Here is a 128,370-nt window from a genome sequence, read left to right as displayed (position 1 = left end):
TTGCAGTTCGTGGGTTTGAACACCGCATTGGGCTCTGTGTTGACAACTTAGAGCCTGGAGCCTGCTTCAGATTCTGTGTCTACCTCTCTCTCTCTGCCCCTCCCCTGCTCACACTCTGTTTCTCTATCAAAAATAAATAAACATTAAAAAAGAAAAAGAAAGGTTGACTCAGTAAGCAATTATATCCTGCTCTGTTTCTTGCCCTGGGGTAGGTAGTGCGGGTGTAATGATGTCCCTTTGCTCATGGAATTTGGAATCTTATGAGAGTGAACAGTAAACAGATGGTTCCAGAACTGAGTGGCAGGAGGCGAGGACAAGGTTCAGGAGATGTGCAGAATTAGAGCAGGCTTTCGGGTAGAAGCAAGATTGTGGTTTGCTGAGACCTGAAAACTGAACAAACATTTGCTGGGGCAGGAAACAGTGTTCTAGGCGGAGAGGACAGCAAACAAATCCCCATGAGAAAGAACTGTGACAAGGTGATGCAATCTTTGGACCAGAGGACAAAGCTTGAGTCCCAGAGTTAGTGACACATACGCATCACCTTCTATTCCCTTCCTGGGGTTTTTAGGTAGCCCCTGCTTCTCTTTTTAAGGCCATTCCCAGGTGAGTGTCTTTTCTCTCTTAAAAATCCCTTTGCCCAGTTTATCCCTTTCATCTCTGCCCTTGACTTTATCTTCTTAGGCTCTGAAGAGTGCCTGGGAGCCCCTCCTGCTCCCCTCCATTGCAGTGCTGGGGTCACAGAGCTGCTCATCTGCAAGTTGAAAGTGACTCTATTCACCCTGCTCTGCCCCCTCCCAGAACTGCTATGGGACAACTGCATGCACCACTTGTGAGAGGGAACTCCATAACCTGAGTGCCACTCTGCCATGCTACTTCCCTAACGCCAGATTTAGCAACCATATTTTCCTCAAGTTGGCCAGCAGATGGCAGACTCTTCCCAAAAATGAGAGGAGAGACTGCAGGTTTCAGATCTAGATCTACTGAAGTCCACCAGGGGAAGTGTGGACCCCTGAGGTAGAGCACAGAAGCAAGAGCCCATTTCCACTCTGTCTTCAGGGCCCCATCTTACCTTCCCCTGAAACAGCCTCTCTTCCTGGAATGGTTCTCAACCTTGGCTGAACATTGGAATGACCTAAGGAATCTAAAACACATGGGGCGCCTGGGTGGCTCAGTTGGTTAAGCGTCCGACTTCAGCTCAGGTCACGATCTCGCGGTCCGTGAGTTCAAGCCCGGCGTCGGGCTCTGGGCTGATGGCTTAGAGCCTGGAGCCTGCTTCCGATTCTGTGTCTCCCTCTCTCTCTGCCCCTCCCCCGTTCATGCTCTGTTTCTCTCTGTCTCAAAAATAAATAAACATTAAAAAAAAGTTTTAAAACACTGATGTCCACTTGAGGTTTTGATTCATTGATTTAGAATGGAGACTGAGACTGGGGATTTGTAAAGCTTTAGGAATTTAACGTGCCACAAAACTTGAGAACCACTGGCTCAAAGCAGCAATAAAACAGAGCTTTTTGAAAAATTATATGTGTATTTTAACAATATTGGTAATATTTTATTTTCTAAGCTGAGTGGTTAAGTATATGACTTTGTTACTGCTAGAACTGATACATGAATTCAGCAAAGTCAGGGTACAAAATCAATGTACAGAAATTTGTTGCATTTTTATACACCAATAATGATGCAACAGAAAGAGAAATGAAGAAACTGATCCCATTTACAATTGCACCAAGAACCATAAAATACCTAAGAACAAACCTAACCAAAGATGTAAAAGATCTGTATGCTGAAAATTATAGAAAACTTATGAAGGAAATTGAAGAAGACACAAAGAAATGGAAAAACATTCCATGCTTATGGATTGGAAGAATAAATATTGTCAAAATGTCAATACTACCCAAAGCAATCTACACATTCAATGCAATCCCAATCAAAATTGTACTGGCATTCTTCTCAAAACTAGAACAAACAATCCTAAAATTTGTATGGAACCATAAAGACCCCAAAAAGCCAAAGAAATATTGAAGAAGAAAACCAAAGCAGGAGGCATCATAATCCCAGACATTAGCCTCTACTGCAAAGCCGTAATCATTAAGACAGTATGGTACTGGCACAAAACAGACACATAGACCAATGGAATAGTATAGAGAACTCAGAATTGGACCCACAAATGTATGGCTAACTAATCTTTGACAAAACAGGAAAGAGTATCCAATGGAAAAAAGTCTCTTTAGCAAATAGTGCTGGGAGAACTGGACAGCAATATGCAGAAGAATGAAACTAGACCACTTCCTTACACCATACACAACAATAAACTCAAAATGGTTGAAAGACCTAAATGTGAGATGGGAAACCATCAAAACCCTAGAGGAGAAATTGGGCAACAACCTGTTTGACCTCAGCTGCAGCAATTTCTTGCTCAACACATCTCCAAAGGCAAGGTAATTAAAAGCAAAAATGAACTATTGGGACCTCATCAAGATAAAAACTTCTGTACTGCAAAGGAAACAATCAACAAGACTGAAAGGCAACCAACAGAATGGGGACAGATATTTGCAAATGACATATTGGATAAAGTGTTAGTATCCAACATTTATAAAGAACTTACTAACCTCAACACCCAAAACACAAATAATCCAGTGAAGAAATAGGCAAAATACATGAATAGACCCTTTTCCAAAGAAGACATCCAGACAGCTAAAAGACACATGAAAAGATGCTCAACGTCACTCATCATCAGGGAAATACAAATCAAAGCCACACTGAGATACCACCTCACACTGGTCAGAGTGGCTAAAATGAACAACTCAGGAAACTACAGATGCTGGCAAGGATGTGGAGAAACGGGAACCCTCCTCCACTGTTGGTGGGAATGCAAACTGGTGCAGCTGCTGTGGAAAACAGTGTGGAGCTCCCCAAAAAATTAAAAATAGAACTATCTTACAACCCAGCAATAGCGCTACTAGGAATTTACCCGAGGGATACAGGAGTGCTGATGCATAGGGGCACATGTACCCCAGTGTTTATAGCAGCCAAATCATGGAGAGAGCCTAAATGCCCATCGACTCATGAATGGGTAAAGAAGATGCGGCTTATATATACAGTGGAATAGTACTTGGCAATGAGAAAGAATGAAATCCTGCCATTTGCAACAACATAGATGGAACTGGAAGGTATTATGCTCAGTGAAATAAGTCAACCAGAGAAAGACAGATATCATATGTTTTCACTCATATGTGGATCTTGAGAAACTTAGCAGAAGTCCATGGGGGAAGGGAGGGGGAAAAATAGATACAAACAGAGAGGGAGGGAAGCAAACCACAAGAGATTCTTAAAAACAGAGAACAAACTGAAGGTGGATGGGGGTGGGGGAGAGGGAAAATAGGTGATGGGCATTGAGGAGGGCACTTGTTGGGATGAGCACTGGGTAAGCCAATTTGATAATAAATTATATTTAAAAAAGTATATGACTTTGTTTTCTTTAATTCTTAAATACATATTTTTGGGCATCTGAGCTATTTTGTAATAAAATTTTAATAAATTTTATAAATATATATTTATTTATATATATATATATAAATTTAATAAAATTTTAGAAATTGCTATTTGATATTTCAGAAACAATGCAAAAATAATTGTCATGAGAGAATGTAGAACTTGGTTCCACTTCCTTATATTTATTTAATGGTTTGCTGTTATATGTATTTTCAATTACATCCCGGTGGAGAGGAGACCAGAGTATTTTTGGTGCCCAGGTTTTTTTTTCTTTAAATTTGAGTCCCTAATTAAATTAATTGATTGTTGTTGTTTTAAGTTTTTATTTTAATTCCAGTTAGCATACAGTGTAATATTAGTTTTAGGTGTATAATATAGTGATGCAACACTCTCATACATTACCCCATGTTCATCATGACAAGTGTACTCCTTGATCCCCATCACCTATTTCCCCCGTACCCTCACCCACCTCCCCTTTGGTAACCATCAGTTTGTTCTCTGTAGTTAAGAGATAATAGCGTGGGCAGAGGATGGATGCACTGGTCCCTTTGCAGAAGTCCTAGTTCTGATAGCTGGTCTACCCTTACCGAGTTCTGGCCACCATTGCAGCAAGTGTGTGCAGTATCATGGCAAAACCATTTCTCATTACAGAGAAGAAAAGTAAAATTTTCTGTTTCAAATGTTTATTTATTTTTGAGAGAGAGACAGAGCATGAGTAGGGGAGGGGCAGAGAGTGAGGGAGACACGGAATCTGAAGCAGGCTCCAGGCTCTGAGCTGTCAGCACAGAGCCTGACGCGGGGCTTGAACTCACAGACTGTGAGATCATGACCTGAGCGGAAGTCAGATGCTCAACTGACTGAGCCACCCAGGCGCCCCAATTTTCTGTCTTAATAATGATATTTCTTGCCAGATCCTTGGTTCCTGAGAGCTTTGTAATCTGAGCTGAATTCTAGCAATGATTGTACCGATCCAGAAGCTTCTGTTCCAATATGAGGGCCCCAGTCCCATTTGGCACTCATTGAAATGCTCCCCACCTCTTCACCTCATGATCCTGGGGTTGTGCCTGGTTCATGATTTAGAGGTTACAGAGCATTACAGAGCATTCCACGGACATCATTTCCCACTAATGCATGCCATAAAGCTGTATACCATTAGAGATAGCTGAAAGCTTTCACTCTGATCTCCTTAATGGTTAGTGAGAGGAAGGAAAGATGTAGTACAAGATCTTCACAATTCAATCATTTAAAGAAAAAAAATTAAGTTGTTCACAATAAAGCCAAGTTTTCCTGGTCCGGAGAAGGAAGGGCCACCTTTCCCGTGTGTGGGCTTTTGTGTTCACAGGCTCAGCTCTGAGCCAAGGGGCTTGCTCAGGGCTTTAAGATCTAAGTGATGAAGCGGAGGCCAGAACTCCCGTTTTCTACCCAAGAGCATGTTTCATCCTTTCTTGGGGAGCCTGTTCATGCGTTTCTGCTTCACTAACCTATGTTTGTTTGAAATGTCCATTCAAATTCTAAATTACTTCCCAGATTCATTTGACATCAACCTTGTCTGGTCTTCCTCCTATAACTCTTTCCTTAGTTCATAAGGCAAACAAACAAAAATAAAAAACCCAAACCCCTTCCTTTGTTGTGTACTTCCACTGGACAGATTCCAACAGTGACCCAGAAGATAGGATGCTTATTTCTCCTGAGATCCTGCTAACTAAAAAAAATTATTATTCACAAATAATAGTTACCATGTATTGAGTGTTTACAATGGGTAAGACACTGTATTCAGCACTTTCCTTACATTACCTAATCTTCAATTAACTTACAATACTTTGAAGTTAGTGTTCTCATTTTGTAGTTGGAGAAATTGAAATTTAGAGGTTTGAACTCAGATCTGATTCCAGAGTTTCTATTCTTAACCACTCTACTGACTATATAACACTATAACACTATACTGACTCTGTAACACCATGCATTGATTTCTGTGTGTATGTCTGTCTATCAATCTATCAATCATCTATCATCTATCTATTATCTACCTATATCTGTATATACACCTATATGTATGTATATATTGTAAAAAATTATTTACAAAAATGTTTTTGAGGTTGATTGAGCTTATGTCTTTTATTGTTTATTGAAGACATGTTGATAAAGGTAGAATAGGGAGAATTTCAGACAGAGATTTGCTTTGGAATAAAGAGCTGGGGAAATTCTCAAGAGGAGTGTTTCTGAAGTTTTCCATCCAGCACCACCATTGGTATTTGGGCACACAGACTCCTGATACATGCATATATATTTATTTATAAATGATGTGCAGCATATGCGTGTATATCACTGTCCCATTATATTCATACACAAAAGTACCATTTTAATAATGACGCAGGGAGCCACCTGGGTAGCTCAGTAGGTTAAGCATCTGACTTCAGCTCAGGTCATGATTTCACGGCTTATGGGTTCAAGCCCCACTGAGCTGTCAGCACAGAGCCTGGAAACTGCTTCAGATTCTGTGTCTCCCTCTTTCTCTGCCCCTCCCCTCCCCTGCTCTCTCTCTCTCTAAGATGAATAAACACTAAAAATAAAAATGTATAATGATGCAGAAAAATATAGAAAGGATTTCTAATATTTCCTTCCTGTACTTCAAAGGGTTCTCCTGCCCCCCTCATCCCTGGGCGGGGGTGTCTATGCCCTGCTCAGTGGCTGGCCTTCTAGGGTGTATGCACTGCCTGGCACAGGGGCTTGTCTGCTCGTTTCTTCAGGCCCCCTTGGGCAGAGACTGCACACCCCCCTCCATCATTTCACTCTGTTGCCTGACAGGCCAAACAATCGTCTTTATGTAGTACCAAAATGCTGTGTCCCAGTAGAGATCCATCTCTGCCAGACCTTCTACGAACTTGGAGAAAAACCACTCATCAATCTGCAATGAACTTGACAGCATTCAAATCTGTTTGGAAATTGTGAAAGTAAGTCTAGGCTGTGTTTCGGAGACCTCCCGGGGTGGTTGTGAAGATCAAGTGATAAAAAGGAAGAAGAACTTCATGACACACAAAGGGCTCTACAAATGTCAAGTGATATTATTAACAGTGATTTGCATTTATGGAGGAAGGAATGGAGACAAACAAAAGGGAACATAGACCTGCACAAAGGGAGCCTCTGCAAGGCAGCCCAACCCCGAGGCCAGGGAACCTTCCTTGGGGATCTATTTTTCTACAGGGCAACCTGTGTACAGACCCTCCCCACTTCCCACCTCCCTTTTGGGCATGAAGTGAAGTACCCTGTTGGGGGGCGGCAGCCTCCTCTGAGAACTATATCCCAGGAGGTGGAGGAGCCAGAAACAGCCAGCAGGGGGAGGGATTGACCAGGATAAGAGTAGGAAGAGGCTTCTGGCAGGGTTGGAATACTATAGTAGAATGTGACATAAAATCCGTGGGAGTTAGGTGGAGGAAGTCTTCTAAGGTGTCTAAATGATTCTTAAAAATGAATCAAGATTTGTTATTTCTGAATTCAGAGATTTGCCTGCTCCCAGCCATTCCCTGGCCACCATGGAATCCTTCAGCCAGCTCTGAGCAAGGCCCCATGGCCAGGCACTTGAAGGATCTCAAGATGCTGGAAAAGACCTGCACTCCAGAGTTTGCAAAGCCACGAGTGAGATAAACAGGAAATTTCATATGTAAGAATCAGCAGTCAGTGTCAGTTTCTGACTTACTTTTCTTGTAATTCAAGAAAAAAAAAAAGAGGTCAAAACACCTTTTATGTTTGGTTAACTGAATGGAGAATACATGAATGAGATTTTCTTTGTTTTGAAGGTCAGATCCACGCCCCCGCACCCCCCCATCTCTTGACCTCAGAGTTGCTTCACCTTTGCAGGAGCTCAGAGAGGGAAATGCATGCCTTTTGGGAGAGAGGTCCTGACTAGGAGTCAGGAGACTTGGCCTCTGGTCTCATCCTTGCTCTAGGCCAGTCATGGAAGGCCTCTATTCCTTATTCTCCTCACTTGTAGAATGGGGCTGGTGGGGGGCATTTTTTCTTTTATTGATACAAAGCTGTGATATGACAGGCTTGGAAGGGTGGCCTTGCAAGCACACTGCATGAACTTGGCCATCAGTGAAAGAGTAAGATGGGGCTACAAGTCCATCTGGGGAGGGGGCAGTGCCCTTTAACGTGACAGAGGGAATGTTGGCCCCTCAGAGTTCCCTCCATAGGCATGGTGGGAGCGACAGTTGAATGGGGCAGTTGGAGAGGAGGGCTCCAGACAGGTGGGACAGGGAAGCCAAATCTAAAGTCTGTGGAAAGAAGAAGACTCAGACAACAGGCAGCAGGCAGTACCTGCTGAGCCTCATGACTTTGGACCCTTCCTCCTCATCCATTCCTCCTCAGGACGCTAGTGTTTCCTGCCCAGGTAAAACTTCTCTCTCTAGCAATCAGCCCTGGGTGCCCTTGTCTCCATCCCCAGGACTGGCTGTGGTGAGTGACACCACATCAAACTGTGGCTGCCCACGCAAGAATAAGCAGGGACCGAGGGCATCCCAGAGCAGAGGGGAGGCTTAGGGCTCTTCCATTTTTGGACCCCCCTGGTATGTAAAAGAAAAAGAAATGCCAAGCCAGGGTATCCAAATCTGTGATACACAAGAGCCTACACTGAATAAATGGAGTCTTTTAACACACCCATATACACACTGTATAGTGTGTAGTATTCACAATTTTATTACAGAATTTATTGTTTTAAAGAAACTTAAATTCATGGTGCATTCCTGTGTGGTTCAAACAGATCCAAAATGGGAGTTATCATTGTCCTTCCATGTTGTCAGAATATCTCTGTGACTGAATGGGAGACCTCACTTGGAAACATTATCACAGGCCACTGTATGGGGCTTTCTGGAAATGAGAAGCCTTGGGCAAAGCCCCTGCCCTCATTTCTGCACCCCAGGCTTTGCATCCTCTCACCCTTGTGTGCTTTCTTCTGCTCCCTCTCAATTTCCTTCCTCCTTCTCCCAATAGCAGTCCCTTCTCGGGGGTTTGGCTACCCACTTGGGTGCTGGGACAACTGGACAGAGTTTCTCCTCTGAGCTGGAGGCTGGTCAGGGCCTGGAGGAAGGGGCTATGGGAGCTGGGGAGAGGGCATGGGACCATTGGATCTTGGTAATTTTGGTGGCTTGAAATTAAGAATGGATTTATCAAGAAAGCCACAGGGGGCACAATCTCTTATCTTGGAAGGATTTTATGATTAACAGGGTATCTGCATTTGATTGATGCAGGGAGTCCTAAGGAAAGACTTCCATTATGGGCACCAAGGAAAACAGAATCCAGTTCTCAAACAAGAATAATTACTTGTTAATTTTCTGGGTTAGAGAGGCAGAAATGGAATTTAATTGAGCAAAGTGAGTAGGTGTGGAAAATATTGCTACTTGAAATGCCCTGTAGCTATCTTTCGCTCTCCCCCTTTGGAGAGCAAGGATAAGGAAAAATGAATCCACTATAAGGAAATTGCAGTGCCAATGTGAGGATAAAGGCAAAGTTCCACAGATCCCTGGAGTCAGGGAGGCAATAAGGAGAGGTAGGGATTGCAGCAAACTAGAGCATGTCTGCCCTGCCAGAAAATGGTTGCTGCTGCTCAGTGTGAGGTGATTGTGGCCACACAAGCATACAGAGCTCTCTGATATTTTGTCAAAAGCCAGGGCCTTTTTTTTTTTTTATAATGGTACCTGCTAATTCAAATTCAGAAAAATTAAACTGTGCAGACCAAATAAAGCGGACCTGAAGTTGTATGTGGTCCATAACCCTCCAGTTTGTGTCCCCTGCTCTAAATGGAGACCTTCCTGCTTCTGCCTTGTCAGGCCCATTGAGGTCAGGTTGGGGATGTCCTGCCAGAAAGCAGAGGGATGCACCAGGGACCTTTTCCCATCCCCTGCCAACCCTCAGATGCTCTGAGTGGAGAAAAGCTGCCAGGAACAGAGTCATGGTGGCTGCAGGGGCCCTGGCTCGGCCCGGTCTCTGCTCCTGTCAGCTCCTATCAGGGCCCACCCCCACCTTCTGGCTGCCAGCAAGCAGATTTGCCACTCCAGGCAGCTCCTCGCTCCTGGCAGAGGATAGCATGACAGACGGGGATAGAGACGTTAGCCAAAGCAGACTTCCTGATTTAAAAAGTCTCATTTTCCCTCTGGGGCTGCCAAATTTAGCAAGGTGCCATTCTTGCTGCAATGCTTCCAAGCCGTCTTAGGTAATCATAACTCCACATTCCCTGTGGAGTGCTCAAGGAAATTACCTCCCAGCACCAGTTTCCTACGCACTCTGATTACTTGAACAAGGCCAGGGAGGCCTGGTCTCCTGTGTTCGGCATCTTGGAGTCCGGAACCCTTAAGACAAGCTGATGACAGCTTGCTGTCAGGATTCTTTGCCTTTAGGAAAGTGAGAAAAATTATAAAGGTCATAGTAAGCATTCTCCATGGATGGTGAAGCCCACACTCTTAGGGAGAGGATCCTGATCATAGGGACTGGGGCCATTTAGTTTGGACAAGAGAGAAATTGCAGATGGGTTTCTGGGGGTGAGCAGAGAGAAACAGTGATTGTCCTCACGCATCTGAGGGCGCATAAAGAGACATAAATGTAGCCTGTGCGGCACCTGAGTGCAGAGCGACTGTTGGCAGGAAAATCACTTTCAGTTCCACAGAAAGAAAACAATTCATTCCCTTTAGGGCTATTTCTTTAAAAAAGGTTTAACTTTTGGTTTGAAATGATTTTAAACTACATAAAAATAACAATAATAACACTAAGAAATTCTAAATACCCTTCACTCCGAATTGCAAATTAACATTTTGCCACATTTGCTTTAACATTCTCTGTGCATAATTATTATTTTTCTGACACATTTGAGAGTAAATTGCAGACATTTTGCTCCATTATCTCTAAGTGCTTTAGTATATACTTCCTAAGAATAAGGATGTTCTCTTGCATAACCATAATTATCACAATTATTAATTGTCAAATTGTACAATTATCAACATCAGAAAATTTTACTTTGATATAATACTGCTATGTACCCTACAGTCCATATTCTACTTTCCCAAATTGTCCCAAAATAGTGTCCTTAATTTTTTCTTTTTGGTCCAGGATCCAATGCAGGGTTGTGTATTGCTTTTAGCTGTCATGTCTCTTCAGTTGCCATTAGTCTGGAATGTTTCCTCGCCTGTCTTTGTCTTTGATAATATGAACAGTTTTAAAGAGTGCAGGCCAGGGGTTTTGTAGAATGTTCCTTTGGGTTTGTCTGATAATTTCCTCATGACTAGATTCAGGCTGTTTGCTGAACTACACACGAGGGCCTTCTTGAGAAGTGACTAGGGTCTGTTGCCAAAGCTTGCTGAGTCATGGTCTGGTTGGCTGGAAGGAAATTCTCACTCAAGACACTGAGTTTTCTACAGCTAATGTCTTCTTGGATTCTTTTAATTCTTGGATTCTATGATTCTCTCTCCCCCAAATAATTTCAATTGGGTTTCAGAACTTGTAGTGGGCTCTTTCTTCTCTATCAGCTACTCTGCTTTCTACCTCTGCTTTGCTCAGACTAACCTTCTGTGCAGCCCTCAGGGGACTGCAGGCAGGGGAAGTGGCCCAGAGGCAGTGGGAAGCCACATACAACTGGTCAGTGACCCAGCTTAGCTGTCATGCCCATATTGTGACAGCAACAGGAAGGATAGGAAGGCGCTAGAAAGACTCTGCATGCAAGACTATGCCCATGACCAGATTTCCCTCCTCCTGTCTCTCTGGCCAGAGCTGGATTACATTTATTCAAGGAGCCAAGGGCCTATCCAAGGATGAGAGGCCAGTTTTCTTTACTTTTCTCAGTTTGATCATCCCTGAGCATCCCCTTCCATTGTCTTCCTGAAGCAAATCTGGAAAAGCTGAGGGGTGGGGGCGGGGCATGATGCTTTGGGTAGAGGAAGCTGTGAAAGACTTTCCAGTACACTGACAAAGGGAAGGCCCTTAGGGTGGGAGGGGGGACTTTGCCCTGGGTTGGGTCTATGCAGGGGCCAGGAGACTGATGTCTAGGAAGAGATCTAGAGCACTTCACTGCTGTTCCCACCCTTGTCTCTCTTGACTCTTGCCAGAGCCCTTGCCCAATGGTGCCCTTAAGAGCCCTACTGTGCAGGTGCCACACACCCCATATCAGCTGGATGCCTCACCTGGGCTTTCTCTCAAACTCTCTTCCTTGCCTCTCCTCTCTTGTCTAGCCACCAAGCTCCAGTGTCACCTCCTGTAAGAGGTTCTCCCTAACTTCAGCCTCCTTCCACACTGTACTGATCTCTCCTTCCTCAGAACTTGGGTAGCACAGGTGGTCTGCATTACTCAGTGACACTGAACACAGACAGCCTGATTCCAGGGTTTACATTCTTTTTTTAATAATGTTTATTTATTTATTTTGAGAGACAGAGAAAGAGAGCATGGGGGAGGGGCTGGGGGAGAGAGAGAGAGAGAGAGAGAATCCCAAGCTGAGTGTAGAGCTTGATGTGGGGATCAATCTCATGACTGTGAGATCATGACCTGAAACAAAATCAAGAGTTGGGCCTCTTAATCAACTGAGTCACCCAGGTGACCCTCCAGGGTTTACACTCTTAAATATACAATTAAATATTACAATGTCATAGGGCAATCCCTGTATAACTTCCAGATCTCATTGCCACCAGATGTAGCCAACATCTTGAAATTGGTGTATATTTTCTCACTAATTTTAAAAAAGTAAACTATTTTTTAAGGACAACTTTAGGTTACAGAAAAGTTGTGAAAATAATATGGAGCATTCCCCTGTTTTTGCATCTTACATTAATGTTAATACCTTACATATGTGTTAAGATTAATGAACAAATATTGACATACCATTATTGACTAATATCCATACTTTATGTAGCTTTCCTTAGTTTTTTCCTAACGTTCCTTCCCCCCCCCCCCCCCCCATGATCCTAGTTATCACATTTTCTTAGGCTCTTGGCTATGACATTGTCTCAGCTTTTCCTTGTTTTTTGATGAGCTTGACCGTTTTAAGTAGTACTGGTCAGGTATTTTGTAAAATGTCCCTCAGTTAGGATTTGTCTAATATTTTTCCTATGATTAGACTGGAATTATGGGTTTTGGGGAGAAAGACAACAGAGGTAAAGTGCCCTCCTCATCCCATCATATCAACATCCCAGTAGCAAAGAATACACCTAGTACCTGTATCTTAGTTTCTAATACTATTCTCCAATAAATGCAATCAGAGTTACTTGGAAGAGTGGAATTTTCCTACAAATATAATTATCAGTAAATGAATATATTGTTTTGCAAGTATGTGAACTTTTCACAAATGGTTATCAGAAGTATGTATTTTATTGCAATGCTTTTTCCCCTTTCAATTTATCACATGGAATATTCACATGGACTGATGTGTGGATTGACATTCATTTTTATTTTTTAATAGTAATATACAGTATTCATATTAAACAACACACCCATTTTCCTATTGATGAATATTCAAAATATTACAGAGATGCTACAAATATTTCTATAGAGGGGCCACTGAGATATTTTTGCATGAGGTTCTGTCTTCTGTGGATTGTTTGCTTGTGTTTTTCTAGATTGAAATTCAATGTTGACATTAGTGAATATGACTGAAAAGAGGCTAGCAGAGGTAGGAGAATTTGTAAGTACAATAAAAAGAAGCATACAAAGTTTGTGGCTACTCTGTATGGGATTCCTTGAATAGACAGAATTGGTTCTGACCATTTATATACCTAAGGAGGAGAATTGCTGGCTGTGTTAGTAAAATAATCTTGAACTTGATCAGATAATGCCAAATTGCTCTGCAAATTAATTATACAGTTTATACTCCTGTCAGCAGGGTTTAAGAGCTACTGTGATCCATATATATGCCAAGAGTTAAAATTTTCAGACTTTTAAATATTACTTACCTGAAGAATGAGAAGTAGCTTTTATTGTGATTGTGGCTTCAATACATACCTCCCTGATACTCAGAGATTGAGCATTTCTGTGCCTGTTTATTTGGCTCATTTGTGAATTGCTTATTTATGTCTTTATACTTAAAAACCATCTCTTGTAGGGAGCATATCATTGGGTCTTGCTTTTACCTCCAGTTTGACAATCTCTAGTTTTTAACTGAAGTGTTTACTCCATTTATATTTAATGTAAATATTGATGTGATTGGATTTAAGTCTATCAGCTTGCTATTTGTCTTCCACTTATCCCTCTGTTTTATATTCTTCCGTTTCTCTTTGCCTATCTTTTTGGGTTAATCTACTATTCAATGCTACATTTTATTTCTTTGATTGAATTCTTAGCTTTAAGTCTTGGTTTTCTTTTTGTGTGTGTATGTTTTTCCCTATGGCTGACACTATGCTGTGGTTTACATTTTATGTGTGTTATTGTGTGCTTATTTCTCCCTTTCTGGGGAGAGGAGTTGTACCTCAGGCTTCTTTCATTCTTATCATTATTCATGCATTTATTCATTTCATTTTTCATTCCATAAATTTGTGTTAAACACCTACTATATACCAGGGACTGTCTAAGTGTTAGAAATGCAGCTGTAAACAAGACAAATGTGAAGCCCACAGTCTATTTGGGGAAATAGATAAGTAAGTAGGGGAGTTTTCCCAGAGGAGAAAATATCTGAATTGAGCCTTGAAGGCTGAGCAGGAATTGGTCAAGTTAAGGAAGGGATATTAGATTGTTCCAGGTTGTGGCAGTGGTGTATGCAAAGACCCAGAGGCAAAAGTAATTGGCAATTTGTTCAGACAGCAGTAAGACATGCAACATTGCTGGAATGTAGTGTTAGGTGGTGCAAATGGAAGGTGGACTGTGGAGTACAGTGCAGATTGACAAACATTCAGGGAGTTCCTATTTGAATTAGGAATTTAGAGTTGGATACATTGTTTTCATGTCATCAATATTCATTAATTGAATGATAGAAGAGATTTTGAGCAGAATTACTGGCTCCAAGACATCTACCCCCTCCGGTTGTTTATAATTCCAGTTTCCACTTTGGAAGATTGTCTTCTTGAGGTGAAGGCACTTTAATTTTCAAATTCTATTGTAAGAAAGAATATATTATTCCAGAGGAGGGATTTTTGTAATATAAGCAAGGGTTTTCTAGGCTTATTGGGAAAAAAAAGGCGTGTTAGTTTCTCTGTATCCAGAGTGCCCCAGATGAGACAGTGCCACTCATTTTAACCTTACTTTCCCCATGGCTTTGTTGAGATATAACTGACATATAATACTACTTGCTGTATTATACATGTAGATGTGTACAACACGTGGATTTGATAGACTTTATTGTGAAATGACCACCACAGTAGCATTAGTTAACACCTCCATCACATCACATACTTACCATTTCTCTTTTGAAGTGAAAATGTTTAAAATGTACTCTCTTAGCAATTTTCAAGTATATAATACAGTATTGTTAACTATAATCACCATGCTGTACATTATATCCCCAGAATTTACTCATAACTAGAAATTTTTACCCTTTGAATGACATGTCTCTATTTCCTCTACCACCCAACCCCTAGCAACCACCATTCTACTCTCTATTACTATGAGTTCATCTTTTCTAGATTCTTCATATAAGTGGATATCATACAGTATTTTTCTTTCTCTGTCTGACTTCCTTCACTTAGCGTAATTCCTTCCAGGTCCATCTTTGTTGTCCCAGTTGGCAGGATGTCCTTCTTCCTCAAAGCTGAATAATGTTCCCCTGTATATGTACACTACATCTTCTTAATCCATTCATCCATAAATAGACACTTGGGTTGTTTCCATATCTTGACTATTGAGAATGATGTTGCAATGGATGTGAAGGTACAGATACCTTTTCAGGATCTTGATTTCATTTCCTTTGGATATCTACTCAGAAGTGGGATTGCTGAATCATATGTCAATTTTATTGTACATTTTTTTTTTTGAGGAGCCTCCATACTGTATTCCACAGTGGCTATACCAATTTACATTCTCACCAACAGTGTGGAAGAATTTTCTTTTCTCTATGTTTTTGCCGATACTTGTTATCTCTCGTCTTTTTCTTTTCTCTATGTTTTTGCCAACACTTGTTATCTCTAGTCTTTTTGTTTTTTTATTTTTATTTTTATTTTATTTTTATTTTTTTTCAGTATATGAAGTTTATTGTCAAATTGGTTTCCATACAACACCCAGTGCTCATCCCAAAAGGTGCCCTCCTCAATACCCATCACCCACCCTCCCCTCCCTCTCACCCCCCATCAACCCTCAGTTTGTTCTCAGTTTTTAAGAGTCTCTTATGCTTTGGCTCTCTTCCACTCTAACCTCTTTTTTTTTTTCCTTCCCCTCCCCCATGGGTTTCTGTTAAGTTTCTCAGGATCCACATAAGAGTGAAACCATATGGTATCTGTCTTTTTCTGTATGGCTTATTTCACTCAGCATCACACTCTCCAGTTCCATCCATGTTGCTACAAAGGGCCATATTTCATTCTTTCTCATTGCCACGTAGTATTCCATTGTGAATATAAACCACAATTTCTTTATCCATTCATCAGTTGATGGACATTTAGGCTCTTTCCATAATTTGGCTATTGTTGAGAGTGCTGCTATAAACATTGGAGTACAAGTGCTCCTATGCATCAGTACTCCTGTATCCCTTGGGTAAATTCCTAGCAGTGCTATTGCTGGATCATAGGGTAGGTCTATTTTTAATTTTTTGATGAACCTCCACACTGTTTTCCAGAGCGGCTGCACCAATTTGCATTCCCATCAACAGTGCAAGAGGGTTCCCGTTTCTCCACCTCCTCTCCAGCATCTATAGTCTCCTGATTTGTTCATTTTGGCCACTCTGACTGGCGTGAGGTGATATCTGAGTGTGGTTTTGATTTGTAATTCCCTGATGAGGAGCGACGTTGAACATCTTTTCATGTGCCTGTTGGCCATCCGGATGTCTTCTTTAGAGAAGTGTCTATTCATGTTTTCTGCCCATTTCTTCACTGGGTTATTTGTTTTTTGGGTGTGGAGTTTGGTGAGCTCTTTATAGATTTTGGATACTAGCCCTTTGTCCGATATGTCATTTGCAAATATCTTTTCCCATTCCGTTGGCTGCCTTTTAGTTTTGTTGGTGGTTTCCTTTGCTGTGCAGAAGCTTTTTATCTTCATAAAGTCCCAGTAGTTCATTTTTGCTTTTAATTCCCTTGCCTTTGGGGATGTGTCAAGTAAGAAATTGCTACGGCTGAGGTCAGAGAGGTCTTTTCCTGCTTTCTCCTCTAGGGTTTTGATGGTTTCCTGTCTCACATTCAGGTCCTTTATCCATTTTGAGTTTATTTTTGTGAATAGTGTGAGAAAGTGGTCTAGTTTCAACCTTCTGCATGTTGCTGTCCAGTTCTCCCAGCACCATTTGTTAAAGAGACTATCTGTTTTCCATTGGATGTTCTTTCCTGCTTTGTCAAAGATGAGTTGGCCATACGTTTGTGGGTCTAGTTCTGGGGTTTCTATTCTATTCCATTGGTCTATGTGTCTGTTTTTATGCCAATACCATGCTGTCTTGATGATGACAGCTTTGTAGTAGAGGCTAAAGTCTGGGATTGTGATGCCTCCTGCTTTGGTCTTCTTCTTCAAAATTACTTTGGCTATTCGGGCCTTTTGTGGTTCCATATGAATTTTAAGACTGCTTGTTCTAGTTTCGAGAAGAATGCTGGTGCAATTTTGATTGGGATTGCATTGAATGGGTAGATAGCTTTGGGTAGTATTGACATTTTGACAATATTTATTCTTCCAATCCATGAGCAGGGAATGTTTTTCCATTTCTTTATATCTTCTCCAATTACCTTCATAAGCTTTCTACAGTTTTCAGCATACAGATCTTTTACATCTTTGGTTAGGTTTATTCCTAGGTATTTTATGCTTCTTGGTGCAATTGTGAATGGGATCAGTTTCTTTATTGGTCTTTCTGTTGCTTCATTGTTAGTGTATAAGAATGCAACTGATTTCTGTACATTGATTTTGTATCGTGCAACTTTGCTAAATACATGTATCAGTTCTAGCAGACTTTTGGTGGAGTCTATCGGATTTTCCATGTATAATATCATGTCATCTGCAAAAAGCGAAAGCTTAACTTCATCTTTGCCAATTTTGATGCCTTTGATTTCCTTTTGTTGTCTGATTGCTGATGCTAGAACTTCCAACACTATGTTAAACAACAGCTGTGAGAGTGGACATCCCTGTCATGTTCCTGATCTCAGGGAGAAAGCTCTCAGTTTTTCCCCATTGAGGATGATGTTAGCTGTGGGCTTTTAATAAATGGCTTTTATGATGTTTAAGTATGTTCCTTCTATCCCAACTTTCTCGAGGGTGTTTATTAAGAAAGGATGCTGAATTTTGTCAAAGACCTTTTCTGCATCGATTGACAGGGTCATATGGTTCTTATCTTTTCTTTTATTAATGTGATGTATCACGTTGATAGATTTGCGAATGTTGAACCAGCCCTGCATCCCAGGAATGAATCCCACTTGATCATGGTGAATAATTCTTTTTATATGAAAAACTGTTGAATTCGATTTGCTAGTATCTTATTGAGAATTTTTGCATCCATATTCATCAGGGATATTGGCCTGTACTTCTCTTTTTTTAATGGGCCTCTGTTTGGATTAGGAATCAAAGTAATACTGGCTTCATAGAATGAGTCTGGAACTTTTCCTTCCCTTTCTATTTTTTGGAATAGCTTGAGAAGGATAGGTATTATCTCTGCTTTAAACATCTGGTAGAACTCCCCTGGGAAGCCATGTGGTCCTGGACTCTTATTTGTCGGGAGATTTTTGATGACTGATTCAATTTCTTCGCTGGTTATGGGTCTGTTCAAGCTTTCTATTTCCTCCTGATTGAGTTTTGGAAACTTGTGGGTGTTTAGGAATTTGTCCATTTCTTCCAGGTTGTCCCGTTTGTTGGCATATACTTTTTCATAGTATTCCCTGATAATTGCTTGTATCTCTGAGGGATTGGTTGTAATAATTCCATTGTCATTCATAATTTTATCTATTTGGGTCATCTCCCTTTTATTTTTGAGAAGGCTGGCTAGAGGTTTATCAATTTTGTTTATTTTTTCAAGATACCAACTCTTGGTTTCGTTGATCTGCTCTACAGTTTTTTTAGATTCTGTATTATTTATTTCTGCTCTGATCTTTATTATTTCTCTTCTTCTGCTGGGTTTAGGCTGTCTTTCTGTTCTGCTTCTATTTCCTTTAGGTGTGCTGTTAGATTTTGTATTTGGGATTTTTCTTGTTTCTTGAGATAGGCCTGGATTGCAATGTGTTTTCCTCTCAGGACTGCCTTCGCTGCATCCCAAAGCATTTGGATTGTTGTATTTTCATTTTCATTTGTTTCCATATATTTTTCAATTTCTTCTCTAATTGTCTGGTTGACCCATTCATTCTTTAGTAGGGTGTTCTTTAACCGCCATGCTTTTGGAGGCTTTCCAGACTTTTTCCTGTGGTTGATTTCAAGCTTCATAGCATTGTGGTCTGAAAGTATGCATGGTATGATTTCAATTCTTGTATACTTATGAAGGGCTGTTTTGTGACCCAGTATGTGATCTATCTTGGAGAATATTCCATGTGCACTCGAGAAGAAAGTATATTCTGTTGCTTTGGGATGCAGAGTTCTAAATATATCTGTCAAGTCCATCTGATCCAATGTATCATTCAGAGCCCTTGTTTCTTTATTGACCATGTGTCTAGATGATCTATCCATTTCTGCAAGTGGAGTGCTAAAATCCTCATCTTTTTGTTTTGAAAAAAATTTTTTTTGACATTTATTCATTTTTGAAAAGCAGAGAGAGACAGAGTGTGTATGGGAAAGGGGCCCAGAGAGAGGGAGACACAGAAACACAAGCAGGCTCCAGGCTATCAGTACAGAGCCAGATGCGGGGCTCGAACTCACAGACCGTGAGATCATGACCTGAGCCAAAGGCAGCCGCTTAACCGACTGAGCCACCCAGTCATCTTTTTGATAATAGCCGTTCTAACAGGTATGAAGTAATATCTTTTTGTGGTTTTGACCTGCATTTCCCTAATGATTAGTGATATTGAGCACCTTTTCATGTACTTTTAGGCCATTTGTATATCTTCTTTGCAGAAGTTTCTATTCAGTTCCTTTTCTCATTTTTAATCAGATTTTTCTGTTTGGGTTATTTTGATTTTGAGTTGTATGACTTATATGTTTTGTATATTAACTCATTATCAAGGGGTGCCTGGCTGGCTCAGTCAGAAGAGAATGAGAGTCTTGATCTTGGGGTTGTGAGTTCAAGCCTCACATTAGATGTAGAGATTACTGAAAACAAAAATAAACTTAAAAAAAAGGGACTGAAGTTAACCCTTTATCAGATATGATTTGCAAATATTTTTCCCATTCTGTAGGTTGTATTTTCATTTTGTTGATTGTTTATTTTGCTGTATAGAATATTTTTAGTTTTATGTAGTTCCACTTATTTTTGCTTTTTATTTTGCTTGTGCTTCTGGTGTCACATCCAAAAGATAATTGCCAAGAGAAGGAAATTATCCCCCTGTTTACTTATAGGGACTTTATATTTTTAGTTCTTATGTTAAAGTCTTTAATCCATTTCAGGTTAATTTTTGTGAGTGGCATTAAAACAGGAGTCCAATTTTATTCTTTTGCATGTGATTATCCAGTTTTCCCAACACCATTTATTAAAGAGAATATCCTTTTCCCGTTGAGTATTCTTGGATCCATTGTCAAATATTAGTTGACTGTATTTTCAAGGGTTTATTTGTAATCTCTCAATTTTGTTCTATTGGTTTATGTGTCTATTTTTATGCCAGCACCATTGATTACTGTAGCTTTGTAGTATAGTTTGAAATCAGGAACTGTCATGCCACCAGCTCTGTTCTTCTTTCTTAGGATTGCTTTGACTATTCAAGGTCTTTTGTGATTTCATACAAATTTTAGAATTGTTTTTTCTATTTCTGTAAAAAAATATCATTAGAATTTTGATGGGAATTGTGCCAAATCTATAGATAGCTTTAAGTAGTATGGACATTTTAATGATATTAATTTTTCTGATCCATGAACACAGGGTATCTTTCCATTTGTTTTTCTCTTCAATTTCTTTCCTCACAGTGTTGTAGTTTTCAGTGTACAGTTCTTTCACTTCCTTTGTTAAGTTTAGCCATGAGTATTTTATTTTTTTTGAAGCTGTTGTGAATGAGATTGTTTTCTTTATTTCTTTTCAGATATTTTATTTTAGTATATAGAAACACAACTGATTTCTATATATTGATTTTGTATCCTGAAACTTTACTGAATTTGTTTAGTTCTAAGTTTTTCATTTAGTCTTTAGGATTTTCTATATATAAGATAATACCATCTGCAAGCAAAGACAGTTTTACACCTTTCTTTCCAATTTGTATATCCTTTATTTCCTTTTCTTACCTAATTGCTACGGCTAGGACTTGCAGTACTATGTTGAATAAAAGTGGTAAGAGTGAACATCTTTGTTTTGGTCCTGATTCTAGATGAAAACTTTTCAAACTTTCATCATTGAGTATAATGTTAGGTGTAGGCTTGTCATATATGCCTTTTATTATGTGACAGTATATTCTTTCTATATCCAATTGGTTGAGAGTGTTTTTTAATCATGAACACATGTTGTATTTTATCAACTGATTTTTCTGTATCTCTTAAGATGTACCTTAATGTATTAGATGCATTATTTCTCTGTATTTATTGAGATGATCATATGATTTTTATCTTTTATTCTATTAATGAAGTGTATCATATTTGTTGATTTGCATATGTTGAAGCATCCTTGCATCTCAGGGATAAATTCTACTTGATCATGGTATATGATTTCTTAATGTGTTGTTGGATTTAGTTTGCTAATATTTTGTTGACAATACTTGCATCTATATTCATTAGGGTATTGGCCTGTAGTTTTCTTGTTATGTCTTTATCTGGCTTTGCTATCAGGATTATGCTTGTCTCATAAAATGAGTTTGGGGATGTTTCCTCCTCTTCAATTTTTTTAGAAGAGTTTGAGAAGCTTTGGCATTAATTCTTCTGTAAATGTTTTGTAGAATTTGCTGGGGAAACAATTTGGTCTGGGATTTTCTTTTTTGGGGATAGTTTTGATTACTAGTTCAATCTTCTTATTGTATTGGTCTGTTCAGATTTTCTATTTCTTCATTATTAAGTCTTGGTAAGTTGTGTGTTTCTAGGAATTTATCAATTTCTTCTAGGTTATCCAATTTGTCGATGTACATTTGTTCTAATAGTCTCTTATGATCATTTATATCTCTGTGGTATCCGTTGCAATGTCTACTCTTTCTAATTTTATGAGTCTTCTCTTTTTTCTCTTAGTCTAGCTAAAGATTTGCCAGTTGTTTATTTTTTCAAAAAAAACCAGTTGTAGTTTCATTGATCTTTTCTACTGTTTTTCTAGTCTCTAGTTCATTTATTTCTGTTCTTTGTTTTATTTCCCTCTGCTAACTTTGGGCTTAGTTTGTTCTTCATTTTTTGGTTCACTGAAGTGTAAATTTAGGTTATTTATTTGAAACCTTTTATTTTTCTTAATGTAGGCATTTATCATTATAAACTTCCACTTGAGGACTACTTTTACTGCATCCCACAAATTTGGTATGTCATGTTTCCACTTTTATTTATTTCAAGATATTTTTAAAATTTTCCTTTTGATTTCTTCTTTGACTCATTGTCTGGTCAGAAATATGTTGTGTAATACACACATATTTTTGAACTTTCCATCTTTTTTTGTTATTGATTTCTAGTTTCATACCATTGTGGTCAGAAAAAATACTTGGTATGATTTCAATATTCTTAAATTTGCTAAGATTTGTTTTGTAACTTATCACGGTCTATCCTGGGGAATGTTGCACGTGTTCTTGAGAAGAAGAACACATGTTCTACTGTTGCTGGATAGAATTTTCTGTATATTTTTGTTAGGCCCACTTGGTCTAAAGTGTAGCTCAACTCTAGTGTTTCCTTATTGATTTTATGCCTGGATGATATAGCTAATGTTGAAAATGGAGTATTAAAGTCACCTACTAATATTTTATTATTAGTGTTTATTTAATATATTTAGGTTCTCCACCATTAAAAGATGTCTATAATTTATCAATCTATTTATCTATCATCTATGATTGTTATATATTCTTGATTACTTGATCCTTTTATCATTGTGTAGTGATTTTGTCTCTTGTTATGGTTTTTTTTTCTTAGAATCCATTTTGTTTGATATAAGTATAGCTACCCCTGCTGTCTTTTGGTTTCCACTTGCATGTTTCCATCCCTTCACTTTGAGCCTATGTGTATCTTTAAAGCTGAAGTGAGTCTGTTGTAGGCAGCATGTAGTTGGGTCTTATTTTTTTCATTCAGCCAGCCACTCTATGCCTTTTTATTGAAGGATTTAATCCCTTTGCATTTCACATGTTTATTGATACGTAAGGATTTATTAATGCCATCTTATTGTTTTCTGGCTGTTTTGTAGGTCCCCCATTCCTTTCTTCTTCTTTTGCTGCTTTCCATTGTGAATTGATGATTTTCATAGTGGTATGCTTTGATTCCCTTCTCTTTATTGAATCTGCTGTAGGTTTTGTGGTTACCTTAAGGCTTACATAAAGAAATTTATAGATATGATGGTCTATTTTAGGTTAACAACAACTTAATTTTGATTGCATACAAAAACTCTACCCTTTTACTCTCCCCCTTTTATGCTTCTGGTGTTACAACTTGTCTTTTTATATTGTTTACTTATTAAAAATTATTGTCTTTTAACCTTTATATTAGAATTGTTAACACACTACCATAATACAGTATTAGAGTATTCTGAATTTGACTGTATACTTACATTGTTGCATATTTTCATGTTACTAATTAGTGTCAGTGTGTTACATATTTTAATGTTACTAATTAGTGTCCTTTAACTTCAGCTTGAAGAATTTCTTTCAGTATTTCTTGTTAAGGCAGGTCTAGTGGTGATAAACTCCCTCAGCTTTTGTTTGCCTGGGAAAGTCTTTATCTCACTTTCATTTCTGAATGATAGTTTGCTGGTTAGAATATTCTTAGTTGGTAGTTTTATGTTTTTGTTTTTGTTTTTTTTCCCCCGGAACTTTGAATACATCATCCCACTCTCTTGGCCTGTAAGGTTTCTGCTGAGAAATCACTAATAGCCTTCATGGGATTCCCTCGTAAGTTAGAAGTTTCTTTTCTCTTGCTGCTGTTTGATCTGTGAAAATTTTATTCTAATGTGTGTTAGAAATTATCTTTTTGAGTTTGAGTTTCTTTGGTGACCTATGAGCTTCATGAACTTGGCTATTCAAATCTCTACCTAGATTTGGGAAGTTCTAAGCCATTATTTCTTTAAATAAGTCTTCTGCCTCATTCTCCCTCTTTTTTTCCTGAAACTCCAACAACTTGAAATTATTTCTTTCGATGGTATTCCATAGATCACATAAGCTTTCTTCACTCTTTTTAAATTCTTCTTTCTTTGTTCTCCTCTGACTGGAAAATTTCAAAGTTCTTGTCTTCTAACTTATAGATTCTTTCTGTTGTTGATACTCTCTATTACACTTTTCATTTTATTTACTGTATTCACTTTCATAATTTCTGTTTGGTTCTTTTAATAATTTCTGTCTCTTTTTGGGGTGCCTTTGTGGCTCAGTCAGTTAAGCATCTGACTTTGGCTCAGGTCATGATCTCAGGGTTTGTGAGTTTGAGTCCCATGTCAGACTCTGTGCTGACAGCTTGGAGCCTGGAGCCTGCTTCAGATTCTGTCTCCCTCTCTCTCTCTGTCCCTCCCCAGCTTGCACTCCGTCTGTCTCTCTTTCAAAAATAAACATGAAAAAAATAATTTCCCTCTTTTTTTTAAACTTCCCATTTTGTTCATGTATTGTTTTCCTGATTCATCTCAATTGTTTTTCTGTGTTTTCTTATAACTCATTGAAATTCCTTAAAACAGCTGTTGTCAATTCTTTATTGGGTTAATTGCAGATATACATCTCTTTGGGATCAGTTACTGAAAGATTATTGTTGTCCTTTAGTGGTGTCATGTTTCCGTGATTTTTTATGTTCCTTGAAGTTTTGCATTGCTGTTTTCACATTTGAAATATCAATTACCTCCTCCAATCTTTACTTACTGCTGTTGGGAGATAAATACCTTCCATGATCCTTGCTAGGGAATCTAGGGCTTTCTCAGACCTTCTGTGGGTACACCTGATCCATCTTCTTGCTCTTTCTTGTGGCAGAATTCTTAAGCCTATATGCTTTCTTTCAATCTTGCAAAGCATCAGGTTGGGTGCTGACAGCCTCCCCTTTTGTTTTCCCAAAAGCGCAAGTTTGTGGTCTCTCCCTAGCCCATACATTTGGTGTGGTTTTCTGTGCATGCTCACTAGTTGTCTGTCAAAGCTTCCTTTCACTGCTGCCATTGGCAGCATGCACAGGGACCTGGCCACAGGATGGGTGTGTGTGTAGGTGAGGCATGTAGAATGCTGAGGGTGCCTGTGAACCAGTTGGAGGCATGTGTGAGTGACGTATCCCCAGCAACTCATGACAGGCTTCTTAATTTAGTCTCTAATGCAGTTAAGAGGATTCATGTTCCTTTAATTCCCTCCAAGAGTCCTACTTGCCTCTCTCCTAGCCTTTTCTTGCCCTTATCATGTAGATCAAAATTTAGTCCTCTGAATGCGGTCAGAGAGAAATGGGGTTCTTTGTCAGTATCCTGCACAGCTGGATGCCAGCTTTGGAAGCCAGCTCTCACTTTACCATGCGAGAGAAATCATGGGCTGAAAAGATGTCTTTTGGCCCTAAGCTGTGCTGCCTTGGGGATGGGTGATGTGAATAAAGTCAAACTATTCCTCTTCCCCTCTCCAATTCATCCAAACTATTTGCTCCGATAGTATGTTGGAAATTCTCCACTGGGAACCTGAACTTCCCCAAAGGTTCTCTTGTCAATAGTGATTGTCTCAAGTGATATCTTCCAGGGACTCCTGGACCATGGCCAAGAGGGTTTGGAGCCAGGTCAGGGGACACTTCAGAGCACACAGCCAGGACCAAGGTCTGTACTTCCATTGTCTGATACATGGCAGGGCAATACTCCTGTGTTTCTTGGCATATGGTGCTGGATCCCACAGCTCCCAGAAGGGCACTTTTGTTTGTAGATAGACACCAAATTGTTGTTAGGAGCAGGGGAGACACGAACAAAGGATATCTTATTCAGCCATGATACTAGTGTCACTACTACATATACTCCTGAAGAAGTCCCTTCCCTTCTTTGGGCCTCTGTTTCTTCTTCTGTACAATGAAAAGTTTGTAAAAGATTGAATCCAAGAACACTTCCAACTTTGTCATTGGTTTATCAGCCATTAAAACCTTGATGGGAATTGGTTTATTTGATGTTTCTAGCGATGAAAACTTCCCGAGAAAATTCATGGGACTAGGACCCCCATGTATATATAATAGTGAGGCCTCTGGTTGCAAGTGACAGAAACCAACTCAAGATAGTTTGGGTAAAAAGGGAGAATTCATCCCCAACATATAGGGAGGGAGAAGTTATGGAACCCTAGGGAAAGAATAGAGCTGGGTCTCAGGAAAGAACTGAAACTAGGAATAGGAAAACCTTCAGGGATTGTTCTCTACCCATTAGGTTTAGGTGATTGGTAAATAGGGTGGTTGGTTTATGGCCTGGGCAGACACTCCAAAAGGTGTTCTCTCCACCTACATTGTTGGGTTTTTTAGAGGCAGTGTTTCCAGAAGTGGGGGGAATGTGGGCTTATCCAGATGTGCCTGGTCCTGAGGGGTGATCTCATTGAAAGTCTCTAGCCCTTGGGTATGCGGCAATGTGGATACATAAGCTCCTAGGTATCGGAGAGAAGCAGGAAGAAAAAGAGGTGTGTGTGACAAACTTTAGTTTGTGTGAAACAAAATTTGTGTGACAGCAAAACCACCTTCCTGGAGCTTTTTTGCTGGTCTGGGATTCAAGGTTGGCCACAGACTGGCTCCCAACAGACAATCCACAATAGGCTTTCTGCTCCCAGTCAATCTAAAATGGGAAAGAAGAGGCAATGAATGTCCTTGCTAATAAGGAAATCTCAGAGTGGAGTTGAGGGATGTGGCAGGGTTTCTGGCCACACGTTAATACCCCCCACCCTCATCTACCCCATAAATATAGAAATCTAACTGGTGAAAATAAGTCTGAGGGTTTAGAGCAAAGAAGCTTTTCTGGGTAGAGTATGAGTGGCACAGGGACTGCCTAGTCCCATTCCAAAGTGTTCTCATTTCTCAGTGACTTTCCTCATCTCTTTGTTGCAGAGTGAAAGTGTCCCTAGGCCAACATCTCAGGGCTCCAGGCTTCCATCAGGATGGTGGGTGAAGGCCCCTACTTTATCTCAGATCTGGATCGGCGAGGCCAGCGAAGATCCTTTATAGAAAGATATGATCCCAGCCTAAAGACCATGATCCCAGTGAGACCCTATGCAAGGTAAGCCAGGAGAAGGTTTGGAGGGAGGGCCAGGGTATTTTCTAGCCCATCAGGAAAGTAGGCACTGGTCCTGTTCCCCCATGCTGCTGCTCTATATGCTTGTCCTTTTGTTATCCATCCATGCATCCACGCATCCATGCATCCATGCATCCATGCATCCATGCATCCATCCATCCATCCACTACTTCTTTACTCCTTTTGTCCTTTGATGAGAGGGAGACAATAGCCAATGTTTAAGGAGAGGTTTCAATGTGCTGGGACATGTTCAAGTACTTTATAAACATGGCCTCTTTCACTCTTCAAAACCACCATGGACGTATTATTTTATCTGATTGGTGAAAAAGTGAGGCACAGAGACGTTAAGTAATTTGCAGAAAGTTCATCAGTTAGCTTTTTCTTTGTAACACACAAACTTTCTGACTGCTAACACTTAGAAGTCTAAAACAATTGCCATTTAATTAGCTTACAATTTTATGGGTGGGCCAGCAACCTAGGCTGAGCTTGGCTGGGTGATTCACCTTGTTTTGATTAAACTTACTTATAAATATCCTGAACTGCAAGGTGGGTGTGCTTCACAGGGTCAGTTGGCTGACAATGGGGCAATTGGGGCAAGTGGGTCACATGGGCTATCAACCCCCAGCAGGGTAACCTGGGCTTGATCACTTAATAGTACAGTAGCCTGCCAAAAGGATGAGTTGAAAAGTATAGGATTTCTTGGGACTCAGGCTCAGAATTGGCATACCATTTTTTTCATAGCATTCTATTGGCCAAATTAAGTCACAAGTCGCTCAGATTCAAGGTGTGGATAAATAGACTAAACTTACTGGTGGAAGCAGCTGCAAGTTCACATTACAAGGGGCTGTTATACAGATGGGGAGAGAGAATTGGGTCCATTTTGAACTGCAGGATAGTAACATATGCAGGCTGACTTTTAAGCTCACACTCATAACTATAACATTATATGATATGATATGCTATTATTATATTAATCATAATATTTTAAATGCTGCCTCTTCTACATAGAAAGGGCCCTGTGTCCTGTTCTCTGAACAGTAGAAGGCCAAGTGGCATCTCTATAGTGAGGTGACACAGCACTGCTCTCTCCTAGAATCTCTGGACCAAGGAATCACCTAGAGCCATCTAAAAGGAGAGGTAAATGTTGAAAGCTGAGGGAATAGGTTACCATAATTAGTCCCAGGCAGGAAAGTGCTAACTACCCACTGTTCTGGTTAAGTTTATAATTGCTTTGTGAACAGGCAATGTGGGCTGCTGCTTAAGAGAGTGATAGGACCTTGGAGTTAGCAAGCAGTGGGTTTGAATTCATGCTGTACCATTGTAAAAGTTTGGATGAGCACTTTAACTTTTTTTTAATTTTATTTTTTTTAATTTGCATCCAAATTAGTTAATATAGTGCAACAATGATTTCAGGAGTAGATTCCCTAATGTCCCCTACCCATTTAGCCCATCCCCCCTCCCACATCCCCTCCAGCAACCCTCTGTTTGTTCTCCATATTTAAGGGTCTCTTATGTTTTGTCCCCCTCCCTGTTTTTATATTATTTTTGCTTCCCTTCCCTTATGTTCATCTGTTCTGTGTCTTAAAGTCATCATGTGAGTGAAGTCTTTCTCTTGTCTGACTAATTTTGCTTAGCATAATACCCTGTAGTTCCATTTATGTAGTTGTAAATGGCAAGGTTTCATTCTTTTTGATTGCTGAGTAATACTCCATTGTATATATGTACCACATCTTCTTTATCCATTAATCCATCGATGGACATTTGGACTCTTTCCATACTTTGGCTATTGTTGATAGTGCTGCTATAAACATTGGGGTGCATGGGCCCCTTCGAAACAGCACACCTGTATCCCTTGGATAAATACCTAGTATTTATCCAATTGCTGGGTCATAGGGTAGTTCTATTTTTAACTTTTTGAGGAACACTCCATACTGTTTTCCAGAATGGCTACACCAGCTTGCATTCCCACCAGCAATGCAAAAGAGATCCTCTTTCTCTGCATCCTCGCCAACATCTGTTGTTGCCTGAGTTGTTAATGTTAGCCATTCTGATAGGTGTAAGGTGGTATCTCATTGTGGTTTGGATTTGTATTTCCCTGATGATGAGTGATGTGGAGCATTTTTTCATGTGTCGGTTGGTCATCTGGATGTCTTCTTTGGAGAAGTGTCTATTCATGTCTTTTGCCCATTGCTTCACTGGATTATTTTTTTTTTGGGGGGGGGTGTTGAGTTTGGCAAGTTCTTTATAGATTTTGGATACTAACCCTTTATCTGATATGTCATTTGCAAATATCTTCTCCCATTCCATCAGTTGCCTTTTAGTTTTGCTGATTATTTCCTTCCCTGTGGAAGCTTTTTATTTTGATGAGGTCCCAATAGTTCATTTTTGCTTTTGTTTCCCTTGCCCCCAGAGATGTGTTGAGTAAGAAGTTGCTGCGGCCAAGATCGAAGAGGTTTTAGCCTGCTTTCTCCTCGAGAATTTTGATGGCTTCCTGTCTTACATTGAGGTCTTTCATCCATTTGAGTTTATTTCTGTGTATGGTGTAAGAACGTGGTCCAGGTTTGTTCTTCTGCATGTCGCTGTTCAGTTTTCCCAGCACCACTTGCTGAAGAGATTGTGTTTATTCCATTGGATATTTCCTGCTTTGTCAAAGATTAGTTGGCCATATGTTTGTGGGTCCATTTCTGGGTTCTCTATTCTGTTCTATTGATCTGAGTGTCTGTTCTTGTGCCAGTACCATACTGTCTTGATGATTACAGCTTTGTAGTATAGCCTGAAGTCCAGGATTGTGATGCCTCCTGCTTTGGTTTTCTTTTTCAAGATTGCTTTGGCTATTCAGGGTCTTTTCTGGTTCCATACAAATTTTAGGATTATTTGTTCTAGCTCCGTGAAGAAGGCTGGTGTTATTTTGATAGGGATTGCATTGAATATGTAGATTGCTTTGGGTAGTGTCAACATTTTAACAATATTTGCTCTTCCTATCCAGGAACATGGAATCTTTTTCCATTTTTGTGTGTCTTCTTCAATTTCTTTCATAACCTTGTATAGTTTTCAGTGTACAGATTTTTCACCTCTTTGGTTAGATTTATCCCTAGGTATTTCATGGTTTTTGGTGCCATTGTAAATGGGATTGATTCCTTTATTTTTCTTTCTGTTGCTTCTTTGTTGGTGTATAGAAATGCAACCGATTTCTGTGCATTGATTTTATATCCTGCCACCTTGCTGAATTCATGAATCAGTTCTTGCAGTTTTTTGGTGGAATCTTTTGGGTTTTCTATGTAGATTATCATGTCATCTATGAAGAGTGAAAGTTTGACCTCCTCCTGGCCGATCTGGATCCCTTTTATTTCTTTGTGTTGACTGATTGCAGAGGCTAAGACTTCCAATACTATGTTGAATAACAGTGGTGAGAGTGGACATCTCTGTCTTTTCCTGACCTTAAGGGGAAAGCTGTCAGTTTTTCCCCTTTGAGGATGATATTAGCAGTGGGTCTTTCATATATGGCTTTTATGATCTTGAAGTATGCTCCTTCTATCCCTACATTCTTGAGGGTTTTTATCAAGGAAGGATGTTATATTTTGTCAAATGCTTTCTCTGCATCTATTGAGAGGATCATATGGTTCTTGTCCTTTCTTTTATTGATGTGATGAATCACATTGGTTGTTTTGTGGATATTGAACAAGCCCTGCATCCCAGGTATAAATCCTACTTGGTCGTGGTGAATAATTTTTTTAATGTAATGTTAGATCTGGTTGGCTAATATCTTGTTGAGGATTTTTGCATCCATGTTCATCAAGGAAATTGGTCTATAGTTCTCCCTTTTAGTGGGGTCTGTGTCTGGTTTTGGAATCAAGGTAATGCTGGCTTCATAGAAAGTTTGGAAGTTTCCTTCCATTTCTATTTTAGGAACAGCTTCAAGAGAATAGGTGTTAACTCTTCCTTAAATGTTTGGTAGAATTCCCCTGGAAAGCCATCTGGCCCTGGACTCTTGTTTTGGGGGAGATTGTTTATTACTAATTCGATTTCTTTACTGGTTATGGGACTGTTCAAAATTTCTATTTCTTCCTGTTTCAGTTTTAGTAGTGTACATGTTTCTAGGAATTTGTCCATTTCTTCCAGATTGCCCATTTTATTGGTGTATAATTGCTCATAATATTCTCTTATTATTGTTTTTATTTCTGCTGTGTTGGTTGTGATCTCTCCTGTTTCATTCTTGATTTTATTTATTTGGGTCCTTTTCTTTTTCTTTTTGATAAAACTGGCTAGTAGTTTATCAATTTTGTTAATTCTTTCAAAGAACAAGCTTCTGGTTTCATTGATCTGTTTTACCGTTTTTTTTGGTTTTGATAGCATAAATTTCTTCTCTAATCTTTATTATTTCCTGTCTTTTTCTGGTTTTGGGTTTTATTTGCTGCTGTTTCCAGCTCCTTAAGGCATAAGGTTAGGTTGTGTATCTGAGACCTTTCTTCCTTCTTTAGGAAGGCCTGGATTGCTATATACTTTCCTCTTACGACTGCCTTTGCTGCATCCCAGAGGTTGTGGCTTGTGGTGTTATCATTTTCATTGGCTTCCATGTACTTTATAATTTCCTCTTTAACTTCTTGGTTAGCCCATTCATTCTTGAGTAGGATGTTCTTTAGTCTCCCAAGTATTTGTTATCTTTCTAAACTTTTTCTTGTGGTTGATTTTGCGTTTTATAGCATTGTGGTCTGAAAATATGCATGGTATGATCTCGATCTTTTTGTACTTGAGGGCTGATTTATGTCCCAGTATGTGGTCTATTCTGAAGAATGTTCCATGTGCACTGGAGAAGAATGTATATTCTGCTGCTTTAGGATGAAATGTTCTGAATGTATCTGTTAAGTACATTTGGTCCAGTGTGTCATTCAAAGCCATTGTTTCCTTGTTGATTTTTTGATTAGATGATCTGTCCATTGCTGTGAGTGGGGTGTTGAAGTCCTCTACTATTATGGTGTTACTATCAATGAGTTTCTTTATGTTTGTGATTAATTGATTTATATATTTGGGTGCTTTCACATTTGGTGCATAAATGTTTACAGCTGTTAGGTCTTCTTGGTGGATAGACCCCTTAATTATGATATAATGCCCTTCTTCATCTCTTGATGCAGTCTTTATTTTAATGTCTAGATTGTCTGATATAAGTATGGCTACTCCAGCTTTCTTTTGTTGACCATTAGCATGATAGATGGTTCTCCATCTCCTTACTTTCAATCTGAAGGTGACTTTAGGTCTAAAGTGGGTCTCTTGCAAACAGCATATAGATGGATCTTGTTTTCTTATCCATTCTGTTACCCTATGTCTTTTGCTTGGAGCATTTAGTCCATTGACATTTAGAGTGAGTACTGAAAGATATGAATTTATTGCCATTATGTTGCTTGTAGAGTTGGAGTTTCTGGTGGTGTTCTCTGGTCCTTGCTAGTCTTTGTTGCTTTTGGTCTTTATTTATTTGTTGTATTTTTTTTCTACTTTTCTCCTTTCAGAGAGTCCTCCTTAAAATTTCTTGCAGGGCTGGTTAAGTGGTCACAAACTCCTTTAATTTTTGTTTGGGAAATTTTATCTCTCCTTCTATTTTGAATGACAGCCTTTCTGGATAAAGAATTCTTGGCTGCATATTTTTCTGAGTCAGCACATTGAATATATCCTGCCACTCCTTTCTGGCCTGCCAGGTTTCTGTGGATAGGTCTGCTGCAAACCTGATCTGTCTTCCCTTGTAGGTTAAGGACTTTTTGTCCCTTGATGCTTTCATGATTCTCTCCTTGCCTGAGTATTTTGTGAATTTGACTATGATATGGCTTGTTCATGGTCGGCTTTTGTTGAATTTAATGGAAGTCCTCTGTGCTTCCTGGATTTTGATGTCTGTGTCTTTTCCCAGGTTAGGAAAATTTTCTGCCATGATTTTTCTCACACAACCCTTCTACCCCTGTTTCTCTCTCTTCTTCTTCTGGGGCCTCTATGATTCTGATGTTCCTTTTTAATGAGTCACTGATTTCTCTAACTCTTAAATCATGCTCTTGCCTTAATCTCTCTCTTTTTTCCTGCTTTATTATTCTCCATAAGTTTGTCTTCTCTATCGCTGATTCTCTGTTCTGCCTCATCCATCCTTGCCATCGTGGCATCCATTTGAGATTGTAGCTCAGTTATAGCATTTTTAATTTAATTCTGGCTATTTTTTACTTCTTTTATCTCTGCAGAAAGGGATTCTAATCTACTTTTGACTCCAGCTAGTATTCTTATTATCATGATTCTAAATTCTGGTTCAGACATCTTGCTTGTATCTGTGTTGGTTAAGTCCCTAGGTGTCATTTCTTTGTGCTCTTTCTTTTGGGGTGAATACCTTCATTTCATCATTTTGAAGGGAGAAAAGGAATTAATGAGGTAAAAAAATTAAAATTTAAAAAATATTAAAATTAAATTAAAAACAAATAAACAAACTCACACACACACAAATCGAATAAATGATGCTAGATACTAGGTGTGTTTTGGTCTGAGTGTTCAAAGTGGCTTGATAGATTAGAGAAAAAAGGGGAAAGAAAGAACAAAAAGGAAATCATTTGAAAATCTGAAAAAAATGAATACACGGAAGTAGACTAAAATGAAATGATGGAAGTAAAATAGAATTTGAAAAAAATCACACAAAAGTAAAAAAATAGTAAAAAAGTTGAAAAGTATTTTTAATAAAAATTGAAAATAAAAATGAGTTTTTCTCTCTCTGTATTCAAGAAAAAGAAACGAGACAAAAAAAGAGAAAAAAGGAAAAAAAAAGAAAGAATATTGAATAGATGTACCAGTGAACAAACTGAAATGTGACTGAAATTACTTCATTTTCCCCTGGAAGTCAAACTATGAAGCGCTTTATAATCCATAAACTAAGCGTGTGGAGAGACTTGTGTTCCTGAAGAGCAAGGTTGGCCCAGTTGGGCGGGGCTTGGTGTAACGGCTCCATTCTCCACCAGACAGTGCTGTTTAGCTTACTGGGGTGGATTGTTGTGGCGCTTGTAGGTGTGTATGCACATGCACGGGAGTGGTGAAAATGGCATCACCCAGCTACCCAGTCTCTCGTATCAGAACTCTGTTCTCCCCGATCAGCAATCATGCACCTGTCCTTTGTCTTTGGCTTCCATCCACTCCCTGCTTTTACACAGTCTGTGACCAAGCCCCAGGCAGCACCTCCCTCCTGAGTTTTGTCTCAGATGTGGCTGTTTTTCCAGACCCCTTACTTCTGAGGGACTGCAGATTTGACCCGTTCTGCCCCTCTGTGGAAGGGTCTCACCGAGCAATGGCCAGGTGCTGGCCACACCCAGGAATGTTTGTGGGACCGTGCTGCTGCTGATGCCCAGAGACTGTGGCCGGTTGCCAGACTGCCCCAGAAAATCACGAGATAGTTTAGCAGCAGCGTTTCAGGGATTATGGAAAATCACAACACACATCTGGCACCAGCCTTCACCCTTAACGACCTTGTTCCAGCACCAGCAAATGTGGTTGTTCTCCCAGGTTCACTGGGACCTTGCCTTTGGGGGACCAACACAGCCTCTACCAGGTGTCCTCTCAGCAGGGGAACCAACTATCCCCGTGTGGCCCTAAGACCTCTGGACTCCACTCTGTTCCTGGAGATTCACCCTTCCCACCAGAGCACTGCCAGATATTGAGCTGTGGAGTTTCAGACTCTGTGCTCCCCCTGTTTATAGAGTCTTAATGGAATTTAAACCCTCTCCTTTCTCCTTTCTCCCTTTTTGGTTCAGTCCCTGCGGATGTTTACACTTTTTCACTTTCTCTCCAGCTGCTTTGGGGGGGGGGTTGCTTTTCCTATACTCTCCCCCATCTCCATCCTCTCTCTGCATGCAGAAGTGGCTCCCTGCCCTCCACAGCTTCTCTCTCCCCTAGTTTACCTCTCTGCATGAGTACCTACTGAGTTCTGTGGTTCAGGTTGCACAGATTGTTGTGTTAATCTTCAGATCAGTTTTCTAGGTGTGCAGGAGGTTTAGTGTTGGTTTGGCTGTATTTCATGGATGCAAGATGCACAAAAAACTTTCAGTTGTTCTGCCATCTTGACTCCTCTCCTCCAAGCACTTTAACTTCTTTATGCCATGATGTTCTTGTCTATGAAATGGGATAGTTATACTAACCTTCTGCACTCCCACTTATTTGTTGTAAAATTATACAAGGTAATGCAAGACTGTATCATAAAAGCCATATTTTAGGAAATTTAACTACATGCTGGGTACATATTACCTTGTTAATAATATCTTAGCTTGGGTTCTCCAAAAGCAGAGCCTGAGTCAAGAATTTGGATGCAGGTAGCTCATTTAGGAGGTGATCCTGGGAACAGGAGGGAATATTTAGGGGAAGTGAGGCAGGGAATGACAACAGGTGTCATCAGTATCACTGCTGTAGGAATGGAGACTGGATTCTACTACGTCCTCCTGAGAAAGTGCACAATTTTCCACCCGAAGGATGAGGGAGTGCATTTATCCAGGGTTTCCTATACTCCATTAGTTAAGATTTGTCCCTGGGGGCATCAACCCCTGCAATTTTGAGCTGCACGTATGCTTCTGAGAAGGCACTGAAACAGGTGGTGAAAAGAGACACAGCTTGCATTTGAGATGGGACACTGTCAGCTTGAGCCTTAGCTTGCATGACATTGTCCCCTATAGCTGAGATCAGGGGTACATGTGACAAGAGGCTGTGACCCAGGGCATCCTGACAGCATCTGCTACAAATATAAAGCTGTTGCAAGGTCCAGAATATACTAAACATTCAGTAACCAGTAGATATTACTCTATGTCTCTGACTTTGTTCTGTCTTAGATGGCTAACTTCTCAAGGGCAAACACGAGTTTTTTCCTCCTTTATTTCCTCTTCCTCTTCTTTCTTTTCTTTTCTTTTCCTCTAATGTTTGCTCTTTCTCCTCCTTCTCTTTCTTTTTCTTTGCTCTCCTTTTCCTCCTGTTCCTTTCCATTTCTTTTTTCTCCTCCTCTCTTTCCTCTCTCTCATCCTTTTTTACCTACTAGCTAATATTTATGTAGCCATAACATTTTAAATGTATTAATTCATTCCATCATCACAATAAATCATGAGTTTGCATCCAGCATTTGCCTGTTTAGGTAGCCTCCCCCCGACATGGTGGCATGTCCTGCTCTGCACCTTCCCCATCTTCCTGAGAGCACAAGACATGCACCTGACTTCTAATAATCAGCTTATAGGCCTTAATTTCCTCATGACAAATGGATCAGGTACCCTCTTTCCCATGGTCATGAGGCTCTTGAAAATTGGTAAATGTTCAACACTGGCTCACTAAAAAAATTCCCTGGGTTTGTAGCATTTATTGATTTTTATGGTGTGAATACTCCTACCATTGGCAATTTCAAGCCAATGTGATGCCACTGAATGCAAAGTTGGGAAGGGATGTGCAGTATCACCCTGTTATATGGTGTTTCTACCATACAGATAAAATAGATTTACATGATCTAAACAGCATAGATACTAGTAAAATCTAATAAAATAATTAGGAAATTATGAGTTTCAAATAGTTATTACCTTTGTCCTTAAGATAATTTATTTAAAATTATGTGATTTTTAATATTGGCTGTGTTTAGCAACTAACTTGCAAAACTCCTGGAAGTCTTACAATCAACTCTCACAGGTGCTATGAGCTGGTTCCAGTATATACCACTGCTCAAAGGGATAATGGGTGGTAATCATGGATTCTAAGTGTGGCTGTGGTTATTACTATAGTTAAGAACTCAAGTCAGGGACTCAGGAAAATGGCAACTATGTCCTTGAATGCAGAGTGTCTCATTTGTCTTAGGCTGGCACCCAACCCTGTGGATGATGCAGGACTGCTCTCCTTTGCTACATTTTCCTGGCTTACACCAGTGATGGTTAGGGGCTATAAGCATACACTGACTGTGGACACCCTGCCCCCGATGTCACCATATGACTCATCGGACACCAATGCCAAAAGGTACGAGGATTCACTTGGGTCACCTCAGGAGAGGAGCTCACCCTATGAAGAGCCCTTTGTGTGCACCCATTTCCTGGGTGTGGAAATGGACACCTCCAGGTCACTGGTGGCCCTCCTTAGTGGCTGCTCTGTAAAGCAGGATTGGGCTGACTCAACTTATTTGGGGAGGCAAGAATTGGGGAGATTTGGTGTGTAAAAAGGATTGATTGAGAGTTACAGCCTGAGGCTCAGGACCATGCTGGCTGGTTGTTGATGAATTGTAGGAGCACTACATCAGGATGAGGGTGACCAGAATTTCACTTCACACTAGGCTGGCCAGACCCACCTGGGCTGCTGCTGCAGGCAGCTCTAGGCATTGCATTTTGCTTTAAAAATCATTTTTGGGATTTTGGGGCACTTGGGTGTCTCAGTCAGTTGAGCGTCCAATTTCAGCTCAGGTCATGATCTCACAGTTTGTGAGTTCAAGCCCTACATCAGGCTCTGTGCTGACATTGTAGCCTGGACCCTGCTTTGGAGTCTGTCTCCCTCACTCTTTGCTCCTCCCCTGCTCATGCTCTGTCTCTCTCTATCTCAAAAATAAATAAACATTAAAAAATCATTATTGAGCTTTTATATTGCAAAATATGTTTAGGTTGAACCAAATGAAGCCACCAATATTTGACAGTTTTGACTTGCAAAAAAATGTAACTTTCACTGATTCTACCTAATTAATATTCATTCTAAAAATGTTAAAGCAACAAACATTTAAGAAGTGGGAGTATCCTCACCATATTCCAACTCTGCTCCCCAGAGGTCAGCATTGTTAAATGTTGGTGTTGATGTATCCAGAATTTTTTCTACTCTGATTAAACACACTCTGTGCGCTGATCTGCTGATCAGTACCTCTTCTTATTCCCCCTACTTACATGTCATGGGTTTTTTCTTTAAACACAGTGAAGCACACTATATAATATTTAACAGTTTTGCTGTTTTTAGTAAGCATTTACAAACACTTTTCTATGTCAGCATAAGTATAAAGACATTAATTCTTTCTACCATCTGCATTGACCTTTAATGTTGCTATGAATCATAATGTCTTAGTGGAAAAATTCTCAAAGCCTTCTTCTGCACTTGTTTCTTCTGGGAGTCTTCTTATCTTTGGCCACATGGGGTGAAGTGCAAGGCATTGCCTGAAGTGTGTGCTCAAAGGGATAGGAGCTTTAATCATGGTCTTGCAATTGTTTCTACAATTGTGCTTTCCCTCATCTGTGTGCTGTATACATTTAATTCAATGGAAGTTTCCCAAAATCTACAGTCCAGAGCAAGTTGCTAGTGAGCTCAGAGAGAAGGGGCTGGACTGGACCAGTGCCTGTGTAGTATTGGATTTTCCTTCTATTTCTCTGGCCAGTACTTCCTGTCTGTTTTTAATGTTTCCTTCCATCTACCCAGCATCAGTTTGGATCCTCTTCTCTTCCATTCTATGCCTGTTCCTAGGTGAACTTACCCACTTCAAAGACAACACCATATGCAACCTTAACAACAGGCTACTTCAATCCATGCATCGCTTCCAGACTCTGAATTCATATGCCCTGCATCCAATTGGACAGCTGCACTTGGATGACTCACAAGCATCTTATATCTAAAGCTGTGTTCTTTTTTAAAATTTATTTTTATTTTTTTTAATTTTGTTTTTTAATTTACATCCAAATTCGTTAGCATATAGTGCAACAATGATTTCAGGAGTAGATTTCTTAATGCTCTTACCCATTTAGCCCATCGCCCCTCCCATCTCCCCCCCCAATAACCCTCAGCTTGTTCTCCATATTTAAGGGTCTCTTATGTTTTGTCCCCCTCCCTGTTTTTATATTATTTTTGCTTCCCTTCCTTTATGTTCATCTGTTCTGTGTCTTAAAGTCATCATGTGAGTGAAGTCTTTCTCTTGTCTGACTAATTTTGCTTAGCATAATACCCTGTAGTTCCATTTATGTAGTTGTAAATGGCAAGGTTTCATTCTTTTTGATTGCTGAGTAATACTCCATTGTATATATGTACCACATCTTCTTTATCCATTAATCCATCGATGGACATTTGGACTCTTTCCATACTTTGGCTATTGTTGATAGTGCTGCTATAAACATTGGGGTGCATGGGCCCCTTCGAAACAGCACACCTGTATCCCTTGGATAAATACCTAGTATTTATCCAATTGCTGGGTCATAGGGTAGTTCTATTTTTAACTTTTTGAGGAACACTCCATACTGTTTTCCAGAATGGCTACACCAGCTTGCATTCCCACCAGCAATGCAAAAGAGATCCTCTTTCTCTGCATCCTCGCCAACATCTGTTGTTGCCTGAGTTGTTAATGTTAGCCATTCTGATAGGTGTAAGGTGGTATCTCATTGTGGTTTGGATTTGTATTTCCCTGATGATGAGTGATGTGGAGCATTTTTTCATGTGTCGGTTGGTCATCTGGATGTCTTCTTTGGAGAAGTGTCTATTCATGTCTTTTGCCCATTGCTTCACTGGATTATTTTTTTTTGGGGGGGGGGTGTTGAGTTTGGCAAGTTCTTTATAGATTTTGGATACTAACCCTTTATCTGATATGTCATTTGCAAATATCTTCTCCCATTCCATCAGTTGCCTTTTAGTTTTGCTGATTGTTTCCTTCCCTGTGGAAGCTTTTTATTTTGATGAGGTCCCAATAGTTCATTTTTGCTTTTGTTTCCCTTGCCCCCAGAGATGTGTTGAGTAAGAAGTTGCTGCGGCCAAGATCGAAGAGGTTTTAGCCTGCTTTCTCCTCGAGAATTTTGATGGCTTCCTGTCTTACATTGAGGTCTTTCATCCATTTGAGTTTATTTCTGTGTATGGTGTAAGAACGTGGTCCAGGTTTGTTCTTCTGCATGTCGCTGTTCAGTTTTCCCAGCACCACTTGCTGAAGAGATTGTGTTTATTCCATTGGATATTTCCTGCTTTGTCAAAGATTAGTTGGCCATATGTTTGTGGGTCCATTTCTGGGTTCTCTATTCTGCTCTATTGATCTGAGTGTCTGTTCTTGTGCCAGTACCATACTGTCTTGATGATTACAGTCTAAAGCTGTGTTCTTGATCCAGGGCCCCAACCTGATGATGCTCTTCTCTTCTTCCTCTTTTCCTCTTCTCAACAAACTCCATTCACACAGTTGATCAAGTCAGAAAGTTGGGATCCTTAATCCTCCTTCCCTTTTCTTCCACATCTGGTTCATCAGTGCATTATGTTGTCTCTGTTCATCTTTCCCAAAATTCACTTTCTTAAATCCAGGCCACTTCTCCCAGATGTCACAGTCTCTTGCTGTGGTCCCCTGCTTTAGCCTTTGTTCCTCCCTATAATAATCCACTAGTCTCACAGCTACCAGAATGCTCTTTTAGATATGTAAAATATCTTATCACTAGGGCTTAAAAACCTGCAAAGCCTTCCTTTGCTCTTGAAAAGAAACCTAAACTCCTTCCTCAGAACTATGGGTCCCATGGGGTTTTGTTCTGCCTCACCTCCCAGTATCATGTCAGTCCTTCTCCTTCAGCACACTCCTGTCTCATTGCCCTTCTTTCAGATCTCTGCGATGGACAAACTCCTCCCTGTCCTAGGGAAGATTATTCTGGTCCTTCCTCTGTGTCTCTTTCTTTCTTTCTTTCTTTCTTTCTTTCTTTCTTTCTTTCTTTTATTGGAACTGGTGTTGTGCCAGAGATGGGCACTAGGAGCAGGAAATGAAGGTCTGGAAAGTGCCCAAGTGTTAGATACCAGCCTGTGCTTGTGCCAAGGCTTTGCCCCCTGCCCCTCCTGTATCCCATCTGCCCTGGAAAAGAAGAAAGGAGAGTCACTGTTGCTTGTGTGGAGCCACCACTGCCAGGGATGAGGGTTGTGCTGAGCACCTTTGCGAGGTTTGTCCATTGAAGTAGCTTCAAACAGCAAGTGGAAATGTAAGTCCCTTTCCTTCTTCCTGTTCTTTCATCACAGATTTCGAATCCTTTGGGATGAAGAGGTGGAAAGGGTGGGTCCTGAGAAAGCCTCTCTGGGCCGAGTGGTCTGGAAATTCCAGAGGACGCGTGTTTTGATGGATATTGTGGCCAACATCCTGTGCATTATCATGGCAGCCATAGGGCCGGTGAGTGAGGGTGGCCCTTCTTCTGCCTTGTCAAACAGGTCCCCAGACTGACAAAGAATGTCATTAGCTACTTTCTCTACGAGCTGGTGGGTTTAGCACATTGTCATTATCTTTGAGCTCCTTGGGGGCAAATTTTCATAAAGCTAATCCTTGTCAAGCACAGCAGCAACCACTGAAATTAATTAAAAAGTTTGCCTCATAAAATCAGTTTGCTGACATTATCTGAGGCTTCCTATACCAACCTCAACCTCCAGCGGCCCTCTCCTCTCTCCATTGTGCTATTTTACAGACGGTTCTCATTCACCAAATCCTCCAACAGACTGAGAGCATTTCTAGGAATGTCTGGGTTGGCATTGGCCTGTGCATAGCCCTTTTTGCTACTGAGTTTACCAAAGTGCTCTTTTGGGCCCTTGCCTGGGCCATAAATTACCGCACAGCAATCCGGTTGAAGGTGGCCGTCTCCACCCTGGTTTTTGAAAACCTGGTGTCCTTCAAGACGCTGGCACACATCTCTGTTGGAGAGGTAAGCTGGTCCAGAGTTTAATTTTAGAAAATGAAATCCTAAATCCTGACTCTGAGTGAGATGTACTTCCTGGATAATGCATATGACTTCCTTCTATTTTTCCAATGTCCTGCCCATTATATCCCATCTCCCTGCTAAGTGAAGTGAGGAAGACTCAAAACATGAGAGGAATTCAATGAAGGGAGGGCTCTATTCAAGCTGGAGAATTTGGAAATTTTTCCCTGTTCGAGTTGAGGTAGGGTTTTGGGATGACCTTATCCAATCCCTTTGATTGTTAGTGAGGACACTGAGGCAGTAAGGAACACATCACAGGCATTTAAAGAAAATGAATGAACAATGGATCCAATAATTCTGATTTTATAGTATTTAGGGTGCCAAAGCCATAATAAAGACTACACTTACTGGATTTCAGAACTTATATATTCTTAAGCCCTTGAATCTTAGTAATAAGATTCTTAGAATTTACACAATAAAATTTTCTTAGTCAAGGGAATCCCAGGTGGCATGAGGTAAGGGACTTGCTTCTTTCTTACAGTTGCTCTTTCAGTATGCCTAAAGCATCTTATGATGAACTCAGCTGCATAGAAAAAGAAATTCCAAAATAACAGTAGATTAAGCAAGATGAATTTATTTCACTCTCAAAAGGAGTCTGGACCAGACCAATTCAGGGCTGGTATGGGGACTTCTGTATCTTCCTATCTTTCTTTGTCACTATCCTAGCACATGGCTCTCATAATGGTTCAGGATGGATTTTGGAGGTCCAGTCATCCCAACCATGTTTCAGATAGCTGGTAAGAGGAGGGAGAGAAGAGCAAAGATATATGTCCTCTAAGTTGAATTGCTTCCCTTTAAGAATTAATTCCCAAACTCCCGTTTGACATGTGTTACACAGTCACATGGCCACATTCTTTCCACAAAAGAAGCTGAAAAATGTAGTCTTTTAGCTGGGCATGCTACAGCTCTGAATAAAGCAGGAAGAAGGAGAGATAGATAAAGGTTAGGCAGGTAGCCATCTCTCCAGTATGCTTTTAGAGGGCAATATTACTCTTCACTGGGACTCTCTGTCCTAAAGATCAGCCTCTCCAAGATCAGATCAGAATGGAACCACAAAACTTATCATGTTGGTCCCCTGGCAGCACCCCTCTCCATTTAAGGCAGTTTTTCTTCTCTACTCAGACCCCTCAACCATTCTGAAAGCCTTCAGTTGAGGAAATGTTTGGGTGACACTTCCAAAGCTGAACCTTTGTGCTTTCTTTCCAGGTGCTCAATATACTATCAAGTGATAGTTATTCCTTGTTTGAAGCTGCCTTCTTTTGTCCCTTGCCAGCCACCATCCCGATCCTAATGGCTGTTTGTGCAGTGTATGCCTTTTTCATTCTGGGGCCCACAGCTCTCATCGGGATATCTGTGTACATCATATTCATCCCCATCCAGGTAATGGCAGGTCTTTGCAACTATAAACTGTTGTATGCTTGTATTGTGCACACATGTTCTCACTCAATTGGATAGAAGGCTTTATTTCCAGGGTGTGGACCTGAAGCCTGTGTCCCCACTTTGTGCCTACAGATGTGCTTTCTTTTGTTGGCATATTGTATTTTTTTTAAGAACTTGAATTTGAATGTGCTGGGGGAGGGAGGCATGGCTTTCAGTTTCTCATAGTCTCCAACACTCTCTTTGCATACTAGCAATTCCTGTGTTTATATCACTTTCCTGATCCCCAGTGGTGTCCCCTGGTCCACATCAGCTACCACAACTCAAGGCAAGGATGACTGAGAATCTCAGTCCAGTTTCCCTTAGAACTTTCCCTGGCACTTATACTCCAATCTCTGGATTTTTAGGCCAACTGCAACTCAGCAATTCTCTCTGAACACTTTGTACCTTGATTTCAGATGTTTATGGCTAAGCTCAATTCAGCTTTTCGAAGATCAGCAATTTCAGTGACAGACAAGCGAGTTCAGACAATGAATGAGTTTCTGACTTGCATCAAGCTGATTAAAATGTATGCCTGGGAGAAATCTTTTACCAATACCATTCAAGGTAGGATGCACAGGTCTTGAAGAACCACTTACCCTGTAGAATGTACTCTTCTAAGGGGTTCTTAAGGTTCTGGGGGCCAGGAATTCCAGAAGGGGGGATGTGGGGCCCCTCTAAGCTCCTTTTCAGGCTTTTTAAGGGATTACAAAGATTTTAATAGACCCAGGCATCTGTTCTGGTGAGCCCAAGGACGTAGCAGGTGAATGACATATGGTTTAGCCTTTAAAAAGGCATGTGGATGCTGATACTGACCAGTTACCTTTTACAAAAATAATACACTAAAACATTATGAAGAGAGGAAGAGCTACCTCAAGCTATTTCCTCAACTTAGAAGATGTCTACACACACACACACATATACTCACACTTACATATATAGCTCCTTGCTTGCAGCAACTTCATCATGATTGAATGACCTCCTGACTCGATATTCTTTGCACAGATAAGAGGATACATATATAGCTTTTTTTAAAAAGATGATATTAAAACCATTTCAATCAAATATAAATGCAAATCTAATTGCAGGGACATTTACATAATTGCTGACATAGACTCAGGTGGTTGGCCGGTTAATGATCTGAACCACTGTTACAATTGACTCTCTGGATCTACAATTACACTTTTAGACCAGCATGTAATTGGGCCTGAAGCTGTATATCCGTGTTTTAAGGAGTGGCTTTAGAAAACTTGCTTCTGAGCTTGCCAAAGGAAGTGTCGCAGGTTGGGATGCTGGCAGCCCTATGCGACCTTCCTTGAAGACCCAGACACACTTCCTCACACATTAAACTCACTTTAGTACAATGATTTGATTCCATTTGATTCCATTTGACTTCGTTCAATTTAATTTGACTCAATTTAACCTGAGTCCGTTTAATTCAATAAATATTCACGAACTTCCTACTATGTACAAGGTCATGGGAGATGCACAAAAGGATTAGAAAGAGTCCCTGCTTTTAAGATTATGGGAGTTTGAGCTAACTACGCTCAATAATAGCTATAAGTTTGTTGGCTCTACCTTTAGACTATATCTGGAATCTGTCTGCTTCTCTTCATTCCACTGTCACTCTAGTGCAAACCAATATTCTCTCCCTTCTGGACTATGGAAAGAAGTTTTAGATGCAACACTTTCTTTTCTCCTTCCCCCTGAAATCCATTATGTTCTCAGAAGCCAGTGTGACCTTTTAAAAATGTCAATCAGATCCTGCCCTTCCCTGCTAAAAATATTTAGTGGCTTCTTATTACACTTAGATTATTCCAATTTAGGACTTTTGATTTAAATCAAATTCCTTTAAATGGCCTATTAGATCCAATGTGATCTGGCCCCTGATGACCTCTATGAGCTCATCACATCTTATCCTAACCCTTAATAACTCGTGTGAGCCCTGTGAACCTCCTGTCTATCTTCATTCATGCCTCATGATCTTTGCAGTTACTGTTTCCTCTGCCTGAAATGCTCTCTTGATGGATGTTCATGTTGACTTTGTCCCTTCTCTCGATGTCACTGATCAAAGATACCTTCTTGACCACAGTCCTAAGCAAGTCCATTCCCTACCAGTTCCTTTAATTCACTTTACCCTGTTCATTTATTTCATATCACCCAACAAATTTGTAATGATAGAATTTGTTTATTTCTTTATTGTCTGTCTCCCTACTGAAAGAGAGCTAAAACCCTGTTTACTCCTATACTTTCCAACACCAAGCACAGCACCTGTCCTACAGTAGACATCAGGTTAAAATTTGTTGAATTAGCATGGATTAACTATAGGTTAAAATCGGGAAAATGCCATAAGGGAAATGGAGAGAAGCTCCAGGGGGTGAAGGGGTGAGCATATCAGGTTGGAGAGATCAGGAAAAGTGTCATGGTGGAAGTGGCATTTTAGAAAGGCCTTGAAGAATAGCAAGGATTCAGACACAAACAGAGCTGGGGAAGACCCCCAGTAGGAGCAAAGGCCTAGAGAAGGATATGCAAGGGTGTGCTTGGGGAAAAGGAGGTGGCTGTGTATTCTAGAGGCAAAGGGCATATGGACACCAGAGTTTTGGATTGCAGTAGAACTGGTTTCCAACTCTGCCTTGACTACTTAAAAGGCAAGTTACTTAACCTGCTATGACTTTCCTGTCCTGCCAGAGAGCATAATAATAGCCTCTTTTTTTCACATGGTGATGAGCGTGATCTATGAGAACACTGTGCAGTGTTCAGAAGAGCACTCAGCAAGAATGGCAATGGTGTCATGTTGCTAATGTGAAAGGGTTTTTGCAGAAGAGTCTGGAATTAGAGTAAAGAACTTTAAACACCAGGAGAAGGAGGCTCGAATTTAATTTGTGAGCAGTGCAGAGGCATGGACCCCAACTGGACTTATGAAAGGGAGAAATGCTCTTGGGCTTTTGTAGATGTTCCTGGGATACAGGACAGGAGCCCCAATCTGGCAGCCTTCAGGCTGGCACATGTGCTTTTTATTTAAAACTTTCAATTAGTTCCCAACATTTATAGGTGGAAACGTGTCCCACAAAATTCCAGATCCCAGACTTGAGAACGGTTGAAGATCTGGTGACCCTGGATGCTCTGCACTGAGAGGTGGCTGCCCCTTTCACTGAGGCATGTGGTCCCCATTTTGCCACATTCCACACCCTCCTTCTGGTCTTACTCTCTGTCCACTCCCTTCATTTACATTACTTGCCTGGCGTCTGTAGGCATCCAAGTGTATGAATCCTGACACAGATTCAGGACTGCAAGAGACCTCAGAAACCATCCAATATGGCAGCTGACAGACACTAAGCTTCCAGTTTGTTCCCAGAGCTTTCTGTGCTTACTCTAATTTAAACTTCACTACCAGAGTCCTTAACACTCACTTGCAGGAGGATCAGGCAAAGGTAAATACATTTCTTCTCCTTCTTTTTTTTAAAGTTTATTTATTTATTTGAGAGAGAGAGAGAGAGAGAGAAGAGAGAAGGAGAAGAGAAAGAGATAGCACTAGTGGGGAGGGGCAAAGAGAGAAGGAGAGAGAGAATCCCAAGCAGGCTCCATGCTGTCAGCAGAGTTTGACATAGGACTCAAGCCCACAAACCGTGAGATCATGTTTTGAGCCCAAATCAAGAGTCGGATGCTTAACTGACTGAGCCACCCAGGTGCCCCAAGGATAGATGCATTTCTTAGTGCCGCAAAATAAGTCCATCATGGACCATTTTCTATTTACAGATATAAGGAAGAGGGAAAGGAAATTACTGGAAAAAGCTGGATTTGTTCAAAGTGGAAACTCAGCCCTGGCCTCCATTGAATCTACCATAGCCATTGTATTGACATTCACCTGCCACATCCTCTTGAGACGCAGGCTCACCGCCCCAGTGGTAAGAACCATTTCTAGAGCTGGCCTCCTTCACATTCCAACACTGGACAGTGCCAGCTGGGAAGCTCCTCCTTGCCTTTGCCCAGAACTGGCATCAGAATACTCAATCACAGAAGGGCCAGAATTCTACCATGACTTTTAAAAACAAGTGCTTGGACTGACAAGGAGCCCAGGAGAGCCTAACAGTGACTCTCATCCAGTCTAAGTGCAGGGGCAGTAGTTAATATTGGAACACAATTTTACATTTGGAAAACAAAACTGAAATCAAATGATCACTGGGCTATTTTATTCATAATTATTCATACATATTACAATAAGGAAACTTTGTGGGAATTTTCTGGGTGGGAGCAGTCATAGGTACTGGGAGACATAGTGTGGTGTTAGGGTCAGAATTCCCCTTGTTTAAATCCCAACTCTGCTACTATGACAGAGGGCAATTCATTCAACCTCTCTTGCTTGGTTTTATTATCTGTAAATGGGGTTATAATAGTCCCTGTGGTTGTGAGGACTGAAGGAGCTCTTTTATGTAAGGCACGTGGAACAGCGCCTGGTACATTGTAAATGCCATGTAAGTGTTTGTTGTTCTTATTAGCCTGATGCTCACCCAGCCCAGGATAATTTGGGCTGAAAGCCTCAGAGGGAGAGTTAGGATAAATGTGAGATACTCAGGTTTTTTATAAGGGGGTCTGTGCATTCAAAGGTAAAGAAACTGGGCTAGATGGGAAACAGCCCCTGGCTGAAATAAACAAACAGCTGAGATATTAAATCCAGTGTCTGAAGGGTAAGTGAATGGATGAAAGTCAATAAAAACAAGACAAAAAAAGAACAAAACCCAGAGAGAATGAAATAAGCAAGTGTGCTCACAGAGCAATAGTTGCACCAAAAATCATGGATCTTGAGGGGAAGGGGGATGTTTGAGAAGGCAAATGCTTTTGCTAGGGCATCTGTTGTGAGGCTGTCAGTCCTGTTACTGCCCTGTTTTTCTTTGTGAGGTGCTTTTATTTTTTCAGGTTCTTTACACAGAGTTTAGTCACACACTCCGGGGCTTGAATTCAGTCACGAACCCAAAGCTAGAATAAATGGCAATGACATAACAAAGTCTCAACAGAATGCTTCTCAATTATTGTGACTATGTTCTATGATCCCAAACAGAAACAGTTCTTTCCTCAGGAATGCACCGAAGAAAATTTAAAACCAAACTGATTGCACATGGTTAATATTTTCAAAAATTATGATTTAGAAGAAATCTAGAGGAGGAACAAGATTCCCCTGAATGCAAGGCTCATACTTCTTCAAATTCAGAAGAATTTGAGGCCTCACCTCCTCTGTCAGGGCCACATCAGTAGGAGGTCAGCCCCCCAGGTGCTGGCTCACATCAGGCAACCTGAGTGTTCTGTCGACCAAGGCCTGGGTTTTCTGAGCCAAGATAGTACTCTGGGACTTGGGGGAGCTGAGTTCTCTTTGGGGATGGGTTTGGGACCAGATGTGATGAAGGGAGCATTATTCATTGTCCCCTTACAGAACTAATGAGGATTAGTTGAAGCCCAGGGCTCTGTCCATGGGGCCCATTCAGGAGCAGGCAGGATCACTCTGTATTTGTTGGTGGAAGTTGTGTTATTAATTTCTTAAATGGGTGGTTAGGGAGAAGCTGCTAATTACAAGTCAGGCAGATGAGAAGATGAAATCTTGGAGATGAGATCATGCACCCCTGGGGCACCAATGGAGAGAGGAAACTTGTCTTCATTGAGGCTGTATGATGTTAACCACCTACCAGGCAGGACTCAGTGAGAAAGGCCCCAGTGAAGAGGGAAGATGGTTTTTGGGAATACCAGTTGAACAGAGATTTTTACACTTGTCCCAAGTGTGTGGGGAGGCAGGGTGTTGAGGCCAGACCTCGGGGGTGGGAGAGTCAGAGGTCACTCTCCAGTAGCTAGCATGGACCAAGCAGGTCCTTCCAAGAAATTTCTTCCTTCATTCCTGGGGCTAAATATGGTATGGAAAAGGAGGCTCTAGCTCTGAAGGGTCAGAGGACCCTGAAGCAACTGGGGAAAGAGGATAATTTAGGACAATCCATGGGGTTTTGAGTGAAAAGTCTAGGCCAAGTAAGGACGTGGATGGAAAATTCTAGACATTCAGTTAGAGACCTTACTCAGACATTATCACGTTATATTCTCTGGACTTACAGAGGCAAGGGTATAAATCTCCCACCGTTTTGATGAAATTCCAAAGCAAAATAGATTAAGATGCTGCTATCCCTACTTTTCTAGACCATGATTTGGGAGTCATGAAATGAAAAAAATGTTCCAGTCAGAATTCCAATTATGCCACCGTTTCTCATCTCAGCAATTATAATTCCCATGGATAGAATGGTTCAGAGCCAAGGCAACACCTCATCCTAAACCTTCTACCTCTCTTTTGTTCTTTAGGCATTTAGTGTGATTGCCATGTTTAATGTAATGAAGTTTTCAATTGCAATCTTGCCTTTCTCGGTCAAAGCAATGGCCGAAGCCAATGTCTCTCTGAGGAGAATGAAGGTATAACTAATGCTGGGTGAGTAGGGAAGAGAGATCTTGTTTTTGGGGTGGGAAAATTCTCAGATATGGGAAAGCTGTGTCAACCCATTGGAGGGCTGGGTCATTGGTTTGGAGAACATTGGGATAAGGCCCTGCATTCAGAGTTGGATCAATAAATGTGCATCAAGGAGGTACAAGCAAAACTTTATAAGGTGGTCTGCCCTTTTATTAAAAATGAAACAGAGTCTCCATGCATGGAGATGATGTTCCTGATCCCCTACTCTTTTTCCAAGTCATAAATCTTAAGTTGTTCCAGGAGTAGGGTTGAGTTTGCAATGAGCTATTCCCCACCCCTTTACCTACCTGGTTTGCCCTATGATGCATGTGGTGATGGTAATGATGAAGAGGGTAGTGGGACACCACAGTTATGCACTCAGTTGCTTTATTCATTCATTCATCCATTCATTCACTCATTCATTCATCAGAGATGTACTGTGTGCTTCCTATATTTAAGGTATTGTAGGAAATGCAAATAAAAGGAAGAGAGAGTTTTTACTCTCAAGAGCCTCCAGTCTCGTGTAGGACCAGGTATCCCAGTCATTGCTATACACAGTAAGGAAATGTAACATGCAAGAAGGCATAAAGTGGTTTTGAAGTTCAGGCAAGGGAAGGAAAAGGAGGAGGGTGTTTCAGAGAAGAGAACAGCATGTTTAGACATGTGTGAATTAATTGAATGATTTTATTCACTCAGGCCAGCATTCTGGAAGTCACCTTAGGCATCAGAGATGCTTGTATCCCTTACTATTCACATTCAACTAATCAAGGGCCCTTTTGAGTCACCTCCTGCTCACTGTGTTTCCTCAATTTTAAGAGGCACTGTTTGTAAGATTGAGTTGTAAAGTGGTATTATCAAGTCATCACTTTCTGAACAAAACCCAAGAATGAACACCATCATATTAGCTGTATATATTATGATATCAGAAAACTTAGACTAGAGAAACAATGCTATTTCTTGACTCCTCAACTTCTTTGTCCCTGCTGCCATCACTGAATTATCACGGTGACTTATGAACCAATTTCCCTTTTCTGTTGTTGTTCTTCTTAAATCCTCATTGCACTCAGCCCCCAGAGAGCTGTTGAAATTTTGGCCTGACCACTGATATTCACCTGCTTGAAACCCTTGAGTCCTTGTTCCCTCCAGGACTGAACCTGAGCCTTCCATCAGCAGGTCCTCAGTTATGTCTCCACCTGATTTCCTATCCCCTTCCTACCTTGAGCTCTATGGTAATCCTGAATTGCTTGTTTCATGTCCTCACCCTAATAAACCATGCTGTTGAATGTTTCCTTGCCTTTGCTAATTCCATACCTTTTGTTATAAGGCTCTCATCTCCTCTTCTTTTCCTCATTTTTTCCTGTCAGCACCTGTACAGACTCAGCTCAGGCACCAATACATAGACTTCAGGATGGGGAGCCAAGTGTCCCTTCTTTGGCAGTTACAGTGTTTTGTTCTTGTCACATTTCACTGAAATTATTGTGTATGTTCCCATCTTCCCCTAGGCTGTAATGTATTTAAGGACAAGAATCATGCCTTATTCATAATTTCATTTCTTATGTTTACCACAGAATTTGGCACAGGGTAGACACTTGGCAAATGTTTTGTTGAACTGAGCTGAGTGGTTACTAAGAAGAAGGCATGGCAGAGGCTGAGCATGTGACCTTGGTTTAATAAGCATTAATGCCAGGCAATGAAGCCACCACCCAAAGACTAGAAAAAGCTGATTACCTTGGGCATGAGGAAAAAATGTAGCTGAGATCAGCATTCTCCAATGTGGGTGACCCACATAGACTTTGTGGATAAAGAGGCATCTGTCCTAGATAGCATGAGCTAGTACACTATTTCTGCTGCAGCTTCTCCTAGGGGAATATCTTCCCTAAATATCCTAAGTAGAATTGCCAAGATTATGGTTTTGGGTCATTAGAAGATATATTGGGATGATTCTTGTAAATGCATAATGTCTGCCCAGTTAATTTTGTCTCTTTAATCTTAGAAAATTCTCATAGATAAAAACCCCCCATCTTACATCACCCAACCAGAAGACCCAGATACTGTCTTGCTTTTAGCAAATGCCACCTTGACATGGGATCAAGAAACCAGCAGAAAAAGTGATCCAAAGAAAGTGCAGAACCAGAAAAAGTGTTTTCTTAAGAAACAGAGGCTAGAGACATACAGTGTGAGATCATCAGCCCAGGAAGTTGCTGGCCCAGAGGAGCAAAGTGGTAGCCCCACATCGGTTCTGCACAATATAAGCTTTGTGGTGAGAAAGGTGGGTATGTGTTCTATAGGTATGCCTTCTATCTTTCCTCCTTGTATCACACAACTATACTTTATCAAGACCTAACATGATTTGTTTGAGCTGGAGGTGGTGTGGGGATGTCTCTAGACTGTTTTCTTTCCCCAATTTTAAACTTAAAAATTTTTTTAAATGTTTATTTATATTTGAGAGAGAGAGAGAGCAGGGGAGGGGCAGAGAGAGATGGAGACAGAATCTGAAGCAGGCTTCAGTCTCTGAGCTGTCAGCACATAGCCCAGTGCAGAGCTCAAATTCATAAGCTGTGAGATCATGACCTGAGCCAAAGTTGGATGCGTAACCAACTGAGCCTCCCAGGCACCCCTCCCAATTTTAAAACTATGTACATGGGTAATGGAGACATTCTCTTCAAGCTGACAAAACATGGTAGTTGTAACGGTACTGATATTTAAACTCCAAAGGAGCCAGTTGCAATTTTGAATGGACAATCTATTTCAGGTGGCTAGGCTCAAATTGACTATCTTTTGTAAATCTTTTTGGATTTGTTCTTAATTTCACATTGGAGTACTATGATAGATAATAACTGACAATTATGAATACTTATTATTTACCAGGTATACAACTAACTCATTTAACCACCCCAATAACCCTAAGAGGTAGGTACTATATCTATTCCCACTTTATGATTGAGAAAACTGACACAAAGGGAGGTTAAATAAATCACCCAAGTTCATACTGCTAGCAAGTGGCAGAAGACAGCTTCACATTCAGGGCACCTGGCCCCAGAGTCTGTGCTCTTAAGCACCATGCTTGTTAAAAGCAAATAAGATCAACAAGCAACCCAGCAAAGGAAGCCAGCCAGAGTCCGTTGGCTGCTCCCCTCAAGAATGGGGAATAGAGTCTTTAGACAAAGCTCTACATTTAGGGAATGTTTGGCTTCTCCTGCATGTGATTCTCTTGCACTGGGAACTCAGCAGCCGTGCTCCTGGGATGGCAGTGTTTGCTGATTTTGCTGCCGAGGGCTCTGCATTAATTCTGTGCCTAGTATTTTAATTTCCCATCTTGTTGACTCACCCTTTCTGGTGTGGGCACTATGGAAGGAGAGGTTCCTACTTATTATGCAACGCTAAGCTCAATAGCTGGTGTAGAGTAGTATTCAGTTGGCTAGGTGTAATTGATCTAGGTTCTCTGTTAAGTCCTACTGGGTGCAGCCCACTTTGCTTTCTCATGCCCTTCCCCCTGCTTATGATGTGCAGCACCTGGATTGTTCCAACCAGGCCTTTGGAATTGCTCCAGAGTGGCTTCAGTGAACTACTCTTGTGTTTTAAAGAAGCTGCCTTTTAGCCCCCTAGTGGCATTCCTTCTCATTATGTCAATGACTCTTGCTTGGGCTTGTGCATCAAGGACATGGTCAATGTTTTCTGAAACAAGTTGAAGACAGTGGGAGCAACACAGTGTTGTGTGGATTAAGGTTATGCCTCCAGAACCTGATGTACCTGGTGTCCAGTCCCAGCCACTTGCCAGCTGTGTGACCTTGAGTATATTGCCTAACCTCTTGGAGCCTCTCTTCCTTTATGGGCTCAATGGATATTTTAAAAATAGCACCACTTCACAAGGTCAGTGTGAGGACTGAAAGAGATACTGTACAAAAATGCTAAGCCCATAGTAAGTCTCAACTTATGTTAGCTATTGTTGCCTTTTTCCTCTCACAGCCAAAAATCCAGCTTAAGTGTTGCCCTTAAATATTCTAAATTCAGAGCACCCATGTTTTTTCCAAATTTAGTTCTAGGATTCCATTGGACTATAGCCTCCTTGAGGTCAGGGTGTGTATCTGTCTTGTTCACAGGTTGTGACCTTATACCAAGGCAAGTGCCTGGCATGCATTAGGCACCCAAAGGTGTTTTCTGAATGGACAGATGAATAATCAGAAACCCAGGGGCTGCAAGTCTCATGGGTTTTCTCCTGAAGACAAGGTTGAATCTAGAAGGCTAGAGACCTGGCCCCAGGTGGTGGATAGAATTCAAAAGAGAGTCAAATGCCTAGAATCTGGATCCAGACCCATGATCTCTTTGTCCCAAACTCTTTGTAATGCACCAATTCCTTAAAGACCTTTTAGTGGAATTAAAATGGATCAGCTTTGGGACACTTGGGACACTTGGTTGGCTCAGTCAGCTGAGCATCCAACTTTGGCTCAGGTCATGATCTTGCGGTTTGTGAGTTCAAGCCCCAAGCCCCACATCGGGCTTGCTGCTGTCAGCCTGTCAGTGGAAAGCCCACTTGGGATCCTCTGTCCCCCTCTCTCTGTCCTTTCCTTGCTTGTGCTCTCCCAAAGATAAATATAAATGGATCAGCTTCACTTATCTGCAGCATCAATGATAATGTGGACTGCATAAGGCAGGGATCACATCTGTCTTGATCACTACTTTATCCTCAGTGCCTAGCATGATGCCTGCTGTTCCATAAAGTCTTGTCAAAGAAATTCATGATGACAGGAAGCTATCTCATGTGCTGAAGGTGGCAGACAGGCGATGGGAAAGGAGCTGTATCTGGCTCCATCATGGGCATCTTTGCTCTAAGAGATCACGGAGAGCAGGTCTTAATGAGAATGTTCTTAGTTGTTCCATCTGCAGCACTGCAGTATTTGCTTGAACACAAGAGTGGGCACATGTCCGCCAAAAGTCTCCACATGGATTCTTGCTCTGCCTGCCCTGGTTTCCCTCCAGAGATCTACATGGTTTACTACTTCACCTCCTTCAGGTCTACTAAAATGTCACCTGTAGCAAATACTGTAAGTGACCCATCTGTGTGTCCTGGCCACCTTCCAACTGCCAAATCTGTATCTATGCCAGAGAGCCCTCCCCATCATCCAAAAAGCACCAGGACATTGACAGCCAGGGGAGCAGCTCTCAAACACTGTTGGCTATTTATACTTTACTCCCTCAGCCGTTGGAGTGGGAGGGATAGAACCACTCTAAGTTTCCCAGAATTTGTTAGCAGGATTGAACTTCATTTGCCTCCCATGGGAGCTAACATAATTGTACACCCTTGATGGGTCACCTTCCCCCTCCCATGACACCTCGCAAACGAACTACCTTAATTCAAATCTTTGATTCAGGGTCTGTTTCTGGGAGAACTCAAGCCAAGACATTTACCTTTCTAGTAACGTTCCCCCCATCCTCATCTCCTCCCTACCTCCTCCCTACTTTATGAGTTTCCATGGCAGGTACCTGACATACTCCATATTTTACTTACTTATTTGGTTGACTACTGGTCCCCTCAACTAAAACATAAGCTTCATGAGGGCAGACCGAAATGGTTGTCTGTCATATTCATTACTCTGTTGTGCTGTTGCTACTGTCCAGAACAGCACCTGGCACTTACAATGATTTGTGGCAGAATTAATAAATCTGCAGCTGTAGAATAATCCATGAACCCAAAGTGTTGGAATAGAATAGCTGCTTAGCAATTTCAGGTTATGCTTCAGTGTGGTGGAAGGATACTTTAAATTATTTTTTAATGTTTATTCTTGAGAGACAGAGACAGAGACACAGAGAGTAGGCTGGGGGAGGAGCAGAGAGAGAAAGGGAGACACAGAATCCAAAGTAGGCTCCAGGCTCTAAGCTGTTAGCACAGAGCCTGACGCAGGGCTCGAACTCACAAACCACAAGATCATGACCTTAGCTGAAGTTGGATGCTCAACCTACTGAGCCACCCAAGTGGAGGATACTTTAAAAATTACTTTTGAAAAGCACTCAACTCTCTGTACTTCAAAGGCTACCAATGTCCCTCCGGGTTGTGCAGCCTTTAAGTTCTATTAGATTTGCTTTCCTGGAGTGTAAGCATGGGACAATACTCCTGTAAAGTCCTGTGTGTCCCAGACCAGCACAAGGCTGTTTTGCATCAGTGCTTGTATGTGATTTCTAGAAGTCCTCTGGGCACTCTGCTCTGCTGTGCCAAGGAGAACACTTAAGACGTAGGTTCCTGTATTGTCCAGGCTGTATATTGGGTTTGGGGTGTGAGACTGTAACTGCCACCTTTTAGAGCCAACAGTGACCCTTTGGCCAGCAGAGTTTGGGGGCAACACTTTCATACCAAGACCCTCTAAAAACTGGGGAAATGACTGTGTCTTTTTTTTTCTGTTTCTCTGATAGGGGAAGATCTTGGGAATATGTGGGAATGTTGGAAGTGGAAAGAGCTCCCTCATTGCAGCTCTCCTAGGACAGGTAAACTGTGAAGACAGAACATTGACATGACACTGAAATGTCAGGTTCTCTACCTGCCGTGTTTGGGATCCTCTGAGAACAGTGGACCCAGTGGCTGGGCTCAGCTGCACTGGACACTGTGAAGACAGTTGATAGTGATTTTCAGGGGGTTAATGTTCTCATTGGCTCCATGCCTCTTGTCCATGTATGGCTGAGCTTTTCATACACTCTTGGGTTTGTCTCCTAAGGACCTGTGTTAAACACTGACTGCTTCCTTGCCTAGAACACCACCTTTGTCAAAGGAAGAGGAAAGTCATTAAATCCATGTTTTTTCCCATGACTTGGGCCATCCTGATTAGAAAGGCCAGTAAGTCAACTTGGTAGGGAAGGACCAAGAAACCTAAGACTCACCATGACTCTAGGTCTGTTTTTCCCTTTGTCCATATCCATATCCCCAGTGTCTGCCCACAGCAGCAGCTCAGTCAAGCCTTCTTTGATGGAGTGGCTGAATGCATGCATCAACTAACACAGCAATGTGCCCTCAACTTCTCTGCAGACCTCATGGTAGGAACAGGGAGGAGCCCAGGGGTCTTGTCCTTTGTCTGCTACTTCTAGCTGTGTGACCCCAGCAAAATGCCAGGCCATTTATTGTATTCACAAGGCTCTAAATTGATATAGTTTCTCATCCCAAATGAATGAATATTAAGTCCTCTTTCTTCCCACCCTGCTGTTCCTAGAGAGAAGCTTGGGTGCCTGTAGTTGGGAGAGGAGGAACCTCTGAAGAAATGAGGACACCAGGCTCAGAAGAATCTGCTAGAATAGGGTGACTTCTTTTGGCCTCAGCTGACTCATTTCCAGAAAGAGTGACAACTCCTTCCCTGTCCGAAGGAGGAAGTTGGGGCAGAATCCCATGAGCTCCTAAGGTTACTTATGCCCTGGGATTCTGTTGTGTGTGCCTGTCATAAATAGCCCTAGAGTCAGCAGGTGTGTTACAGGTGACCCATCCCAATTGTCTATCGAATAACATGAGGCTCTCCACAGAATCCCATAAAAGATGAGCCAACTTCTGCTCAGATATCTCCAGCAATGGAGAACTAATTATTTCACAGCCAGTTCCCTCTTTGGAGAGTTTTGATATATGGAAGTGGAGTTTGCCTCCTTTTAACTTCTACCCTTTGTTCCGCTCCTTTGGCATCTCTCAGAGAAAAGAGAATCTATCTCCCATGTAACAGTGGTGAGATTAGATGCCTCACCATAGTCACTGGGATAGGGGGTGGCAGGGTGGCTGATGAGTGGACTCTAGACTGCCTATGTTCAACACCTGCCTCAGCCTCATGCTCATTATTTAATCTTGGGTAAGTAACTGAGGCTCTCTGAACCTCAGTTTCCTTGTCCGTAAAATGGGGCTTAGGAGGGTTGTGGTGAGGATTAAATAAGATAATGTATATAATAGTTATAGGATAATTCCCAGGGCCAATCATGGTGACCAGCATTTTGTATGCACTTAACCTTATTTTGCCTATTATTATTACCATTATTGTCATTATCTTTTTCTCTTCTCCAAGTCTAATGTTCTCTGTCTCTTGGGACATTCCTGAGGTGAAATTGTGTCCCATCCCTTGACCTTGGCTATCTTCCTTTCCTGTCCACAATACACAGCTGCTGCTGCATCAGCCCTGAGCACCTTTTAGAGACATCTCTTGCATATGTCCTCTCTTGCATATGTCCTCTCCTGACAGCTTTGAACACGGCTTCACCACCAGCTGTCAGATGCCCACAGTGTGGTATCATCTTAAGTGCACTTATGTACTTGGGGTCACAAACTAGAGCACATGCAAGTTTTTAATTGGATTGTTCAATCTGCTACATGAAATTGGATTTCCACTCCTCTTGAAGAATGAGAAATTCTGGCTACACCAGGCCTGCATCCTTGGTACCAGGCCCTGCACCAAATGTGCAGGCTGAATTGAGGCTGCTTCCTTGAGACAGAACACACCAGGACCACCATCCATAGCCATGTAGGCTATGCCCTGCCCCTGGGGCCTGGCTGAGGGGGGTGGGATATAGCCAGTGTACCTGCAAAAGGAAGCCTTTGTGATGTTGAGTCCTTTCAGAAGGCATCTTATTCTGGCTGCACCAAGGTGCCATGTGGCCTCTCTGGCCTACAGCAGGACTCACCACTGCCTCTTCTGTGACATTCCTCCCTGGCCCCTTGTAGGTTTTTGACTTTGAGACCATCATTCTACACATCTGGGCTTTGCAGTATGTGGACAAGACATCTTGTTGACCCTCTTGCGCCATCATAATTAATGTTCATAGAATAAGTGGGTGGCAAGTGTGCAGTGGGTCCCTGAAGAGAAGTCTGTGAGGTTTGGCTTCTGAAGGCATTCTGGTCTTGTTACTCCAGATGCAGTTACAACAAGGGATCGTGGCACTCAATGGGACTGTGGCCTATGTTTCCCAGCAAGCATGGATCTTTCACGGAAATGTGAGAGAAAACATACTATTTGGAGAAAAGTATGATCACCAAAGGTAATATTAACTTTGAAAGCATGAGGCCCTTCAGTATTTGATTCCTTCTGCTACAGATGCCTATGCCATTGGTAATGATTGCTAATTCCTTTAATGAATTCTGATTAGACACTCATCAGAGCCAAGTGGGTGTTGGTTTTTCTCTTCCTAACCCAAGAGTTCAGGAGAGGTGCCTTCTGCAGACTTGTGATCACACTCTAAGAAATGGATGGAATCGGCACTTCATTCCCAGCACACAGTAGCATATGTTCTGAGGTTCTCTGTGAGAGTGCATATGTTGTCTGACTGGAGAAAGATATATCTGGAAATTTGCTTTAGGCCAAGTAACCAAAACTGCTCAAAATTGTGGGCAGCAAGTACACAATTAATCAGCTCTGAAATTATTAATTGACATCAGTCAACCACAAGAATATATTGCTGTTAATGTCCTCAAAATTATCTAATGGAATAAAAACAAAGTTCATGTCATAATTTTTGTATACACTTTGTGCCATTATCTTTAAGCTCTGGAAAATAATAGCTTTCTATGGTTCTCTGCTGGGTTTGGTATGCTGCTGTGTACATTCTCTCTCTAATGAGAATTCTACAAACACCCATTTAGGGAGATCCTGGCATCATATCCCCATTTTACAGATGACGAAGCTGAAGCTTAGAAGGAGAGTTGACCTGCCCAAGGTCAAGGCTATTAAATGGCAGTGATTGAGTCCTGAATGCCAGGGTAACATCATTTATTCTCACTGGTGTTTCCTGACATCTGGGTCCCCCTGAAACCTCCCTAAGCTCCATGATGCTGAAGTAAAGACTAGTGGAGTTGGCTTTCAAAATCTGCTGTCAGCTTTCCAGTTATGGTCTGGACTTTCATATCTTATTTTTTGAATGCACAAACTGTCCTTGCTGACTGACATTGGCCAGCATGTGTGAGTTCCCAGCAAGAGGTCTATTACTTCCTCTCATCTTCCCTGGCCATGGCATCCTGCTGCCAGGAGGCTCAAGAGTGGCAGGAAGTTCTGATCAGTGCAGGAGTCCTTGGCACCAGTTGCACTGCTCTGCTCAGCATTTCCTGGCCTGACTTTACCTGTGCCTCTTCCCTGCTCCACCTGGAATTGCTTTTCTTTCTTCAGTAGCAGGCTAGTAGGAGGTATTCCTATCCTTATCACTTAGAATGTCAGGGCAAATATTTACAAAATACCTGCAATATGCAGGGCCATGAAGGATTATGGGGGACAGAAGGGTGGCTCAGATGCGTCATTACCCCTCAGATGTTCAAGTCCGGGAAGGGGCTGTAAGAGATGTATAGAAATAACAGTGCACCAAGAAGGAATGTGCCAAGTGGCAGGAGGCTGTGCTGGATTGTTCAGTGACAGCAGAAATCATGAGAGGGAAGAGAGGGTAGTGCTTGAATTGGGCCTGGTAGGGTGGATTAAGCATCCTTTGTATGTGGCATCTCTAGCAGAGGCTTTGCTCCTAGGGCAAACATAGTGGCTCTCAGGCCCCAGGAAGGAAGGAAGGTGAAGGGAAGCTTAAGATGGGGGTGGGGGTGTCAAAGGGATGAAGATGTGCTGAGCACTCTGAATCTCATAGTTAAAGATTGGCAAAGGTAATAATATTAATAGTAACCATCAATGATGGAGAATTTGCTATGCACCAGAAATTGTGTTAATGGATTTACATATGTGTTCTTGTTTCCTTCTTACAACACAATCAGAATTATTAGCACAATTTTATAGAGTGGAGAGTGAAGATCAGGGAGGTACAGTCACTTCTCCAAGGTTACCCAGCTGGATTCAAATGCAGATTGTTCTGGGGGTGCCTGGGTGGCTCAGTCTGTTAAGTGTCGGACTTTGGCTCAGGTAATGATCTCATGGCTTGTGAGTTCGAGCTCTGCATTGGGCTCTGTGCTGACAGCTCAGAGCCTGAAGCCCACTTCGGATTCTGTGTCTCCCTCTCTCTCTGCCCCTCCCCCTGCTTACTTTCTGTCTCTCTCTCTTTCCTTCAAAAATAAATAAAACATTAAACAACAAACAAAAAACAAAAAACCCACCAAATGCAGATTGTTCTGATTTTAAAGCCCCTGGTTTTTCAAAAAAAAATTTTGTGAGTATAGTTGACACACAATGTTACATTCATTTCAGGTGTACAACATAGTGATTCAACTTCTCTGTATGTTATGCTATGCTCACCTGAGGTGTAGCTACCATCAGATACCATGTAACTCTATTACAATATCATTGAGTAGATACCCTGTGCTGCGCCTTTCATCCCCATGGCTTATTTATTCTGTAACTGGAAGGCTGTATCTCCCACTCTCCCTTCAGCCATTTTGCCCATTCCCTCCCCCTCCAGCAACCATTAATTTGTTCTCTGTAGTTATGTGTCAGATTCTGCTTTTTGTTTGTTTATTCAGTTGTTTTATTTATTTATTTATTTATTTATTTATTTATTTATTATTGTCTTTGTCTATTCATGCACCAACACCAGTCTGTTCTTTCTTTCTTTCTTTCTTTCTTTCTTTCTTTCTTTTTCTTTCTTCTTTCTTTTTAAATATAAATTATTGTCAAATTGGCTAACATACAGTGTGTAAAGTGTGCTCTTGGTTTTTGGGGTAGATTCCCATGGTTCATCACTTACATACAACACCCAGTGCTCATCCCAACAAGTGCCCTACTCAAAGCTGATCACTCATTTTCCCCTCTTCCCTACCCACCCCCCCATCCACCCTCAGTTTGTTCTCTGTTCTAGGAGTGTCTTATGGTTTGCCTCCCTCCCTCTCTGTTTGTAACTATTTTTTCCCCCTTCCCTTCCCACGTGGTCTTCTGTTAAGTTTCTCAAGATCCACATATGAGTGAAAACATATGATTTCTGATTGACTTATTTCACTCAGCGTAATACTTTCCAGTTCCATCCACACTGTTGCAAGTGGCACGATTTCATTCTTTCTCATTGCCAAGAACTATTCCATTGTATATATAAACCACATCTTCTGTATCCATTCATCACCTAATGAGCATTTAGGCTTTTTCCATAAATTCGCTATTGAAGGTGCTGATATAAACATTGGGGTACATGTGCTCCCATAAATCAGCACTCCTGTATTCCTTGTAGTATCTACTTGTAATTAGTATCTACTTGTAATTCCTACCAGTGCTATTGCTGGGTCATAGGGTAGTTCTATTTTTTTTGTTTTTGTTTTTTTGTTTTTTTTTCAATATATGAAGTTTATTGTCAAATTGGTTTCCATACAACACCCAGTGCTCATCCCAAAAGGTGCCCTCCTCAATACCCATCACCCATCCTCCCTTGCCTCTCACCCCCCATCAACCCTCAGCTTGTTCTCAGTTTTTAAGAGTTTCTTATGCTTTGGCTCTCTTCCACTCTAACCTCTTTTTTTTCCTTCCCCTCCCCCATGGGTTTCTGTTAAGTTTCTCAGGATCCACATAAGAGTGAAACCATATGGTATCTGTCTTTCTCTGTATGGCTTATTTCACTTAGCATAACACTCTCCAGTTCCATCCCAGAACTAGACTCACAAACGTATGGCCAACTAATCTTTGACAAAGCAGGAAAGAATATCCAATGGAAAAAAGACAGTCTCTTTAACAAAGGGTGCTAGTAGAACTGGGCAGCACCATGCAGAAGATTGAAACTAGACCACTTTCTCACGCCATTCACAAAAATAAACTCAAAATGGATAAAGGACCTGAATGTGAGACAGGAAACCATCAAAACCCTAGAGGAGAAAGCAGGAAAAGACCTCTCTGACCTCAGCTGTAGCAATTTCTTATTTGACACATCCCCAAAGGCAAAGGAATTAAAAGCAAAAATGAACTACTGGGACCTTGTGAAGATAAAAAGCTTCTGCACAGTAAGGGAAACAACCAACAAAACTAAAAGGCAACCAACGGATGGGAAAAGATATTTGCAAATGGCATATCGGACAAAGGGCTAGTATCCAAAATCTATAAAGAGCTCACCAAACTCCACACCCAAAAAACAAATAACCCAGTGAAGAAATGGGCAGAAAACATGAATAGACACTTCTCTGAAGATGACATCCGGATGGCCAACAGGCACATGAAAAGATGCTCAACGTCGCTCCTCATCAGGGAAATACAAATCAAAACCACACTCAGATATCACCTCACGCCAGTCAGAGTGGCCAAAATGAAGAAATCAGGAGACTATAGATGCTGGAGAGGATGTGGAGAAACGGGAACCCTCTTGCACTGTTGGTGGGAATGCAAATTGGTGCAGCCGCTCTGGAAAACAGTGTGGAGGTTCCTCAAAAAATTAAAAATAGACCTACTCTATGATCCAGCAATAGCACTGCTAGGAATTTACCCAAGGGCTACAGGAGTACTGATGCATAGGGTCACTTGTACCCCAATGTTTATAGCAGCACTCTCAACAATAGCCAAATGATGGAAAGAGCCTAAATGTCCATCAACTGATGAATGGATAAAGAAATTGTGGTTTATATACACAATGGAGTACTACGTGGCAATGAGAAAGAATGAAATATGGCCCTTTGTAGCAACATGGATGGAACTGGAGAGTGTGATGCTAAGTGAGATAAGCCATACAGAGAAAGACAGATACCATATGGTTTCACTCATATGTGGATCCTGAGAAACTTAACAGAAACCCATGGGGGAGGGGAAGGAAAAAAAAAAGAGGTTAGAGTGGAAGAGAGCCAAAGCATAAGAGACTCTTAAAAACTGAGAACAAGCTGAGGGTTGATGGGGGGTGAGAGGCAAGGGAGGGTGGGTGATGGGTATTGAGGAGGGCACCTTTTGGGATGAGCACTGGGTGTTGTATGGAAACCAATTTGACAATAAACTTCATATATTGAAAAAAAAGGAACTAGAAGCAAAACAATAAAGAAATCCCAAAGCCAGAATAAGAAGTGAAATCATAAAGATCAGAGTGGAAATAAATAATATAGAATAAAAAAAACCCAGTAGAACAAATCAATGAAACTAAGAGTTGGTTTTGTGAAAAAATAAACAAAATTGGTAAACCCATAGCCAGACTTCTCAAAAAGAAAAGAGAGAGGACCCAAATAGATAAAATCACGAATGAAAATGGATTTATCACAACCAATCCCTCAGAAATATAAGCAATTTTCAGATAATACTATGAAAAATTATATGCTAACAAACTGGACAACCTGGAAGAAATGGACAAATTCGTAGACACCTACACACTTAAAACTCAAATGGGAAGAAATAGAAAATTTGAACAGACCCATAAGAAGTGAAGAAATTGAATCAGTTATCAAAAATCTCCCAACAAATAAGAGTCCTGGGCCAGATGGCTTCCCTGGGGAATTCTACCAGACATTTAAAGCAGAGTTAATACCTATCCTTCTCTAGCTGTTCCAAAAAAATAGAAATGGAAGGAAAACTTCTGGACTTATTCTATGAAGCCAGCATTACCTTGAATCCCAAACCAGACAGAGAGCCCACAAAAAAGGAGAATTACAGGCCAATATCACTGATGAACATGGATGCAAAAATTCTCAACAAGATACTAGCAAATCGAATTCAACAGTGTATTAAAAGAATTATTCACTATGATCAAGTGGGATTCATTCCTGGGCTGCAGGGCTGTTCAATATTCACAAATCAATCAATGTGATACATCACATTAATAAAAGAAAGGATAAGATCCATATGATCTTGTCAATAGATGCAGAAAAAGTATTTGACATAACAGATGAACATAAGGGAAGGGAAACAAAAATAATATAAAAACAAGGAGGAGGGCAAAACAGAAGAGACTCATAAATATGGAGAACAAAACAAGGGTTACTGGAGGGGTTGTGGGAGGGGGTATGCGCTAAATGGGTAAGGGGCACTAAGGAATCTACTCCTGAAATCATTGTTGCACTATATGCTAACTAATTTGGATGTAAATTAAAAAAAAATTAAATTAAAAAAAAGCATTTGACAAAACACAGCATCCTTTCTTAATAAAAACCTTAAAGAAAGTTGGGATAGAAAGAACATACTTAAACATCATAAAAGCCATATATGAAAAGCTCACAGCTAATACAATCCTCAATGGGGAAAAACTGAGAGCTTCTCTCCTGAGATCAGGAACATGACAGGGATGTCCACTCTCAGCACTGTTGTTTAACATAGTGTTGGAAGTCCTAGTATCAGCAATCAGACAACACAATGAAATAAAAGGCGTCAGAATTGGCAAAGAAGTCAAACTTTCACTTTTCGCAGACGACATGATACTCTACATGGAAAATCCGAAAGACTCCACCAAAAGACTGCTAGAACTGATACATTAATTCATCAAAGTCACAGGGTACAAAATCAATGTACATAAATCGGTTGCAGTTTTATACACCAGTAATGAAGCAACAGAAAGAGAAATAAAGAAACTGCACCATTTACAATTGCACCAAGAACCATAAAATACCTAGGAATAAACCTAATCATTTGTGTTTTTTTTTAATTGCACATGTGAGTGAAATCATATGGTGTTTGTCTTTCTCAGTCTGACTTATTTAATGGACCTAGAGGTCCAACCTAGAGGATGGACCTCTAGGTCCATCCATGTTGTTGCAAATGGCATGATGTCATCCTTTTTAAAGACTGTGTAATATTTCATCACACACACACACACACCCATCACACCCATCACATCTTCCTTTTCCATTCATCTATCAATGGATACATATGTTGCTTTGATATTTTGGCTACTTTAAATAATGATGCAATAAAAATAGGTGTGCATATATCTTTCAAATTAGTGTACTTGTTTTCTATGGGTAAATACCCAGTAGTGGAATCCCTGGATCACATGGTAATTCTATCTTTAATGTTTGAAAGGCCTCCACATTATTTTTCACAGTGACTGTACCAATTTAAATTCCGAACAACAGTGTATGAGGGTTCCTTTTTCTTCACATCCTTTCCAACATTTGTTACTTCTTGCCTTTTTGATTTTAGCCATTCTGACAGGTTTAAGGTGATATCTCAGTGGTTTTGATTTGCCTGATGAATAATGATGTTGAGCATCTTTTCATGTGTCTTTTGGTCATCTGTATGTCTTTTCTGGAAAAATGTCTACTCAGGTCCTTTGCCTCTTTTTTAAAATCAGATTGGTCTTTTTGGTGTTGAGTTGTAGAAGTTCTTTTATATATTTTGGATATCAATGCCTTATTGGGTATATCATTTGCAAGTACTTTCTCCCATTCAGAAGGCTGCATTTTTTGTTTTGTTGATGGTTTCCTTTACTGTGCAAAAGGCTTTTATTTTGATGGAGTCCCAATAATTTATTTTTTCTTTTGTTTCCCTTGCCTTAGGAGACATACCTAGAAAAATATTGCTACAGCCAATGTCAGAGAAATTATGGCCTGTGTTCTTTTCTAGGATTTTTATGGTTTCAGGTCTCAGGTTTAGGTCTTTAATCCTTTTGGAGTTTATTTTTGTGTATGGTGTTATAAAGTCCAGTTTCATTCTTTTACATGTTGCTGTCCAGTTTATTCAGCACCATTTATTGAAGAGACAGTCTTTTACCTGTTGAATATTCTTGTCTCCTTTGTCATTGATTAATGACCATGTAAGCAAGTGTTTATTTCTGGGCTCTCTATTTTCTTCCTTTGATCTATCTATGTGTCTACTGTTATGCCAATACCATACTGTTTTGATTACTACAGCTTTGTATTATGTCTTAAAATCTGGAATTGTGATACCTCCAGCTTTTTTTTTTTCTTTCTCAAGGTTGCTTTGGCTACTTGGGGTCTTTTGTGGTCCCATATAAATTTTAGTATTATTTGTTCTAGTTCTGTGAAAAATGCTATTGGTATTTTGATAGGGATTGCATTGAATCTCTAGATTGGTTTGGATAGTGTGGACATTTCAAATTCTTCCAATCCATGAGCACAGTGTATATTTCCATTTATTTGTGTCATCTTCAATTTCTTTCATCAGAATTTTATAATTTTCAGAGTACAGAACTTTCATTTCCTTGGTTAAGTTTATTCTTAGGTAGTTTATTATTTTTTCATACAATTGTAAATGGAATTATTTTCTTAATTTCTCTTTCTGCTACTTCATTATTAGCTTATAGAAGCTATAAGCTATATACAAAAGAACCATTCTTTTGTCCCCAGAATAAAACCCACTTGATTGTGGTGAATGATCGTTTTAATGTATTGTTAAATGGGGTTTGCTAATATTTTGAGGATTTTTGCATCTATGTTCATCAGGGATATTGGCCTTTCTTCTTTCTTTCTTTCTTTCTTTCTTTCTTTCTCCTTCCTTCCTTCCTTCCTTCCTTCCTTCCTTCCTTCCTTCCCGTCTCTCCCCCTCCATACCTCCCTCCTTCCTTCCCTCCCTCTCTTTTTTGTGTTCTTTGTATGGTCTTGGTATCAGGGTAATGCTAGCTTCATAGAATGTATTTGGAAGCTTTCCTTCATCTTCTATTTTTTGGAATAATTTGAGGAGAATAGGTATCAACTCTTCTTTAAATATTTGGTAGAATTCACCTGTGAATCCATGTGGCCCTGGACTTTAAGTTTTGGTAGTTTTTAAAAAATATATTATTACTGATTTAATTTTATTACTAGTAATTGGTCTGTCAAAAATTTCTATTTCTCCCTGATTCAGGTTTGGAAGATTGTGTAATTAATTCTAGGAATTTATCCATTTCTTCTAGGTTGCCCAATTTGTTGTCATATAATTTTTTATAGTATTCTCTTAGAATCTTTTGTATTTCTGTGGTGTCCATTTTTACTTCTCGTCTTTCATTTCTGATTTTAATTATTTGGGTCATTTCTTTTTCTTGATGAGTGTTTATCAATTTTGTTTATCTCTTCAAAGAATCAGCTTTTGGTTTAATTGATATTTTTTCCTGGTTTGTTTTAGTCTTTATATCATTTATTTCTCCTCTGAGCTTTATTATTTTCTTCCTTCTACTCATCTTGGGCTTTGTTCTTCTTTTTCTAATTCCTTTAAGTATAAGTTTAGATCATTTGAGTTTTTTATTGCTTTTTAGGAAGGCCTGTATCACTATATACTTCTCTGTTAGAACTACTTTTGCTGTGTCCCAAGGATTTTGAACCATTGTGTTTTCATTTTCATTCGTCTCCATGGCTTTTTTTATTTCTTCTTTGATTGCTTCATTGACCCATTGATTGTTAAGTATCATGTTGTTTAGACTCCACGGATTTGTGTTTTTCCAGAATTTTTTCTTGTGATTGGTAGTTTTATACCTGCTGTAATTAGAAAAGATGTGTGCTATGATTTCAGTCTTCTAAAATTTATTGAGGCTTGTTTTGTGGCCTAATATGTGATCTATTCTGGAGAATGTTTCATGTGCACTCAAAAAGAATGTATATTCTGTTGTTTTTGGATAGAATGTTCTTTATATATCTCTGAGGGTCATCTGGTTTAATGTGTCATTCAAAGACACTGTTTTCTTACTCATTTTCAGCCTGAATGGTCTATCCACTGATGTACATGGGATGTTAAAGTCTTCTACTATTATTGTATTACTATCAATTTGTCTCTTTATATTCATTAATATTTGCTTTATGTATTTAGGTGCTCCAATGTTGGATACATAGATATTTACAATTGTTATATCCTCTAGTTAGATTGATCCCTTTATCATTATGTAATATTTTGCCATTATAATTCTGACATAATTTATCATTATGTAATACTTTGTCTCTTACTACAGTATTTGCTTTAAAGTCTATTTTGTCTAATGTAAATATTACTACCTTGCCAAAGCCCCTGATATTAACCACCATGTATACCACTCCTAAAGGTGGCATGTGGGCATGATGCTCAGGGCTATGCCCAGCTTCTGCTCCAGGGTATTGAGTGCTGCCAGGGGCCAGTGTGCCAGCTGAAGGGTAACTACTCATGATCTGCCTGCTCACTCTCTTGCTGGTAACCTTTATTGGGAAGGTGTGTCTTGCAAAGTCTGAGTTGTGAGACTTTCCCATTGTCATGCATTGAGAAAGAGGATCCCAATGATGGTGATGATGGTAATGATATCAATTAACCAATAAATCAATTAGTCAACTAATTAACCTTTGTGGAGGCAGGAGGCCTTTCAAGTGGTACAGAAACCTAGGGTCCAGTGGCTGGAACTGGCTGCTCCTTGGATAGGGCATAAGCTTGAACTCCAGGGAATTCAGAGCAGGAACCAGTTCCTGAAGAAGCTATGTGGTGTACTCTGGTTCCCTGGGAGAGATTCTGTCTAGAGTGGGGGCAGTCTGAGTGGGAATGAGGTACAGAGAAAACCCAGGGAGGAGGGTGTGAAATTTTCTCATAGCTTGGGATCTGGACATCTCTGAGTTCCTGCCTACTAACTTATTGACTTTCCTGGATCCCTTGCTCTCAGTCCCCCAAGGAGAGGGACTGGGGTCATGCCCAGTAGGTCATGGGATCCCCAGCATGATGGGGGATCCTGTCCTTTGCAGGATGAGTGGCTGATCTGAGCATCATGGCTACTGAGAGTTGGTTAGGGTCTTGCCCATTAGAGTCCCTACAGGCTGGACCAGGGCTAGAAAGTGCACAATGCTGAAGGATATTCCAAAGGGCTGGGAGGTCTAAGGAACTGAGATCTTATTCCTGCTTGGCCTCTCTGCTCCTCAAGCAGCATTCTCTGTGCCCAGTGTCCAAAAGTGTCTCAGGTGGAGAAAGGTTGCTTTCTCCAACCTTGTAGGAGTTACTGGTGGATAGAGGACCATCTTGGCGCAGATGTCAGAATCATCATTAGTAATCACCCCAACATCCTGCTATTATACCCTCCACCAACACACATCTCTTCCATTCACGGTCTTGTATCCTTTGGGAAGCCTCCCACAGTGACCTTCACCCACACTTGTCACTCCCTTCTCTGACTCCCAAGAGCAGTGCTAGCAGTTGGTGCCCCCAGTTTTGTTTTTCAGAGGTTCCATGTGCATTGATGTCATCTTCCCCTCAAGGCAGGAAGCCTGTGAGGGGAAGGGCCATCCCTGACTCAACTCCACATAAGGAGTGTGGGGATGCCTATGAGTCAAGGGGAAACTGTCCTTGGGACATCAAAGATGAAGCAACTGGCCACCTCCCTGCCTTACCCCATTGACACCAGCAATGCCTTTCCAGGCAACCCAGGGAAGAAATTGTGTCTTTGTTATCACACTGAAATTTCTGTCCACAGGTATCAGCACACGGTTCGTGTCTGTGCCCTCCAGAAGGACCTGAGCAACCTTCCTTATGGAGACCTGACTGAGGTGAGCAGAGCTGGGAGCTCAGCTCCACTGCAGTGGCATGGCAGCACGGCTGCCCAGGTGGAAAGGGGGAGGCTGACAGGCCCCAGTTCCATCCACATTTAGATGCCCTGGAGGACAGAAAGGTCCCAAGAAATGTGGGACCAGCCAGGTTCTACCATCCTGAATTCTCCATCTTGTTTTATTCTTGGGGGATTATTACAATGGATGTGGTACCAACTCCACCTGTGTTGGGTTCAGCATTGTAACTCCTGGGGCCATTCCCAGTCTGCCTATTATCTTAGAAAATGTTTCTGTTGGAAGCTGCTTCCTTATCTCATGGGCTGGCTCTGTCCTCTAAAGACAGAGGTCCAGGGGTGCTGCATTGTGGCTGGAGTCTCAAGGGCCCCTTCTTGCCTCATTTTCTCTGCCCTCCAAACATTACTCCCAGCTGCTTGTCCCAAGAGCTGCCTGGGTCCTTGGTGGAGTCTGCCAACTCGGGTGACTTGGGTGGGGAGAAGTCACTGTGCCATCTTCCTGTCTCCCGATCCCAGTGTGTCCTCTGCTTAGTCTCCACACTTTGCCAACCCCCTAAAGGATACCAGAGAGCTAAAGCATCTTGAAGAAAGACCAGTTTGGAACACATTGCCTTTCTCTGCTGGTGCCCTTAATGTGCCTGTGTCAAGGAAATGGTCACCACAGCCATCCTGGCCTGGCATTCAGGACCTGTCTTGCTGCAGTCCTGGCCCACCTTCCCAGGGTTTGCTTCTACTCATCCCTACCTGCCCACCTAAGTGTGCACTTGCCTTCCAGCTTTCAGACCTCTGTTTTTGCTATTGTTACCACCCTTTGAGTTCTAACCCCAAATCCACCCCCTGGAGGGGGAGACTTCCCTTTCTTGAATCTTGTGGACTGATGTAATTTGCCCCAGAATACTTGGCTTATGCTTCTCAGTTGGCATTTGTTAAATCCTGCTTTGCACCATTATTATGTGTGTAACTGACCAGGCCTCCACTTTCTGCTAATATGTGAGCTCACAGTAGATGGGAGACTTTTTTGGTCCAGCTTCATATGTCTTTCCCCAGTGCTCAACCCAATGCCTGGCTGAATATAATGGGGGTTCACTTTGGGGTCAGTTGGACAGAATAACCTATAGTAGGCTATCTACCTTTTCATCTCTTCTACAAATACTCAATGAGTGCCTGCTCTGGGTCAGGTGTGGTGCCAGGCCTTACAGATATAGTGATGAACAAGGTAGACATGCCTTCTGCCTTCGTAGAGCTTAGAAATCCTAGTGGGGGTTGGGAGTTGATCCACAAGCAAGCAAATAGAGACCCCCCTTGTCCATCTGCTCCCAACCTCTTCTCCCTCCTGTTCACCTGTCCACTCTTCCAGATCTTTCTGCTCAACAGTTCCCTTTGGTGTTAGTGGTCAAGACATAGCCCCTCCCTATGGTATATGCACCGGAATGGGGCTGTTGTAAGCTAGGTCCCCCCCACTCAACATTGGAATGAGTTTTTCCCCTAGTTGCCACCGTCCACCAGGCTTTCTGCAGAAGCAAATATTCTACTTCCCAAGGCATATGATGCAGTCCAGGGTCCTTATAAGGGGTGGATGAGCTGGGACATACTAATGATCAGAAGAGTCTTGCGAAGCTTCAAGAAGTTCTTGCTCCCTGAGGACTGCAGGGTGGGGTTGGAGCCTAGAGATGGGCAGTAGTATTGCTCCTGTCTACAGATTGGGGAGCGGGGCCTCAACCTCTCTGGGGGACAGAGGCAGAGGATCAGTCTGGCCCGTGCTGTCTACTCGAACCATGAAATCTACTTGCTGGATGACCCCCTGTCAGCAGTGGATGCCCACGTGGGGAAGTATGTCTTTGAGGAGTGCATCAAGAAGACACTCAGCGGGAAGACCATCGTTCTGGTGACCCACCAGCTGCAGGTGACTGGGACTGGCAGGATCCATGAGGCCATAGGATGGGTGTGGCACCTAATGCTCACAGAGTCTTCTCTTCTACCTAAACCTGCCTCTCCCATCCGAGGTTGTCTTCACCTGGACAGGGTCAGGGAGGGAGCAAGGTGTGTAGGTTACATTCATGATTCTCCCAAGCCATCCCATCTTTCATATAGCCCTGCCTGATCCTCTCTGTGCATGGCTCCTATTGGTCCTAACTTTGGATTCAGTGGGGCTGAGACCTTTCTTTACTAGAAGGTAGATTCTCCAGGAGCAGTGGACCCCTACATATGGGGTGGACATAGGGCACCTCTTCCAGCTCTGGACTACTGATGGTAGGGAGATGGAAAGCCAGGTGGAAACAATTCAGACTCACCCTTCCTCCAGCAAGGGCTGGGTGGGCCAGAGGCCAGGAGGTCCTGGGAGTGGGATAGGGGGCCCAGATGTCCCTGGTATCACTAACCAGGGGGAAAGGCTGGAGACCAGGACTTTCGGGCTAAGGCAAGACTCTTCTCCTTGCTCAGAGCCACTCTCTCAGGCTTAGGAACATGAATCTTGCTGAGGGGTTACTGAGCTTGCCTTGAATGGCTTGGCAGGTTGGGGAAAGTTCTCACAATGTCAACTTCATCGAGGGTTATGAATGTCTTGATGAATCAAAGGAATCCAAAACTCCCCTCCACTCTGAGACAAACCAGATTTCCCCCTGACTCTTCCTCTCCACAGTGAGCCCCTAGAGGTGTGTGGTATGTTCGTGTATATCTGTGTACATCTCCTGCTGGAGGAGATATCCCACAGGAGTGACCTACATTGAGAGGACTGTTGGAGCAGAAATCCTGTTCTTTCCTCTCCTACCACCTATGGGGAAAATGTTCAACAGGGGCCTGGTCTGGGGGTAAGAAGCAGACCTCATGGCCTTTGCATGGGTAAGTCAACCTAGGGAAGGGGGAGGCAAATGAGGTTTCCATGGCTACAGGATGTTCTGGCCAAATTTTCTAAGATCTTCTATCAGTGTCTAGAAGGGCCAGCTTGAGAAGAGGGAAATTTTTTAAAGACCTAGGAAAACTGTTTCTTCCCATTGCTGTAGCTCTGCTTCCAGCCTCTTTGCTGAGGATTGGAGTTCTCAGAATAAACTCCAAGCATCTGAATTTTGGGTTCCCTCTGAGTGGGCTCGATCACCTCTGGGAAGCATCCAGTGGAGCTGGTACAGACAAGTTCCTCAGCTGGCCAGTCATCAGAGTGGAGGAGAAGGTTGGATTTCTTCTGGACCCCCATGAGGCCAGTGGAAATGGGGTCTCACCCAGCCAGGGCGCTAAATGTTGTAACCACAGCTTTGCACTGTGAAGGTCCAATTCTTGGAGACCACCTGTAGTGGGGAGGGCTGTCTTCATGAGGGGTTCTGGGTATCTGGAGGGGGACTTGTGGCCCCTGACAAATGTGGGCCATGGCTGTCCTTGTAGGAGTTCTGACTGGGGAGTCATCACATCAGACTGTTGGAGTCTTTGAACCTTGATGACTAATAGCATGACCCCAGGCAAGAAATATCTTTTCCCCAGGCCTTAGTCTCCTCAAAGAGTCTACCTTTCTCCAAGGTCATTGTCCCTCACTTTTTGAGTGTTGAAAAATGCAAGCATCCACAAGATGGCACTGGAGTCTCAGTCCAGCTGTCCATTGTTAGGGAAGAGGGGGCTCAGAGCCCCTGAACCAGAGCCCCTGGGTTTTCTAGAACATTTCTCTGCTGCTTTTACTTTTGGGCCCATAGCCAATCTGGACGCTTCCCAGGGCTTGGGCTGGACAATTGTTCTTCTACTTGAGGAAACAAATGAAATAAGAGCTGCGGTTGCCACTGAAATCTAACCCAGGGTCAGATTTTGTGAGTTTGCAGAACAAAGCTGCTCAAATCATGCAGGATCTCACTGGTGTGAACTGGGGAGGGAGGGTGCTCACTAGCCAGAGGACCTTCACCAGGAGCTCCCTTGGCTGCAATGTGGGCCCTCACAGGTAGAAAAGGCTTTGAGGCTGTTGCAGGCCCCATGCCAATGTCTCAATTTCCATATCTGGAGAATGGACTGGTAACAAAGCTGCCACTTCCTTACTGGCTTGTGGGAGATTGAGAGATAAGAGACAAAACAAGATCAGGCTTTGAAAGGTAAGAAGATGCTGTATAAAGGCTAGATGTTATTTTCAGGAAAAAGAACCTCTCAGAGAGAGTCTCAACTGGACATTAAAAGCCAGTCTGTTCCTGCTTTGGCTGTCTGGGAAAGTGGACAAGAAGCTGAGTCATTAGTCCAAGGGAGGCAGAAAGGCTGGAGCTGTGCAAGCTGTCAGAATGGCTGTCATTTGGCCTTTTGAGCACCTTCCCCATTTCCCCAACACCCAATGGGGAGAGCAATGACCAAATGTAGCCACTTCTCTCAAGCTTCTAATCAAGTACATGAAAAGCTGATTTGACCATGGGTAGACCCTGGGTACAGGGAAAGACTTCTGGCCTGTATTGCAAAGGCTTCTTTGGGCAAAACTGTCTTAAATCTCATAGCATCTTGCCCCTGTATGAGGGACTTTCTGATCTTAGATGGGTTGACCTGACCCTCACTCCAAATGGGAGGAAACCCCTTTTAGCAGAACTCTTTGATTTCAAGAGTGATATGCAAATGAAGGGAACTCAAACCAGGAAAATAGAAGTGCTTTGGGCAAAAAATGTGGGATGCCATATTAAATGTATTTATATTTTTATTGTACAGATAAATCTGGTGTAAATTCCTGAGGCCAGGGGGTATGGCTTGGTGGCCGGGAACTGCTCCATGTTCTGCTTCTCGTGGGCTAGATGAGGATGATGAGGTGGGCTTGTAACTTTATAGCAGCAGAGTAAGGCTGTTGCTGGGGTCACATTTCCCCTTTCCACCAAACTTCGTCTTGCAGTAACTTGTCAGTTTTATATTCCAAATTCCCCTGCTCCCCGATCTGATTTCTTAGCAAGGCAGCTCATTTAGGGAACAGTAGGAAAGGAAGAGTCAATGTGCATCATAGTGACAACCAGAGGCTCCCTTTGTACTTGTGACACCAGTGTTCACTAGATCAGTGCTTCTCAACTGGGGGTCATTTTGCCATTTAGAGGGCATTTGTCAATATCTGGAAACAGTTTTGCTTGTCACAACTGGGATGGGGGTGCTATTGGCATCTAGTGGGTTAGAGAGCAGGGAGGCTGCTAAATATCTTACTATGCACAGGACAGCCCCCCCGTTTTGCCCCAACAACAAAGAATCATCTGGCCCTCAGTGCCAATAGTGCCAAGGTTGATAACCTCTGCACTAGAGGAACTTGGAACACCACTGGATGGGAGTTTGGCACCACACTCTTCTCTTACCAGGCAGAAGTTCACTATAGGTCACTTTAATATCTCTGCAGTTCTTGGAGTCTTGTGATGAAGTCATTTTGTTAGAAGATGGAGAGATTTGTGAAAAGGGAACCCACAAGGAGTTAATGGAGGAGAGAGGGTGCTATGCAAAGCTGATTCACAACCTCCGAGGGTTGCAATTCAAGGTAACTCTTTGTACTGGGGTGCAAGAGATGGGGTCCCTCCTTTGCAGTCTCCAGCCTGGGAGAAGTCCTGTCATTTAGCTTTCAGAAGGTATGTCATTTTGTCTCCAGGATCCTGAGCACATTTACAATACAGCCATGGTGGAAGCCCTTAAGGAGAGCCCCACTGAGAGAGATGGAGATGCTGGTACAATCTGAGTTCGAAACGCTCTTCTCTTATTGCCCGTGGCTCATGAGCAGACACAGATCTCTCTTTATTTCTCACCCTAGTTTTGGATCCAGGAGATGGGAAAGATGAAGAAAAAGAACCTGAAACGGACTCAGAATTTGTAGACATAAAAGGTATTTGCTATTCGTTCCCTCAGTTACATAGTTGTAAATATTGGGTGAGCATCCACCATTCTTAATAGAGAAATGTGGGCACAGTGTATGTCCTTTTGGGCAGCTAGGATTATACAGTTTACCATCATGTGAGCCTAGGGGTTCAACTGCCTGAGTCCAAACTCTGACTCAACCAATTACTAGTTTTATGAGTTTGTGCAAGACACTTGGCCACTCTGAACCTTAGTTTCTTAATCCATAGAATGGGAAAATAATACTACCAACTCCTGGTTCTTACAAAGATTACATGAGAAACTGCAGATAAAATGATTAGCCCAGTGCCTGACATACAGTAACCCTCAAGAGTAGTTATTACTGTTATTAGTTAGAAAGGTCAAAGCACAGCACATAGATTGATTAAAGGCAAAACACACATAGGAGCTGTTTCACACTCTTTATGGGAAGTGTTGAGAAAGGATTTTGCAGCCGTGAAAAGATTAGGACTAAGTATTCTTCTCTGTGCTGGGCACCATGTTAGTCTGTGTGGACAAAAATATGCCCCTTGTCTCAAGACCTTATGGTCTGGTGGGGGTCACAGGAAAGGGGATAATCAGAGGAACTGGACTCAGGGTAATGGGGATTTGGGGTGGACATAACAAGTCAGGGAGGGCCTTACAGAGGGGAAAACCTGGGGACTGGTCCCCAGAGTTTTCCGGGGTCACTGTCATAAGAAGGTGGGGGCTGGGGGGATTTGGAGTTGAGGGCAGGATGGAATTCTGGGAAGGAAGAGAGGAGAGATGTGGGAGATAAGCATGGTGAGGGTATCGTCAGGCTGCCTCTTCTCATCCCCACCCTGCATCCATTCAACACTTGTTGAGCATCTACCGGGTGCGCTGCCCAGGGCTGGGCACCAAGCAGACAGGGGTCTAGATCCACCACTTCTTTCCTCAAAGTGCCCATAATGAGGTGGCTTTCCAAGTTAGAGCTCTGCTCCTCAATAATGTGTAGCTGGAAAAAAACCCCTCAGTGTATTTAATCAAGTTTAAGATACCATCCATTTTAAGATCACCATCGTTTTATGTACCACTTAGAAAGAAAAATCTTTGCCAATTAGACGATATGGCATACTACAGAATGGAAGGCACATCCTGATTTCAGAGATGTTAAAATGTGAAAAAAAATGTGAGTCTTTGAATTGAAATTTGGCACCATTAATGGTGCTTGTGACAAATGCATGCATGTTTGGAAAGACAGCATATTTTTATCGCTCTGGAGGCTGCCAAGGCTGAAGTGAGGTACTTGCCATCTCTTTCGTGCCTTCTCAGGAAAGCTCCAGGCTGCCCAGGATGTGAGCGCCTGTGACCAGAGTAAATCCTGTTCCTCTTTTCTTTCTCATCCCCCTTCTCTGGAGGGGAAATCGAACATGTGAAATGCTCTGAAAGTTATAGGAAAGGAGCCAGTTAAAGGTGGCAGTGCCCAGCATGCCTGGCATCAGGGCATTTTTTAAAGCACAGCAAGGTGAACAGAGAATCAGCAACATTCCAGGCTGGGCTGGCAGGCTGCAAGGGGATTTGACCAGTTCCTTTTGTGCTCCAGGATGCTGTTCGTTATGCTCTGCCAACCCACCTGGGCATCTCATTTTACAGGCCCGGGGAGAAACACAACGAAAGTCAGGCTGAACATTTCAAAGAAGCACAAAGGTTCCCAGGCAGAGGGTACAATAGTAACTTTATTCATGGAGGCACATTTGAGGTGTGACAGCTATCCCTCTCAGAACAAGATGCAGTGGGTCTGTGTGCAGGGGCAGCCTCGGGTCTAGCTCTATTTATCTCTGTTTATAAAAGCTACGTATGGTGTAGGATTCTGCTTTGGAGCTGGCATTTTCATGCTTCTCTATGAAGAAGAAGAATGGGATGAGTACTCGGTTCTGACTGCTGGATGTTTAGCCAAACATCCCTATACCTCTGGATGTGGTTTCCATGAGAATTTGATGGTCATTTTCCTTTCCCTTTGGAAAGTGGAGAGGACTTGGGGCAGCCACATGGATGGAATCAGGAGCCCATGCAGTGGCTGACCAAGGAGATGCCCTGGGTTTCTTCTTTGAGGCGTGAGCTTTGAGAAGACAAGAGCCACCTGGTTCCTGGTCACCCTGCAGTAACTGCTGTGGGTGCCTTTAGCACTTCAGCGCATGTAGCCTGACTCCCAGCTGTATTCCTTTGCCCAGGGGCTCTCTCTGGAAACTGCCAGCCTCAGGTCAAGCTAGAAGTGCTGGCAAATTAACCCCCCTGCAGGGAGGAGCCCTCATCCAGTGGCCAATGGGAGTGTAGAAATATCCCAGATCCCTCTGGTCAGGTGAAAACCTGCTCCACACTGGCTCTGACATTTCTCTACATGAGATTAAGCTCCAGTTGTCCACAGGGATCTCTGGCTTGGTGATCCCTTGGTGAGATGCCTTTTTGTTGCTGCATTTCCTTCCCTTTCCTACTCCCTCAAGCTCCTGAATAAGCTGCATGCACTCATACCCTCTTCTTAGAAACAGCTTCTGGAGAACTAGACCACAGCAATCCATATCCCAAGGCTGAGCACATAGTAGGTGCTTAATAAACATTTCTTGAAAGATTGAAAGCCACTTGTCTTACAGGGCTGTGATGAGAAAATAACACGAGAAAAAGTGTGTTGGGAATTTCAAAGCATAGGATAAATGGAAGGAGGGGGTGGAACTGCCGCCCCTTCTGATGGTGGTGTGGGGTATGCAGGAGAGGTGTGCCTGCTCCTCTGGGCTCCTGCCCTACCAGCAGATGACACAGGACTTGTGTCTGTCTCTGTAGTTCCTCTGCACCAGCTCGTCCAGACTGAATCCCCTCAGGAAGGAACCGTGACCTGGAAAACATATCACACGTACATTAAGGCTTCTGGAGGTTTGATATAAAACAACGGGTTTCTTGATTTAATTTGCATTAAAAAAATCCATCCTCAAACTGTTGGGTTCACATTTTATAATTTCCTTGACAATTACTCCTTTTATGCTGGACCCATTTGTCAATGCTTTTATTCCCCACTTCCCCCCATCTCCTCCTCCCCGGGCCTAAAAATCTGAAGTCTGATAATACAGCCTTTTAAATGGAATCACCCTTTATCTCCATTAAAGCTGCCAGATGCTATTTATTGAAACTGAATGAACAGCAGCATGAACCAGCCATGGTTCTTCCGCACCTCGCTGCCTCATGACTGAGTACAGCAGCCATCCGCTCATAGCCTGCCTTCGGTGAAAGATTCCCATCTCAGTGTGCAAATACCTTAAACTTTTATTTCTTGTCTCTCCCCAGCAAGACGGTTTTTTTATTTGTTTGTTTGTTTGAAGAATATCAAGTTGCTTCTATTAAGGTGCATTTGGTGGTTTTTGTCAATATATTGGCAATTTGGACCCATTTTCCAACCAGGTAGAACACATGTCCCAATTGGGGTTCAGGGTCTCAACACCCAGACTTGTGGTAGTAGCCTGGAAGGTGGTTCCCAGGGGCGGGGACCCTGTTCCTGCAGGCTTTGAATTTCCCATCAGGGTTGGACCCACAGCAGACTCCTCCTCTGTAACTCTCTGGACCTCTCCCCTCCTCTTGTAGGGTACCTTCTCTCTCTCTTTGTGGTGTCCCTCTTCCTCCTGATGATCGGTAGCTCTGTCTTCAGCAATTGGTGGCTGGGTCTCTGGCTAGACAAGGGCTCACAGGTGAGTTTCCCTTTGGCCTTGGGGAATGTTGAGTCAGTTGATGGATAGTAGGAACACACACAATGAGCCTGCCACTGCCCCTTTCTATGAAGTTGAGATCAGCTGCCTACACAATTCAAGTCCTGAAATCCCCTTTGATTTTTCAAGACAAGCAGGGCATCTGGATTTCTCTGTGCCACCTTCAGATTTTAAAGGATTAGCTAAGAAGATTGTGGTTGTGCCAGGCAAACTCAGCATGTCTGTGGAGTCATGCCTGTGTAGGACAGAGTCAGTCTTGCAGCCTCCACTGTGAGGCACCTCTCAGGAGGCCCTGGAGGGGCCCAGGGAAACCTAACATGGACTTTAACCTTCCTGCCTCTGAACATATACTGGCATCTTATTGTTGACACTGTGGGTGTCTGAGTGTTCCTTCTCTTTCTGCTCTCCAAAGTCCCTCTACAGAAATGGGATATGCAAAAGCCAGATTTAGTCCCTGGTTGTGCTGCAGAAGCACCGTGTATCTTTCTGAGACACTGGGTATCTGCCACCCAAGACTCTTCTCTAGACTGCAGCCCCACCTGGGAAGGACTGATAAGTCTGCTCTTGCTGGAGCTTGCTAAAAACTCTCCTAGCTTTTGGCCGATGGCTTCTAAGCTTTCCTGGAGCCCCTGGGAATGCTGTGGGTGCATCCTCCAAGTTTACATTTTGGTATAGTGCTGTTGCTATGACAACCAAAGTGAGAAGGCTTTGGGGAGACATAGGCAGGGGAGAAGTCACTACAGCTCTCCTGGAGGTTGGCACAGCTTCCTGGGGTCATTCCCAACGGGAGAAGCCAGTGGGTGCCCTGCACTGTGCAGGAAGAGAGCCATCTCTGGAATATTCCCCCAGATCCTCACTGGCTCATGAAGAGCTCAATGTTTCTGGTCTGGATGGAACCTCCTCCTAGGTGTGGTGCTTCCTCAGTGAGCCAGCACCATTGGCTAATTGAGCATGCAGCAGTGATGGCAGACCCAGGTGTTTGCCTGGCCCCCCCAGACACTGTGGGCACAACCTGATGCATAGTGAAGACTCCTCAGTTCAAGCTGGGCCTTTCATCAATTAGCTCCCTAGGGATGCTTTTGCTTTTATGGGTGTTCATCCATCAGCTGTCACCTCTGGTTTACATTTCCGCTATTGCTGTAATCAGCAAAATGGCATTTAGAAGAAAGATGCTTGTTTGCTCCCCAAAGACAGTCTTGACTTTCAGCACATGGCTCAGAGAAAAATGGAACTGCCAATTTCTAGGGAGGAAGAGATGGCTTCTCCCCAGAAATGTTAGCAAAAATGTGTGTTCTACGCCCCCCACCCCCAGCAGGATGGAGCTGCATGTGGTCTTCTTGAATTTTCCTAGAGTCCTGTGGTTCACCAGTCTCCCTCCTCCCCACCAGAGACTTCAGGGCAGTGGACCAATGCCTTCCAAGGTGCCCCTTAAGGAAAGGAAAGGGAGGGGGTTGTGGAGCTGGTCCACCCTACAGAGAGACCCCCCACAAATCCCTAAAGGTCTGGTGGCTTCTGCCAGGCAGGTTCCTGATACCCTGTCTTGTATGGGCTGCCTGAGGGCTGTTCAGCTAGCCTCTTGGCATCCAGAGTTCCTGTGCTTCTGTAATCTTCCTGGCCCAATATCACCTCTTGTCTCCTGAGGTGTAGCTAGCTTCTGGGACAGAAACTATCTGTCTGCTGTGCCTGCCTGGTTTGTCTGTTTTGCTTTTCCCACTGACTGTGCTGAGACTTATAAATCAGGTACCCCTTGGGGGCTGACCACCCAACAGGAGGACCCATGCAAAGTTCCGAGGCCCTCAGAGGGAAGTGACCTGATTTCTTAGCAATTATGTACCCCTTTTTAATTTCTTCTCTCTGGAAGGATCCTCTGGGAAATTCCCATTTTCCTGACAGTTTACCAATTCTTGGTGCTTCTTCTGTTTTTCTCCAAAGATGACCTGTGGACCCCAGGGCAACAAGAGTGCATGTGAGATTGGCGCAGTCCTGGCAGACACTGGGCAGCATGTGTACCAGTGGGTATACGCAGGGAGTATGGTGTCTGTACTGATGTTTAGTATCATCAAAGTCTTCACCTTCACCAAGACCACACTGATGGCATCCTGCTCATTACACGACCAAGTGTTTGACAAGGTACTGCTCTCAGGGCCTGCAAACGAATCCAGTTTTTCAGTCAATAGCTTTTATTGAGCACCTATGATACATCAGGTACTGAGCTGGGCTCTGGGGACAGACATGATGCTCAAGATGCTTACAGTGATGTCTGGGAAGCTTCCTAATATGTACTATCAATGGTGAAGGCAACTCCAGGGACTGAGGGAATGTGTCATGAGCCCTCAGGCTAAACTAGGGGTGGAGGCAAATGTGGTCAGGAAGGTTTTCCTGAGAGCACTGCATTGGAACAGACATGTACAGGCCAACAGGACATCTCTAGCTCCAAAGACCCCTGAGTACACTGAGGGCCTTAAGAAGTCCTTCTGGCTGCCTTCTCATTCCACTGCAGCAGTAGGCATCAGCCACTATTGCCAGGGCCCTGGACAGAGCCCAGAGGTGTGGCTCATAATTTGAGGGCAGACAGACACAGGGGCACTTGACTTTTTATTGCTCCAGAGCACAAAATCCCACCCTCCTCCAGAGGTACCCCAGGCTGCATCCCAGGCTTGGAGGGAGGCCCAATCTTCAGGGGCTTTCCCTGGGGTTCCACACTGAGGCTGAATCTTTCCCACAATCCCTCTCATTCATGGGGGCCACAAGAATGGGGAGCATCCTCACCTTCCCAGGATGGCCTGGTACACTAGGTTGGGCCCTGGAAAAATGCTCAGGCTGCTCAAAATATCCCAGCCCCAGCAGAGTGGCCAGGCTTTACTAAACTCACACCTCAACGTGGACTCTCTGACTTTATCCACAGATCTTAAAGAGCCCAATGAGCTTCTTTGACACGACTCCCACTGGCAGGCTAATGAACCGTTTTTCCAAGGATATGGATGAGCTGGATGTCAGACTTCCATTTCACGCGGAGAACTTTCTGCAGCAATTTTTTATGGTGCTGTTTATTCTTGTGATATTGGCTGCTGTGTTTCCTGCTGTCCTTTTAGTCCTGGCTGGCCTTGCTGTTGGCTTCTTCATTCTTTTATGGTAGGTCAATGCACTATTTAAAAAGGAGCACATGAAATCTTGACATATTTGGTTAACTCTGCACAATGACTGGGTAGTGTCAGGTGATGCTGAGTCCCTGCTATCTTCTCTGAATGGGGAGGATCATATTGATTTTTAGTGGTGATGAAATGCCAGGTGCTATGCTCAGTGGTCTTGCATACATCTGACATTTTAGTCTCAGAGCAACTCTGAGAGGTGGGCATGAATGGGGAGGTTAAGTCTGTGGTCCTAGGTGAGGAAACTAGTAACCATGCTTGTTGTCTGCTGTTATGCTCTTGACCATGGGGCTCTCTCTGGCATCCTGCTGCTGGAGAAGAGAGGTAAGACCAGTCCTTAGTCACTCTGAGCTTTGGGAACTAGCCCCCACCCTAATCACTGATATGGATAGAGGAAGGCCTCAGGCAGCTAGGCACTGGGGAGTCCTACTGAGGCTGTGCCTCATTTCCACTTCCTCACCCACGTTGGAGGGAAGCAGGAGGGTGGATTGACCCCAGCCTTCAAGGAACCCAGCTCCTCCCTGTTCCTGGAGAGAGTTGGAGTTCTCAGCAGGCAGTGTGGTGGGTATTGTGTAGGGCCAAAGGCTTGGAAATCAGAGAAATTTGCACCAGAGCCCCAGCCCTCCTGCAAAACTAGCTGGAAGACCCTGGGGAAGCCAGAGAAATACTGCAAGCTTGTGTCTTCATCCCTAAAGGTAACCATTAAAATATACATCTCACCTGTGCCAGGGGAGTCTTGTGAGGATCAAATGAGACTGTAGAGCTATAAGTGGCTTACAAATTAGAAAGGGAATACAGTTGACCCTTGAACAACATGGGTTTGAACCACACAGGTCCACTTATATGTGGATTCCATATATATATATATATATATATATATATATATATATATATACAGTACCTTATTATAAATGTATTTTCTCTTCCTAATGATTTTTTAAATAACCCTTTCTCTTCTTTATCTTACTTTATAGTAAGAATATAGTATATAATACATATAAAATATGTGTTAATCAACTGTTTATGTTATCAGTAAGGCATCTAGTCAACAGTAGACTATTAGTAGTTAAGTTTTGGGGGAATCAAAATTGTTATAAGCAGATTTTCAATTGCATGGGGTGGGGTGGGGGTTGATGCCCCATCCCTTGCATTGTTCAAGAGTCAACTACACAGTGTTATAGAAATGTTTCCATAAAATTCAGCAATATGTTTATTCCACTCCTAGATGCACAAAGTCTTGGGTTGGATGCTGAGGGTCTTAAAGAGGGTCCCCTAGTTGTAAGGGATTCAGCTCCCAAATCCTAGACCTGCCTCTACCCATAAGCAAGGTTGTTTTCATCCAGGGACACCATGCTCAGAGCTGAGTTTTTAGAAATATCATTTTGGCCAGTGTGGAGGATGGATGGAGCTATGGAAAGATCAGGACAGAGCTATGGGATGAGAGACTCTTGAAATGTAGGGTCTGAATGAGAGTTGAGACAAGTGGCAGCAGTGGGGACAGAAAAGATTTATGAATCATTTCTGAGATGGTCTTTGGGGTTGGGGAATGGGAAATGCCAAGGATGGGTCCAAGATGGGGAGCGATGTGAAGAGCGATGTGAAGGTGATCTGGGAAGGGAGTGATTTGGGTAATCAAGATTGTGGGCTCACTGTTGGATATTTCAAGTTCGTGGGTCAAGTCCATAGATGGTGCCAACAGATAGTGGGAAAGGAGGGTACAGGGGTGCATCGGGGCTGGAGAGGTGGATTCCGCATCCTTGGCTTCTGTGCAGGAGCTGGTGTGACCTTGGGAACTGGAGCCCTGGGCTCTCTCTTTGTTCTCCCACTGTCCCCTTGGTGACTCCAAGAAAGGTCACATGGCCTCACTGTCCAGCCTCAAGGATTTATTGTGGTGACCAAGTAAAATACTTTCTGCAAGTCCTTTGCAAAGATAAAGCATGTCTTGGACACCGCTTCTTAAAATGGACTCCTTGATTTGGCGTTCATTTTTGTAATCCCTGTGTTTGTCTGACCGTTGTTCCTGTCTGTTCTCCTGTTTTATACTGTTGATTTACTTAGCAAAAGGTTTTTCTCTGCTTTGCACCCCTACTTCTTGCTACAAAGATAGGCCAGACCAGGGCTGGCTGTGACTGAATCACCCAAATATTTCCAACTAACTCACTTGAACTCTGAGCTAATGAAGTTTTCTTTCCTCTTCCCTGGGTTTTAGATGAGAGTCTGGAGGGCAGATTAGACTCACTGTCATGGGCCAGCCTGCCAATGTGCATGCCTGTGGGCAGTAGTCTGGAACTCTGCAGGGTCCTGGAGCTTCAACACCCAGGAGAGGATCACCCTGTGGAAGAGTTTGGTTCTAAAGTCAGCTCCTGAGGCTATGATTCAAAATTACCTTTGAAAATGCCTTCAGAAGACCATGCACTGGAGTTGACACACCAGATTTTCCACCAGAATTGGAACAGATCATTTTTTCTTTGGTTGGGTCCCAGAAAGTGGTTGGCTTGTATTAGAAGCTACACTGTATGAAAATTCCTTGTCTTCAAAGACTGGACCCACATCTCCTGCAGCAAGACCATGCTACAAGATGCACTCAAAACTGAGACCATAGCAAGGAATGGCTTACATTTCTGAGAGACATTTTTCTTTTTCTTACTTTTTTTTGTAGTTTCAAGTTTTTATTTAATTTTTTAAGTTTTTATTTCAAGTTTTTATTTAAATTATTTTATGTATTTAGTTAACGTATAGTGTAATATTAGTTTCAGTAGTAGTGAAACTACTATGTAAGTGTGAAATATGTAAGTGATTCATCACTTACATACAATGCCCAGTGCTCATTACAACAAGTGCACTTCTTAGTACCCATCACCCATTTAACCAATCCCCCATCTACCTCCCCTCCGACAACCCTCAGTTTGTTCTCCATAGTTAACAGTCAGCTTTATGGTTTGACTCCTTTTTTTTTACCCCTCTATATTCATCTGCCTTGCTTCCTAAATTCCACATATGAGTGAAATCATATGGTATTTGTCTTTCTCTGACTGACTCATTTTGCTTAGCATTATACTGTCTAGCTCCATCCATGTCATTGCAAATGGCAAAATCTCATTCTTTTTTATGGCTGAGTAATTATCCATTGTATATATATATATATATATATATATATATATATATATATATATACCACATCTTTATCCATTCATCAGTTGATGGACACTTGAGTTGTTTCCACAGTTTGGCTATTGTAGATAATGCTACTATAAACATTGAGGTGCATATATCCCTTTGATTTAGTATTTTTGTATTCTTTGGGTAAATACCTAGTAGTTCGATTGATGGATCATAGGGTAGTTCTACTTTTAACTTTTTGAGGAACCTCCATACTGTTTTCCAGAGTGGCTGCACCAGTTTGCAGTGTAAGAGGGTTCCCCTTTCTCCGAAACCTTGCCAACATCTGTTTCCTGTGTTGTTAATTTTAGCCATTATGACAGGTGTGAGGTGATATCTCATTGTAGTTTTGATTTGTATTTCCCTGATGATGACTGATGAGCATCTTTTCATGCGTCTGTTGGCCATCTGTATGTCTTTGTGGGGAAAATTTCTATTCATGTCTGAGACACATTTCTGAGACCCCATCTGTCCCTAGGATGGTTTCTCCTAGGGGAGAGTGGCAGGCCAACCCCTTCATCTTAGTTAGATGGCACCGTCTGACTTAAACTTTGTCTTGAGTGCATAGTCGGACCTGCAAGTGCTAAGGGCAAGCCCTCAGAGACCCCACTTTGTAGTCTTCTTGATTTCCCTACAGCATTTTCCATGGAGGAGCCCAGGAGCTCAAGAAGCTGGAGAATATCAGCCGGACTCCCTGGTTCTCCCATATCACTTCATCCATGCAGGGCCTGGGCATCATCCATGCCTATGACAAGAAAGAGGACTGCATTAGCAAGTAAGTACTGCACTGGGCCCCTGCTCCAGGTCTCCCCACTTCACATCTAACCCTGAATGGGAGGTCCTAGGAACAGATGGCCTCTTTGACTCTGAGAAGGGAAGTCTGGGCTGCTGGGGACTCACCATAAGTGAATTGCTGTCAGAATCCAGAAGGAGTACTTTAGGGTACTAAGCCTTTCTTTCTAGTATCTGGGGCCCCAAAAGTGGTGAGTTCATTCAATGACAACCTCAATGTGTGATTTTACATGTTTTACTTTATGCAGTAGAAGTAAAATGTGCACAATTCAGGAAAGTAGGAGAAAGCAGAAAAAAAAAAAAAAAAAAAGAAAAAAGAAAAAAAATCACTCAAAGGTCCCTAACTACATCCTATTAATATTTTTATATATTTCCTTCCAGTCTTTTTTTTAAATTTCTTAAGTATTTATAATCATGTTTGTTTCATTTTATTTTTAAATAACATTTTAAACATTATATATCTTATACAATTTTTTTATTTTTATTTTTTTTTCTATTTTTGAGACACAGAGAGAGAGAGACAGAGAGCAGGGGAGAAAGGCAGAAGGAGAGAGAGAGAATCCTAAGCAGACTTCACACTCAGTGTGGAGGCTGACGTGGGGCTTGACTCTGGGATTCCATGACTCTGGGATCATGACCTGAGCTGAAATCAAGAGGCGGACACTCAACCAACTGAGGCATCCAAGCACCCAGTAAAAATAAAATTTAAAGGCCATATTATATTTCACTTAATGGATACACACCTCTTTTCTTCTTTTTAAAGTGTGGGGACTAGATGAGTAAATTTCTCTGGAGTCTTCCAGCTCCAAAGTTCTAAAACACAGTATAAATTGTATCGACCATGTAGGCTCACTGTAGTAGCAAAGACTTCCAAGTTTTAGGGACTTAACACAATACATATTTATTCTTCTTCAAGTCACAATTTAAAGAGCATCCATAGGGTAGGGGAAAGGGATTTTGTTCCACCTAGGGCTTTTCCATCCTGAGGGCTGTGGGCGGGGGGAGTCTTCTCTATGATCCTCTGTGTCTAACTGGAGGATAAGGTAGGAGAGGTGGGTGCAGGATCCCATGGGAAATTTTTATGGGTTAATTCCAATGAAGATACTTATCATTTCTGCACATTCATTGACCAGATTTCATTCACATGTACTCACCAAACTGCAAGGGAGGCTGAGAAATGTAGTCCAGTTGTGTCCATGGGAGGGAAAAAAATGGAGTTTGGTGAAGCTATAGCAGTGTATGACACATAGGTGTTCCACTTTGTTTTGTTTTATTTTTTTCCATATTTTTCTGCCTTAAAAACCTAACACAAACTTCAAGTTTGGGTCTAATTCTTTTTCTCTCTCTTTTCCCACACTTTGCCACCCAGGGTCTCAGTGTAAACTTGGCATCTCAACTTGCCTTTAGTTCAATCAGTGGCTGTGCTCTTCCTAGTTTAACCTATGTGTCATCTGTAGAGAGTCCTGCATCACACATTGACACTTCCAGTGTCCTGATCATGAGGAAAGGCTCCTGTCCATAGAATTACTCAACTTACTCATGACAAACAAAACAGATACAAGGTTTGTCTTCTTGCAGATTTTTGTCCAAGGTTTCCAAGGGAATCCTACAGGGCAGCTGAGTCCTACATGATTGATGGGGTCCGCTTCTTTTTAATACTTTCTTTCCTGTCATGGACTTTCCAGAGGGCTTGGGCTTCTGACATGTATTGCTTAAAAATTTTTTTTTTAAATGTTTTATTTACTTTTGAGAGACAGAGAGACAGGGTACGAGTGGGGGAGGGGCAGAGAGAGAGGGAGACACAGAATCCAAAGCAGGCTCCAGGCTCTGAGCTGTCAGCACAGAGCCCAATGCAGGGCTCAAACCCATGAACTGCGAGATCATGACCTAAGCCAAAGTCGGACGCTTAACCAACTGAGCCACCCAGGCACCCCTGACATGTATTGCTTTTTAAACAAAGCCTTGGGGTCAAATTCCAATTTGATCCCAGCCTTCTGTTTCTTTTGTTCCTGTGCAATCTGACCAACCACACAGATAAGACCTCAGATGACTTCTAAGTCACTTAAACCATCATCTGAATTTGTAAGCTTTATAGCTGTAGGATAGAAACACCATGGTATTTGGAAGAATATTTTAACTAAGCTCTGGGGAAAATAACTTTGAGAGAAACAGAAGGGGGAGGGTGCTACAGGCCCAGCATGGTTGGTCAGAGGTGCTTCTAGACAGAGTCTTTGGAGGATCATTGGAACAGGATGAAGCAGCAATGACCAGAGATGTTCATGACTGTGCCAGCGAGGGGTTTAAACATTGAAACCCCTTTCCCAATAGGTCAAGGGAACCTTCAGTGGCAGTTGAATCTGATATCTCTCATGGTTAGTTGTTAGTTCAGCCCACTCAAAATTTCAGTCTGGGTCAAGTTGACCCTTGAGCCATGCAGGTTTAGTGGCATCAACCCCCCCACACAGTTGAAAATATACATATAACTTTTGACTCCCCTCATACTTAACTACTAATAGCTTACTATACCAATGATATAAACAGTTGGTTAACACATATTTTGTATGTCATATGTATTATATACTATATCTTTACAATAAAGAACACTAGAGAAAGAAAATGTTATTAATAAAATCATAAGGAAGAGAAAATACATTTACAATATTGCATTGTATTTATTGAAAAACATCCATGTGTAAGTAGACCTGTGTAGTTCAAACCCACGTTATTCAAGGGCCAACTGTATTCCCTCCCTACACACCCAGAGGCTTGGAGTAGTAATACTGTGCTGTGTGTATGTGTCAGGTGGAGGGGGAGGGCAGGTGTGCTACTGGGAAGCCTTTGGTCTATTCTTTTAAACATTTTCTCCTTTTTCTCTGAGCCTGGTTCCCTGAGGCTGGTGCAGAGGAATGAAGTGAGGGAGGACACATTATCAGGTTATTCTCTCCTTCCTGATGCTCATTTCTGCCATTCCAGCAAATTGTGCAGATGTGGTGTGGCAAGGTGGAGGCTCCAACAGGACCAAGTCCATGGCAGTTCTGCTAGGCATTGCTCATGGGCAAGATCTGCGTGGGTCTTCCAGAGAGCTCTTCCTGTGAAGCCTTCCACTGCATTCCCCTGATCTGGGGCCTCTCTGCCTCATGCTGATGGATACTGCATTAAGACTACAGCACCGAAAGTCATCTTCTCTCTGTACCCTCAACTCTAGGAACTGCAGGATTGAGCAGGATCTGCCTTCCATGCATCTAGGGAATGAGAAACTCCAGGGGGGTCTTGCCCTCATCCTTAGCAGTGTCATTTCTCCATCCCTCTGCCCAGTGTCCTTTTTCTTTTTGGCTCAGTGGATACACAACAGGGGTTACAAGTTGTCAGTTTTTTTCTTCTGGAGGAGACCCCCAGCAACGGCCTTGAATCTTCTCTCTCTGATTTGATGAGGGGAACCAAGCATCCTTCTTTCCCTTCTCAACCATCACACACACTGATTCTCCCTAAAGGCATCCTCTGCCAAAATCAGCCCTTACCCTTTTATAGATCAAGGGGCTAACTGTCAATTCCACATGGCCTTTAAGGGAGTGGCTGAATCCAAAATAGAAGTCTTTTGAAGGTAGAGCATGAGATACTGAGCACCTTTTTTTCTCAGCTGTGGGTTCTAGTTGTCAGTTCTGGGAAAGAGAGAAAAAGCCCACTCAGCACAATGCTGCTACATAGGATTTCTCAAAAAATGTGCATATCAAAGATGCCTATGGTGGCAGATTTTAAAGAGTATTGATGGATATATGCGTGTCTTTGTAAGAGTCTTATGTAAGAGTGCATTAGCTCTTGATTAAAAATTCCTCTTTGTGGAGCCTGGGTGGCTCAGTCAGTTGAGCATTTGACTCTTGATTCTGGCTCAGATCATGATCCCAGTGTTATGGGATTGAGCCCCATGTCAGTCTCTGTGCTCAGCATGTATCCCACTTAAGATTCTCCCTCTCTCTCCCTCTGCCCTTCTCCCCCACTTGCATATGCACACTCTCTCTCACTCTTTCTAAAATAAAGAAAAAGAAAAAGAAAAAAAATCCCCTTGTCTTAATTTTCTGGTAACCCTAACCCTAGCTCTGTGGAAGTACAACTGACTCCTGTTTTGTATGATTTTTTAATTTTAGGTTTAAGATGCTAAATGATGAAAATTCCAGCCACCTCCTGTACTTTAACTGTGCTCTCAGGTGGTTTGCTCTAAGAATGGATGTCTTCATGAACATTGTCACCTTCATCGTGGCCTTGTTGGTGACTCTGAGCTTCTCCTCAATTAGTGCTTCATCCAAAGGCTTGTCTTTGTCTTACATCATCCAGGTAACACCTCGTATAAAGTTAGGTTTGGCCTGGAGGCTCTGGCATAGGGTATTACTAGGGAGGATGGATGTAAGAGAAGATCCAACTCAAATGGATGCAACAAACAGAGCTTACTGGTTCACATCACTAAAAGGCATGACAGTTGTGTGGGCTTCAGGAATAGTTGGATCATAGCCCCTGGCTTTGTCCTTGTTCTGTGATGACTTCCTTCATGGTTGTACAATGGTGACTGGCATTCTCTGAGAGCTGCAACAGGAAGGAAGGAGGAAGAAAGCTTTTTGTACCCTAGTCACGGAGCAAAAGCCCTGAGCTTTATTCTTACTGGATTAGTTTAGGCATCCCGGAACAAATTAGTGCCTGGATAGAATTGGGATGATTGGCTTAGGTCAAGGGATGGAGTCACACACCATCCTATCCCCAAGTCACAGAACTGTCCCATAAAAGAGATCAGGAAAAGGATGCTGGAGAGGCAGCCATGATGTCTATGACAAATAATACTGACTTCTCTTTTTGTTTGCTTTGGTATTTTTCTTTTGAAGAAAATAACAGTAATAGGAAAATAATAGTAATACAGAATAATAATAATAATAATCAGGAAATACATGCCATTTGGGGTACTATTGTAAGTCATGTATGTGAATTAATTCATTTATTCCCACAACAATTGATGAGATAGTTTCTGCCATAGTCCTCACCTTATACATGATAAAACTTAGGCTTAGAGAGATTTGTCCAACATCACACACTTGTCATGTGTTAGAGCTAGGGTTTGAACCTAGGTCATCTGGGTCTGATACCTATCTGAGTGTGAATCTTGAGTGTATGTGTGTGTATGTGTTGGCCTAAGGATAAAGTGTCCAGCTACATCTGGTTGGGAGAAAGATGAGGACTGGTAAACAGATGGGTCTATAGACAGACTACTGATCAGTATTTCTGTGGCTCCTTCTCACACCTGGAGCCTGTCTGAGTTCTGCTAGATAGAAATCTCTGTAAGCCCTGACAACACATTCTGCCTCCTTTCTATTAAAAGGCTCTTCTTCCCCTTTCCATCTTCCATAAATCTGTGACTTCTTCGTTCAGTGCTATCTCTTCCCAACCCTCTTGCCCTTAAAGTTCTATTCCTTTTTTAAAATCTCTCTGATATCATTTTAATGGCATTTTAGGAAGGGGGAAGAACAAAAATATATTCTCAGATCTTTATCTTAAGTGGGAAAAAATGAATTTTTCTTGGGTAGCCAGTTTCCCTCATTGATGGATGTTTTTATTTGTTGTTGCCTAGTAAGATATAAAGCAGATGATATTGAATAGATTCCTTTACTTGGTCCAAGTGAAACAGCTTTCCTCAACTGAGGGCATGCTTTTGGGGGATATCATCAGCTTTCCGTGAGATTGTTTTCAAATATTCCTGTAAGACTGGAGAATTTGCACACACTAGATCTAAGGGTACACTTCTCTAGCTGACTTTGGGGTTTTGCTGAACATTAGCCCCCTTTGGAGAACACAAAATCCGAATGACAGAGCTTCCATTGAGAACAGAGGAGACTCCCTAGATGGATGAGAAATTGGTGTAAAGTCCCACAGAGCAGAAAGTGAATGTAAATTGACATCACATAACATCATGGAGGAGAATGAGCACTTACTGGGCCAGCACTGTGCTGCGGGGGAGTTCTTAACTTCTGGAGGACTTCCCAGGGACTTAAAGGGATGATACCCTTGAATTTAATAAAATGCACATAAGCCCTTTTTAAGGGCAAGGTTCATTCATTCATTCACCAGATAGCCACTGAGAATCTACTGTGAGCCAGGAATTCTGCTAGGTGCTGTGGATTCAGCAGCAAACAATCTGGACAGGTCTTGTTCTCATAGAGTTTATGGGATAAAAAGAGATATAACATGGGACAGAATAAATAAGTGCACAAGCAAATAAGTGAGAAGGTTTCAGAAATTGTTTGTTATGAAGATAATAAAACAGGGTAATGTGACTGTCAATGGGGAAGCAACATGAGATTCTATAGTCAGAGGAGAACTCTGCTAGGAGGTGACTTCCAAGCTGGTCCATGAATGACAAAGAACCAGCCAAATAAGATGGAAGGGAGGATGCTTCAGGCTGAGAGGCCAGAGCAAGGCTTGGGGTAGGTAGGAGCTGGGTGCATTTGAGGCATTCAGAAGGTCATGTAGCTTGAGCAGAGTAGAAAATAAGGTCTGAGGTGTTGGCGGGGAGAGACTATGTAAGGCTTTGTCAGCCATGGAATATAAGGTTGCTTTTATATAAGGGCTGGATGATCCTCTTTGTGAGAGGCTGTGCTATATGTTATAGGATGTTAGCCTCCATGATCTCTAACTAGGAAATCCCAGTAGAACCTCCCTCCTCTAAGGTTGTGACAACCACAAGTTTCTTTAGACATTGCTAAATGTCTCCTGAAGGGCATAATCACCCAGGTCAAGAGCCACTGCTCTAAGAGAAATAGAAAGCCAGTGGTGTGTGTTAAGCAGGCAGGCAACAAGGGAGCCGTGCAAAGGGTGTGGACCTACACCACTGCCCCCTGCCATTTACCTGCTTGGGCCACACTGCCTCCTTGTTAAGGTCACTTGCTGCTACTCAGAACTATCCAAATCCTGAGTTAGCCTGGCGGACTTCTTTTTATAAATGCCTCTGCTCACACAGTTCCTTAACTGCCCTAACAGAGGCAAACCTCTCCCCCCCACCTCCATTCCGACCATTCTTTCACATCCTGTTTTATTGGCATCTTACCTTTTCTTGAAATGACATGTGTCTTATCCTGCCAGCCTGCTAGAACATAAGCCATGTGACTGTAGGGGTTTTGTCCATCACATTCAGCCCTGGAAAACCAGCCCTTCTGTGACAGGGCCTGGCCCACAGTCACTGCTCACCCAGTGAAAGAAGACCTGGTCCTGCCTTGAGCCCACAAGCCCACCTTGTGACTGAAGCAGGTGCTGTTGGTGCACCAACCCTCCAGGGCAGCCTTGGCCTCCTGCTGCTACGGGAAGGTGCCCAGTCCAAGCCCAGGGCAGCCTGCAAGTGTGGGGAATTCCCTAAGCCAGAAGTGGCCCCAAAAATTGTTGAAGGGCATCAGTGGGGATGTAGCCCAGCTTCCTCAGGACAACTCAAGTGTGTTCCATGCAGTGTCCCAGAGCTTCCAGTAGGATCAAATTTTGGGTATTTACAAGTGAACCTCTCATGACTTACTTTCTGTTCTGTATGTCACTTCTCCCAGCTCCCACTGGTACTTTTGCGGTCCACCTCCTGGATTAATTTCCTAGGGCTGCTGTAACCAGTCACCATAAGCTAGTGGCTTAAAATCAGAGAAATTTATTCTCTTACAGTTTTGGAGGTCAGAAGTCCCAAATCAAGGTGTAGGCAGGACCTTGTTCCCTCTGCATGCTCTAGGGGACATGCCATTCCTTGTCTCTTCCAGCTTCTGGTGGCTGCTGGCATTCTTTGGCATTTCTTGTATTGTAGCAGCATCACTCCAACTTTTGCCTCTGTCTTCACATCTTCTTCTCTTTTGTGTCTTCTCTTCCTCTGTCTCTTATAAGGATACTTGTCATTGGATTTAAGGTCCATCCAGGTAATACAGGATGATCTCAAGATCCTTACTTACACCTAAAGGTCTTTTTCTTTCAAATGAGGTAACATTCACAGGTCTCAGGGATTTGGATGCATACATTATCTTTTTGGGGGAGCTCCATTCAACCTGCTTACACTCAAATTTCAGGGTTGGCTTCTGGGGGATTCTGGCTTAAGATAGGTGACCTTAGCAAGCCACATTCCCCACTCTGAGCCTAGATATTCTCATGTCTGAAGCAAACAGATGGGCTAAATGATTTCCTTCTACCCATGATGGTCTGTGACAATGGGATTTCAGTGGCTGCTTGGCTGCCTGTTGGGTAAATCAGGGAGGGCATGGAAGTGCAGGACCATGCCAGATGGCAGCAAGGGGTGGATACCCAGCAGCTCTGTGGCCCTGGGAGATTCCAGCTTAGACCAAGAGTGATCAAGTGGTACTGTGGTGGGATGGTTCATGCCATCTGGAGTGTCAGGGAAAATGTCATTACCCATTTGGTTCCGAATGCAGAGGAATATTTAAAGGCAAAACACTGCAGTGTCTTTACTTCTGGGCACTTGGCTGGGAATGCAGGCATATTTTTGTGTGGCTCTGAGTGAGGCTGGTGAGGGGTAATTCACAAGGGCTGCCCCTGAGGGTGGGGCAGCAGAACCTAAGGGAGGAAATGGATCTAACTCAGCTTTTGTTTCTCTACAATAGCTAAGCGGACTACTCCAAGTATGTGTGCGAACAGGGACAGAGACCCAGGCCAAATTCACCCCCGTGGAGCTGCTCAGGGAGTATATTTTGGTAAGAAATTAGTGCATGCCAGAGGAAGGGCTAGTTAACTCTGGCGGAATTTATGCAGGCATTGATTTTTTGACATGTGAAAGGGGTCTTTTTAAAAACTGAAATTTGTTGGGGTGCCTGGGTGGTTCAGTCGGTTAGGTGGTAGACTGTTGATTTTGGCTCAAGTCATGAACTCACAGTTGTGAGACTGAGACTTGCATTGGGCTTCAAGCTGAATGTGGAGCATGCTTGGGGTTCTCTCTCTCCCTCCCTGTGCCCCTCGTTGTGTCATGCACACACATGCTTTCTCTAATAAAAACAAACAAGCAAACAGACAAACAAATAAAATAAAAACTGAAAATGAACCACAACCCTCTTCTTAAAGCCCATATTTACCATACAGTCTAAAGTACTTTAAGTTGAGGAAGAGATTCTTTTTTTAAAAAAAAATTTTCTCAAAGGCAGTTTCTGCATACAAAAATAGAAATCAGTGGCTAACTTTAGTTTCTAAAGATTACTATTTGATTGACTAAAATTGTAAATTGAAAAAAAACAATGGCCGAACTCTTCTTTAAAAGCTTTTATGTTCAACTTACAAATCCTGCTATTCTTTGAAAAGTCTAGACAAGTCAAGCAATCACTTTTAAGGGCCTTTGAATAGCATTTGGCCTCATTTACAAACTTAATTAAACTCTTTAAAACATTAAACTGCATTTTAAAATTTAGCACATTCCATTTCCTTCTTAAGTATCTCGATTATCTGATTTAACAAACAAACCTTCCAGAGGTTATATAAATCTAATAAATTGCACTTATAAATATAGTAAGCTTTAAATTTGCATAACCATCCCAATGCTGTGGATGAACAGTAAGCTTTTAACTTAAAATCATGTCTAAATAAATTATTCAATTATACATTTTAAATTAGAATCACAGGCCCTTATGTTACTAATATTATACTTGAAACACAAAATATGCAGATTCCTTCAACTGAAAATACTGTTACAATTTTGCTTCTCTTAAATATTCTCGTTATTAATTCTAGATCTCCCGGGGGTTACAAATATTCACTGTGTAGGAATACAGATATTTTATCAGTTAATTGTAGTTGCTTATCACAGATTTGGACTCGCCAGCCACCCCCAGGGCACATGGGGGCCTTATTTCTCATGGCTCACAGGGACTTCAAAACTTTAGAGGAGGTGGTGTTCTAACACAGCCAAGTTGAATAGAGCAACTTGGTTTAGACTTTGCATTTCTTAGACACTTGCAGATATTGAAATTGTATCTGACTGAACTCTGCAAATCTCAAGATTTGGTCTGGATTTGCCACACAGCTTCAAGGTCACAATGCTGACGCCCAGGCCCACATGGCCCCGTATGAGCTGTCCCTTATAGTTGTCCATCTCTCTATTCACTAAGCTCCAGACACCTAACTTTTCTTTCTATTCCTCAAAGTGCCCAAGCTTGTTCTGGCCCCAGGGCCTTTGCACTAGCTGTCTACTCTGCCTGGAAGGTTCTGAACTCAAACTTTCTTATATCAGCATTCTACGTCTCAGCTTGAATCGCACATCCTCATAGATGCCTTCTTAAACCCTTAAGTTACTTTTACTCTGCCTACCCCTTTCACTACACACATTGTCTTCATTTTTATTTTTTTTAATGTTTTATGTTTATGTTATTTTATGATTTATTGTCTTTATTTCTGATTTTGTTTCTTATTTATTATCTGACTTCCCCATTGGAATGTGACTTCTTTAGTGGGTTTCTTGATCTAGCACACCACCACGAACACTAGTACCTAGAATTGTGGGAATGCGTGAATTAATTAAATGAATGGAAAAGTGAATGATTGTTAACCTGTCATTGGTTATTCTGTTTTCCAGACCTGTGTTCCTGAATGCACTCACCCCCTCAAAGTGGAGACTTGTCCCCCCGTGACTGGCCCAGGCATGGGGAGATAACATTCAGAGACTATCAGATGAGATACAGAGACAACACTCCCCTTGTTCTTGATGGGCTGAACTTGAGCATTCAAAGCGGGCAGACAGTTGGGATTGTTGGAAGAACAGGTTCTGGTGAGGACAGGGTTGTCTTCTTTGCATTTCCACCGGGGATGCTGGTTGAGCCACACCAGAGGGCTGTGTGTATGTGTGGTGGGTTGGCTGTTTTTTTCTCCCTCTAATCTCTTTACTGTAAATTGGGATTTCAGGTTGAATGGGTGTGTGGAGTTGGAAACAAACACACACCAGTTTTTGAATTAATTAAATGAGAATCATTCTGGTGAAACGAGGCCCAGAGGATGAGTCGTGTGTTAACAGCCCTGCAGGAACGGGCAGGTTAACCATGTCAGGGCAGCTGATTGCCTCCACAGAGTGAGGCCTTTCTGTCTGCACAGTCATCTGCACTGAGCCATTTAACTGCATTACAAATTCCCCTGATTAGATACTTGGATATGATAGAAGTACAAACTGATGTTTGATTTGCTGTTCTTGCTTTTATTATTCCCAGGAAAGTCATCCTTGGGAATGGCCTTGTTTCGTCTGGTGGAGCCAGCTGGCGGTACGATTTTCATTGATGAGGTGGATATCTGCACTATAGGTTTGGAAGACCTCAGAACCAAGCTGACTGTGATCCCCCAGGATCCTGTCCTGTTTGTAGGTACAGTAAGGTAGCTGTTTTTGATCATCGTCCATTCCTATTTTTTAGGTAGTAAAATCAGACCAGCCAGGAACTTTGTGAAGTGCCCACAGTGGGCCTAAAGGAAGCAGCCATCCTGAGGTGCTCAGAAGCACTTCTAGTACCTGTTCCTGCTGAAGCCTTAGGAAGAACCAAGGACTAGAGCCCTGAACATTGTCTGTATTTTATGTGCCACATCACAAATAAGCAAGATGCTTACACATAGGGTGAGCATATAGCCCAGTTGGCCCTGGAGAGCCCTGGTTTATGCCTGTGTCTCAGCATCCTATAAGGTTTAACACTGGCCACCCTCAAAAGTACCCAGTTAGTGAAATAAAATAAGTGGTTACCCTATGTATGTAGCATTCCATAGGGAAGTGCACCAATTTATTCCCATTGAAGAATGAACAGAAGTTGTTCAAGTACAAGAACAGTAGGGTTGCAACTTCCATGGGGCTCAAGATCTGATGTCAAGGGATAAAGAGAAAACCATTTTCTCATTTAGTCCAGGGCAATGGTTCCTCCTCCAATGAGAAGGACATTTCTCATATTAAGTGCCATTTAGAATTATAAGAAAAATGCATTCCATGTCTTGAGATACCAGACCTACATGGGGCACCCGGGGTGAAGTCCTGGGAGCCACAGCTGTACCTCTTGCTTCTGAAGGCAAAGTGAATCCCCCCACCACACCCTCTCTGCCTATAATTTGCATAGGGTCAAAGGTCTTCTGCTGTCCATGGCCACTGTAAGGACCAAATGTGTCTTCCTGGGTGCCTTGTTCAGTGCTGTCTCTCCTGCCTTGGTAGTCTCTGCCCCATCACAGAGCTGTGGGGCTTTGCTCACTTGGCCTGAGATTGGTAATTTTATGGGCCATTGTCCTGGGCTAAGCACTGCTTTTGGGGCCATGAAAGTCATCACACACACCACCCCTTGCTCTCTCCCACATGCTGCAGAAAACATACTCCCCCATCCTGTCCTCCTCAGAAATCTGGCTCCCTGCTCTTTCCTTTATTGCAGGTACAACTTGGATCCATTTGAGAGTCACTCAGATGAGATGCTCTGGCAGGTTCTGGAGAGGACATTCATGAGAGACACAGTAGGTCTCTGGGGTTGACCAGGATGAGTCCGTTTCCCAGCACCAGGGCCCAGATTTGGATTTGACAAGACCCGGGCCATCATTTGGTCCGGCTTATTTGCTGATGTCACATGTGTCAGGAGAATGTGATCTTTTTTTACTCTTTGTTAAAAGCAACAATAGATAATATTTTTAGGCCTCTGAAATGATCTGGACAAGAGCTCTGCATGTATGATCTCACCTCACCTGGTCCTGTCTTGACTGCAGCCTTCTGAGTTTGGAACTCCTATCCTGATTTTTAGAGGTGTAGCAATTAAGACTCAGGGAAGAAACATGTGAAGCTAGTAAGTGGCAGAATGGAGACTTGAACCCAAATGCATCTGACTCTAGAGCAGATGGGGCATCCTGTTGCTCTGCCAATAGCCTCCTTTGCTTATGGGTACATATAAGGCACAGGAAGGTGAGAGGGGGTATGGCAGGCTCGAGGAATGGCCAGTATGGCCAGTTTCTGTGAGACAGGGTCCTGTCCTAGAAGAGCTGTGGGTGAGTATGGCCACCTCGGCAGCATGGAGGGGATTTTCTCCCCCAAGACTTGGTACCAAGGTGAGCATGTCCCAATATCACTGTGACTGGATAAATCAGATGCTGTTGTACCTTTCCTTGATGACTAGAAAACTCCCATCCCATGTGTATTTTGTCCACAGAAATAGGAACCCTGGAAGCCATTTACACTTCATTTGTGTTTCTCTGGACCCACATGTGTACCATTTGTCCTATTTTCATGAGGTGTCTACAGGGTTCTATGAATCATACTGTGATTTTAAATTATTAATGTCTGCCTACTCCCTGGTCCTTCCCTGGTGCCTGTTTGCAATGTTGAAATGATTGTTGTTTTGTACTTTCTCTTCCTCAGTAAAATAAAGCCAGCTGATGAATGCATGAGTGGGGCAATCAATAGAGATGATGCAGGACAATTTTATAGATCATCAGCATAAATGTGGCATTTTCTGTGTTTTATAGATAATGAAACTCCCAGAAAAATTACAGGCAGAAGTCACAGAAAATGGAGAAAACTTCTCAGTAGGGGAACGTCAGCTGCTTTGTATGGCCCGAGCACTTCTCCGTAATTCAAAAGTAAGGAAACAGCACGGAAAAATGGATTGGTCAAATTTTGGATATTTCCCGCAGCGCCACTCAATCCAGGAGGTAGAGCTATGCGTTTGTCTTTCAGCAAAGAGAGAACAATTGAGCCATTTAAAAACCGATCAGTTTCTTTTAAGACAAAGTTGTAAGGGGTAAAAATTGAAAAATAACAGTCATTTACAGCAAGAGCACCTGCCTCCTCTGGGCCTCCCCCTGGGAAGACTTGCTTAGGTATTCTCTTTGTCTCCTAAGTGCTCTGAGTATGAGAAATCTTTCTCTTGACTTTTTTTTTTTTTGCCTTGTCCCTGAACAATTCTGAAGCCTGATAAACAATGCCCAGGATGCTAAAGAAGGCCTTCAGAATGCTAAGATATGAGAATTGTAATGTTTATATTCATTTTTCTTAGTGACTTAGTCATCCTTGGTTACTGATTTCAAGGAAGGGATTGCTGTTGCTTTAGAAATCCCATTCTCTGAACCCTGACCAAAGTGTAACCTAGCCTGTGTGTTGTGTAGACATGCTAATGGTAGGAGAGGGAGCTGGCACCATGATGCATTCTGTGCTGACTGAGGCACTATACGCTGCTAAGTACTTTGTGGGTTATCTTTGCATTTCATGCTCATAAGAAAGTATAACCTCCCTTTATAGAGGAGGGCACAGAACCTTTGAGGGCAGGGGTCAAGTAATTTAGTCAAGGTGAAGCAGAGGTGAGCTTAAGCCCTCTTATTTCCAAATCAGTATGGTGGTAGGCAGAATAATGCTCTCCCCCTCCAAAGATGTCTGAGTCCTGATAGCTGGAACAGGAGAATATACCACCATACCTACGGAAAAGGGGCTTTGCAGATGTGATTATGTCAAGGATTTTGAGATGGGGAGATTATCCTGGATTACCTGTGTGGGCCTAGTGTAATCATGCAAGTCTGTATAAGAGGGAGGCAGGAGAGTCAGAAATAGGAGAAGCAATGTGACAATGGGAGTAGGTATTAGAGCAATACCAGGAAGGAGGCACAAGCCAAGGAACACAGGCAGCCCCAAACAGCTGCAACAGGCAAGGGAACAGTTTCTCCCTCGAGCTGGCAAAAGGGATACAGCCCTGGCAATACCTTGACTTTAGGACTTCTGGCTTCCAGAACAGCAAAAGCAATAAATTTTTGTTGTTTTAAGCCTCTGAGTTTGTGCTGATTTGTTAATAGCAGTGATGGCAAACTAATACGATCACTGTTATTATAGCTCACACTGACTCTGGTTAGCACAGTAGAGAAAGCCTCCTACCACTTTGCAAGATTAGAATAAACCACTTAGAAAACAGAAATAAAGAACATACCACCTTATTCTTCCAGCCTGTCCCTCAGAAGGAGATGGAGGTGGTGTGAACTTTTATTTTGCTTTTGCTGTTCTGATCTTTTGAGACGGGCCCTTAGCTCATGACTTTTTAGCCCTTCTCCTCCTCCTTCTTCTTCCTCTTCTTCTTCTCCTTCTTCTTTTGTAATAAATAGAGCTAAGATTGTGAGTTTCCCTCAGGTGCAGCTTTGGTCTAGTATGGCTTTTACCATGTGCCTTCCTCAACAGATCATTCTCCTTGATGAAGCCACCGCCTCCATGGACTCCAAGACTGACAGCCTTGTTCAGAGCACCATCAAAGATGCCTTCAAAGGCTGTACGGTATTGACCATCGCCCACCGCCTCAACACAGTTCTCAACTGTGACCTCGTCCTGGTCATGGAAAATGGGCAGGTGCAGGAAGTTGTTGGCATCCCCTCCACAGAGGCTTCAACGGTTTGGGCTCTAGGTGAGTGGCTATTTTCTGCCAATTTCAGCTCTTTTTCTCTGACTTTCAGGTGGTCGAGTTTGACAAGCCTGAAGTCCTTGCCGAGAAGCCAGATTCTGCATTTGCAATGTTACTAGCAGCAGAAAACAAAGTCCGATTGTAAAGGTCTCACATCAGCTGATTTTAGAGGAGGAGGAGGATGCTTCAGATGAGTTGGATGAGCCTGCAAGAGGAGGGCCAGCTATCTCTGCAGGCATCATAATCCGTCCCACCCCTGACACACAGGCTGAGCTGGGGCGGAGGGTGGTTTCCTGCCTTACCCAACCCATGCCTCCCAACCTCACTGGTTGGCTTGGAGCTGGTTCTGGGTGGTAAACAGAGGCAGAAGAAGCTAATGGATTAAAAAACTGCCCCCACCTCCTAAAACTCCAAGGTGCCCATCAATGAATGTGTCCCCATCAATACCACCTCAGTGCCGGAGAATGGAAACTTTCAGTGTAAGTGTAACTTTCAGTTAAATCTAATCAAACAGAATGGGAAAATGCCTAAAGATGGAATTTGTAAAAGGTTTCCTGCCTTCTCATCAAAAAGGAAAAGTGCAGAGTTTTCTCCCCATTGAACTCCTCTTCGCATCTATTTTGTGTGTGTGATAAGCAGTAACTACAAGGTCTGTAGCATGCAAGATTGATTACATTGTTTGGTGAAAAAAAATTTTTTTAAATCATATTATATGTTCTATTTGCTCTATTAGAATAACAAGGGAAACAAAAGGTTGGAGTTTCTCTGTAAATGACATTTTTATATCTTCTATATTGGTCATTAAAATGCAATAGGAGATTAAACTACCCTGAAATGTTGCCTTGCAATTATTATACTGAAGATCTTCCATTTTCTGTACTGTTTCCTCTCACAGACCCTCTTTGCTTTCTCCATTGACTCAGTGATAAAGCCTCATGGCATCTCCCAAATAAAAGGCTTGCTTTCCAACCTCAGGTTTGCTATGTCAGAGGCAGGAAAGATATGTTCCCAGTAGCCCAGGAGACTGAGTACTGTTAATTCACAGCAAGACTGAAAGGAAAAAAAAAAAAGAAATTCCAAAGGGCTCTTCTTTGCCAAGGGCACACTCACAGTCTGTTTCTCTTCCCTTAGGACTGAAGACCCCAATGATGTTTTAGTGAGGTTTTCTGGACTCACCTCCCAACTCCTAGGCTGAACTCTAAATGTGGCACAGGGCAGCAGTGGCCAGCAAAGCTCCTATTTGACATCTCCCAATTGCCTCCCCTTCTTAGTCTTGGTCACATACCTTTCCCCATCTTTACAAACATGGAAGAAGGCAGTGCCTGGCATATATGAGCACTCAAGAATGAGTGGCATGACTGGGGCGCCTGGGTGGCTCAGTCGGTTAAGCGTCCGACTTCAGCTCAGGTCACGATCTCACGGTCCGTGAGTTCAAGCCCCACGTCGGGCTCTGGGCTGATGGCTCAGAGCCTGGAGCCTGCTTCCGATTCTGTGTCTCCCTCTCTCTCTCTGCCCCTCCCCCGTTCATGCTCTGTCTCTCTCTGTCTCAAAAATAAATAAACGTTAAAAAAAAATTTTTAAAAAAAGAATGAGTGGCATGAGTACATGAAGTTAATTACTTAGCTACAAAAAGGAGGAACAGAGATTGTATTTGAACCCTAGCCAGGCTGACCCCAGGGGCACTGTTCCTAACCCCCCTGCAAGAGGGACCTATAACAGGGACAGTGATGATTTTCAGCATTACACACAGGGGAGACTGACTCTTGGAAAGATGGCTGTTGTTTGCATGTGTAATGACATGGAATAGTCTTAGTGAGCACCCCCACCACCACCACCCACACCTTACTGTTACCGAACTGTCACCAGGGAAAGACTATGTTGAATAATAGTTACCAACATTTAGCCAGTAGTCCTCAAAACACAGGCTTAGTTACTGAATCCTTGCTGTATCCCTGTGGGGTACATACTAGTGTCATATTACTGATGAGGAAACTGAGGCTCTGAGAGAGTAGAATGACCAACTCAACCCAGGCAGGCTGACTCTAAAATGTGGGTTCTTCAGTTCTACATAATACTGTTGGAAACCTGAGGTTCTCCAGGTGAGAAGGAACCCAGTATTTAGTGTTGTAAAACCTCAGCATTGGTCAGCATAGACTCAGTTATGCTGTGTAACAAAGAGCCCCAGATCTCAGTGGTTTATTTCCTATTCATTTACATACCCATCATGTGTCAGCTGTGTCTTTGCTTTTTATCCTCTTTACTCTGTGGCCCAGGCTGGTAGAGCAGTCTCTGCCTAGCACCTACTTCTGCTGGTAGAGGGCAGAGAGACATGACAATCAGAAGTGACACATGCCACTTCACCCATGTTCCATAAACAAATCACATGGCCACTTCTGAGTTCAGTGGTAAGGAGGGTATATAGTCTGCCTGCAAGGAGGGGCACGATAAGCACATGGGGAACTTGTCCCTGCAGGAAGTTATATAATCTATCTCTTGGGAGAGATAGCAGATATTCTGAATAACACTACAACCTACCACAGCCTGAGTATGGGTCTTGGTTTTGCTCCTAAGTGGCTATGTGATCTGGAGAAAGTAGCTTGCCCTCTCTGAGACTCCATTCTCTCATCTGTTAAATTTGGGGTTTAGACTGGGTGTTAAGGTTCTTTTCAGTCTTGACTTTAACTACAGGAGGGGAAAAAAAGGTGGATATGAAAACACTTCCTAAAGAGTAGAATTTAGACTTTCAGGGGAATTATAGTGAACCCTAGCTGTAAATATTTTTGGGAAAGGTTATATTTGTAAGTTGAACAAAGTTTAACCAAGTTCTGAGTCTTCCTTAGTGCCTCCTTTGATGCTCTTTGGACATAAGAACTTCTTTGAAATGTCATTCTTGTATTATTTTGGTGGCCCAGTTCTATCTGCCTGCCTATTTAGTGATCTTCTATGAATTAGAAGCCCTTGAATATTTTTTATTAGATGCCAGCAGAGAATAAAATCACTTACAAACATTATTATAAATTAATAACAAATTGCCTGTGACATGTTTCACAGTCAGTTGTGTCCTGAAGCCAATTGTGAAATGGCTGATCTGGAACAGTGGTGGACAAAAAATAGCCCATAGGCCAATCCCAGCCTGCCACCTGTCTTTATAAATAAAGTTTTATTGGAACATGGACATTCTCATTTGTTAATGCATTACCAAGACTGCTTTCACATTCCAGTGGTAGAGCTGAGTATTTGCAACCAAACGCATGTCTCCCAAGCCAGAAATATTTACTAAACTTGGCCCTTTACAGAAAAATTTTGATCTTTCTTGTTTAGGCATTTGTGTGTGATACAATTCAGGTTAATGAGATGTGAGAGGAAGTCAGCTGGATGTTGGGGGAGCAGGTTCTGGAAAGCATTCTTTCCCATTGCCTGGTGTGTATGTGGTGTCTGAAGCTGTGGCAGCTGTGTTATGACCATGGAGGAAGAGGAGAGATGGACAAAGCATAGACATATCCTTGCTTACAACATTAATCTGCTGATTTACCAACCCCAACCTCACTCTACCTCTTGTCATGCCAGAGAATGCATTTTACTTATTGTTCAAGCCAACTTGAGTTGGCTTGCTGTTAGTTGCAACCAAAAACATAAACAATGCAGGAGACAGAGATGTCTTTTTTCCTAGGACATTGTTGATTCTGACCAGAAAGAGAATCTGGATCCCTGATTCTCACCTGTCTTCTCCTACTTTAAGATGTGGCCCAAAGGAGCATTAGGTCACATCCAAGCAAGGAGGAGTTTGCAATTCGCATCTCTCCCTGAAGATTCATGCCGTATATGAATATTTCCCTCAACTTTCCTCCCTGCTGCTTAAGATCAGAAGGACTCAGAACTCACAGATTTTGTTCTTGCTATTCAAGTGAACAGATCTGAAAATGGCCCAGAATTGTCGGTAAAAATGTGAAATATTCTCTGGTAAGAATTGGAATCTCTTTAGCAAGAACAGCATGATTTAAAATGAATTGAAAAGCTCAGGAGGTCAGTTTAGGGTGAAATGGACGATCAAAGAAATCACTTTTCTTTTGGCCCTGTGTAGAAGGTCACCTCTGGGTGAGGCTAAATCGGGCACTAAAGCCTTCAAATAAATACTGATTTCCATAGAGAAGGTCTGCCTGGCTTTACAATGTGCAAGTTCATGGTTCCTGCTGAAAAGCTTTCCCTCTGGTGGGACCAGCATTAAAGGGCCAGGCTGAGTCTGTTTCCAGGGTTTTTGCATGAAGCATGGTGGTAAACAGGCTGATCTTTACCCCCAGGAGCCCGTGGAACTCTAGGCTCCCTTCACCTAGCAAAAATTACACCCAAAGAAACCTGAATTTGGTTTTACATTTCTTTAAAACATTTTTAAATGATGTCAAAATACATATAAAGTTTACCATTCTAACTATTTTCAAGTGTAAGACTCTGTGGCGTTAAGCACACTCACATTGTTTGGTTCTTTTAATGTTTCTTTTTGAGAGAGAGGGAGCACGCGAGCTACCGGGTGAGGGGCAGAGAAAGAGAGGGAGACACAGAATCTGAAGCAGGCTCCAGGCTTTGAGCTGTCAGCACAGAGCAAGATGTGGGGCCCAAACCCAGGAACTGTGAGATTATGACCTGAGCTGAAGTCAGTCGCCTAACTGACTGAGCCATCTAGGCACCCCAGCACACTCACATTGTTGTGCGGACTTCAACACCACCCATCTCCAGGACTTTTTCATCTCCCCAAACTGAAACTCTGCCCATTGAACAATAACCTCCTATTCCACCCTCCCCCAAGCCTCTGGTAACCACCATTTTACTGTCTCTGTGAATTTGACTACTCTAGGCATGTAATATAAGTGGAATCCTATAGTATTTGTCGTCTTTGTCACTGGATGATTTCTTTTATCATAATGTCCTCAAAGGCATATGTCGGATGTTCATTCCTTTTTAAGGCCATCCTAGTAAGTGCCAAGTTGTATCTCTTTTATCTCTTTGTGGTTTTGATTTGTCCCTAATGTTTAGTGACACAGAACATCTTTTCATGTGCTTATTATCTATTATAGTAGCATGTAAAACCCTTAACAGAAGACATAGTATTCTACCACCTTGCAAAGTTCCTTCTCTAATACAGCATCTTGAATGGATATTCAAACTGTGTCAGAATCTGGACAGGAACTTTGAGAATGTAATTATTAACTTTGGGCTAAGCACCTTATGTATATCATATCATTACATCTTTAAAACAGCTCATGAGGTAGAAATGGTTCTTCCTGTTTGCTCAGGGAAATCATGCCACCTGCCCCAGGTTACCCAGATGGTAGGTAGAGGAAAGCCCAGAGCCGGCTCTCTCAGTCCAATCCCTTCACTTCACAGATTAGGAAAAACTGAGGCCCACAAAGCCTAAAACTGGTCTAACACCATCCAGAGAGTGGCGAGGAAGGATTAGTATCCTAAATTCCAACTTAGTGCCATGTCTATGGCACCACATTGATTAATGCACAGACTGTTCTCAAAAAGGCCAACAGTGGCCCAGTTCTGTGACCTGAGTCATAAAAAAATAGAAAACGACAGCTCTTTTCTCCAGGAAGCTTATAATATTACTGGGGATATGACTTAAAAGTGCCAAAGAGAATACCATAAAATGCAGCAGCATGGAGTGTAAGGTTAGATGTGAGCTCATTCATTCTTTCTTTCATTCACTCATTCATTTACCTGATTCTTCACTCCTTTGATCCATCCTTCCATCAAAAAAAAAAAAAAGAGGTGAATGAAGGTTGGCAGAAATGAAGATGATTCTGGAAACCACCAACGGCCCTTGTAGGACAAGTATGGGCCATGAAGGTGATGGGGACTGGGGATGGTGTTCCTGGTTGGGGAAATCATCCAGAGACCTGGAGATAAGGATTAGCCTCATTGAGGGAGACAGCAGGCAACTGTCTAACTAGGGCTGACAACTGTTTGGAAAATTGTCAGGTACTTCACTGTCTGAATCTCCAAACACAGTTGGAGACCACCAACGGCTTGGATACAATTGGTGATGGGAGAACAGTTTGTTGTAGAAACAATTAGGGCAGCACTGGGAAGAGGCCATTAGCAATCATGGGAGTCTGGCCAAGGAAAAGCAGGGCTTCCACAATCCCAATGCAGCAGAGCCAATAAGCTATGGGGGACAGAAATGGGTTGGTTCTGACACATCACTCCCTTTCCCATGGCAGGATAGGCATCTCAAGAAGAAATAGCCAGTAGAAGAAATTTGCCAGTTGGTCACATGTACCCTGCCCCCATTAGTAGGACGCTCTCTTCCAGGTACGCAGGGAAAGAGACAGGAAAGCCAAGTTCTTTCTGCTGCCTCCATTTCAACGGCATGCCTCTTTGCTTCTGCAATTGGTAAATCAGAGATCATCTGCATAGCAGGATCATTTAGGAAATGATGAGGCCACTCTGTGCAGAGAGCACATTTGTCTTGGCAACCAAAAGGATTCTTTGGGAAATGGTCATAATGGTGCTACAACACTAATCAAATTCCTCAGTTTTCTCTGATGTGGGGATTTTAGAGCCAAGTGTCTTCAAGCAAAGGCAACATGTTAATATCTAAAATGACAAACTGAGGACAGGGGCTCATGGTACAGAGAAACAAGGCTGGGCTCTAGGGTTCTAGGAAATGCTGTCGGTACTCTGCCCAGGTCCCTCCTCTCACTTGTTTGAGCATGCTTTTGGTTTATACCTTTAACTCTTCTTCTCAAGACTGCCTTGGGCTACTGGAGCCATTCATGAGCAAAACCAGAAAAGCCTAGAAGCGAACCCATCATTTCAAGTTTCCAGGACTCCCAAATCTCTTGGGAGACCATCACCCACTCTATTCTTAGCCCAGGACCTAGGCAGTTCAGATGAGGCTGACACCACAAATTACCTCTAGAGTGAGGCTGGGACCCAGGCCAGGCTGATACGAGTCACATCTCCATGGTGCTCTGAGAGCTTTGGGGTGGGCACATAACCCAAGCTGGGCCAGTCAAGATCAAACCCTGGAAAATGAGGAGTTCTCTTTCTTGGACAACAGATCTCTTTAGCTTCAAGCTTCCAGGTGCCATTTTTGATATCACAAGGAGAGGGCCTGCCTGAGAATGAAGCCAACATAGAAGAAAGCATAGCTGACACATGGAGAAGATGTTACCGTGTGTTCTGGGCATTTCTCATCTCCTGTGAGGTAGCACAGTCCCTCTTGGTGGACTTGCTGCTGATGGTCTGCCTGGGGTGCTGACCCCAGAGCTTCTTAACCCCCAGAGTACCCAAATGTCCTCGCTGTGTCAGGACCATGCTGTGTTGTGCCCTAAATGGGAAGAAGGCCCTCACCAGATGGCCCCACCAAGCCTATGGGGGAAGGCTGGGAACTAGATGCTCTTCCAGACCCAGGCCTCTCCTGGACACACCTCCTCCTGCAGATCAGTCCCTGAATCATGGTCTCACAGAGGGAAGTCCTTCTGCTACCCTATCCTACAAGCATCCTGAAGCACATAAATAATAAGGCACTTATTTAGTACTTGCCATGTGCCACTGTTTCACGAGTTTTGCCTGACGACCTCATTTACTTCTCATAAGAGCTCGATGAGCACATGTGCTTATTATCCACATTTTACTGAGTCACAGGAAGGCTTAGTTACTTGCCCAAGGATCTTGCATTTTTTAAGTGCCATTTAAGTCTTTAAAATGATTTTACATCTTTAATCTATTTTTATTACCACAACAGTTTCCTGAATTAGAATTATTATCCCTCATTTAGAATTATTATTATTATTATTTTAGATGTGGGGCTCAATCTCATGACCCTGGGGTCATGATCTGAGCCAAAATCAAGAGCCAGACATTCAACTGACTGAGCCACCCAAACACCCCCAGAATTTTTTTACAAAGCACAAAAAATTGCAATAAATTGCTGATGGTCAAACTATGAGTCTTAAGTCAGAGTTTATTCACAAAATCCCAGAAGCTCAGAGTTGGCAAAGACTACTAAGGACATCCAATTCTGACTGCTCATCTAATGGAGGGGGGAAGAGGCTCAAAGGAGAGAGAGGTTTGCCTAAACCCAAATTGGGGTCTGGACTCTTAATCTCCCAGTTCTTGTATTATACTCTGTTCCTTGGAGAGTGTGTGACTCTCTCTCTCTCTCTCTCTCTCTCTCTCTCTGCCTTTGTCTCTGTATCTCTCTATATCTCTGTTTCTCTGCCTGTATGTTTCTCTCACACATACACACACACACCGTACCAACTCCCCCTCTCAGAAAATACTCCCTTCTACCCTCACCCCGCACGCCCTACCCAGGATGTCTTCTCTCTAAATTCAGAAGGAGCAGAGGGTCTGTGCTAGTCCTGGTCCCTCTGATAAGCTAGACAGTATTTCAGCTCAAACCCAAATGGCATTATTTCCCTCAGTATGTGTCCTCAGTGTCCAAGGGACTTCCAAGTTTCCCTCAATTTTTAGGGGAAAATAAGTTGAGGGGGGAGGTAAGTACATAATGAAGGGACCAGCATTGTTTAGTGATGGTAGGGGCTCCCATGCGACATGGCTGCTAAGAAGATTCTGGTCTTCTTCTGCCCCCGCAGACTGAGAATCTGGTCTTGGAGAGCCAAACAAGAGGAGGATGGAAGTGGAGCAGCCACAGCCAGCAGGCCCTGTGTGCTATCACAGCACAGAGAAGACATGAAGGAAACAGTCAAGGGGAGTCCATAGTCAGAAAGAAAAACCCACACAAATGAAAACTATCAACTGCACTTGAGCAATAATGAAGAAAGCAGATCAGCAGAGGCAAAGCAAATTCCCACTGCTAGTCTAGCCTCTTCCCTTTCCCTTCCAAAAAGCTGACATGTGCGGGTTGATGGATATCTCCTAAGTCAAAGTCAGCAGCACAAGTAGAATTAATGAAGGCAATGGCATGGAAATGCATTGTATTAATATACCCAAGCAGAAAACAGATTCAAATGACTTTCATAAATGAATCCAAGCTAGGAACAGAAAGAAGATGCAGAGGACAATAGAAGGTAGGGGATGGGTTTCAAGAAGGGGTGGGAAGACTTTGAAAATGATTACCAGAATTTATTTATTGGAAGCCCTTGGTGGCAGCAACTCAAGAGATGAACCGTTTGATTAAGCTACAACATGAAAACATGGCAGTATTCAAGGTATTGACACCAAAGAGGAGAATGAGGATGAGCAGAGGAAAATTTGAAAATCAAGAAAGTAATGAGCATGACTCCCCAAAAGTACATCTGCAATTGTATGCAAAGTGGAGTCCATGGGGGCAGAGTTCCACCGGACATTGATGGATGAAGTGACAAAGAAGCACTGTTCATTGAGCCTCTGCCACCTGCATTAGGATGGAGCTCTTCTAATAGGGATGGTGACTGTACTGGAGAAGGTCAGGGATCGGTCAGATCTGAGCAGTGGTTAACATTTCCAAGGAAAGACGGATATAACATGAGCATTTCCTAAGACTTCAGGCCTCATAATTTCCTGTGAATTTATTGTAGCCAAGACGATGGAATCTCAGGCTGGGGAGTGTGGGTTTGTGACTTTCCCTCGAAGATGCCTATTTTCTTCATCTGGTGAAGAAAAAACGATGGTGGGGATTTTAGTTTCTACCTGTAGCAGAGTCAGTGGGCTCACCAACATTCCATCGTGCCACCCCCCCCCCCCCATTCCTGGCCCCCTTGCTATCTGGGAGAGATTTTTGCAATTCTCTTACAATTTTGGTTAACAGGTTAAATGGAAGTGACACATGTCAACATAAACTAATACATGGAAGAGCAAGTGCAGAAACCCTCTAGATATCTCTTTCACTGTTTTTGCCACATTTAAGATGGTATTCCAGATGGTGAAGCCTCCACTATCTTGGATCCTCGGGTAAGTATGTGAAGAATTTCCCCTTTCTCTTCCTTTCCTACCATAGACCTGAATAGATCAGGTGGTATGAGTGAGAAATAAATTTCTGCAATGTTAAGCAAAAGATAAACCTTTGTTGGCTTGAGATTCTGTTAGAGTATTATGGCCTAGCATACTCTGACTAATACACTGCCTACTGGGCACCAATCGCTATCCAAATTGATACTTGCCAAAGCACTGTGACATTAGTAAGCTGTCATAGGATTCTATTATTTCAATTCGACAAGCATTCATTGAGTACCTACTAAGTTCCAGGCATTGTGGTAGGCCCTGTGACTACTGAGATGTGGAAGACCCAGGGTTTTTCCATTTGCCTGGGGAGACAAACTCATGGGCACATAATTATGATGTAGTGGGTGAAGTTTTACTGCATTGTGTTCAAAAGTACCATGAGGAAACCAGCAAGTGAAGTCCCAGAAGCTGAGGTGGGGTCAGGGTATCAGGAATATCCTACAGAGGTAGTGTCTGAGCTGAGCTTTGGAGGAAGCATATATCCGGATGTATCAGGTAAAGAAGGCTCAAAGAACACTCAAGTCAGAGAATTTAGGAAGATTAGAACACTTTCCTTTTGCTTCTCTTTTGGACCAACTTACCTTTAAAATCTTCTCAGGCATTTCTCCTTCTTGACAGCCTTTCTCACCTCTGCTCCCCCTCCCTCATCACCCACCACCACACACAGAACCTCAACCCTAGGCTAGGTTGCATAGCCCTTCTCTCTGTTTCACTAACATTCCAGCTCCTGGAATTACAAAACAGCATTTTGTAATACACCACCATCTTGTATTCTTCTCCAGTGTGTTGGAACCTTGATGTCAGGTTCTGTCACTGTATTCCCAGAGCCCAACAGAGAGCTTACTCATCATACTCAAAAAAGGGTTTTTTTTTTTGAAAAGTAAATAAAAACAGGAAAAGTGAACAATCCAATTAGAAACAACTCAAGGTTTCATCACAGGCCTAAGGAAATCTGGCTTCTCTCTGGCTACAAGCTCTAGGTATAATGAGGAGAAGGAGATTGGAAGGGAGAGGCTGCACAAGACAGGAGTCTAGGGACCCAGAGAAAGTATGGTCCAGCTGGGAAAAATCATCTGGGCCAGGAAAGGGCCAACCTTTAAAAGCAAAAGGTGGGGGCAGCACTTCAGTGAGGTGAGGTCATGGAGGTGTCATGAGCTATTGACTTTGTTCAGTCATTAGTGTGCATTGACTGTTGACCAAACAATAGCATCTCTGTTTCCTACAATTTCTAATTTCTACAGGAGCCTCTTTGGCTTTCTGGAGTTTCTGTTAGCACATGTAAGCATCTCAATGGTAAATTCCAAGTGTCACAGATGTTATTGGCAGGCTGAGGTCTAAAGATAATCCTGCATCTGGGAATCAACAGATATTTGATAAGCCCTTGCTCTGGATGAGGTGCAGGGATAGGAGTGGGGAAGACACCATGACACACTGGACCTGAGTTCTGGAGTAGTTACAGTCTTCTGGGGAAAGAGACATGTTCTACCCTGTCAATTGACTCCTCAGGGTGAGGGTTGGGTGCAGAACACCCCCAGCTAACATCAGGTATCATAGTGGTCCAGGGATTAGAGCCAGGCTGGGCTGGTGCTCATGCTGGAGGCTTAGGATAGGAGAGACCAGAAGGGGGAAAAAGCTGTTTCCTATGGATAGCAATAATCAATACCAGGGAAGTCAACTTCTGTGCTCAAGTTCAAGAAAGAAAGGCAGGGCCAAAAATGGAAGAATTATTGAAAGTCAGAAGTCAAGAAAAGATTAAACAGTAAAAGACTAGAGGAACAGGATGAGAGGAGAAAGAAGATCCAAGACACTTAGCTGTGAACTAGGCTGAAGATCCCAATGTCCATTTTTATTGGTCTTTAGCCATAACTTTTGTGGGTGGATGGATTTATTTGTAGACTCAGTGTCTGGATGTACATCTATGTAGTGTTTTAAGCCAGGATCCACAAAACCCAGTCCCAGGGTGAGTTAGAGGTCAAGAGAAACCACAATTAAGAGTAACTTTCAGGGACACATGCATGGCTCAGTTGGTTGGGCATCTGAGTCTTGATTTCAGCTCAGGTCATGGTTGCAGGGTCATAGGATTGAGCCCCGCATCAGGCTCTGCTCTGAGCTTGGAGCCTGCTTAAGATTTTTTTCTCTCTCTCTCTGTCCTTCACCTCCTGTTCAGTCTCTCTCTCTCTCTCTCTCTCTCTCTCTCTCTTTCTCACTCTTTCTTTCTCCCCCCAAAATTAAAATTAAAATAAAAAAGAGCAATTTCAAAGCAAGTACTCCTATCTTTGATTTATATTTTTCAGATGCAAAGGAGGGCATTATTGACCTTTAACACTTTTCTGGTTTTTTTTCTCTCATCCACTTTGCTCATGTGCTATAGCACTCCAAAGTTATTATTTTCCAAAACACCCTGAAAATTTTCAGCCTCAGTCCTGGCTCCCCAAGACCTCTTGTATTTCCCTTCTTCTCCCTATCTACAAATTCTGCACTACTGAGTCTAAAGCCCTGGCCTGCTGAGAGGTGCCCTTCTCAGATGATAGAGAGTGGGCTCAGCCAGAATGCTCATTAGTAGGTAGAGGGTCAGGGAAGACTGGGAACATTCATCTTTTAAATGTTATATCCCATCATATATGTAACAGACCGCCAAATACCAAATGTGAAGCAATGCTTGGTGGAGGCCTAAGGATCTATGTGCAGGCTCAGATAGCATTCCTAAGTCTTCTGTGGAACATCGTGGAGATTTCCTGGGAGAGCACTGTGAAGTGTCCCTGGGAGAACATTCCAGTCCTTCTAGGGAAAAATTAGATCTCCCAGTTCATGCTAAAATTTAGAGGAAGTCTCCTTGTGCCTCTGTGATGGTCCAGATTCTAGATGTAGGTTTGACCCAGCATTTCATGCTTGATTTCCCCCCTCATTGCTTCCACATTCTCAACAAACATTATTAAATGCCTGTGCTTTGATGGTAGGGCACACCTTAGATTTTCCAACTATAAAATGATCCTATTTTATAACACTGCAGGCACTGCATTGCTTGAATGCTTCTCAGTCCTGGAATCAATCCTGCTCAAGCCAAGTTGTTGAAAAAAAAACTCCCCAGCCATTTTCCATTCATCTCAAACGTTGAATTTCCTGACATAATTGCCCAATCCTGGAGTGTCTCTGCCTCTTCGTCTCACAGCTGGAGGAGATTGGTACCATTTCCTTGCAGATAGAAGCAGAGCAGGAGGGTTAGTTCCCTCACAGACAGTGAAAATATAATTTTTTCATGAATAGTGAATTTTCTAGGAATTAGCCTAATCCACAAAATGCACTTAAAGTATGAGAACAGGAATTCAAAGCAGGTCCTGTAACAACAGATGAACCTGTTTAACGACCACATCAGCCACTTTCCAGCAGACTGGGCCTTTGAGAGGGCTCTGTCCCTGAGGAGTCCTAATCTCAGATATTTCTAGGTAGCCAAATACTATTTCTTAGCCAGCATCTTTCCTGCCTCATGCTTGCATATCAACTTCTCTCCTTGCAACAACACTGTGACAGTTGTGTGTGCTGCCCAGGAATTAGAACAGGGCTTTCCAAAGAGTATTCTCTGGAACCCTGGTCTCTAAGATGAACTGTGCAGAAAGGTTCCTCAATTCAATACATTTGGGAAAGACCTCAGGCTATGGAGATTTACAGTGCAGATTGACTGTGTCTTAGTTTGAGCTCGCCAAGAGCATTTACTAAGATAAAGATTCCCGATTCCTGGAAGATGCAGAACAGAATAGGAAAAGCAGTAAGGGTGAGTTAGAGAGTCAGCTACCACTGTGAACTGAAGTTAAATCCACTGGGGACCTTTGCAGCCAGACAGAACCCGGATCTGTCATCTCACCTGAGGGTGGTGCAGGAGAGCTGCGGTGGCTCCACACCACCTCCATCCCTCTTTATTTGAGGGCTCTTCCTCAGGAGTGTTCGTTCCTTGGCATTTCTTACTTGCTTTGGCTGAGGAAAGTGGGCTCCAAGGATTAAACAAGGGCTTCAGGAACAGAAATGTGTGCACTGACCATGGAAGTAGGGCTGGTAAGCACTGAAGGAGGGAGAGGGAAGGATATGGGCGGATGCTGATGGCGTCTGCCGAAGATTGTCAATCCATACACTGTGACAAATTTTTGATAAACCTAGCTCAAACACTTAGGTAGACATATAAAACTGGAGCTGAATGTGGTGCTTCTGTTATGAGAATAGCAGGCTTTTCAACCAGGGGGAAAGAAGATACTGGAGAGGTGGGGTTAGGTCTATTTTTTTTCCTGACAAGTGCCTCAGCTCTTTTTTATTATTAATCTTGGATTTTTCTTACATGTTCTCCACACATCTTTGGAAGCCCTTCTTTTCTGGAAGCCAGTGGACAGATTTGGCTCAGTGAAAGGAAGAAGTGTAGCGGTTGGACCAGCCACCTAAAGGATGGATGAACAGTGAACTTCCTAGTCCTGGACATAGTCTAACAGTTTAAGGATTCTCTGTGTGTGTGATGGGGAGGAGGGGATATTAAGTGTGGGGATGTTTGTTAGAAGGCCAGACATTCAGACTCTTGAGTTTGTGTTGTTTTAAAGTCTTCATTTTGATTCTTCCTCCAGGATTGAAGGGCAGGGAGAGAGAGAGAGAGAGAGAGAGAGAGAGAAACCAGGACATTTACCCCCTATATCTTTGCTTACTTGGAATCTCTAGCATTAGCTGTGTCTCTCAGTGTCCCTTAGGCAGCCTCAGCCATTATTTGGTTTTTACTGGAAGGCTCTAACTTCTGAACTTCAGACAAAAGATGGAAGACTCAATTCTGCTCCCCATTACACATTTACCTGCTCCCCATTACACATTGTCTGTGGGGAAATCTTTGCTTTTTACAGAACTAGGGTAGGAGGTGGGTCAGGGAGGGTAATGACCTGAAGTCCTAAAGTCATGGCCTGCTGTGGCAAAGGCCATTATCTCTCTTCCCTTACCACCATGTTAGAAGTACCACAAGAAACTCAGCCTGTGCTGAGATTCTTAACCACATCTCAAGCTTCCAGATTGCTGAGGAGGTGGGGAACTTTTTGCATTTTTAATTCAGAAAGTTGTGCTTGTCTATTGATAAGAAATAATAGTTGTCTTTTGTTCAAAGAGTCAGAAAAATGGATTAGCCCCTTGGGAATATACAGATTTGGTTTAAATTAATCTTCCAAAGATGTATGGAGAACATGAAAGAAAAATCCCAGATTAATAATAAAAAAGAGCTGAGGCACTTGTCAGAAAAAAAAAAAATTAAAGAAAACAAGAAAATCTAATTCCCCAAATCCCAGGAGCGATTGCCTTTCTGCTCTCTGTAGTATTCTGTATTCTAACAGAGCAGTCCTGGGTATACAGTGTGTTTCCAGGACCCTTCTAATTCAGTTTACCCAGTGCCTTCTGATACCTCCCAGGTAAGAGATGACCTTTTGTATTTTAATTTACCCAATAAAACAAAGTTCTGTGCTGGCCCCAGGGGAAACATGTGCATTAGGAACTGGGGAAGGAGGCTATGCTTGTCAACTATCTGTTTGCTCCCAGATCCACTTCCTGCATTCTCTATCCCATTTGCTGTCATTGGAAACTACATTTCCCAGACTCCCTTGCTCCCTGTGTGGGGTGAGAGAAAAAGAAAAGCCAGGGTATTTCTTCCCATCTCCCTTTGCTTATTTTGGTGTCTCTGGTAGTGGCTGTGTCACCTCCACTGTTTCAGCTTCCACCAGGCAGTCCCTCCCAGATACTTCCCAGCAGCCCCTGTCAAGGTTTTAATTCCTGCCAGGAGGCCTGGCTTCTGGACTCTGTAGACCTATCTCTTCCCATTGTCCTTCCAGCCCTTAGGTGATGGTGACTTGCCACTGTTGCTAATTTCTGGCTCACCATACTGTCCTCTGCTTGGCATCTTGGTTCTGGCATTATCTGTGCCACAGTTTCCCCAAATCAAATTGCCTCTGGTTTGGAAGACCTGGATTGACTTTTGCTTTTCTGATTAGACCGTCATTATTATAGTGGTCTGTGCTGTGGGTGGGGGACAAAAATTCCCTATTACCCTCCATTGGCCAATGATATGAGAAGATGATTCTCCTAATTGAGGAGTGTGCTAAACAGAAGCTAGGCTACAGAGAACAAGGATGTGGGTCAACATTACTATCACATAATAGTCATAGAGGCCTCTCAATGCTGTATTTCCCACAATTAGTTCCCTCTGCCCTGACCCAGAACATTCTAGGATTGTTACTATTACTTATTATTATTATCCTATTTTACAAGTATGTAAATTGAAGGGTAACATGAAAGGTCAGCATGGGGTTTGAACACAGGAAGTGTGACTCCGGAGCTTGTACTCCTGATCCCTACTCTGATGCCCTGATGTATTCTCCACATGGTCCCCAAAATAAGCACTGCCCAAGGCCCTCTGTTTCTGATCTTCTCAGACCTGTCTTGGTTTCTTTTGGCTTTAAATAGAAGTTGGGCTGAAGAAGAAATAAAAACATGTCTGATTTTTGCACCTTAGCTCTCATTTGACTTCTAACCAAGATAAGTCTTTAATCAACTCTGCTATAAAATGGTAGAAACAGCCCCTAGGTCCTGATGCTAAGGCTGTAACTATGGGAACCACTTCATAGATACCCACACTCTTTCCAATACAGCAGTAACAAACCATCCTCCACACTCTCTTACCATCTATAGGAACATCTGAGGGCATTTTCAAGATGCTGAGTGAAGTTAGGGGTAGGCTCCACTCACAGAATGGACAAAGCTCATTACTCTATGAGGGGGCAGAACCATGACACCAGCCTCATTAGCAAATTTCTCTAAACTGGTGACAACCATTGATGTAAACTTCTTTTTCTTCCAAGAGTGTTTCAGGCCATACACTAAAAGGCTGTGCACCTACCCATTCCCTGGGAGCCAGACCTCATTAAGAAACGAACTTAGTTGTGTCCAAAAGTTCTTCAGAAAGACAAATTAACTAAGCTTTTTATAAACTGTGGCCTTGGGGATGAGGAGGAACTGGGTTATTCCCAGAGAGTCTGCTCCACTGATGCAGGAAGCCTATTGTCTTGCAAAGAGCCCTTGAATGGAGTGACTGTGAAGGAACAAGGCACCTATTAGGGGAGAAAATAATTTTCAGAGACTGAACTGGGGCTGACCTGGTTTCTTGTTGGGGAGCTGTTTGCCTGGTGCTGCAAGTAGAATGCAAGAGGGAATATGTTTCAGGTTTGTGTCATCATCACTATCGTCATTGTCCCCATCAATGACATTATCATCCTCAACCCCAAACATTACTTATTGAGTCAGTTATTACTGCAGCCAAATAAACTTGGGATAATTATGAAATTTGGGTCCACATCTAGTCTCAAGCCACTCAGTCAAATATCTGTCAACCATTTTCCTACTATTTGTGTTGTGCTGGACCACTAGTTCCCCAGCCTGTCTGCACATTAGAATCACCTGAGCCTGGCCCTCCCAATAGACCAATAAAATCTAAATCTCTGGTTGTGGGACCTAGCATTTGTATTTTTTTTAACATTTACTTATTTATTTTGAGAGAGAGAGAGGGAGAGAAAGAGAGAATCCCAAACTAAAAGTGCAGAGCCTGACGTGGAGCTTGAACTCATGAACCATGAGATCATGACCTGAGCCAAAATTGAGTTGGATGCTTAACCAACTGAGCCACCCAGGCACCCCTGGATTTTTTAAAAAGTGCCCCTGGAGACTCTAACGTGCAACTAAAGTTGAGAAGAATTGTGCTAGGAACTATGAAAAGATAAAACAAAACAAAGAAACAAAACAAAACACCTGACCTCTGGGCACTTACTGCCCAGTTAGGGAAATGTGTGCAGCTAAATAACAATGTATGTGTTAACTAATGAAATAAGACAACAACTCAAAGGGACAAACAAGTTAGGAAGATGTGGAGGGAAGAGTGGTTTTGAGAATTTGTGAGAGCTTTGTGGAAGAATTGGAAATTGAGAAGGGACTTAAGGACAGTCAGATAGCGGTTGGGTTATTCCAAGCTGAAGTGGCCCAATAGTCCTAGAAAAGGAGATTAAATGTGTTATATTCTGGAAGCAGTGGCTAGATCAAGAATACATTAAATGGTGGGTTACTACGAGAGAAGATTAAAAAGGTAGGTCACCAGCTGGATTGAAGTCAGCCTTGCCTAAGCTGCACAGCAGATTTCTAGAACTTCTTCATCATGCATAACTGACATTTTGTATGAATTGAACATAGTACCTATAGTTAACAATACTGTTTGTGCACTTAAAAATGTTAAGAAGATAGATCTCATGCTAAACATTTTTACCACACACACAAAAAGAACACAAGGAAACAATTAGAAGTGATGGGTACATCTATTACCTTGATTGTGGTGATGATTTCTTGTGTGTATGCATATGTTCAAACTCATCAAATTGTACACATTATATATATGCATTTTTTATATATCAATTATATCACAATAAAGCCGGTTTTTAAAAAGTTTATTTTTGAGAGAGAGAGCATGCAGAAGGAGCAGAGAGAGAGAGAGAGAGAGAGAATTCCAAGCAGGCTCTGCATTGTCAGCATAGAGCCTGACACAGGGTTTGAACTCATGAACTGTGAGATTATGACCTGAGCCAAAACCAAGAGTCAGATGTTCAACTGACTGAGCCACCCAGAAGTCCCAATAAAGTTGTTTTTAAAAAGAGAAAGGAAAGAAAATGGCCTTGACTTTAAGCTAAGGTGCTTGGGTAATGGAGGAATTATTGACTTCTGTGTAAGGGAGTTCAAGACACAGAGATTTTAAATTTCTGTTCATTGGGGGTTTGCATTAATAATGTAATGAAATGTAATATGGACTGGAGTGGAACAGAACGACCTGCAAAGCTATTGTATTATCTCAGGAATGAGAAATTTGACCAAGACAAAGGCTATATATAGAGAGAAAGCTAGAGAAGAATCTCTGGAAGAAGAGTCACTGGGTCCTAGTGACCAATGGGATATTAGAGTTCCCGGCTTGGGCAACTGATTGTGTGGTGGTGATATTAACCAAACAGGAAGGCAGCCAGCCTGGTGTAGTAGAGGCTCAAACTTTGGGACAGCTGGCCTGAAGTTCAGCTGCAGCTCAGTCACTCACTGAACAAATGAGCTTAGACTCTGAGATTTACTTTCCTCATCCATATAGAGGGTTTACAATATCTGCCTTTATGTTAGCTGGGAAGGTTAAAAATAGTGTATATGTAATGCCTACCATAAGGCCTTGCACAGAGTAGCAATGCAGTTGGTGTTATTATTTTTAGTATCATTTCAAAACATAGGGGAAGATGTTAGGACAAGTGGACATTCTATTGAGTTAAGCTTTAGATATGTTATACTTGCAGGATATCTCAGCAGAAAAGTCCAATAGGCAGTAGGTAATATGGGCCTTGTGCTAAAGGGAGGGTCATCTACTTAGAGGTGACAGCAGAAACTCATGGAGGTGGATGAGATTTCCCAAGGAAAGTATATACAGAAAGGGGGGTAAAGAGTGGGTTTGGGTTTTATATCAGTCAGGACTCATTACAAGTGATAGAACCCTAACTCAAGTGGCTCAAGGAAAAGTGGGGAAAGGAGGCAATTTATCGACTCTAGTTACTGAAGTTACAGGAGAAGTTTCACACATGGTTGCATGTCGAATGCAGTTGCTCGGAAGATGTCATGGATGTCATGAGGATTCTTTTTTCTACTCTCCTGGATGGAATCATTCTCAAATTTGTTTTTGCTGTCTTAGGGCAAAAATGGCCCCAAGGCTTTATTCTATATCTTAGAAATACCAACAAAAAAAAGGCATGTCTTTCTCAGCAGTTCCAGCAAAGGAGCCAAGACTGATTCTCTTTAGCTCATTGCTCTTGTGATCATTCCTGAGACAATCCCCCTGACTTTATCTGACTTTACCTGAGTCTGGGTTACATGACCCCTTCGAGCGGAGGAATGGGCTCAGGACCACCACCAAAACAACATGAACTGAGAGTAGAGAAGGTGTGTCTGCACAAAGGAAAACTGGAGGTGCTGTTAATCCACTAGAACAGGAGTCCACAAGTCAAATCCTCCCTCTTACAGTCCTTTTTTATAAATAAAGTTTATTTGGAACAGAGCCACATCCACATGTTTATGCATTATCTACAGTGGCTTTTGAGCTACAGCAACAGAGCTGTGTCATTACTACTGAGACCATCTGTCCTGCAAAGCCTAGAATATATACTATCCTACTGTCCTTATAGACTAACTCACATTTTCCTCCACTGTCTAGAGCTCCAAGCTTCTCTCTGTGGGTATAACCTCTTTCGAGTCTTTGTAATAATCCCTGGGGGGAATTGTCTTGATTATGCTATTAAAATTTAAAGGATATCCTGGCCCTTTACAGAAAAGTTTACCAACCCCTGCACTAGAACCTAAGTCCATAAGAACCAGAACATTGTCTGTTAAATGTACTGCTGTATACCCAGTGCTGGCAGAATGCCTGATAGATGGTAGGTACTTAATGAGTATTTGTGGAATGAAAAGGGAATTGGATGCTGGGTTCAAATAAAGATTGTATATCTACTACCAAACAATAGAGAGAATCAACACTTAATGAGGGTCAGCCTGAGGGACAGGAGGGAGAACAGAAGAGAGGGCATTCTAGCAGGAGGCCGTCTCTGGAGCTACATGAGGAGAATAGCTCAGAGAATCAGGCCAACTGCAGGAATGGGAGAGGAGGCTCATGGGTCTGAATGGTAAGAGGGCTCTCAACATGCTGAGTTTCCCCAAAGCTGGGTCAGTGGATGCAGCATGTTGAAGGGTGGGTTGAAGAGGTGGAAACGGTTCAGGTTTGGGGACTTGAACAGATGCTGAGCAATGAAGGGTCATGTGGGAAGGGGACAATCTTTCACATTTAGGTTGATAGGAGGGGAGGCCAGCATTCTTAAAATGCCTGGGTCCCTCAGGAAGGTCTTTCTCTCCTGATCATGGCTTGGAAGTGAACTTCTGAGAACCCATCCTGTCTGCTCTGATATCCATCCTTCAAACAGCTAGGAAGCATGCCACACAAGTCCAATATCATACATGGTTAAAAGGATCTACTGTCCCTTTACTGACTAAGGGACATTTTCCTCCAAGATCTAAAGCTCTAGGCTTTTTCCTGTTGGTTTAACATCTTCTGAGTCTTTGTAATAAGCCCTGGGGGAATTGCCCTGTATACAGTGTTAAAATGTAAAGCAGGAAGTATAAAGGCTGGGCTTTCTTCTTTTTTTCTTGAGTTTAATTCAAAGACCCCTTCTACTAACTTTATTGGAGTCTATTAATCAATGTCAAAATCACCCATCTCAGAGGTACAAACTTCCAGTTACAAAATAAATAAGTCACAGAGATGAAAAGTACAGCAGAGGGAATATAGTCAATAATATTGTAATAATGTTGCACGGTGACAGATGGTGACCACACTTAACATGGTGAGCAATGACTAATGTATAGAATTATTGAATCACTATGTTGCACACTTGAAACCAATACAACACTGTATGTCAACTCTACTTCAATAATAAATTTTAAAAAATCATCTATCTCAGTTTCAGTTGTATTTAAATCAATTCAAACATTTGCAGAGTCCACTGAAGGCAGGACTCCCTCCTGAGGAATTCTTCACATGCTGGTTTCCTCTGTGTGAGTCTGAAGTGAAATAAGGCTAGTGAAAGAAGCATCCAGCAGGGTTTCAGGACTCAGTAGGCATTCACAAATCCATTTCCCCCTTCCAAAGTGGGCCTGGGATGAGGCTGGTGCTTCCCACTGGCCTTTGATCCTAGGAAGGGGAATTTCAGAGGGCTTTGACTATTTAGCCTCCCTTCAGGGAAAGTAGTCTTCACATTAATTCATTACCCGGGGTTAGACATCCAAGGATGCCCTTGGTATGCTGCTTCAAATAAGCTTTTGCATTTAGGTTTTCCTTGAGAAAAGTTGCTTAAGATGTCATCCAAGCTAGGAGTTTCAGGTTTCATTAAGTCATTCCCTGGGAAGAGAGAAGACATTCTGCTAAGGCAGGGCCCTCTCTCAAAAGTGCCATTATGCCCTTCTTACCCTGGCTGGTGGTGGCCTCTCGTGTGGTTGTAAGGATAAAAACACAGATTGTGAGCCCCTGGGTGAGGCCTGGCCTGCCTACCCCTCATTCTTTGACAGCTGATTCTTCTGGACACAAATCAAGTCAGAGATGCGCCCCGGCTTCACAAGACACACTGGGCCAGTGAACATGGGGATTTGCTGAGAGTCACTCCCCGTCCTCACCAATGTCCAGCTCTGCACCCCCACTCCAGGGGCTTGTTGATCTGGATGCCTCCCGGCCCCCTCCCCCGGGGCCTCACACAGTGTCAGTGTGAACCTCGGACCAACCTAGGCCCTAAGAAATAAAATTAATGAAGGTGAGCAGGGAGGGTGGGGTGAGGATATTTCAGGCTCCTACTAACGTCTGGAGACGTATTTAGAATTTCTTTTGGGGATCCTTTTGCAATCCTGTGTGTTCCAGCTTGCTGCCACTAGGGGCTGCTGTTGTCAGGGAGTAGAAACAAACCGAGAACTATTTACAAAGGGAAAAAGAAAAAAGACAAAGCAATGATTATTTCAGTTCGTGAATATTTTTGTGGCTGGGGTGCTGTGCTTGCCCTCTGCCCCCATTTTGCAAGTATGTGACTCCTTTCTTACCGAGTGGCCCTGCCAGGACGGCCCCATTAGAAGGTCCCTTCCATTTGATCTGTAGGCTTTGTGTTGACAGGTGCAGGCTGCTATGGCTGATGCAGGGCCAGGCTGGACTCCGTGCTTCATCCAACAGAGTACCTAGAGAGGAAAAGCTCTTCTGAAGACATGGAGTGGAGTTGGGTTTTCCATTATAAGTTGGGTAATGAATATGGAAGAGAGCAAACTAGATTGGGAGGCAGGCTGTGATCAGCCTATCTCCACAGATTCTGTAGTTCTCCACAGGGCTAACACCAAGATAAGGAACAGTCAATGCTTCAATTTAATCCTGCATGACTTTAATGGGCACCTACTATGCGCAGGATACCTTACTCTAGTTCGACAGCATTTATTTAAGCCCTCGGAAGAGCCAAGTTAGAAATTTGTAAAGTGGGGTAGGGGAAGAGTTGAGAGGCTTTTGAAGACAGCTCACAGGAGCAAGGAAAGTAAGGAAAACCTGTAAATTGTATTTATTTAATTTACCAGGAAACAGAAACTAGAAGAGGCAAACAGTGAATTAAAGGGTAGGGTGTATGCTTTCTTTATTTCTTATGGCTAAAAAGCATGAAAGCTGGAAAAATGAATCCCTGCTGAAGAATGATTTCCTCCATATTGCTAAAAGGTCATGGTGGAATTGTTTTATTATTATTATTGTTATTGTTGTTGTTGTTATTCTTATCTTGGACATTTTTTGCCAGTGTGAGCAATTGTCTGCAAAGACATGCATTGTTACTTGTCAATTTAGCCTCAAAAGAAAACAAAACAAATAAAAATCCATTCCTCCCTTATTGGAAATAGACCTGAAATTGACAGCATTAATAATGGGATCTTCCTGCTGCAGAATTTTGGTCTGGGCTTGAGCACTCTTATGGTTTGGCACTTTAGGCCCCAGGAAAGGATTTTTTTATGAGGGCAGAATCCAGGCAGGACTTCTGCATTTGCTCTCTGCAGCCCTCCGCTGGGAGCAGACAGCACTGGAGGGAAACAATGACAGCCTACAGCCATCTGTACTAGATTTTCCTCATGCAGCCAGGCAGCCACAATCCAGGCATGCTTTGGTGTCTGCCCTGGCCCTTCAGACACAGTGGGAGATTTCTGGACATAGAGTCAGGACCTGTGTGTAGAGGGACAGGGGAGCAGTCTGGGAAATGTGTGCCTACTCCTGAAACCCATGAATATATGGAAACTTCTTTACCCTCTATTGCCTTATAACAGTGTACAATGAGTATGTGGGAAAATATGTGGAATGAGTCTGGTCCATTGTCTTGCATGTAGTAGGTGCTCACAAATGTCATTTCCTCTTCTTCTCCCTTCCCTATGGACTTGCTCCCCTGCATCAACCATTCCAAGGATTCTGTTGAGATTTCTGTTGGTGTTTCAGGAATGTCCAGTGTGGTCAGCTCAAGGGGGGAGGGCAATTTCCCCAGACTTTCCAGGGCCAAATAGGAGAACAGCATCCAGGTGGAGATCTGGATGGAAAACTAGTAAGTCAAAAACACACCTAATGGAGAGGCTGTTGGAGGGTGAAAGACCTCATTTTGCTGAGAGTAAGAGCAAGGGGCTTTAAGTGTCTACGGATTCTGCATGAGTTGTGTATTTTCTGCTTGTAAGGCATTTGACAGGTTTTTAAATGCATCAAACTGAGCAGATTTGTTGTGAAATGCAGCACACATGTGCTGAGCATTTTAGTAGAATCATAGCCACCAGGAATGCTTTTCTTCTGGTGTGAAAATACAAAGACAAATACCTCCTCCTTCCTTTGATCACAGTTCCCAGCACAGAGATCTCTGGATTTACATAAATAGAAAGATTAATTTGTATGTCTGAAAATCACACCCTACCAGATTTCTCAACTTTGTCTTTTTTTTTGTTGAAGGCTCAGCACTCAGGGACTCTTAGAGATGGAAGTGGCCTACAGTCATTATTGACACTAACCTGTCTGAGAAGTTTCATCTATATCCTCTCTGTCTAAAGGGTGGTCCAGGAACAGCAAGCATCAGCATCACCTGGAAGCTCATTGACAATGGAGAATCTCGGCTGCACCTCAGACCTAAAGAACCAGAATCTGCATTTTAACAAGACTTCCACGTGATTCACCAACAACTGGAGTTTGTGAAGCGTTGTTCTCCTTCAGCTCTGACAGTTGCCACCCACTTCCTGGAAGAGAGCCAGCTCTTCAAAATTTTTCTACTCATTAGCCATCATGAGCTTTCTGAAGCATGAGCTATCTGAAGCAGCATGTAGTATGTCAGCCCCCTCTTCTCCACACAAAACAATTGACTCACCCAACAAATATTTATGGTCTGCCGACTCTGTGCTAAGTGTTTGTGGGGGAGGAAAGAAATGTATGTGAAGAGAGTGGCTCTGCACCCCATTGCCCTTCCTTCTCCAAACTCCTGATGTATTCAGGTGGTTCTCAGATGATATGGCTCTCTGACCTCGTTGTTATTCTTCTTCAGTTCATCCCAGGTGTCAAAGTAATTATTTTAGCATCAATTCATCAAAAAATATTTATTGAATCCCTCTTAAAATCAGACACATAAGATCATGTATTTCTTTTTTTTTTCTTCTTTTTTCTAACCATATGATCCAGCAGTCCCACTTCTGGGTATTTATCTAAAATAACTGAAATCAGGATCTTGAAGAGATATGAGCACTCCCAAGTTCATTTCAGCATTATTCACAGTAGCCAAGATGTGGATACAACCACAATAGCTATCAATGGATGCATGGATAAAGAAAATGTGGAAACGTTAGAAAATGGAACCTTAGAAAAGAAGGAAGTTCTACAATACACAATGACAGAGATAAACCTCGAGGACATTATGCTGGGAGGAATAAGACAATCACAGAAGGACAAATACTGCATGATTTCACTTACATGAAACATCTCAAATAGTTAAATCCAAAGATTCAGAGTGGTATGGTGGTTTCCCAGGGTTGGAGGAAAAAGGAAATAGGGAGTTACTAATCCACAAGTACAAAGTTTCAGTTAAGAAAGATAAAGAAATTCTAGAGATCTGCTGTACAAGATTGTACTTGTCATTAACAATACTGTATTTATACTTAAAAATTTGTTAGGAGTGTAGATCTCATGTTGAGTGTTATTCACCATAAAATTAAACTTAAAAATCACATATTTCCAGTATAACAAATTAATAATTTAGGGGGACTTCTGTAGTCTGTACAGAATTGTCTGGAGTCTCTAGTGTGAGTTCCATACCTACTACTAATTAGCTGTGTGACTCGGGGGTAAATTCTTTTATTTCTCTGGGCATCTTCATCCTCAAGTGTGGTTACTGGAATGCATCACTAAGGTCCCTTCACATTCTACATTTTTTCAAGATACTATGAAAAAGAAGAAAAAGAGACACTCTGTCACATTGCATTGCTTGGTGAATACCACTTCCTATCCGCCATATTTGTTGAGCTCATCCCTCCCTCAGTGCCAGCACATTCCTAGGCCCTGGAGAGGTAGCAATGACTAGAGCAAACAGTCTCAGCCCTCATGAATCTTCCATCCTAGGAGGGAGAGACCAATGAGAGAAGGCCATGAATGAGTCTCTTGTCTAGCAGCTCTAGCCCACGTACTGCAGCTCAGGCAGAGTGCTGCTGGAAAGGCAACAGGAGGAGAGTCAGGAAAGGATTTGCTTCCTCTATCACTATAGCCCTCTCAGTTTTTCATCTGTTTTGCAAGCAGACTTCTTAAGACTGAGGGAATGAATAAAGTAAAATAGAAACCCTTTGTTTTTTTTTGCCAAACTCTTTCATTTAACACTGACTCCCACCACAAGAACTATGTTGCCTTTCCTGTGCAGCAAGAAGAGGGAAAGAGGAGAGAAGCAGAAACCTATAGCATTAGAGAAGCAGTAATCTTTCACTTCTCCGGCCACATCTTTCACTTCTCG

General features: G+C 42.4%; 1 protein-coding gene across 1 annotated transcript; it reads left to right on the top strand.

Annotated features, from left to right (window-relative positions):
• Positions 1-7,712: 7,712 nt before the first annotated feature.
• ABCC12 (ATP binding cassette subfamily C member 12) lies at positions 7,713-102,608 on the top strand. Its single transcript, XM_078438553.1, is given in 31 exon segments — positions 7,713-7,876; positions 26,806-26,974; positions 36,815-36,970; positions 40,940-41,087; positions 41,377-41,610; positions 42,871-43,044; positions 43,500-43,647; positions 46,837-46,985; positions 49,411-49,518; positions 51,546-51,821; positions 55,958-56,029; positions 58,416-58,540; positions 69,716-69,788; positions 71,502-71,705; positions 75,120-75,254; positions 75,363-75,438; positions 75,522-75,593; positions 78,401-78,490; positions 79,193-79,296; positions 81,247-81,444; positions 82,220-82,446; positions 86,260-86,397; positions 90,557-90,743; positions 95,030-95,119; positions 96,985-97,029; positions 97,032-97,176; positions 97,610-97,769; positions 98,795-98,873; positions 99,873-99,986; positions 101,566-101,730; positions 101,835-102,608. Coding segments are annotated over 30 exon segments (4,104 nt in total). The 5' UTR covers positions 7,713-7,876; positions 26,806-26,855; the 3' UTR covers positions 101,928-102,608.
• Positions 102,609-128,370: the final 25,762 nt, after the last annotated feature.

The sequence above is a fragment of the Panthera onca genome, chromosome E2 (genome assembly GCF_046562875.1).
Source record: "Panthera onca isolate mPanOnc1 chromosome E2, mPanOnc1 haplotype 2, whole genome shotgun sequence".
Classification (NCBI taxonomy): domain Eukaryota; kingdom Metazoa; phylum Chordata; class Mammalia; order Carnivora; family Felidae; genus Panthera; species Panthera onca.
Note: the sequence above shows the minus strand (reverse complement) of the source record. Positions and strands in the feature narration are given on the sequence as shown.